The following is a 144,179-nucleotide window of genomic DNA, read 5'->3' on the forward strand; positions in this document are numbered from 1 at the left end:
CTATTGAGGGATTATGTAGCAGCCCAGCCTATCCAAAGTCAAACCGTCCTCTGAGGCCGGGGTGGGGGGGGGGGTGGGGGGGCAGATTGAAGATTATAGATAGGAAAGCTAGAAAGAAAATGCAAGAGACAGATATGGGAAGGCTGCAGGTCAATACCATGCCAACAATGAGTGTATTTTAGAAAGCCATTTTATACTGTACAGTACTGTGGGAAGCAAAGCCATAAAGTAACAGAAACAGAAACAGTTGCTGAAATATACATATAAGACATCTGCTCCTATCCAAAAGCCTCCCTGTTCTTTCCACCAAGGACAATAGAACTTCAGCTCTTCACCTTGAGCCTCAAGTTCCCCTTCTCTTATCGTACCAAACCTCAGCAGGCTGGGAAATCTGCCAACAGACCCTGATCTGCCTTGACCCTGCCTGGCAAGTAGACTTTTCTCTTCTCTTCTCTTCTCTTCTCTTCTCTTCTCTTCTCTTCTCTTCTCTTCTCTTCTCTTCTCTTCTCTTCTCTTCTCTTCTCTTCTCTTCTTCTTCTTCTTCTTCTTCTTCTTCTTCTTCTTCTTCTTCTTCTTCTTCTTCTTCTTCTTCTTCTTCCTTCTTCCTCTCTCTCTCTCTCTCTCTCTCTCTCTCTCTCTCTCTCTCTCTCTCTCTCCCTCCCTCCCTCCCTCTTTTTCAGAGAAGCAACAAACAGCCAGCTTCTGACAACATTACTAGTGTTACTGAAGTCAATTTAACCCCTAGTAATTGTGGGTCACATAAATCCAGGGGAAGTCATCTCATCATCAATAATGACAGAAAAGTCAAACAAGCATGGAAAATATATATATATAAAAAAATTCAGAACTCTATTCAAGTACATATACAAAACACAACAAAGAAACACACATAAATACACACGAGGAAATAAGACACTGTGATAAAGACTGGGCAGTACTGGTAGAAAAATGGATAGATGTAATTCAATAAAAGGCCCAGATACAAAACCCAACACGCACAACTGGCTGAACTTAGAAAAGTCCATATTCTCAGTAAAGCTGGTGGGTCTCTAGCAACTGAAGGCCTTGGGTCAGTGGTTTTCCTTATGCTTCAACCCTTTAATACAATTCCTCATGTTGTGGTGACACCAACCATAAAATTACTGCATTGTTACTTTGCAACTGTACTTTTGCTACTGTTATGAATAATTATGTGAACACATGATATATAGGATATCTGATATTGACCCCTGTGGGGATCTCAACCCACTGCTTGGGAACCACTGCCTTAAAGCAAAACCTGAAATTTCTAGAAAGATAGTTTCTGATTCTTCACTCTGTTGTGGAAATACCGCCTGAGCTTGCAATCTTCCTACCCTGCAGGTTTTTGAGTCAAATCTGCCAACAACTCTTTTTTTTTTTTTTATCTTTATTGGATATTTTATTTACATTTCAGATGCCATCCCCTTTCCCCATTTCCCCTCCCTAGAAAATCCCTATCCCATCCCCCCTTCTCCTTTTTGCTTTTATACTATTTTTTAAAATGTTAATCAAAGGCTTTATAAGTTTGGTAATGCTCAATAACAAGATGCCCATACAATCAGAAGTGTAACCCAATACCCAACCTAGATATACCAACTACCTTTGACTGGCAGAGACATGCGAACATCTGCCTCCATGTTCTCCCCCACCCCCACCCCTTGTCACCTAGCTCCTCCTCTCCTCCTTCTCCTCTCCTTACTCCTCCTCTTCCTCTCCTTACTCCTCCCACCTTGGCTCCTCTTACATATCACCCTTCCTGTTAAAATAAAACTTTTCTCTTAAAATACAATTAGAGCCTAACTATACCAATTTGGGTCAGTAAGGTACAAGATAGATCTAATACCCAGTCCATCAACAACTTTTAACCTGTGTCCCAGACTTCCATCAGGCTCAGGTACAGAATTCAGCAAAATAGATATTGGATGTTAAATCCAACTGACAAGTTACCCATAATCCTTTTTAAATAATGTTATCAGCCTAATCATATATGAACATTATACATTTCCCAATATCTTAGAAAAATAGGAGTTAATACCTATATGTTTACACACACACACACACACATACATATATATGTGTGTATGTGCGTGCATGCATATATATGTATGTATGTATGTATGTATGTATGTATGTATGTATGTATCTCCATACCCACATCCTTTTTATGGCTTTTTAAAATAAGTACAACAATGGTCAAAATAGAGCATGTTTGTGAGTTCATCATGGAATTGAATTATGGACTTCTGGACACATATTTTGAATTAAATACCTTTATAGTCATTATACAGCAACACATAAAGGTTTCTGCTATTTTAAATGCCTTTTTGTCATTCCTTCTCCTTAACATGTAAAATATTTATGTTTCTTTCAAAATCAATGCCTTCCAAAATCAATGTTACTACATTCTGAGTAATTAATTTGTCACCTATAAAATAATGAACACTCATAAAAATCCTTTCATGAGCATACGAGATACAAAATTTTTAGACTCTGCCATTAATAATTTCTTTAAATATGTTTTTAAAAATCATGACTTCTAAGTTTAACATCACTATGTTTAATTTTAATTATCCACCTTATAACCACAAGCTCTGGAGGGGAGGTGGTTAGCTTGAGGAAGTTATGCTCTAAGAGGTTGTAGGCTTAAGAATATCCAGATTCCTTTTGTGATTGTAGATCTTCAAACATTTATTAGCAAAATCAGGATTTCAACACCAAATTTTGAAATAATAATTTCCAACATGACGAACTTTGGTTTAGTGGTTTAGTGGTGGACTTTCTTTTGTAAAAGTAAGTTCTATTCCCCTACTTTATTGACATCTCAGAGGCTTACTGCTTCAGTTGTCTAACCTAGGCCTGGTTCTTGAAGCTTCTAGCTTCTGTACAGTCTTATGTAGGCCTAGAATGTGTCAGCCTTTTACTGCTGAATAAGCTCACTCTTTCTATTTCTTTCTGAACTCTGGCTAGCTGGTTCAACTCAGGTGTTCTGGTTCAAACTGCCCTCCAAGCTGACTGATTCCAACTGGCTTCTTTCAGCTTTTGACTGAATTACTGTGCTTGGCTTCAAACTACCTTTGGTAATATGTCCTAATCTTCTGGCTCCTTCTCATTTTCTGCCCTCTCATTGTTTTCACCTATGTATAGCTTGTTCTTTCTGCAAGCTGTCTTTATACAACTGTACTGGTAAAACTGCCCTCTCTCCTCTGCACTGCTTTCTCTGAAGTCACTTCTCTTTCCTCCGTGTTCTCATGAGAGTTGGGCATATTCCATTCTGTCAAATCTTTCTCTGATTCAAGACTGCCACTCAATTAGACATTACTTTCAAACCCGGGTGCTTCCTTCTACAAACTTTACCTTCATTGTTTGGGATTAAAGGTGTATTCTAAGGCTGAGCCACACCACAACTGGAAATGTTTTGTTTTTTTTTCCAGTAAACAATAGAATCTCAGGTTTCACAGTGTGATCAAATATCCTGCAATACTTTCCCCCCAAATTAACCAGGTCAAAAAGATAATCTTGATTTACAGATACTACACAAACTTCCAGCTCCCATGTTATTTAAAGTGGGGCTACACAATATTCCCTGCAACATTCAGTGTGACTCTTTGAATGATAAAGACACTGAAAATAAAATAACTATCAGATGTTAGTCACATATATTTAATTTATAAACTACCCTATCACTATTCCCTTTTCTAATTCTGCCCTAAATTTCACTTAAAATAACTTACTCAAACAAATATACCCGTGTAATCTCCTATTATGATTTGGTAATTAAAAAAAAAATCAGGTAGTTGAAAAGAAAGCCTTGCTATAATTCTTTAATTTATTGTCTCCCCCTGTCCCAAGGGAAAGGAATACTCTGTAAGTTGTGTTGCGTTCTTCAGGAATTGTGTATTTCTGCGTCTCCTATAATATTAACACCATGTTAAATATCAGTGGTTGGCTAAAACAGCACTATATCCCAAGGTTTCTTTTTAGTTAGTAGTTAGTTCTCTAATATATAATTTACTCGTTTAGTATTTGGTTTAGTTTTACGTTTGGTAAATAATTATGATACATTTTAGTTGGCATCCCTTTCCTTATGAGTCAAAAAGATTTTGTTTAGCATCAGCCAGCTATGAACAATTAAAGTGTGTGTGTACGTGTGTGTGTGTGTGTATGTGTGTGTGTGTTAGTCTGAAGAGGAAGCTAATCACTTAGTACATAACGTGGACTTACCTTAGCAAGGTCCACTCAGCTCAGGGCTGCTCTTTCTGTATGTCTAGAATCTTTTCTTCAAGCACAGGCATTGCTTATGGTGGTAGAGTTCAGGTAAAATAAATCAGAAAAGGATCCTATACCTTCCTCATGAGGAACGTTTGCTTTCTCTGGGAGATTTCTTTATATGAGGAGATTCAACCCAAACAGCTTGATGTATCTCTTCTGACACTAGGAATATGCTTACAGATGGACTTACTGTATTATATACTGTTACTGTATGTAACATAGTGTGTTCTGGCTGTTATTTATACATCCATTTTATTAATTGTCTCTCTCTCTCTCTTTCTCTCTCTCTAAAATGACAATTAAGTTTGGGCTTGATATATTGATATCATTATTTAGCTTGTTTGTATTGTTGCTTTTTGAGACAGTGTTTTATGTGGCCTAGAACTTCTCATATATACAAGGACAATGATGGAATTTTTTTTAGCCTTCTGCTTCCACCTCTCAAACTCTGGGATCACAGACATGTATTGGCACATCTTGTTCATTTAAATATATATATATATATATATATATATATATATAAAATGCCTGTGCTTGAAGAAAAGATTCTAGACATACAGAAATATATATATATATATATATATATATATATATATATATATATATATATATATATATAGTGTGTGTGTGTATGTGTGTGTGTCTTTAAGACATCGCTTGGTGCTAGATTATTTTTTTATTCACTTAGGTCTAGAATACCAGAGGCATACTGTTATCACTAAGATAAGTTTTACAATTACTGTGTAACTTAGCTGAGATGTCATTAGGAGAGACAGCATTTCAGCATTTTAATAGACTCCTCCCATGGCTGAGAGGGCAGTTTCCACCAGGTGAAGTTTTGTTAGCCAGTGGGAAACTTGCAAGCAACTTTTGGAGAAAACTTAACCTCCAAGTTTTAAGAAACTCATTCAGATAAGGGATGAAGCATGGAATCCTTGTTCTCTGTGTCACTTTTCTGTTTATCTTTCTAAAAAATCAACATCTTAGGGACTGGAGAGATGGCTCAGTGGTTAAGAGGACTGACTACTCTTCCAGAGGTCCTGAGTTCAATTCCCAGCAACCACATGGTGGCCCACAGTCAATGTAACAGGATCTGATGCCCTCTTCTAGTGTGTCTGAAGACAGGTACAGTGTACTCATATACAGAAAATAAATAATCTATTTTTTTAAATCAACATTTTAAGACAATTTATCAACATTAAGACAATCAACATTTACAACAATTTATTGTTGTAAATGGAGAGTCAGGCTCCAGTCCTACATAAACACAGTGAATTTTGATATTAAATTTTACTAACCTTTAAAATTTTTTCTCATATAAAAGCATTTTTCTCTTAACTTTTTCATCAAAAATATATTTCATAACTATGCCATTCTGTATATCTTTTATACTTTGTGTTCCTTTTTTGATTATTTTCTTTACCAAATTTAGAAAATGTTTCTTCCAAATACAATCGTATTTTAACAAAAGCACTGAAAGGAGATTTAGGAGCTGCTGCAGAGAGAGGCTTTCTGTGTCTCACCCTGAGGTCAGTTCCTGATACTGTGTCTTCAGCTACTCCACATCTTTATGAAACCATGAGGAGGCTCAGGATACCTGGTGATCACACCTTATTGTGTCTTCCCAAGTGAAACAGTTAAGTCTAACTTGATCCAAAAAACAAGGTATATTTTGGGGCTTCCTTTGGATCTTTTGCACATCCTGGAACTCATATAATCCAGAATGGCTTTGAACTTGCAAAGACCAGCCTGTCCCTGTCGCCAGAATGCTGGGGTTAAAGTTGTATACTATCATGCCTGGCTCTAGATGCCCACATTAGGATTGTTCTCCTAAGTGTTTCCCATCTGACTTCCTGTCCTTGGATTAATCAACACAATCTCTCACAGGCATGCCTAATCTAGGAAACCCCTCACAGGCTTGTCTCCTAGGAGATTATATTACAACAAGTTGATGACCACCACAAACGGAATTCAACTTGAAATTATTCTGGATTAGTAAGTACTACCATGAACTATAAAACCAGTGCAGTCAATTTGACTATGGGGGGAATTCACTTTTAGTGAAAAGCTGGAGAGAAGATTAAGTTGAATCTTGATGTAAGGAGAATTTTGTTTGAAGCTGATTTTGATGAAAGGCAATGTTCCAGTGTTACAATTCATTCCGAAATACCTTGTGTTCATTTTATCATGGTCTGGAGACAGTAATGTTAGGTTTAGTATAATCCCTAATTTATGCTTTTAATTTTTTTCGATTTCTAGGTATTGTGTGTTTATTTATAAAAATATTTAATAAGATTAAACAGGAAGTTTTTAAAGTATAAGGGAAAAGATTTGTCTTATATTCATTACTTCAGTTCTGCACAAAATTTTACCATTCTAAAAATCTTTGAAGAATTTGAATCCTCTGAGAAAAGTAATGTACGACTTACTGAGAAAAATAATAAGAATTACAACCATTAGAGAAAACTGTTTTTTCCACTTTAAAAAATAGCACATTTTTTAAAGTGGAAAAACAGTTGATTTGTGTTGTTTCCTCTCACTTCCATTAATTGATGTATAATTCACACTAGACAATCAACAGGCAGAACATTAGTTGCATAAAAAATGGAGTCATCTGGGGAAATTGTTAAGACAAAGAATGCTAAATACCTCTGAGAGAGAAAAAATGAGAAAGCTCAAACAAAGCTTTAAAATGAACAAGGGGGGCACGCAGTAGTTTGCAAATATCTTGTGTATTTTCATCTATCCTTCCATTATCTTGAAGCAGGCAGTTGATCATGATGGTTGCTCTCACTTTCTGTTTAAAGTCATTTTAGCCCTTGGCAAAATGCTATTAAACAAAACAGAGCACTGATTTCATATTTGATTAGCAGATAGAGTTTGTGATGTAATACATTTTCAAGAACAACACAAAACCTGAGAGAACAGGAAAGCATAATTCACTGTCATCCACTTCAACCCAATGCACATGGCTCAGAATCCTTTCCATTTCGTCCCAACTAATTACTATCTTTCAACCAAAGGCTCTTTTCCTTTCACTGATAAAAGGACTAAAAATGATATTAATATGTGAACTTTCATAATCTTTATGGAGATTCACAATCCTGCAAATACCAAATGGTCTCATCTCTGAGGTTTGTTCAAGGATGAAACTAACAACCTCAGCCAACAAGAGGCATGGCCTTGATTCTGATTCTCTGGATTTGCTGATGCTGGCAATGCCTGTCAGAGTTCCATTCATAGAAGGAAGGATGTCTATGGAAGATTGTCTTTATTAATGCTGAGTACATGAGTTAACTTAGTAACAAAAAAAGCATCTCTAGGACTGGAAAGACGGTCCAGTTGATAAAGCACTTATCTTACTTATGTAGGGAACTGAGTTGTGATTCTCAGAGCCCAAGTAAAAAGCAAGCACCTTGGTATCTGCTTATTGTCACAGGGAAATGGAGAGCTGATAACCTGGTAAACCTGATAGCTAGTTAGTCTTGCCTACTTGAAAAAGTTCTGGACCAATGGGAAACGATGTATCAAAAGGAAGGAAGAGGTGCCCAAGGAATGACACCTACAGTTGTCCTCTGACCTCTTCATATACATGCATGCATCTACCTGCACACACATCAGCACTACACACCTGAACACACGTGCACGTGCGCGCGCGCACACACACACACACAGGCTCTCACACACAGAGGCAACCCTACATTCTTTTGTAGACACAAAGACTATTGAGGAATGACTTCTAACAATCCAAGAAAATTTAAAAGCTAATCCCATGTTATTTAATCATAATTATCATTTTTCTCTTACACAAGTGAGTATTGAATTATAAGAACATGTGTAACACTAACAAAATTTAAAACCTTTTATTTGCAGTTCTTGGGATCAAACCCAAGGAAAGGGAGAAAACAGTCTGTTACTATACTGCATCCCAAACCGTAAAAGCATTTGAAGACAACTTAATTTAACTCATTATTTCATGGTTACCTATACCTCTGTACTGGCTGGTTTTGTGTGTCAACTTAACACAAGCTGGAGTTGTCACAGAGAGAGGAGCCTCCCTTGAGGAAATGCCTCCATGAGATCCAGCTGTAAGGCATTTTCTCAAATAATGATCAAGCGGGGAGGCCCCAGCCCACTGTGGGTGGTGCCATCCCTGGTAGGCTGGTGGTCCTGAGTTCTATAAGAAAGCAAGCTGAGTGAACGAGGGTAAACAAGCCAGTAAGCAGCACCCCTCCATGGCCTCTGCATCGGCTCTTGCCTCCAAGTTCTTGTCCTTCGTGAGTTCCTGTCCTGACTTCCTTTGGTGATGAACAGTAATGTGGAAGTGTAAGCTGAATAAACCCTTTCCTCCCCAACTTGCTTCTTGGTCATGATGTTCTGTGCAGGAATACAAACCATAAGACAAGCTCTTAAGAATAAAACTTGGGAAGTGGGGAACCCAAGGAATGGTATTCCTAGACAGCACAGCAGTTTTACCCCTTGTTTTTTGTTTTTGTTTTTGTTTTTTTGTTTTTTTTTTTTTTCCCTTTAGCTGCCCCAGCAGTAGGCTTTTTAGGGAGATTCTGTGCCATAGTGATTCACACTGATTCGCCTCTTTGAATAGCAATCTAGGAATCATTTTTCTATTGCTAAGAGTGTTTTGGAAGTTGTCAGAAGTTAATAATGAGGTTGCACATCAGTAGAGCCATTAATATGGTGGGTGAAAAACTAGTGGAGTGATTAGCTTCCTAGAAATGTGATTTTATCTTTAGTATTATTTGCTCTGCTGAGGAAAACAGAAGCGTTTATGCTTTTGTAATTAGTGATGTATAAATGAGAGTAATTGTTAATATTAACCATGCCAAGTCTCCAGAAAAACTGAGATGTAGGCCCATCTTGTTTAGAACCACTTGCCACCATATACTCAGTATTTATTTTATTGACTATGCAGCAGATACGTGTTTTCAATATAACGTTGTTATTGACCTTGACAAGTAAGGTTTTATAGAAGTCATTTAAGAATTGAAAAGGCTTTGAGGCGGAATGAGGTGCAAACAATTGGAGATCATTTTAAGGGGTTATGTTGTTAAGTACTCAAAGAGAAGGGTTTTAAGTTTGTTAAAACGGTGTCATACAGGTTTTTGTTATTATATACCCATTCACACAAGGCAGCTGAAGTGACAATGTTTTTGAGGAAGTAATGTAGATTTGTTGAAATCCAGAAGACTGTAGAGGTGACTTTGTGTGTGTGTGTGTGCGGTACTCACATTTGTGTGGGTAGGTGGATGCAAGTATATGCAGTGCAAGAGGACAATCTCAGATGCTGTTTCTTAGGCAACCTCTAGTGTTGTGCACAGATCATGAAACCCCCAAAGAGACTACCACAACTCTGATACATCATGTCCAGGAATTTATAGGGAAAGGAGGGCCATGGGTGTAGCCCACAGAGCTGTTTTTCCATCCAGGTTGACCTGTCACAAAGTCAGGACCTAATGAACTAGAAGTAACAACTAGTCAGCTTCCTGGAGCTTTATTTTATGTCAACATTTTACACATGAAGCGATATTGCATAGTTATTATCTGTTTTAGGTTAATTCAAACAACGATGTAAGTTTTTAGAGACTAGAGGTTAGGAAAGAATGATACACAGGCAGATGGTATGTGGAGCCAGGCCTTTCTGGGAAGGCAATAAGAAGATCCTGTGAATAAATACAAATTTCAAACTCTAATTTTACTATTTACTTTATTTCATGTTTCTTTTTCCCCCTTTTTTATTGGATATTTTCTTTATTTGCATTTCAAATGTTATCCTCTTTCCCGGTCCCCCTCTTGAAACCCCTTATCACATCTCCCCTCCCCTGCTTCTATGAGTGTGTTCCCCCACTAGCTTGCCCACTCCCGCATGCCCTTCCTCATATTCCCCTACACTGGGGCATCGAGCCTTCACAGGACCAACGGCCTTGCCTCCCATTGATGCCTGACAAGGCCGTCCTCTGCTACATAGGTGGCTGAAGCCATGGGTTGCTCCACGTGTACTCTTTGGTTGGTGGTTTAGTCCATGGGAGCTCTGGGAGGTCAGGGTAGTTGATATTATTGTTCTTCCTATGGGGTTGCAAACCTCTTCAGATCTTTGAGTCCTTTCTCTAACTCCTCCACTGGGGCTCCCCATGGGACCTCTTGTTCAGTCCAATGGTTGGCTGCAAGCATCCGCCTCTGTATTTGTCAGGCTTTGACAGAACCTCTCAGGATACAGCTATATCAGGCTCCTGTGAGCAAGCACTTTTTGTCATTCACAGTGTCTGGGTTTGGTGACTGTATATGGGATGCATCCCCAAGTGTGGCAGTCTTTGGATAGCCTTTCCTTCAGTCTCTGCTCCACACTTTGTCTCTGTATTTGCTCCCATGAGTATTTTGTTCTCCTTTCTGAGAAGGACTGAAGCACCCACACTTTCATGAGCATGTGGTCTATGAATTGTATCTTGGGTATTCCAAGCATTTGGGCTAATATCCACTTATCAGTAAGTGCATACCACGTGTGTTCTTTTGTGACTGGGTTACCTCACTCAAGATAATATTTTCTAGTTCCATCCATTTGCCTAAGAATTTCATGAATTCATTGTTTTCAATAGCTGAGTAGTACTCCATTGTGTAAATGTAACATATTTTCTGTATCCATTCCTCTGTTGAAGGACATCTGGGTTCTTTCCAGCTTCTGGCTATTATAAACAAGGCTGCTATGAACATAGTGGAACATGTGACCTTGTTACACATTGGAACATCTGGGTATATGCCCAGGGGTGGTATAGCTGGGTCCTCAGGTAATACTATGCCTGATTTTTTGAGGAACCACCAGACTGATTTCCAGAGTGGTTTTACCAGCTTGCAATCCCACGAACAATGGAGGGGTTAGCTATTCTAACTCGTGTGAGGTAGAATCTCAGGGTTGTTTTGATTTGCATTTCCCTGATGACTAAGGGTATTGAACATTTCTTTAGGTGCTTCTCAGCCATTCAGTATTCCTCAGTTGAAAGTTCTTTGTTTAGCTCTGTACCCTATTTTTAAATAGGGTTATTTGGTTCTCTGGAGTGTAACTTCTTGAGTTCTTTGTATATATTGGATATTAGCCCTCTATTGAATGTAGGAGTAGAAACGATCTTTTCTCAATCTGTTGGTTGCCGTTTTGTCCTATTGACAGTGTCCTTTGCCCTACAGAAGTGTTGCAATTTTATGAGGTCCCATTTGTAGATTCTTGATCTCAGAGCATAAGCCATTGGTATTTCATGTTTCTAAAAATGAAGTCCCCAAACCTTCATCTAGTTCATCTGCCCTTAACTTTAAAGCATTGATTCCACCTTCCTGGTGCCCTGTGATGAAATCTATGAAACCTCCCCAGCACTATTTATATATAATGAAAACCATAAACCATTGTTAATATTTCTGCTTAGGAAACCATGCTGGCCTATAAATAAGCAGTAACTTTGTGTGTGTGCGTCCTTTGTTACACAGATTACCATAATGTTTATTCAAATGATCTGCCACATACTATAGACTACTAACTATGATTAGACACATTGCAGCTGATCCCATCTCTTTATGCTTTCTATCCTTTGTCTTCCTATAATCAAATAGAGAGAGCATCTCTTCCTTCTGCACATTTACCTTACAGTTAGAATGACATGTTATAGCATGATTCATCCATTAGTATTTTAGGACAAACCTGAGAAGCATTGAGTTGAATGATCTACAGTAAATAACAATTACCTCATACCCATCCACATGGCATTAAACTACAGTGTATTTTGTGATGCTATTGTATTTATGATACTCTATATGAAGCACACTTGTAATATCAATATGGAACAACTGCACTGTGTCGTTGCTACTTTTATATGCATGAGTTCACCATTGAGGAAAAAATTATATTGTAAAAGAAATTGAGAATTAGCTTGGATGTCCAAGAATTGTAAAAAGAGTTACCAACAGAATATAGATTTCATGCATTTCCAGGTATAGTATTTTATGTATTTTGAGGTATACATCTGAACATGACCCTCTAAGTTATGAGTTCATTCATCTCCTGGACAACTTAAAGAACACTTCTCAAGAACAACTTAATAATCAAGCATAAATATTTAGAGGATAATTTAAAGACATATACAAATGAAAGTATTGATTTGTCTGAAGGAGAAACAAAGACATGGGTGAGAAGTAGGTAGGAACCCAGAGAGAAAACCATGTTCAAATAAGAGAAAGTCAGAAGAATATGTACACCTAAAAGCTTTATGTATTTAAATAGTGAGTGTAAGGAGTCTTTGAAAAGATGAGTTCTTTTGTTACTTATAAAGTGTATTAAGTGTATTAAGTATATGAAGACAGCATAGTTTGCTCTTAGCCAATCTAGTAACAGCTGAATGACTTTAGAAATGCCCACTGTTCCGATTTCAAAAGATCATGGTGGCTAACAGCCAGAAGAGATGAGGATTAATGTAAAATATAAGTCAAATTCAGGATACAGTATAGCTTGCTATAATATAAACCAAGACTAACTACACTACTGCATTTCTATAAACAGGTCAGGTTTGAAGCATCTTTGGAGGGTACCATGGCAACCACATGGCAGTTAACATCCTAGACCCCTTGTTTAAAACACCAATGCTCTTCCCATCCCAAGAAATCTAATGTGTTTTTACTTCAGAGCCTTAAAGAAGCCGTCTTAATCTGAGCGCTATAGATTTCTTTTCTGCCTACCTCTCTAGTTTAAGAATTCATTTTTGCTTGATAAACATTGAGACTTTTGTATTCACACAGCCATGCAAAGACACACTGACAGAAGAGTAGATGCAGGAGTGAAGTCCTGAAAGCCATCAATGTTCATCTGAAGCAAAATTCCTGAAAGCAAAAGACACCCTGGAGCGAGTCTAACCAAGGTTGGGAAGCATTTATCGAAAAGTGACATTTCCCCTGCCATCAGCTGCCTTTGTGAATAGCTCTATCTGAGTTTCCTGGCAACAATTTTAAATATGAAAGTGTCAAGCTCTGTGCTTGGAAGGTGACCTTCACCAGGGCCAGGCCTCTGCTGGGCCTGTGATGAGCTGCTTGGGAGAGGGGTCAATGGCTTGCAGGTTACCAGGCAGAGTAATGAAAAGAACTGGGACAAATGCAAGCACAAGTCAGCTGGAGAAATAAGGCTATTGAGCAGGAGTGGCTACCAGGAGGGAAGAGCTGCAGAAAGCAGGGACATGGGGCAATAGGAGGTCACTGGTGGACACTGGGTGAGAATGACCAGGCTTCTTTGAAAAGTAAAGCCTTGTTAACTTTGAACCCTTCCGCGCCTTAGAGGAAATGACTTTCTGTGGTCTTGCTGGCTCTCAAAATCGCTCTTGCCCGTGACATGCATTAAAGATCAAAATTCATGTGGCCTGAAGAGGCTTAGGGCTTATAACATGCAACACATTTCAAATACAAAACTGAACACACACATGAAATGTTGCAATGTGATACATACACACACACATATCCATATCCATATGTGTGTGTGTGTGTGTGTGTGTGTGTGTGTGTGTGTGTGACATGATGAAGACAGGCATAGAAAGGAATTTTCAGTCTCAATGGAAAGGTCAGAAAGAAGTCCTGAGACATGGACAAAGGAGCCACAAGTGAAGAATGGGGCTCCAGGAGATGTGATAAAGACTTTCCAGGTGTGAGCAGAGAAGATGAGAGCAGAGGGATTCTGAACACCAGGAGATTAGCCTGTGATCTGACAAGAGGCTGCAATGGCAGTGAGGGACCAGACAATGATAGCCTAAGAAGTTCAAGGGAAGGACACGTCTCTGTACCCTGATAGAACTGGAGCACTGACAATGTTTAAGTGTGTGTGTGTGTGTGTGTGTGTGTGTGTGTGTGTGTAGGAATTATAACCGTCTCTATTATGATATTATATGGGGAATTTCTTTACGAAAAGACTATGTTGGAGTGAGCACGTATTTTGACCAACCTAAAGATGATACTTACGGAGTGTGTTTGGAAAACACAGAAGCCTACAGAAATGTCACCTTCTAAGACTCCCCGTATGTTTTAGCTATGATAGCAGGTTGAAAACACAAGGAACTGTTCAATGTGAGAAAAAGAAGGGTTTGTCACTTAGGCAACAGGAGTGACCACTCGTCAGGCGCACTCTATTAAAGTTACCCTTGTCTAGTTCTGTTTGCTCAGACGGAAGCGGGACTGAACTCCCATCTGAGAGCAAAGCCACTCACTCATGTTATAAACAGACCGTCTTATTAGAAAACACGAAACACCTCAGTAGCTGATGGAGTATGTAGTGTATACTCCTTGGGGATGCAACCGTGAGGCCATTGCCTTCTACACTCTTCAGATATATAATCTGTCACTGCCGCTGTGCAAAACCTCACAGTTCATTGTCATGACAAGAGGTTTCCTCACTTGGCAGCAGTTGGATTAGCTTGCTGGCGTGGGGGACATTTTACTCATCGCTGAAGGGATTCTTTTGTTTTGTTTTGTTTTGTTTTTGTTTTTGTTTTCATGTACATTAGTGATTTTACAAAATACATTCATCAGGGAAATGGAAGAACCAATGTGAACTCTGGTAGAAAATGTCACCTAGCGTTATACACTTAATTCTGGAGTTAGCCAGTTAATAACTAATAATGGAATAATCAGCTACTTTCCCCCACCCTTCCCTCCTTCTATAGCCATCTGCATTCAGTGAATATATACCTAGATGTATTTATCTTAATCCTAATCATCATATGAAGAGAGTTAATTATAGCTACCTGGTAGGTACAGGCATGGTACACTGAGAATTATATAGTCCTGTTGTTGTTATTATTATTATTATTTACATCATGATCACAACCTCTCCTCTCTCCTCTCCTCCCAATCCTTCCCTCTCACCTCTTCTCTCCTCAGCCCATGCCCCCTCCCATTCTCCTCAGAGAAGTGGAGGCTTCCTGGATATCAGTCCACCTTGGCACATCCATCTTTGCATCTTCTCCTATTGAGCCTAGACAAGGCAGCCCAGCAAGGGGAAAGAGGCTCAAAGGCAGTCAACAGAGTCAGAGAGAGCCCCTTCTCCAGTTGTTAGGGGTTCCACATTAAGAACAACCTGCCTATCTGTTACAAAAGGTATCCATCTCATGCATGTTGTTTGGTTGGTGGTTTATTCTCTGTGAGCCCCTGTGGGCCCCAGTTAGTTGATTCTGTAGGTTTTCTTGTGGTGTCTTTGACATCCCACCCCAAGCCAGGCTTCTTCAATCTGTGCTCCCCTTTTGGACAAGTTTCCCTGAGCAGTGTCTAATGCTTGGCTGTGGGTTTGTTTGCATCTGTTTCTGCCAGCTGCTGGGTAGAGCTTCTCAGATAACTGTTATGTTAACTTCTTTTCTGTAAGTATAGAAGACTATCATTAATAGTATTGGGAATAGGCTGTCTCTCATGGCATGAGTCTCAAGTTGGGCCAGTCACTGGTTGGCCATTCAATCAATTTCTGTTCCTTCTTTATCCCTGCACATCTTGTAGGCAGGTCACATTGTGGGTCCAAGGTTTTGTGGGTGGGCTGGTGTCCTCCTCCCTCCACTGGAAGTCTTTCTTTATTACAGTATGTGATAGTTTCAGGTTCCATATCCCCTATTGCTAGGAGTCTTAGCTAGGGTCAGTCTCATAGGTTCATAGGAGCTTCCATTGTCCTAAGCTTTTACATCATCCCAGAGATGCCTGTACCCCTTCTCCCCACTCCCCAATCCCAGTTCTCTCTTTCTGTAGGGAGGATTACTGGGCTCTGTGGTGCCATATTGGGCTGGCTCTTGTGATTGTATTCTTACCCTGGCTTTTAGCCATCTGGTTGTCCCCAGTGCCAGCAGGGATGCAGGCAGAGTAGTGGGCTGGATATTGGAATGAAGGTACAGTTTACCACTGTTGGGTGTGCTTTAGGGAGGCTTGAAGCGCAGATCATTGGGGGGAAGTGGTTTTACCTGGTAGTTCCTCATGCCAGCAGGCCTCTGGGGATACAGGCAGAGTTGTGGTTCAGAAATGGAGTGCAGGGGACAGGGCACAATTCACTGCTGCTGGGTGTGCCTAAGGGGATCCCAGATGTTGATATGTCTGATTGTCCCTAGTGCCAGCAGGCATCCAAAACCACAGGTAGAGCTGGATCAATTGTTTTCTTTATGATATAAAATAGTCAAGGACATTGGTTGTTGAGGCCCACATTGCCCGGCTTGGGGGCCACTGTGTCCCACCCGAGCTGCTGCTCCCATCCTTGGGTCAGGGTCTAGCAAGAGAGACAGAGTGGGGATGGAGGGGAAGAGACTTGAAGAATGGAGACAAGACAGAGGTTCTGATCAAGTTTCAAGTCTCCTTTATTGAAGGGAAGTCTGGGGTATTTATACACTTTGCCATGTGCCTTGCAGGTGTGGATATCACATGTGCCTTGCAGCTGGGGGCACTAAACAGCAAAACAAGATATGTGGGATAAACAAGATATTTATCAGTGTGTTCAGCTGTTGTAGGCTGTTGAAAAACAAGTCTCTTGTCAGGATATATGGCTCGAGATGGCTGCAAAGCTGATAGCTGCTTTTTTGCTACGAGTTGGCTCCCAACAATTGGCACATGAACATAAAAAACAAAGACACAATTTATTTACCTTACTGATATAATTTAATTATTAATTATATAACGAGGACAATGTTATATAAGGACAATGCTATAATTTATAAATTATTTTGTTTCCTTCTTGGGCACCCTGAAAGTTCTCTAATGCTGTTTGCAGTTATATGAAGACTATATACATAATCTCTAATCAATGAAGACAGATATTGTGTATAGTTATTCCAAACTTGCTTATAAACATCCTTACAGAAGTTTTCAAAATCTCCTTTGCCTTGTATACAACACACTTGGAGACCATGCACAGAAATAAGAATCCTTAATGTTAAGGACCCTGAACTCACAAGTCATCGCTTGGAAGGAACATGCACATAGGTGCTACCATTTAGGTCTAGCCACAGTGGATGTCGTGTGAGTTAGAAAAGGAACATTTGGTATATTGAGGTTTGAGAATTGTCACAGTTGCCATTTTTCCTGAATAATGTAAACTACTAAGATTATTAAACTAGGTTCAAACCTCATTTGAAATAAAACTGTACCGAATAGGTTAGTATGAGGATGCTTTCTTGATTAGGAAATATCACTGGTCTAATATTAAATTCCTAGTATAAAAAATTAAGAGGAATAAGACATCAAGATGTTTTTTATCTGTATATTGATAAGTATTATCTTCATTTGCTTTGATAAATATTTCTGTGCTAAACACCATGACCAAAAACAAATTGAGGAGGAAAGTTGGGATTCTTTCATCTTACAGTTTACTATCCATCACAGAGGGGCATCAGGGCAGGAACTTAAGGCAGGAACCTGCAGGCAGGGATTAAAGCCAAGAACATGGAGGGATGCTGCTTCCAAGCTTGTTCTCCATGGCTTATTAATGGCTTTCTGTCACTCAGGACTACCTACTCAAGGATGGTACCATCTACACTGGTTTGGGCCTTTCCAAATCAATCATTAATCATTTTCCTAAAGCCAATCTGATAGAGGTATTTTATCAGTTGGAGCTCCCTCTGCCCAGATGACTCTAGCTTTTGTCAACTTGATAAAAATAAAGATAGCCAGCATAGGTATGTTTGGCTAATAGCTCCGGTAAGGGTGTGTCTCAGTGACACAGAGGTGGCCTAGCAACACAAGGCTTTGAGTTTACTCCACATTACTGGTTTTTAAACATGAGAAAACAAAATATGGGAAATGGAGTATCTCTATTTTTGCTAAGTGGTATCTGAACTATCCCAAGCTGATAAATTTAGATAACTAAAAAAAAAAAGCATGTAGAAGGCAAGGTGGTCATAGAACAGAGAGCTTCTACTTTGAAACCTTTTCTATTTGAGATAAACAGTTAGAATTTCTTCTTTAATATGGTTTTGAATTTTATTAATGATATTTAACATTGCAGTAGTACTAAAATGTAGTTGCTGCATATTATTTCTTATAGATCTATAAAAATGAGTTAAGGATTTTGAAGCACATTCATTCCTCGCTTTAATGGCGGTTTTTACATTTATACCCACAAAACAATGTTAAATAAATTTTAAAAGGGCTGGATTATGCTGGCATTTACTACGAAATATCTACCAAAAGATAAACTAGTAAGATAGTAATGGTTTGTGTCAAATATCCAGGTTTTTTAGGACTAGAAGGTAAGAAAATGTTTAAAACTGAATTGTGACCTTGTTTGATGAAGTTGCTATAATGGGTCATTTCTATGAATAGTTTAATACATAAGATGCTACCCATGAGGCATGTCAGGACCTCATTCAAGAGGAAAGAGTTCAGCTAGGGAAAGAGCCTGGGAAACGCAGCTCAATACAATGGCTGCCACCAGCCATGGCAGATGAGGGATTCATTGTAGGAAAGATAAGCCAGGTGTATCCAGTGGAGATAGTTCCAAGATCAAATGGTATATCGCTATTAAGTGGAGCAGGTGTACAGAGACAAATTATTTTGTCATTTGATATTCAGAAACAGGTGGCATCCACATAATTTTTGACAATTTAATCCAAGGCAGACATACAGAGAGCAGGAGGGGTCAGTAACAGTGGCTTTGACAAAGGTTTAAAGGAGCCAGGGCCTGGAAGGAAATTTTGGCAAAACTTGAGATGGATAGACAGAAATTTAGATGAGACTCAAGTTCAGAAGGAGTATCTATGTTTCAGGCAGAGGAAATTGCAGTATGGGATTACTGATGTGGACTGACTCATCATACTCTGATTATTGATAATACACCTAAAAGTATTAACGGCTGCCACTCACTGCATGTTCACTGTGTACAGAAATGCATATCCTTTCATTTCAGAAGAAATCCAGTTGTTCTTACCAGTGTTTACATTTCCAGACAGAGAAATGTTGACAGATTTGAAAACCCGAGCAAAGTCATATAACACAGACTGAGACATGATTTCAGTGCAGATTTGACTTCCCACCCTGTGTTTTTGGGTGCCACCCAGAATTTCTGATACTAAATTCTCTGGCATGCTTCCTGGTTAGAATCTGAGGAGGAACTGGATGGCCCAAATTCATTGCTGGAAGCATCAGAGACTTAACATTGCAGGACTTTGAGTCTTTGTCTCTTTTATCTGTACCCTTAAGTAAAGTGATTTTTTTTCATTCGCTAAATGAATAATTATTATCTTTATTTTATAGACTTTTATTTATTCTTTTATTTTCAGTGTGGGGAATGAAGACCCCACTTCATGAGTGCTAGGCAAGTGATCTACCATCGAGATAACAACTCAAGACTTTTGGATTGGCTTTTAAAGAAAAAAATAACAAGATGAAAGAAACCATAAAAAAATTAAAATAAATAAATGAAAAACAAACAAAAAAGCCCAGCTACAAACCTTCTTGGTAAGCCTAAGACAGATTTGTGGTTAGTGAAAATGAAATTGTCTCCCTGATGAAGGCAAGACATGATGTATATCTGCCCATAAAATTCATGCATGAACCTTCATGACCCATTTCCACCCGTCCAACTGTACACTTTTGAAAAGTTAGCCAGTCATGTCCACTGTTCCACCTTAGTGCATTTATGTGCAAATTGAATTAGATGTCAATTGGCAAGCCAAATGAGTTAATTCAGTTTATCTCGTCAGATATGCTTGCTGTTCCTGTGTGCCCCTGACACATAGGAAGTGCTCCATAGTTAGCTGCTGCTCTAATTTGTGTTGTTATTGTTGTGTGCAATGTAATCAATGCTATTGCTACAAAGGTTTTAGATTGAAGATCCCATATTAAAGTACTTCTGTGTTTCTAGTGGCCATTAGCCAGGACATCATGAGGGACTTTAGGAAAGATTAGCTAAAGAGTGGTTTAATCCATTAATGAGACAGCTCAGCTGTGCTTTCTCCTCCCTTAATGGCAGATCTTCTTACTCTCCAAGGCGCTATTAAAGCCATTAGAATAACTAATAAGGTCATTACCATTGTCAGAAAAGCCCCAGCCTGAGCAGACATTTTTCCTAGTAAATGTTTCATTAGTAAGTATTTGTTTGAGTAGAACTCCTTAACATGCTTAATCAAATCAACAGAGTCCAATAACAATAGACCAGAGATCCTGGTCTAGGACATTTGGGTCAGAAGAATAAGAACATATTTATCTGCAGTTAGTTTTTTTTTTTTTTTTTTTTTTTCCAGTGGTTCTGTTGGTTGGCACTGCTCTAACGAGAACCTGAGAATGAGTTAGGGAGAGGAAGGATGTGGGTTGGTCCTGTTTCTCAGGTTTCATTCTGTGGCCTTTGATCCCATTAATTCCCAGCCTGTGGTGAAGTTGAACATGATGATGGCTGGGATGCTGTATATCATGGCTGACAGGGGTAGAGGTGGAGGAAAGAACTGGCACAGAATAGCACTCTCAGAGGCATGTCACCAGCAACCTGCTTCTTTCTTCTGAAGAACCATCCAAACTAGCACCAACTGCTAGGGCCACATACTCAGTGCATGAGCCTGGATTCAGGGTTTTAGAGTCAAGCCATACCATCCCTTCATGTAAAGGCAATTGAAAGTTCAGTGGATTGTTCTACTTTAAATCATAAAAACACAATAGATTTACATGTTAATCAGTCCTATGTTAAATGTCCTATGCAGAATACAGATAGACATGGATGATTAGTAAGGCAGATGTGATTGATTAATCATATGGCAATCATATCCTTGACTTTTCACTTGAGCTCACAGATAATGAAAACCAAGATTTAAGAAGGATATTTCTATCTTCACTTAAATCTGTCCCTTTTTTTTTACTTTATTTATTCTACATGATTTTATATGATTTGGGTCATATAATTGCCCAACTCTATTCTATAAAAGTCTATATGATTGACAAATAGGCATATAAATTGAGAAGTGTCTAAAAATAGTTAATTTTTAACCTATCTCATCCTACTTCAAGATTGGGGATATAGATAAGAATACATGATATATCTTATTGTCAGTATTGACAATACTAAATTTTAGGTCTCCTAAATAAAAGTACCTAAAAGTTTCTAGTCATGGTAGTAAACTTGCTGTCACTATGGATTCTAGAAATGTCAGTTTCACTAACCACTCCACAACAGGATCATCCTTAAATGGAAGCAACTATACACCAAGTCCTCTTACTCTCCCAGTGCTGCAAGAAAAATCATCTGATGGGAACCAGATTGTCCGTTCAAGATGAGAATTTCTCCAGAGGCTCCCTGAAAACCTGGGACTGAGACACTAGCCATGTTTGTCCAAGATGTAATTCTTAACTCCTGCTCAGTTCTTCCTGTTGAAAATGAAAGCATATTCCAGTATCCTGAGGACGAACAAAGATCTTGATTTCCATCTTCCCAACATGACCATCTTGATGAAAATTATTGCCTGCCTTTTGACTTTTACTTCTCTTTTCTAGCTTTGAGGTGAATGGCTGGCCCTAATTTCTTGGGAGTCTTGTGTAAGGTTTTGGGTTACAGTAGCATCATTGGCATCAATATCTAGTATTTCCACACCTATCAGCTATAGCAGCTAGTTCACTAACATAGTATATTACTCCAAGAGTTGACTAATACGATTGCATGAAGTTAAAAGCTTTTGCATTATACCCAAAAGATGTTTCAAAATACAACAGGGACACATGCCCCACTATGTTCATAGCAGCCTTATTTATAATAGCCAGAAGTTGGAAAGAACCGTGATGTCCTTCAACAGAGGAATTTATACAGAAAATATGGTATATTTACACAATGGAGTACTATTCACCTATTAAAAACAATGAGTTCATGAAATTCTTAGGCAAATGGATGGAGCTTGAGAATATCATCCTGAGTGAGGTAACCCAATCATAAAAGAACATACATAGCATACAATCACTGATAAGTGGATATTAGCCCAAAAGCTCACAATACCTAAGACATAACACATAGACCACATGAAACCCAAGAGGAGGAAGGAAGACCAAAGTGTGGGTGCTTTTTTTTTTTTTTTAAAGAAGGAGTAGCAAAATACTCAACCAGAGCTCCCAGGGTCTAAACCTCCAGCCTGAGAACAGAAAGGGAGGGACTCATGGCTCCACTTGTATAGGTAACTGAGGGTGGCCTCGTTAGGCAACAGTGGAAGTGGAGGGCCATGTTCCCTGAAAGATTGGATCCATAGTGTTGGGGAATGTGAGAGCAGGGAGGTGGGATTGGGAGAATGGTGGAGCACACCCTCATAAAAATTGGAAGAGGGGTTATGTATGGGATAAGGGGTTTTGGAGGAGAAAGGAAGTGGAGATAACAGTGAAAGGTAAATATATAAAATATCAAAAAAAAAAAAAAGATAATGGGTCTGGGAAAAAAAAAGATAGTTTACTTATTTCAAACAATTTTCAAAGGTTTCCAGGAGATGCTTATTGGCTAAGATCTTATTTTAAGCTCTTCACAAAAGAATTTATGTCTCTGTTTAATATTCCCAAGAGAGATGCAAATCCTAATTTCTCTCAACAATTAATTGACAAAAGAGGAGTAATTTTACAAAAAGTAGAAGAAGCTCTCATTAATTTATTTATTATATAGATTGATATAGATTGATTAATTGTTGGCTGTTTTATAATAGTCCTTTGATAAAAGAAATTATTAATAAAGAATTATATTTCTTTAAACAGTGTCTTCATGACTCTCTGAGGGTGGAAGGGGCATGCCTTGTTTATTCTTAACTTTCTAAAACTGAAAGCTCATGGCAAATCTGCCGCTGATTGCCTCTGGCATCGCTGAGACCAATAAAAACTAAGCCACAACTATGTGGAAGGACCCTTTTACTTTTAAATGGAATGGCCAGGACCCAGTTCCTACATGGGGCCAAGGATTGATATGCATGTTTGATACCACAGAGGGCACAGCTAAATGGCCACCAAAAAGATTAATGAACTAAATAGATAACCCCACAAAACCAGGCCCTGTTGGGAGCCGACTTTAGCAGAAAGCGGCTAGATCAACTTTGCAGCCATCTGGAACCATATACCCTGACGAAAGACTTGGTTTTCAATAGCCTACAACAGCTGAAGCACACTCTGATGAGTATATTGTTTATCCCACATATTTTGTGTTGCTGTTTACTGCCCCCAGCTGCAAGGTGCACTTGGTGGCCACGCCTGCAAGGCATGCAGTTCACGTGCTGTCCACGTGCTATCTACACCATACATGCTTATAAGGCGCACGTGCTATCCACGCCTGCAAGGTATTGCGGTGCACGTGCTGTCCACGCTATAGACGCCTGTAAGGCTTACGTCATATCAACACCTGCAAGGCACGTGGTATCCACGCGCCTACAAGGCACGTGGCAAAAGCCTATAAATAGCTCAGAATTCCCTTCAATAAACGAGACTTGATCAGAATCTCTGTCTTGTCTCCATTCTTCGCGTCTCTTCCCCTTTATCCTCTCTCTCTCTCTCTCTCTCTCTCTCTCTCTCTCTCTCTCTCTCTCTCGCTAGACCCTGACCCTCAGACCAGAACGGGCAGTACGGGCTGCAACAAGGCCCAATTATAAATAAGATGAATAACAATTGACATCCAGGGAAGAGAAATTTCCCTGAGAATTCCCTTCTTTTTTCCTTTCCAGATAAAAAATTAATCACTGGTGATGTCTGCTGTTAGGAGTTTTAATCCTGATGCTGGCTTCTGAACTTATACTACTCAGACCTCCAATGGGCCTTTGACAAGGACATCAAACAGCTATAGACTGACATCACTAATCTGAAGAAATCACTCGTTTCACTGTCTGATGCAATCCCCCCAAATTGCAAAGGACTTTATTGGACTTGATGTTCTCTTTTACAATAGAAAAGATTGTGTACAGCTCTAGACTGTGTACAGCCCTTAAAGAAGAATGCTGCTTTTACATAGACAAAACAGGGATGATTAAAGAGAGCATGAAAAAGGCCAGAGAAGGTCTTGAGAAAAGTCAGAGAGAGAGAGAAAGAGAAAAATGAGAGCTTGTACAAGAATTGGTCTTCAACCTCTCCATGATTGTTAACCCTACTTCCTTCCATCTTGGGACCATTAATTAGGTTATTTTTGCTTATTTCCTTTGGTCCCTGGGCCTTAAGTAGGCTGACTGACTTTGTGAAACAACAGATAGATAATCTGATAGCAAAATCTATTCAGATACATTATCATAAGTTAGCTATGGAGGACCACAAGACGCTAGATGAGGATGTTACTCTATCCAGGGTGCTCCCAAGTCCCATCTCCACCCAACCTAAAAGAGGGGACTCCTGCCCCTAGACCAAGCAGAGAGGGGTCACCCAGAAACCCCTCTGTCTGGTGATCTGAATTCTTGCTTAGGCTGTGAGGCTAAGCACTGCAAGGGAATATAAATAAAAGTTAAAAATATGTTTCTGGGTTCCCTGAGGGACAAGCTTGACTGCATAGGGGTTGATGTCAAAAGTATCCCCTCTCCAGGAAAAAGACATCAGGATGGGTATGGCCCTCATGCCTCACTGGACAACATCAGGAGGACTGGAGCCATTACAAGGTCCCCTTTAATTACTGGAGGTCAGGCCTCTATCCCCACCTTGGCAAGATTAGAATCACCACAGCCCTTCTATAATTAGAGAAGGGAGGAGATGTCAGGGGCAGCCCTGCTTATACACTGAAGGTCTAAAATCAGCCGTAAGCCTAAAATCAGCAATAGGCCTGACATACATGCCTGCTAACAAAAAGTCTTGGGTCTCTATGGAAAAACACTGAAACAGATGTCTATAAACTATTGTAAACAGGCAGCTTTTGTGGAAATCTACCAGCTTGAGTAGTTATAGACCTTGTAAATAGGCAGCCTTGGTGGATAGTACCAACTTAGATAAGGACAAGTGAAGCATAGGCAGAGTCATATTGACCTGACCTCTGAACCTTCACCCAGCTGATACCCTGTCCTGAAAGATATCTGTACTCCCCCTAAACATCTATGCTCCTGTGTCATCCCCTTCCCCACATCCTGCATTTTCGTGTTCATAACCCCTGTGTTAAAAAGTAAAAATTATGACTTGATAATAATAAAAAAAGACAAAAAAAAAAAAAAGAAAGAAAAAAAAGAAATGAAAAGAAAAGAAATAACACACAGTGTCCCCCTGGCTCTGCTGACTTAGCTTCTGACAATCCATTTTCTTGTTCTCAGAAATACTTTGAATTATAAAATGTTATTGTGGTTTTTGTTAGTATGCTGGGTAAAATAATTTTTATTGATTTCATTTTAAATTTCAAAGTTTGTAGTGAGTTAAAATGTCCTTCAACATAATTATAGGTCATATTTATTTTCATATCGTAAAATGCAGGTTAATCTGTTGAACATTTTTTTTAAAATGGATTCCTTTTTGAGAATTTCATATATGAGCACTGTATTTACATATTTTTTTCTTTCTCTCCTTCCTCCCACTCTTTCCAACCCCCAATACTGTTCAAATACATCTTATTTAATTATTGTTCATATATGTATGTATATATGTATACATGTATAAGTATGCATGTATATACAAATACTGATAAAGTGTTTTTGGGGAAAAAAAGCTTTTGCATAGCAAATGATACTATTAGTAGAATAAAACACTCAAGAATCTGAAAGCTGAACTTCGCGTCCCCTTTCTCCTTTGCATTGCTGTATATTGTGCCATGTCATTGCCTTGTTTTCTTGAAAAATTGCACCCCCATGCAAGCAGTCTGCTTATATCAAATTAACAAACAGGTTCCTCTGATCCCATTCTTACACAAGTGTGGGTGATCAGACATGGTTTAACTAATACATATTTGATCAAATATATTATTTTCTATATGAATTATTTTTTCTTTTTTGCTACTTCAGAATATCTGACAGAAATGAATTAAAGGAGAAAAGGCTTATTTTTGACTTACAGTTTCAGAGTATTTTAAAATCATGGTGGGAGAGGAACGGCAGGCTTCATGGCCACACATTCAAGCATATGGTGGAGAGCCCACAAATGACAGCAGACCAGGAAGAAAAAGCAGGCCCAATCCAGCTGAGAGTATACTCTTGAAAGGCATGCCCCTGGTGATCTAATTCCACAATCTAAGTCCTTCCTCATCAAAACTCCACAACCTTCAAAATATGCCACAAACTGGGGAACAGCATTCAGAACATTAATCTAAAGGATGTCACAGATTCTAATCATTAATGCCTTGGATCTTTTTAATATAAGTCATGGGAATCATGTGAGTGTTTCCAGTAGTAGTATGTTACTAAATATGTTGAAATAATTATCAAGTTATAAATTGTTTAATCCATCTGTAGGCTGCCATTTTATCTTAATGACAGTGTCCCTTGCCTTACAGAAGATTTTCAGCCTCATGAGGTCATATTTGTCAATCGTTGATCTTAGAGCCTGAGCCATTGGTGTTCTGTTCAGGAAGTTGTCTCCTAAACCCACCGGTGTGTTCAAGGCTATTTCCCAATTTTTCTTCTGTTAGATTTACTATATCCAGATTTATGTTGAGGTCTTTGATCCTGTTGGACTTGAGTTTTGTGCAAGGTGATAGATATGGATGTATTTGCATTCTTCTACATCCAGTTAGGCCAGCACCATTTGTTGACGATGCTTTCTTTGTTCCATTGTATGGTTTTGCCTTCTTTGTCAAAAATCAAGTGTCCATAGGTGTGTGGGTTTATTTCAAGGTCTTCGATTTGATTTCATTGATCACCCTGTCTGTTCCTATACAAATACCATGCAGTTTTAATTACTATTGCTCTGTAGTACAGCTTGAGGCCAGAGATGGTGATACCTCCACATGTTCTCTTTTATTGTTCAGGACTTTTTTTTTTTTTTTTTTTTTTTTTTTTTTTTTTTTTTTTTAGCTAGCTTAGGTTTTTTTTTTTTTTTTTTTTTTTCCATATGAAGTTGAGAATTGCTCTGTCGAGAGCTGTAAATTTTGTTAAAATTTTGATGGGAATTACACTGAATCTGTAAATTGCTTTTAGTAAGATAGCCATTTTCACTCTGTTAATACTACTGATCCATGAACATGGGAGATCTTGGATCTTGTGGACTCTTATAGAAGAGTTGGGGGAAGGATTGAGGGCCTTGAAGGGGATAGGAACTCCACAGAAATACCAATAGAGTCAACTAACCTGGACCCTTAGGGGCTGAACAACCAACCAAAGAGCATACAAGGGATGGACCTAGACCTTCCCACACAGATGTAGCAGGTGTACAACTCAGTCTTCATGTGGATCCCAAACAACCAGAGTAGGGGCTATCCATAAACCTGTTGCCTGCCTGTGGAATCCATTTCTCTAACTTGGCTTCTTGTCTGGCCTAAGTAGGAGATGATGTACTTAGCCCTGTAAAGAGTTGATGTGCTATGGTCAGGGGAGATACTCAAGGAGGGCCTGCACTCTTTCAGAGAAAAAGAGGAGATAAAAGGGAAGAGACTGTGGGAGTGAAGCACCCAGAGGTGGAGCAGTGATAAGGATGTAAAGTGAATAAATAAATAAATAAATAAATAAATAGTTTAATCTTATCAAGTACATAATATCCTCATTGCAAAATACATACCTGTTTCATGGGAAATTTTGTGCACAAGTTTCTCATTAATTTGTATTTAGCTCACCAAATGTTCACAAGTAGAATTTTTGACACAGGTCTCTGAGAATTAACTTGTTTTCAAATTCTGTAAATGATGCATAATTTTCATTTATCTCTGTAGGTCATTAGTATGTATGGATGCATAGTATAAGGTAAAACATAATTTACCTAGGAAGAATTTTAATTCCCTTTCCCAGAAAGCCAATGAATCAAAATAGCAAATAATGCAAATTGAGGAAATTGATTATATTTAATTCATTTCAGTAATTAAAATACCCTTGGTCCCATAACAATTTAATTAGACTTCCAAAGGACAAAAACCAAAACGCACTTGCATGATGAGAGTATAAAGTTATAATTAGGTGGTATTAGAGAAGATATAGCTAGCACTTGCCCAAGTGTGCAAGAACCTAGGTTCAATCCCCAGCAACACAATGAAAAACATGGGTGGAGTCTACTGATCATCTCTTTAAAGACGAGGTCTTAACAAGGCTTTGATGAAATCCTATCCAAACAATTTCAAATGCCAACTCAGACAGCAGACCACAGCCAGGACACTAGCGTAATATTTTGTCACAGGATAAACGGTACCACATAGTTCAATATAAAGATAAAGCTGGGAATATTGCTTCAAGTTGGAATACTTTTGGTTATGAAAATGGAAATGATCCTCTCAGGCACTGTGTTCCAATGAAGTGAATCTTAGTTGGAACCAAAGTGCGTGTTGCTGGCAGGGACTTCTCACTCAAACACCAATTGGAGCAAAAAATTGGATAATTCTAGTGGCCACTCCTCATGATAGTTTTTACAAAAACTAAGACTAATGAGAAATAGCAAAACCCACTGAAATGGCTGCCCTATCACACGGAATTTTCTGTATCTTAAAAACCCATGCAGTGCTCTGATTTGGATGTGGTCTAATTACTTAAGTGTGTTACCTAAGAACCAACTGTGATTGGCTCATACACTGAGGGTTTGGACCTCAGTGTAGTGGTGGTGGGAGTCGAGGCCTCAGAATCAAGAAGTGAGCACCTACTTAGGAAATGTAAGAAATGCAAACTGTAAACCTGAAGGAGGAAAACTAAAATGAATTATAATTTAAAATAGGAATTTTTACAAAGTTCTGAAGTGGCAGTGGGGGACACCATGAACCGCTGAAGCATGAGTTAAGAAAAGAGGTAAGTAAGCTAACAAAACATCAAGCATGCTTGCTTGCTCTCTCTCTCTCTCTCTCTCTCTCTCTCAGTATAATACATGAAATCTATATGCATATACACTGTATATGTGTGTGTATGTAAAGTCATGTTTATGCACATACTGCATGGGTGTACGTGTGTGTATGTGTGTGTGCAGTATCAAAACCTTATATTTTTTCCTATTTGACACCACAGAGAACTTCCTGTTTCTACGGCTATAAAAGGAGAAGCTTTGCCCTTTATCATTGGTACAATAAAAAAGTCTTTATTTAAACCTATAAAGCGCATGAAGTGTTAAATATTGATTCAATTAAAACCTATATATTAACCTGCCATTACTGCAAAACAAAAGTTAGATGAAATGTACATCTGAATCAAACTTTTCCTTGTAAACCATCTTCAATCTCTTTAATTCGTTCAGAGATATTTGTGGGATCTGATCAAGCATAAATGAAACATAAGTGGCAAGTAGTCTCTGGATACTCTGAAAAGCATTACAGCTTCTGATCCACCTTCCACGTCTTGATCATAGCCTACATGCTTCTGTAAGCTACAGCCAGTACTTTCTATGTGATCTTTGGGAGCTATGTGCTATGCTAATTAAGCATTTATTTTTATCAATGCCATGAAAATTCTATCTGTATGACTATGTAATTAAGACTAATTTTCAAAGAAGAAATTGTTCTTTCAGGAAAGTGATTGTTCACTAAAATCAAGGGGAGAATGTGATGTACTATTCTTGCTGTGGTGCCTCCTTTATTTCAGTATTCCCTCTGATGCTCAAGGTTTTGTCTCCTAACTCATGTTTTTGCCTTCTGATTCAAATGTAATTACTTCTATTAATCTGTACTCACTGTCATGAAGAATGAATTACTCTCAGTTATTGTTTGATGTTAGTTAGGGAAGTCCAAAGACTTCCCAAACAATGTAGACATTACCATTGACCTTGGCTGACTCTCGGAACCTAAAGGTTATATATACCCTATTGCTGAAGACACTACAGGAGTCTCACACAGGACTGTGGGGAATTGAAATGGGAATGACCTTAAAGACTCCTCCCTGACCACTAGCTCTCATAGTACCTGAAGGTGTTATATGAACTACCAAGGAAGAAAATCAATTAAAATTTCTATCCAGCTGTAAAGCCCACAAACCACAACAATGACCAGGATGACAAGATATCTCCAAGGCTTAAAATAATGCCATTTATGTGTTTGTGGTAACCAACAGCCACTTAATTGAACTTAAGCCCTGCTCAATAAGAGGAGATTGATGCATAGTACTGTGATCCTAACTAACGCTCCATGGGTGGTGAGGCACGGATCCCAGAGGATAACCTACTATAGCCACGTTCCTAAATGAGCACAATTTATAACTGTATTCAAAATACGTATCCTTATACCCTCAGAGAAGCATGACCCTCACTCACACCTCCTCAGAGAAGCTATTGTAGAAATAAACAATTTGTCAAAACTCAGAGAATCTGACCCTAGAGTGCCCAACCAGAGGCTCTGGGAACATCATGGAAGACTATGAGAGGTTTTTGTTGGGTTGTTGTTTATTGTTCTTGTTGGTAGTATTGATTCTTTTCTGATACAATATATCCTGATTATAGTTTCCCCTCCCCTCTGGATCCACTCTTGTTCTGGCTCATTAAAAAAGAACAGGCTTCTAAGAGATAACAACCAAACATGACAAAATGAAATATAATAAGATGAAGTAAAAACTGCCATATCAAAGTTGAACATGACAGTCCAACAAAAGAAAAAGGGTCCCAAGAGCAGGCACAAGAGCCAGAGACATGTTTGTTCTCACAGTCAGTAGTCTCATAAAAATACTAAGTGAAAAGATATATATATATATATATATATATATATATATATATATATATATATATATCCATGTGCAGATCCAGATCCATGTAGGGGTGCTGGCTGCTACAGTCTTCATGAACTCATGTGCACTGTGTTTAGTCATGATTCAGTTCTTGTTCTCCTGGTGTCCTCCATTCCCTTTGATGCATACAAACTTTCTGCCTCCTCTTCCACAGGATTCCCTGAGCTCTGTGGAGAAGGATTTGATGGAGATTTTCCATTTGGACACTCTCTCAGCATAATGTCTGGCTGTGGGTATCTACATCTGTTCCCATTTGCTGCAGAGGAAGCCTCTCTGATGATGACTGGATAAGGCATTGATTTATGAGTATAGCAGAATATCATTAGGAGTCACTTTATTGTCTTGTCTTGTTTACCCTAGGTCTCTAGACTGTCTGGTCTCTGGTCCTTGGTGATCAAAGCAGTGTTGGGTATGGGTCCTTCTTGTGGAGTGAGCCTTAAGATGAATCAGACATTAGTTGGCTACTTCCACACTTTATGTGCTACCATTGCATATCTTGTAGACAGGGCAGATTGTAGGTCAAAGATTTTCTGGCTGGGTTGGTATATTCGTTTCTCTCTTAGTAGCCTGCAGAGTACCTTCCCCACCAAAGACACTACAACTTAAGGGTAAAGACACCATGAGGCTACCAGATGAGCTTCTCCATACTCAATGCATTCTGTGGCCCCCTCAGCCAACAACTCATTTGAATGCAACCAAATATTACCATTGAAACCCTTTCCTAAACTACAAAAGATGGCCAGTTGAGCCTCCGTATCCCCTATTACTGGGGAGTCCTCATTAGGATCACCTTAATAGATTCCAGTAGGTTTCCACACTACCCCCTAATCCCTCCCTGCTATTCCAAGATGTCTCTTTCTAAATTCTCTTCCTTTAACCCCATCTACTCCCCATCTGATTTCCCACTCTGTGCCACTCTCTACCCACCCCAGTCCGCCCATAAAATCATTTGATTCCCCATACCCAGGGAGATCTATGCATCTCCCCAGACCTCTCCGTTTTACCTAACACCTTTTTGGGTTTACAGACTGAAGCTTGATTATCATTTACTTAACAGCTAATATCTACTTATAAGTGAATACATACCATATTTATCTTTCTGGGTTTGGTTACCTCACTCTGGGTGGCGTTTTTGTTTCTAAATCCATCAATTTGTTGGCAAATCTCATGATGTCATTTTATTTTAACATCTGAGTAATATTCCATTGTAAATGTACCACATCTCCTTTTTCTGCTCTTCTCTTGCCTCTTAACATCTAGGTTGTTTTCAGCTTCTGACTATTATGAATAAAGCTACAATGCACATGGTTGACCAAGTGTCCTTTTAGCAGGATAGGACATTCTTTGAAAATATGAAAAAGTGTTATAGCTGGGTCTTGAGGTAGATCAATTCCCAACTTTCTGAGGAACTGCCATATTGACTTCCATAATGGATGTAGAAGTTGGTCCTCCTACCAGCAATGGAAGAGTGTTCCCCTTACTTCACATACTTCTGGACAGCATGAGCTGTCAGTTGTGTTATTGATCTTACCCACTCTGACAGGTGCAAGATAGAATCTCAAAGTAGTCTTTATTTGCATTTCCCTATGTCTAAGAATGTTGAACATTTAAAAGCTTCTCAGAAATTTGAGATTCCTCTATTAAGAATTTTTTGTCAAGATCTATTATCCATTTTTAAATTAAATTATTTGTTTTTTGATATTTACTTTCTTAAGTTCATTATACATTTTAGACATGAACCCTTTATCAGAAGTGATATTGGTAAAAAATCTTTTCCCATTCTGTAGGCTGTTGCTTTGTTCAATTGACAGTGTCTTTTGCTTTTCAGAAGCTTTTCAGTTTCATGAGGTTCCATTTATTAAATGTTGATTTTATTACCTACACTATCAGTGTTCTGTTTCGAAAGTTGTCTTTTTTGTCAATATATTCAAGACTATACCTTAGTTTCTCTTCTATCAGGTCCAGTGTGTCTGGTTTCATATTGATGTCTTTAAGTCAATTGTACTTGAGTTTTGTGCAGGGTGGTAAATATAAATCTATTTGCATTATTCTACATGCCAACATCCAGTTTCACCAGCACCATTTGTTGAAGATGCTGTCTTTTTACAATGTCTATTTCTGGCTTTTTGTCAAGAAGCATGTGTCTATAGGTGTGTGGATTTTTGTTTTGGTCTTCAATTTGATTACATTTTTCAGCATGTCTGATTTTATGCCAATACATGTAGTTTTATCACTATAGATCTATAGTAGAATTTGAAATTGGGACTAGTGAACCCTCCAGCACTTCTTTTGCTTTCAGGATTGTTTTAGCTATCTAGAGTTTTTGTTTTGTTTTTCCAGGTGAAATTGAGTATTGTCCTTTCAAGGTTTGTAAAGAATTGTGTTGGAATTTTGATGGAGATTGTGTCGAATTTGTAGATTGCTTTTGGTAAAATAGCCATTCCTACTATGTTAATCTTACCAATCTGTGAGCATGGGAGATCTTCCTATCTGCAGATACCTTCTTCAAAGACTTGAAGTTTTTTTCATACAAGTCTTTCATTTGTGCAGTGGTGTGAATAGCAATGGCACCAATGTGTTTGAATCCTTGGCTTATAGGGAGTACCACTATTAGGAGGTATGGCCTTGTTGGAGTAGGTGTGGTTTTGTTAAAGGTAGTGTGTCATTGTGGAAGCAGACTTTAAGGTCTCATATTCTCAAGCTAGGCCTAATATGGCAGTTCCCAGTTGCCTGTGGATCAAGGTGTAGAACTCTGGGCTTCTTTTCCAGTACTATGTCTGCGTGCATGATGTCATGCTTCCCACCATGACAATAATGGACTAAACCTCTGAAACTGTAAGCCAGCCTCAATGAAATGCTTTCCTTTATAAGAGTTCCTGCAATCATGGTGTCTCTTCACAGCAATAGAAATCCTAACTAACACAACTTGCTGTTAAGAGTTATCCCATGACATTTTATATCATTTAAGGCAATTGTGGAAGGTGTTTGTATTAGTCAGAGTTCTCTAGAGTCACTGAATTTCTGGGATGAATCTCTATCTCTCTGAATATATATATATATATATATATATATATATATATATATTCAGAGACACATGCTTCTTGACAATAAGCCAGAAATAGACATTGTAAAAAGACAGCATCTTCAACAAATGGTGCTGGTGAAACTGGATGTTGGCATGTAGAACAATGCAAATAGATTTATATTTACCACCCTGCACAAAACTCAAGTACAATTGACTTAAAGACGTGTGTGTGTGTGTGTGTGTGTGTGTGTGTGTGTGTGTGTGTGTGTGTAATCTATTGGAATGACTTACAAGCTGTCATCCAATTAATCCAACAATGGCTAACTGAACAGAAAGTCTAAGAATCTATCCGTTACTTAGTTCCACACATCTGGATATCTCAGCTGGTCTTCTGTATCTGCTGGAATATTGAAGAAGTAGGCTCCAGTGCCAATGAAGGAATGTATGAGCTATCCCTGATGTCCATGTATATTTCTGGTTGCAACAAAAGGATGGATCCTGTTTTGACTCCATTCTATTAGTCTGTGCCCTTTTACTGGGGAGTTGATACCATTAATGTTGAGAGATATTAGTGGCCAATGACTATTGATTCCTGTTATTTTGTTGTTGATGCTGGTGGCTGTGGTTTGTGTATAAGTTATGTGTACATGTTCCTCTTCGTTTGTTTTACTTCTGTGAAATTATTTATTTTCTGTGTTTTCATGGGTGTAGTTAACCCTATTGGGGTGGAGTTTTTCTTCTAGCACCTTCTATGAGCCTGGATTGATAGTAGATAGATATTGTTTAAATTTGACTTTATCGTGGAATATCTTATTTTCTTCATCTATGGTAATTGAAAGTTTTGCTGGGTATAGTAGTCTTGGCTGCATATGTTAGAGTTTGCAGCACATCTATCTAGGCCCTTCTGGCTTTCAGAGTTTCTGAACCAGGTATAATTCTAATATGGTCTTTTCTCCTTGAAGTTTTTAATATTCTTTCTTCTGTATGTTTAGTGTTTTAATTATTATGTGACAAAAGGTCCTTTTTTCTGGTCAAATTTATTTGGTGTTTTATATGTTTCTTGAAGCTTTATAGACATCTTCTTTAGGCTAGAAAAAAATTCTTCTGCGATTTTTGTTGAAAACAGTTTCTGGGTCTTTACACTGGGTTTCTTCTGCTTCCTTCATGTCTATTATTCTTAGATTTGCTCTTTTCAGTGTCCCAGATTTCTTGGATGTTTTGCACCAAGAGTTTTTTAGATTTATCATTTTCTTTGACTAGTGTATCCATTTTTTAACGTATATTCAATGTCTGAGATTCTCTCTTGTATTCTGTTGGCAAAGCCTGCCTTTGTAGTTTGTGTTAGGTTTATTAAAGTTTTTATGTCCAGAATTCCCTCAGTTTTGGTTTCCTTTATTGATTCTGTTTCCGCTTTCATGTCTTAAACAGTTTTATTCATTTCCTTCCACTATTTGTGTTTTTCTGAATTTCTCTAAGGGATTTGTTCATTTCCTCTTTAAGGACCTCTGTCATATACATAAAGGCTGTTTTAAAGTCTTTCTTGTGTGTCAGCTATATTGGGATATTTAGGGCCTGCTGTGGTAAGATAGTTGGGTTCTGGTGAAGACATATTGCACTGGCTGTCATTGACTGTGTTTTTACTCTAGCATCTAGGTATCTGGGTTTGGGATGATTATAGGTCTGGGTGCTTGTTTCTGTATCTGTTTTTATAGGGTGGATGGGTGTTTTCACCCTTGGTTTCTGTTTCCTCTCTGGGGTTTCAGGGAGTATGATGCTGTGTTCTGTGTGTTGCCTGGTTTCCTTCCGTGAGTTGATCCCTGGTGAGTTCAACACTTGTTGGTGTTGGAGACTGAGATACTGGGTTGAATTAGGGGAAGGAAGGTTGGACCGGAAAGAGAGACCGCAACAGGTTTCTGGGGATGGTACTGAGGGATTGAATCACAAGAGCAGCAGGAGGGGTGTGGGTCTGCCTTCAGCCTACCTGCTGCCCTGGAGGAACTACCTTTGGAGTAAGGGGGTGCCTGCCAGACTGGAATCTGAGCCAAAGCAGCAAGGTGAGGGAGTGTTGAGGCCCTCTCCATTCCACGCTTGTCGGCCACTGTTTCCCCGCCCAAGCTGCCGCTCTGGTCTGCCGGTCAGGGTCTAGTGAGAGAGAGAGTGGGGATAAAGGGGAAGAGACTCAAAGAATGGAGACAAGACAGAGGTTCTGATCAAGTTTCATTTATTGAAAGGAAATCTGGGGTATTTATACGCTTTTGCCACGTGCCTTGTAGGCACATGGATATCACGTGCCTTGCAGGTGTGGATATGACGTAAGCCTTACCGGCGTCTATAGCATGGATAGCATGTGCACCATGCGCCTTGCAGGCTTGGATACCATGTGTACCTTACAGGCGTATATGACGTGGATAGCACGTGGATAGCATGTGCACCTCATGCCTTGCAGGCGTGGATACCACGTGGGCCTTGCAGCTGGGGGCAGTAAACAGCAAAACAAAATATGTGGGATATCAGAGTGTGCTTCAGCTGTTGTAGGCTGTTGAAAAACAAGTCTCATGTCGGAGTATATGGCTTGAGATGGCTGCAAAGCTGATAGCCGCTTTCTGCTACAAGTTGGCTCCCAACAAGGGAGGAAGGTTAGGAGGGGAAGATCTGTGGGGTTCATGTGAGATGGGGTCAGGGAAGGCTGCCATGGTGTTCTGCTCTAGAGTTGGGGATGAGACTGGAAGATGACTGGGGGAAACAGAGAGAGCTTGTTGGTTTGCTTGTTTCTGTTTTTCTGAGGCAAGTTCTTACCACTTAGACCAGGCTAGCTTCTGATTAACAGTGATCCATTTGACCCCACTTGTATTCGTATATATTTGTACACACATGCTCACACGCATGCATACACATACATAAATGCACATATTTCTATATAGGATAGTAGTAATAATAAAAGAAAAAGAGGCTATAAATGTGAGAGTAGGGGCACAGAAGGGGGTCGAGTGAGGGTAATTGGAGGGGGCTGGAAGGAGAAAAGAAGAGAGCGATGTAATAAAATATTTCAATATTTAAAACTTTTTTAAAAGCTGAAGAAAACAAGGAAAAAAAGAAAAAGAAGGCTGTGAGAGCCAGCGAGCCAGGACATCTGTGGTAAGTCACAGTCTTCCGTATATGGCAGAGACAATATGGGTGCCTAAGCAAGACTAACACAAAGACGCTAGTTGACAGGCCAAAGTGGGTGGGGAAAGTCTCACAGGGCCTCACTCCAAGATGAGAAACTACAGACAATCAATGGCTACTGAGTGAGGGAGAGTCAGTCTTCTCCACTAACACACACACACACACTCATGCACACACATACACAAGCAAGCATACACTCATTTAAGCACGCACACATGCATGCATGCATGCATGCATGCACGCACCACATACACACCATGCAGGGACCACAAACTCACCACTCACACACACGCACTCATACTCACGCTGCATTTGAGCACACACACGCACTCATACTCACGCTGCATTTGAGCACACCACGTAATGGACTCAGCAGGTTGTATATGCATGTACGTATTTATACATCTAACAGTATAAAAAGAAAAACTGAAGAGGTCATAGCTTCGAGAGGCGGGGACATGGGAGGAGTTGAAGGAGCAATTAGAAATGATGTGAGCCCAGGGTTCGTAGACTACGTTCTCAGAAAATGTGAATGAAATAAAATGAGTACCTGACCTGCCCATTCCAATAGCCTATTATAAAGAGGTAAGATAAAAGCGATTTGAAAATTGTTCTGTGTGAGGGAGCGATTATGGTGTGAGTGAGGCAATGATGAGGCTTTGGTTTGCTTACTGTAGACATACGAAGCACATCAAAGACAAACAAAATCTGTAGAGCAGAACTTAAACGTGTTTATTCCCCAAAGAAAATAGTTAGTACTTAGAGGAAATAATTAAAAATATTACTAACAAAACAAAAAAAAAATCTTTGTTTCAACATCAGAGTAGAGTTTTTATAATTCTAAGTGTTAATATAACCACAGTATTAATAGCGGCAGGATAAGAAAATGAGCTGAGCTGAGTTTGTGACCCATGGTTTAAAATCAACCACATCACCAGTTCACTTGTGACTGTGGCACATCACTGGTCACTTGCACCTCTGGAATAGGTAGCTGAGTTTATGAGTGCTGATATTTTAACCAACTCTGACAGAACAGTTTCCAGGCTGCAGATAAGTGTCTTTGGGGATAAACTGAAACACTCAGGAAACCCTGGGTGGTCATAGACAGTACCTTGAATACTTGGCTTTTACAGTTTACTTAGTAATTTTGCAGGCATCATTTCTTCTCTTAGGACCTTAGTATTTCAGCATTGGAAAGGACAACAGCTGGCATTTTGTCTGGTCAGCTTTGTGAGTGTGTTTCTCTTATAAATCAGTAATAAATGTGTCATCAGTCAGTCTGTGCTTGGATGCTCCCTCGGTGTGGAATTATTTCACAAGGCCACCAGGTCCCATTTTCAAGAGTTCTATGATTAGAATTCCCTCAGGAGAATTCTAGATGGTGGAGCAGCCACCCATTCATCATGTGCTTACCACAGACTCCCACCTGACCTCCAAAAGAGCTCCTGACTCCATTTTCCACACTTCACTTGACCCAAGGCCCCTCGGACAGTCTAGACAGCACAGGCACACACCCACCAGGCTGTGCCTGAAGCTTACTTCCTAACCAATGTGAACTTCTCAAAAATTAGACTTTGTTAGTTAATTTTAGATGTATGCAAATACTGGGCAGAGAGAATAGAATTCCTCTATGCCCTCTTCTTCCCCCTGCATGGCTTTCCCGGTTACTAACATCTTCCATTATTGCAGTATGCTCACCATGCTTGATGAGTCATACTGATAAACTATTATTAACCAACATCTACAGTTTGCGTTAGAGTGAACTCAGGAGCTTTCAACAACTGTATATTGACATGTAAATACCATTATAGTAGGATAGAGAATAGTTTCACTCTCTTAACATTCCTCTGTTTCTCATATTTATCTCTTCCCTCCCTCTGAATCTCTGGTACTCACTGGTCTTAGGTCATATAGTACAGAGACTTTTCAGATTGACCTTTTACTTGGTTGTAGGTCTTTAGGTTTCCTCATATACAGTTATTTTTCATTCATCCATTAATTTAGTTTACATACAGATTTCAAATTCCCCTCCCTCCTCTCCCCTTTCCTCCTCTCTACCCCTCCTCCCTTTCTCCTCAGAAAAGAGAAGACCTCTCTTGGATAGCAGCCTACTTTGGCCTATTAAGTTGCAGTAGAACTAGGCACATCTTATTCTATTGAGGCTAGACAAGGTGGCCCAGTTAGGGGAAAGGGGACCAAAGGTAGGCAACAGAGGTGGAGTCAGCCCTTGCTTCTGCTGTTAGTCCCCCCATATATTTTAATGGTTATACCTTGTTTGCTTTTAGTACCCAATAAGGTTTTATTGTACACTTATACTGAAGTTTGTTTATCCATTAGCCACAGAGTAAGACTGATAACTTCCACATTTTGGCAATCATAGATAAATCTACTATAAAATCCGTGTGTAGGTCTTTAAATTTCAGTTCACTTGCAGGAGTACCAAACTATGATTGTTGGATCCTATAGAAGGGTATGCTTTGTTTTGTAAAGATCTGATGCTAAAGAATGATGTAAAGAATGATATTGATGAGGACTGGGAACATGGCCCAGTTGGTAAAGGCCCCACCATGAAAGTGGAAGGACCTGAGCCCAATCCCAAGAACCTACAAACAAAATCTGGGAGTTGTGGGATGCACTTGAAATCTCAGCCCTGGGAGGATGGAGACAGGTGGATCCTTAGGGCTCACTGGCCAACCAGGCTTGCTGAACCTTCAAGTTTCAGCAAAAGACAAGAGAACCTGTTCCTAAAGTAGTAGCTGGCATACTGAAAAATGGCATCTAATATTGACTTTTGATTTTATCCTGTGTCAACACATAAATACATATGCACATGTAGGCACTTGGTTATACACATGCACACACACACACACACACACACACACACACACACACACACACACGTGTCGCGCTCCGCTCGATCAGCAAGGAAGACACAACAAACTGGATCCTTCTCAACAGCCTTTATTGTAGAAGCGCTCTTTTAGATTTCATGGAGAGACCTCAAATGCCCAGAACGGGCTGCTTATATACCCTCAGCCCTGGGCGGGGAAAAGCGCATGGAGGTGTACGATTGGTCAAATTGCAGTGCTTCATTAGCATGCCATATTGGCATACCCCTCCCGAGAGGGAGTGATTGGTCAGAATGTGGTACTTAATTAGCATACCCCGTTCAGGAGGGGTTGGAGCCAAACTGAATTGTGCATGCGCAGTGCACTGGTAGTTACTACCAGAGGCCTAGGCAGGCGCCATCTTGGCCAGCCTATCTGGTGGATGTCTTGGCCCACCAAATCGGGTTGGCGGCCACGCTGTTTTGGTCAGGTTGGCGGCCTACACACACACACACACACACACACACACACACACACACACACACACACACGGAAACGGGTTGGCAATGACAGTGAATGATGGTTCTGGTTGCTCCACACCTCCCTAGCACTGGTGGGTCTTGTTTAGGATTTCCATCACTCCAATGGGTATGTAGTGTTATATCACTGTTTTTATTTTCTTTTCTCTAATGACCCAAATACTGAACATCTGTAAACCAGTTGTCTGGCTTTTTGAGAATTTTATACATGAATTATGTGTTTGCATAATTTCCTGTCCCCCTCCCTTCTTCAACTCTGCCCCTGCCCCTTGACTTCCTCTCAAATCTATGACATTTGTTCCTTTATTGTTGTTGTGAACATACGCATGTGTATATATTATATATTACTATGTACACATATAACTTGCTGAGTTCATTTAGTGTTGGTCATATGTAAATGTGCTTAGGGCTGACCACTTGGGATTTGATAACCTATTGGGTTCCTTCCTGGAGAAGACTGATTCTCTCTCTTGGCAGCCTTTAATTGCCAGAAGCCTTCCTCTAGGAATAGTGCCTTGTGAGACTTACTCCATTCTTGTTGGAATGCCAACTGGTGGTATCATTTTTTCAGGTTGTCTTTGGATAACATTATTGTTAATTACGGGTGCAATTTTTTGCCACATACAGAAAACTCTATTTCACACAGAATCCTGGTCCCCTGGCTCTTATCTTGCTTTCTGCAATGTTCCCTGAGTCTTGGGTGTAGAGGATGTAATTGTAGATGAACCCGCTAGGGTTAGGCACCTCATGGTCTGTTGTTCTATGTTTTGACCAGGTGTGGATTTCTATGGTGGCTGCCAAATACTTCAAAAACAAGTTTCTTTGATGAGAGTTGAAAAGTGCCCTTATCTGTGGGTATGAAAATAGGTACTGAGAATGCTGTTGGGAATTATACCTGTTTAGGGAAGTAGCTTCAGTAGGTTCTACTCTAGGGTCCATGCCCTCACCAGTCACAAGTAATTGGCTAGGTTTACAGTATTAGACATAAATTCAGTCCTATTGAGCAGAATTTAAGTCCTATTAGGTGGCTTTTGGCTACTTTTTGATATAAATACCACCATTGCACCTTGGGTGTGCTGGTCATCATTGTGGTTTGTAGACTTTACAGGTGGGTGGGGTTCTTGATTGTTTGCCTCTCTTGGCAGCTTGCATAGATAGCACCTTCAGATGTTATAAAGGCTAGTCCTCAAAGTGGAGATTTTTAAGTCATTTCCAGCTCAGTTTTCCCGAGTCTGGTGTCTGAAGTGTGTAGGATCTAACAGCAATAGTTTATATTGCTTTAAGAGTCTCTTGAAGACCTGTAATCAACAACCAGAGGGGAAATTTCTTATGCCTGGCATAAGTTTTTTTTATTAGATAGTCTATGGTTCTTAGAGTGAGCAGTTTTTTGTTATATGTATATATGTATTTCTTTGATGAAGTGTCTTGCTGGTTTTTCTTTTGGAAGCATTGAGGATTAAGCCCAGGACTTTTTACAGTCTAGGCAAGCTCTCCACTGCTGAGATGTATCCTTAGTTCTTACTGGTTTTCAGTGGGGTCTCAGTAAATTGCAGGGCTGGCCTTAAATTGACTCTAATTGTCTAGGATTAGAACATTGAGCCAGCAGAACCATCATTTCCTTCATTTGCCTTTAGTTGTTCTTATTTCTTATTGTTGAGAGACTCTTCCTATGTATTGGGTGAAGTCCTTCATCAGCCAGGTACTCTGCAAAAATCACCTCATTGTCTATAGTATGTCTGTTCATTTCCTGACAGTAGCTTTTACAAAGAAGAATTTTTTTTTAATCTTAATGACTTATCCTTTCCTTCTTTCATAGAGGTGACTTTTGGTTCTTTGATCACCATATCCAAGATTACTCAGATTTCATTCATATTTAGGGAATTTAATAGTTTTTACCATCCAGTTAAGGTCTTTGATCCAGGTTGAGCAGTGTGTGTGTGTGTGTGTAATGTGTAATATCTGTTAAGATTCCTTTATATGCACACACATAGTCCATCATGAATTCCTTAAGAAATTACACTCGCTCACCGATTTTCTTGGCTTCTTTTTGCCAAGGAGCAGTTCATTGCAATTGTTGTTCTAGACTCTCAGTTCTGTTCAATTCATCTGCCTGCCCCTTCTCCAAAATCACTCCTTATTGTCCCCAGCTTTATATTAAGTGGTAAAGTAGGGTCCAAGTCTTTGGCTTGTGTTCTTTACTTTTAACAGTCTGTGCCTAGCTTGGACCTTCTGCTTTTGGTGCAAGTTTAGAAGCAGACAGGTGAACATTTCAAATAGTATCCTTCCCTAAGACTGAGGGAAATAATTATGCTTTTCCTGTGAGACTCCTGTAAAGGCTCCTGGAAGTCAACTCAAAACAGGGAGCCCTGTAAGACAGGAAACCCCTTTAGTATTCTTACCTCTCCTCTCAAGCTTGCCCTCAATGATGCAATGGAAATTTCTTAACTGCAATTTATTTTCTTCTCCCTTAATCTCTGTTCCAGGATGCTGGGATCCTCTTATCTGTTAGTCACTTCCATTTGGGAGATGGTTCCTCCACATCCTCAGTTGTCTACAAGATCTAACACATCATTACTTATGGTTTGCTCTTATCTTGTTAGAAGAGCAATGAAGACCTTAAGTTCCTTGTATGTTGGACCAGAAAGTGGAAGTCCAGTTTATAATTCTAATAATGAATAGAAATTATCAATGGAAGCAATGAAATGTATTTACAAAGTAATATTTACTATGATGAATGTTTATGTAACTTATTGACTCTTAAGTTGAATTCATTGCCATTCTTCTCTATTGATAATTAAAGCAGTGTAGTCAATTGGCAGAAACAAATATTACATACAATTTCAGCAATAACCTCTGTGGACATTTCGTTGTATTTTATTGCAGTGTGTATGTAAACTTTACTCTATTTCCCTCCTTCCTTCCTTCCTTCTTTTCTTTTTCCTTCTCTCATGCCCCTCTCTTTCTCTTATCCTTTCCTCCCCAACAGGCTCATTCACTGAATACTTTGTCCTCAGCTCGTGGCACTATTTATGGAGATTGTGATACTTATAACAGACGGGTCCTAGCTGGAGGAAGTGGGTCACTGGAGGAAGGCCAGTGAAAGTTAGACTTGTCCTTGGTTTCTTCTGCTCTTACCACTTCTGTGTGTCATGAGGTAGAATATATCTGTAACATGCACAATAGTATTCTGCCAAAGCATACGGGGACAAGCAGTTGTGAATGAGACCTTTGAAACAGTGAGTCAAAATAAGTCTTCCCTTCCTTAAATGTTTATGTTTGTTTTACAGAAAAAATCTATATTATACAATTTATAAAATATTATAGTATATAATACTATATTTTTCACAGAAAATTACTATATTATGTTTTATTTTACTATTATCCCTTAGATACCTATTTGTTTTCTAAAGAGACAGAAAGAGGATGCAGGCTGGAGGGGAGGTGGAGAGGAAACTAATCATGAAGTATTATGTGATAAAACATATCTGCTTTCAGTAAAATTAAAAAAGAGACCTTGGAATGCACAGGCTTCTATTTTGCTAGCATTGTTTATAAATTAGTCAGATATGTCTTTGTCTGTGACAGTAGCTGCTGGATGACCCTACCCACACTCAGCATAGGAATTCATAAATAACATTGAACTACCAACCCTAGCAATAAATCCATTAAGAAGTCACAATTGCTGACATGGTTTTAACTCCTCTGTCTCAAAATGAGTAGGACAGGAAAGCTGAATGCCATTGATTTAGATGCAGTAGCTAAACAGAAGCAGCTTTTTTCTCTCTTTCATTTTCAGTCCTGGAGATACTGATATAGAAATTGTTTCTAAAGTATTCCACCCCACTGCAACTTCAGCCCAAGTCCTCGGTAACCAGTGACAAGAGAATCCTTTACCAAGTTCTTTGCCACAGTCAACACTGTAAAAGCCTGACTCCTTCACGATAAATAAAGCTAAAGATCGAAGAAAGATCTTGGAAAATATGGTTGGTGTCTGTTTCACTCACAATCTTCAGCTTCTAGTCTGAGAAAAATGAGATTATTCTATAAGAAGTCTGAATGAGTAAAAAGTAATCTCAGGTCCGTTGTCAGTGTGGGTTATGAGAAAGAAGGCATGAAAAATAAAGGTTTGTCATTTCAGCTAGACAAAAGAGGAAGAGAGGGAATCCATTACATTGGACCACTTTAACCACCCACCTGTGTGGCTGCAACAGAAAAAAACCATTTACATGAAATTCTCTCTGCATAAGGGCAGCACTTTCATATGTGATCCTCAGCATCAGTCCAAATGTCTATGCTCCTGATAGCTGGGGGACAAAATTTCTAGACAGTTTAACTTCCTTATTACTAACAACAACAACAAAAAATCCTTCTGCCCATGTGTGTGTTATATGGACATACATATACATAATATAGTTATACATATATACATTATACATGTGCATTAAAGATTTGCAAGTCACAGTGTGAGAAGAAGTATTAGGCTCCGCCTCTTTGTGCCAGGGAAGGGAATGTGATTAGACAGGAGGAAAGGAGGTTGAGCAGTGGCGTGAACATTCAAAGTCTCGGCCTTTGTTTGCTTAACTTTACAGAGTCTCAACTTCCCCGTTTCTGAGTTTTACCAAGTGAAGCTGTTCTGTCATTTATCTAATTCATTCTCTACAAATTTATAATTCATAGCACATGAACAAACTCTGCTCAGCATATCTAAAGCTTCCTCCTCATGGAGAAAACAATATTAACATTGAGTAGATTGATTCAGAATCTCTTCACATCAGTGGGAACAAGCACCACGGCAGGGGAGTTGACTGTTAAGGACAAAGCCAGAGCAAGCTGCTACCCAACCCAGCTCCATACTGAGTGGCTGCCCACACATAAGTTACCCAGCCAGTCCTTGACTAAGTTTATTAATTTATAAAATGCGTTGGAAATATTAACTAACAATGCTTGCATATTATTAAAAATATTAACTAAGATGATATGTATTAAAGCAATATAGCACTAACTTCATAATAAGGGTTTAATAAAACATTGCGATTGTTAATCACCCTAATATATGCATTTGGGGTTTGTTTGGTGTTTTTAAAGGACAGTTCCTCATATAAATTCTCCTGATCTTAAATTCACTATGTAGCCCAGGCTGGTTTTGTATTCCTGATTCTCCTGCTTCTCACTTCCAAGTACTGGGAATTACAGGCGTGTGTCAATGACCAGACCTAATTTAATTAAATACCATCTATGGCAAGTATGGAGACATTACAAATAGGGTAATCCTAGAATATTGCCTCGACATCATATAAAACCTAACTGAAGAAAATAAAAGAAAAGTGAAGAGAGGGAAAGAAGGAGAGAAGAAAGGCAGGCAAAGAGAACTTCTGGGATCCCCAAATATGAGTACATCCCATTATGACGTCATTCATGGGACACCTCTGCACCAGATCCTTGGTTCTTATTCTTAAAAGTGAGTCCATTTCCTCTTATAGACGTGGCTATGTTCAGCTGTACTTTTCAGTGTTCTTTTTTTCTTCCAACTTCTCTGCACTGGTTCTAAGTCTTCATCTAGTCTTCCAGTTAGTTCTTCAGGCCTTATTGGCCACTTTTGTCATTGCTGTGATAAATGCCTATCAAATACAAATTAAGGAAGAAAGAGTTTCCTGTGGTCCATGGTTTGAGAAGATGAGTATATCATGGCTGAGAAGTCGTGCAGGACTGTGAGATGACAGGTCACATTGCAACAAGCAGAAAGAAAGAAATGGTATTCCATGTGTTTTCTCATTATTGTTGAGTCTTGAATTTAAGTTCATGGGAAGATGCTACTCACATTCAGGATGGATCGTCTTTCAATTAAACCTCCTTTCAAATGTTTTCAAACTCTTTTAGAGGTATGTCTCTTAGGTGATTCTAGATACAGTTGATAATGAATATTTACCATCGTGCTAATCAAACCTCTCTAGACATAACTGGAGAGAAGAATGTTGGGTGTGTATCTGAAAATTAAGTTAAAGTGGGTTGTAATCATAACTGTGGAATGCAAGACTAGAAACTTTTCAGAAGATGATAAAATGAGTTTAACAACCTTTGGTTTGGTAAGAATTGTCATATATAATTCCAAAAGCACAAACCATCAAACAAAAATAGGTAAATCAGATTACATAAAAACATAGGTTTCTTCTCTACAAGGCAATCCAAAGTTTAGGGGCTAAGATTCATATAGTAGAGAAATAAAAAATAATCAAAGTCCTCTTAAAACTCAATAACATGAAGTAAACAATCTTTGTTGGCTCTTTATCACTGTGATAAAAAGCTGACAGAAATGATCTAAGTGGGAGAGATGATTGGCTCACAGTTTCATAAGCTTTAGTCCCAGGCCAGCTTGCTTTGGGCCTGAAATGAGGCAGAACAAGGTAGCCGCTGGAATGTATGGAAAAAACTATATACCCTATGCTAGTCAGGGGAGGAGAATAAGGGACCAGGGACAACATACCCTACTTTCTCCAGCTAATTCTCTCCAAGATTCCAATAACACCCCTCTCATCTTAGTTTGGGTTTCATTGTTGTAAACAGACATCACAACCAAAGCAACTCTTTAAAGGACAACATCTGGCTTACAGGTTCAGAGGTTTAGTCCATTATCGTCAAGGCAAAAGCATGGCAGCATCCAGGTAGGCATGGTGCAGGCAGAGCTGAGAGTTCTACATCTGCATCTGAAGGCTGCTAGCAGAATACTTACTTCCAGGCAGTTGGGATGAGAATCTTAAAGCCCATGCCCACAGTGACACGCCTACTCCAACAGGGCCACATCTTCTAACAGTGCCACTCCCTGGGCCAAGCATATATAAACCATCACATTCCCCAAATAGAGACATTTACTGAGGACCAAATCTCATGTGAATAACTCTGTGGGCAACACTTTCTATTCAAAAATCTAACACAACCTCATACAAAAAATGAAAAATGATCTGAAAGATACTTCATCAGCAATTAAGCACATGAACATATTTCACCATTATAGACTCCTAGAGAAATATGAAATATGAAGTGCTAGTACCACATATGGTTGAGCATAAACTCTTATTCTATCACATGAGAGACTGAAGCAGAAGACCCATGAACTACATAGTAAGACCCCCCCACCCAGAAGTCATATAAAAAGAAAAGAAAAAGAAAGATATTCCATCAAAATCACTGAAATGGCTACAGATAAACATAGGAGAATGAGATAAGGCTGAACACATAAAAGTGCGTGCCATGCAAGTATGAAGACCAGAGTCTACATCTCTAGAACTCACATCAAAGCCAGATGGGCCTGCAGTCCTAATGCATGGAAGCAGACGATGGAAAATCCTAAGAGCAAGCTGGCTAGCCACACCAGCAGAAACAGCAGGTTTCAGGTTCAGCGAGAGACTCTGCCTCAATATATATAGTGGAGAATGATCACAGCAGGCATTTGATATCAATGTTGGGTTTTCCACAAATGCTTACATGTGCCGTTCCATTCTACATAGTTTTGTGCACACCCCACACCGTGAATACACATATATAATGCACACACACAAAACACATGTGTACATGCAATAATAATAAACAGAGAACTTATAATAATTCAGGTGCATATTTGAAACAAAAGGCACTCTCGTTCTCAAGGATTCAGAATGGAAACTAGCATAGCAATTGTTAAAATGGTTTAGGCATGTTTTGCAGAGCTAAATATGATTATATGGTACAATCAAACCATTGTACTCCAAGGGAATTATCCAGCTGATTTAACAATCCACTTCTATGGCTTTAATGTAAATGGTCACTGCTGCTTTATTCCAAAAGCACAAGAAAACTATCAACAGCCAGGGTGTAATTCTGTAGATTAGTAGATAAACGGAAGCATGTAACATTATTCAATGACAAACATGAACTATTAAGTCATATAAAGATAGAGGCATCTATTGCTAATTGAAAGACATGCTGGCCTTAGTGTGGGATTAAAGACGTGATCTACCCTGCCCTGCTAAAATTAGTTTTAATGTGTAATTGAACCCCTGGGACTGGGATTGGCATCAGTTAAAAGAATTTGGCTAATGTGAAACAAAGTCCACAAAACACAGCTTTTGTTAAACTCAGCTTCTATAAGTATATAAATATGTTTATAGCCGGTTTACATATTTAAATGAATGTCTCCAGTATTTGAATGGAAGGTGGTAAAATTATGGGGAAAAAAATTAGCTTTCTTACACCACCTTGTGTTTTCTGCATTTTCTCTCCATGCCTAAAAAAATGACTAGCAATACCCTCTCATTATGGGTGAATGAAACCCTCAGCCCTTACATAACCAGAAGTGGGGTTTTGTGTAGTGACCACTACTCTTCTGTCCCACAGACGGAATAATCAGCCTCCCATCTGGTGTTCGTGGGTGTAGGAAACCATGTACATTGTCGGGAATAGATGAGCAGAGCACACGATCTCTTTTCCTCAATAAGGCCAGACGTAGCAGGCCACTCGAAAGCAAACCTCTCACTTCTAATTAAAGGCACACACCAGGCAGCACTGTAGCTCAGGAGGTGGAATTTTACCCAGTTTTAAAATATAAGTAGATGGATATGGCAGTAAAATATACTATGAGTATTAGAAATGGCAAATAAAACGTCAGGGACACTGAAGCAATGAGATAGTTTCAAAAGGAGGAGAAGATATTGGATTTTTGCTGTGGTGTTAAAGGCAGAGACGCTAGGAACTAAAACCGAAGAGATGAGTGAGGAGGATCAGGTGCCTTACATGCTGTACTGAAACACTGAGGAGGGAGGGCACAAGGATTTAAAATAAAGAAAACAATAGTTCTTGCTTTTCTTTAAAACCTGAATCCAGTCTCAGATTGCGTCTCAGCAGGTGAACCTGGACCTTCAGTCTTCATCCCTCAGACTTCTAATTGCTGGGATTATAGGCTGGCATTACCACACCCTGTTTAGTTTCTAGATTTGACAACAGAGGCAAAACATGGGAAACTGTGATAGAAACACCTTGTATTAGAGACTCAAACACCTGTTTGAAGTCCTCACAACAGCCTAGCAATGTGTGTCAAAGGTGGGGTTGAGTCTTGAAAAGATTTGAGGACAAGGGCTGTGGGTTTCCTCTGGAGGAACCAAGAGGTGTTCTGCTAATTCAGAGTGTACTTGCTAATCTTTTGTTGACCACACTCATGGAAGTGGTTATGTTCTGGAATTCACAGGCTGCAAAATATATTCAGCACTGAGGAATTCTAAATTATTCTGAAGACTCCAAACAGAATCCCATTATATTTGGTTAGTTTTATACAAAACATAAAGTATTAGTTAAGGCTTTCAAGTTGACATTTCTTCCGTTATGGCAAAGTCATCTAAAAGGAGAAAATGAAAGTGCATTGAAAAGTATAGAATTTTTCTATCATTAACACAAAATACAGACTCATTTAACTCTGGCACCTACAATGATGTCAGCCATGTAAGGGTCAGGTCAAGCAATGTTTGTTGAGTGAATGAACGGACAAGCATCTCAGGGAGCACTTTCAGTCCATCCACATCCCACGGCTGAGATAGATGTCCCTAGTAAACCCAGGTAACATTTTTGTGCATGGACTAAGAACAATGTTACAAATTTCCATTTTACATTATATGTGAGTTTCTTATACTCACTTTTTCACGGGATAACGATGTTTATCAAGGACAGAAACTGTACATCAGTTCATGACCCAGTAAGTGTGGGAGCCAGACAACATGGGATTGTATTTTCTATTGTATGTCTTATGTATTCTCAAGCTCTTTGTATTTATTTAATTCAATCTTCTTATTTACAAAATAAAACTAAGCATAAATTCTTCTCATGAATATATAGTTAGCAACATGTAAGTATGATACATTCTACTTCCCATTAAAATGGATAGATTGAGATTCAAAGACATTAATATAAATGTAGTAGAATCTTTTATATTGAGGCTACAGAATCCTAGTTATATAATACGATAGAGTTAGGGAAAAATTGAGCCCCTTGAGAGGAAAAAATAAACAATGTGTTTTAAACCACAGGATGCTCTCCTGATAGTAGTTCCATCAAATGGAACTGGAATTCATAGATGTATAGTCAAAAAATCCTGAAGGAAAAATAGATAAAGTATTATATACTTTGGTATTTTAGGGATTAAAGTAAACTAGACCAAGCAGTGGGGAATGAAGTAATAAAGATTAGAGGGACAATAAACAAAAGAATAGAAAAACAAAGAAAAAAATCAATAAGAATATCTGGGCTTTTCGAGACACTACAGCCAATAAACCTTTGGTGAGTCCCAACAGGAAAAAATAGAGAAAAGACACAAGTTACTAACACTCAGACTTAAAGGGAGAGATTGCTAGTGACCTTGCAGGAATAAAAGAGTCTGCCACAAAGAATCCAACTCAGATTAAGTAGATTAACTTCTGAAACTTCTAGCTACTGAAACTTATTCAACAAAGGTACATAAACCTAAAAAGACCTATGCTTCACTACAAAATTACGTTGTTAATTTGAAATATTCCACAAAACAATTCCCAAAGCCAAAGGGCTTGGATGACACATTTAAAAAATTAAAAGCCCACATCAATTCTTCATAGCATCTTTAAAACAAGAAACAAGGGCTTTCTTCCTACCTCCCTCTGTACAACCACTATCATTCCGACAGTTCAACCAGAGGTGTCCCATAAAGCAAAGCCACTTGCTGACATCCCTTGTAGACTAAGATATCTCCAATGAAATATTGGTAAAATGAATAGAACAATATATAAAGAAGGCTGGATGCTGTGACCAAGAGGGTCTTATTGTAGTAATGCATGGTTTGTTTCACATCACAAAATCAATCCGTGTACCACATGGTAATAGAATAAGGGATAAAACACTGTGATCATCTTAATAGCTGTAAAAAGAAAAAAAGCACTCAGAATCCAACACCTTTTTACAATAAAAATGCTTACAACCTACCAATAAGGGAACCTTCTCCACTTGGTAAAAAGCATCTGTGAAACACAAAGCTAATGTCACACTTAATGGTTCAGGTCTAAATGCTCTCACCTCAAGATCAAGAGCAAAAGGAAGATGTTAACTGTAACAACTTTATTCACATTACATTAGATGTCACTTCCAGGGCAGTTATAAAAGGATTTCATAAAAGCATCCAGCTTGCATATGAAGGTTAAAAGCCAGTATACAGATAGCATGGATATATGCTCTAATTTAAATATGAAATGTCCCCACCAGGATTATGCATGTTTTGAGTGTTTTCCCTCTGGTTGATGACACTATTTTAAGAGGCTTTGGAAACCTTGGGAGGTGGGGCTTAGTTCAGAAAAAGCAAGTTACCAAGAGAAGGCCCTTGAGTGTTATATCTTGCCCCTGGTTCTTGCTGCATTTGGCATCTCCTGAACTGCCATGATAGAGTGAACGTCTCTGAAACCAGGAGTCAATAAACCTTTACTCATGGCTCTGTGGGCCACAGAGTTTTAGATTATCCAACACTCAAGATGTGAAGGCCACAAATACAAGGAGCTCAGTATCCTTCTCAGCTACATAGTAAGTTTAAAGCCAGCCTGGACTGCATGAGATTTTGTCCTGAAGAAGGAAAAGGAGTAGGAGAAGGAGGAGGAGGAGGAAGAGAGGAATATAAAGAGGGGGAAGAGGAGGAGTCAAAGGAAGAAGAAGAGAAGGGAGAGAAAGAGGAGGAAGAGGAGTCAAAGGGGGAGGAAGAGGGAAAGGAAGAGAAAGAGGAGGAGGAAGAAGAGGAAGAGGAGGAGAAAAAGGAGGAAGCAGAGGAGAAGGAAGAGGAAGAAGAGGAAGAGGAAGAGGAGGAAGGGAAGAAAGAGAAAAGGAGGGGCAGAGGGAGGAGAAGCAAAAGGGGACAGGCAGGGAAAGGAGAAGGGAAGGGGAGGAGAAATTTGGATACTGGGGGAAGGAAGAGGAAGGGGAAAAAAACTAGCCAGGGTAAAATATATGAGCAGAGCTTAGTGGTTGATTCTGATGGGGGTAAAGGCAAGTTCTAATAGAACTATAGACAGTGAGTACTGTGATCGTGAATTTTCAGAGGGAAACAAAGATTTTTATTGGGAATTGGGCTAGAAACCTTTCCTTTAATGTTACATTCTAGGGAGGATTTGGGTACATTTTATCTTTTGTCCTAAAATTCTCAGTGCAGGTGAATTCATGGGTGGATTCAGGTCCCTTGGTGGAGACTTCACCAAGCAAGAAAACATTCACACTCTGGCATGGTTACTGCTGTCTGCTTCTATCAGGTTGACGGGGGAAAGTAGGACAAAGAGCAGAGCAGAAAGAAATGTATGAACGTTATGAAAGTTAAGCAATTTCCCAAGAAAAAGAGTTGTGTGAGCATTTAAAACTGTGGGCAAATTTATTATCATTAAAAGAGGCTCTGTGCTCCCTTGATACAGTAAGAAGGGTATCTTGGGGGCATTTTTGTTGGTGACACTCCATATATCACAGAAGGCAGTACACAAAGCACACATTAATTTAAAAGACTTTCCCTTGAAAAGAGAGAGCCTTACTGGCGTTGAGGGTGGGGGTGAGGGGTCTACTAAGGGAAGGAGTTCCCCATTTTCAGCTGCCCAAAGACTCAGAAGCCATGGCAGCCGTGGACCACGAAGAACAATGGCAGTCATAGCCGTAGAGGAGACAGAAAGTTCTCAGTCTACCAGGAGAGCTTGATCTCATTCATGCAGTGCTGGTTTCTCAAGCACACACAGTGCAAGAGTTATCAAGTCATGGATATGAAGATTAATAAGACTAGTAAGCTTGTTTTACAGCATGTGTGGGGAGAGCTGCCAGCGAATGTGAATCCAGACAAGAGCCTCAACCCAACTTTGCACTTCAGAACTAAGACTCTCATCGCATGCAAGTCATTGTAACCATCCTGGCAAGAATGAAGGTGACCTAAAGAGTCACTTGTGACCCTCAGTTGGTGATCAGAGTACTGTAACAATGGACTCCAAGGAATTAGAATTCCCCTAGAATCTCACTTTGTAGGAGAGTCTGAGACCCAGGGACTAGCCAGAGCAGGAACATATCTCCAGATGACAATGACATCCTGCAGGAGACCTTGCAGCAAAGTGGTACTGTGACCATGGCAACAAGCAGGAGCACACCATAACCAAGGTTGCTTAGTTGTGCATGCCTCTGACTCTCTACTTAAACCTGATCCTAACTTTAACATCCTGAGGGCAGGCTAGGTGTGGCTCACTGGACCTCTCTGTTCTTCTCAATGTGCCTCATTGAATGAATTCCCTTTTCTTCGTTTATTTTTACTGTAATTTATGTCTTTAACTAGCTCACTGAAGATGGGTGGTATATGTAAGAGATGACAAACCACAGACTCACCTTAATAACTCGGGCACAGCACTAATGTCCCTAAACACAAGTGTCTGATTTTTCCAGTGTGGTTTTATTAATATTCGGGTGGAGAGCCTGAAGCTTCTAGATCCTGCCCGAGTCCATCTCTCTCACCCCCCTTTTCCAGCGAGTGACTCAGTAGTAAAGTATCTGGGATAGTTCATGTAGCTCCACTGACTGTGGTGTTGGGTACCGGTGGGACTTTGGAAACAGCATCATTTTCTTCTTCTTTATTTTCACAACACCTTTCATACCCATCTCAAGCCTTACTCAGAAAGTTTTTAAATCTCAACATTTGATTAACCTTCAATAATAGAATCTCTCTGGAGAGTAGACGAATTCATGGCTGCCCTCCAAGAGCCTCTACCAGCAGCTGACTCAGACAGATGCAGTTTCTTACAGCCAGCCATTAGACTGAAGTCTGGGACCCCAGTGGAAGAGTTAGGGGAAGGATTGAAGGAGCTGAAAGGGATTGCAACCACGGAAAAAAACAACAGTATCAACTAACCCAGACCCCAGAGGCTAAGCCACCAAGCAAAGAGCATACATAGGCTAGCCCATGGTCCCCTGCTACAAATGTAGCAGAGGACTTCCTTATCTGGCCTCAGTGAGAAAGGATGGACTTAGTCCTGTAGAAACCTGATGCCCCAGGGAAGGGGGATGCTATCAGGATGAGGTGGAAGTGGATGGGGGAGCATCCTTTCAGAAGCAAAGGGGAGGGGGAGGGGGTGAAAAACTCGGGGAGGGGAGATCAGGGAGGGAGGGCAACATTTGGAATGTAAATAAATAATTAATAAAAAATTACAAAAAATAATTCAGAGGGAGGACTAGAGAATTTTGAGGAATGTGGGTAGCGATGAGAGGGGTCCAGGAGCCAGAACCTTAAGAACCCGAAGGTAATGAGTATGGATTTAAATAAAAATTAAAGACCTAGCAGGTTTTTCATCCAGAAGTACATAGTCAGACTTTGATTTGAAAGCTTGGGTTACTTTTTTTTTTTTTTTTTAGATTGTAGTGTAAAGGAGAAAAAGGAGATGGTAGTGATACATGTTAAGAGACTCTCGGTCTGGCAAGAAAGATGATGATGATGATGATGATGATGATGATGATGATGATGATGATGGTGATGATTTGATGTTGATCTCCATCACTGAAGATGAATACTCCCTATTTAGTATGTCTTTTCCTTATGGCATAGAGTGATCGCCTCATTGGCATCTTAAAGTAGATATAACTGTGGCTGGGTAGCCATGGTAACCAAGTAAACAAAGCAACACAGTGATAGGTAGGTCTATGCACATGTCAACAGAGCTATGAACAGTCTGAACAGAGGTGTGGGGCTCACAGGCCTCTCCTCTGGGATTCCAGGCCTTATTTCCTTGTGTCTTCTTCCCCAGCTGCAAATGACTTTGGAACAGTGGAGTATGCATTAAGTGAAGAGTTAGTGAGGATGGGATTCCAAGAAGAGCTTCCATGAGGTCGTCGACCGTCATGGAATGGAACTTCTCAATGGCATCTGGTTGGAGTTACCCCAAGCCCTGAGAAGAGCCCCTTACCTACACTCTGTGGGCTAGCCAAATCAACTCATCAGTTTGCCTAGCTGGGGCTTCAGGGAAATCCTAATTCTGTGTGCTGTCTTTGCATCTGGAGCGAACACATGCTTGTTCACACCTCCCTAGTAAATTTCAGTGCCACATGTGGACGTATGCAAACATGCTAAAGTTGAAATCAAAGTCTTTGATGACTGATTCAACATGGAAAGAACTTTAGGATTTCTCACCCTATGCAATGAGTTGAAATGAACTTAATAACTAAAGATCGAGACGATGTCAGAAGGGACTGCTCCCTCAAATGTGTAGTTGATGTCAGAAGTATGTCTATCGATACCTGGCTTTCCCTGTCCTCTAAGAGATAAATAAGCAGACAAGGCTAATTTTGCTGAATGTTTACCACGTTGCTCACACTGGGAGGATTAATGATGTATTTGACTGGAAATCATGCCTCCCCACACAAGCTATACATCTATGAATATGATAAGTTGGAAAGATCAAAGCCAAATATATGGATATATTTGTTCGGTCACATTCCTACTCTCAGTTTTCCACAGGTAACATCAGCTGTCCACTCATCTGTTCTCATTAGTAGTCAGAGTTGCTGTGTGGGCGGGGAAGTGGCTATCTTAGACCAGCTTCAAGTGAGCTGACTTCCTAGTGTGTGACACTCTAGGAAGCAGCGGCCTTTCATCTCTCTGGAACGGTAAGCCCAAATAAACTCTTTCTTTGGTAAGTTGCTTTTGGTTAAAGTGCTCTCTCGTGGCAATACAGAAAACCAACTAATATGCAAAACATAAGAAATAAAACTGTATCAGGGGATTCGTTAGTAGAATTAACAAGCAGCAAAAGCATGAGGCTAAGAAGGCTGGCGACTGCTGGAAACAGGGGGCTTCCACAGACACTATAGGCAATCTGTGTACATTATGTATGTAGATTGTATGCATATACACATGTCTACAGTATACACATATATACATGTATCTGTATACATACAAAGCACACATATACTTTATACATATAATCTACATACATTAATGGCACACTCGGACCTTCAGTGTTGTTCATAAGAGCCATGGCTAGAGCCCCAGGCCTCCACTGTGTCTGCAGATCTATGTCAGAACAAGGTGTCCCCTCTCAGTACACTTTCTGTTCCAGGCACACAACAGGGCACCTGAGAGCCTGGGGCTACACAGTGAGCCAGAGCCGACATGGCTGCCTTCAATGCTTGGCATTCTTCACCAGGGCTTCGTGCCGCTGACAACGTTTGGGTTAACAAGAGAAAAACCAAGCAAGGCTATTACCGCTGCAGTCTACATCACACCAGTGAGAAGCTACTGTCTTGGAAAATCGCTTTTAATCTACTCACTGGCTTAGGATCGGTATGGAAATACTATTCCAACAACGACAACAGTAAGTCCAAGAATGACAAGGCAAGAGGGAGCAGGGAGTTTCAGACTAGAGAGTAAAGCCAGCTGGATTCCACTGACACCTGCTGGTCTCACATCTGGACACAGCTGTCCCCCAGCAAGGGAAAATCTGCATCTGCCCGAAGGGGTAGGTTAGAAAGACCTTCTATCTGTGTGGCTCACCGCCTTCCCTCTCTGCTTGTTTGCTCGGCAGGCCATCTGAGTCTGCTTGCCCCTCACAGGCAGGGCACCACAGCATGCCACTCTAAGCAGGCCTGGGAGCCAGACACACAGATGTTAGCTGGATCTCGTCAGGGCACAGCTTGATCTCCCACACTGAGGGCAGGATCTGAGGAAGTGCTGATTTATGGCTTTGTTATAGGGTGCTCCAGCTGAGATTGGCACCTTAGGGCTCCCCGCAGAAGGGAGTGTAAATGAGACTGAGCAGGGAGTGGGTTTCCAGCTGTTTTCTCTGCTGCTTTGGAGGGTGGCCTGAGATCGTCTGTACACAGAGTCACTGCGCCACCTGCTGGGCTTTTCATGGAAGCGCTGGGGATTTCACACTTCTAGTGTCTCCCTAAACATTTTGGTCATTGGTATCCCAGTTTGCTTTATCCAACACCCAACTAGATGACTCATTTAGAAACACGGTCCGTGAGTCAGCGCTTTCTTTGCCTACCTCGGGCAGTTGCTCTCTCATGTGAGATGAACAACTTCATTCTGATGGCAGGTCAGCAGCTCTTGGTGGCTTTCTGTGTCATTGTCACAAAATATTCAAATCTTCAACCTCAGAACAACTGGTTCCTATGAGATCCATGGTTGGTGTGTGACTATGTTAGGACAGGCAAGAAGGAGCCAAGGAAACCTGGTAGGAAACCTCTAAAGAGGGATCTGACCCTTGGCATGTTGGGGTGACTGAATCTGTAACTGCCTATGAATATGTATGTACTGTATGTATGCATGCACACGTGTGTGTATGTGCGTATATGAGTGTATGTATGCTTATATTGCTGTGTGTATGTATATGTGCAAATGCCGTGTTTATATGCTCTGTGTATGTGTGTATTGTCTAAGTATATATGTATATTTTATTGCTGTGTGTATATGCAAATGCTTTGTGTATGTGCTCTGTGTGTGTGTTGTATATGAGTGTATATATGTTTGTATTGTGGTGTGTGTATGTTCCCAAGTGCTGTGTGTGTATTGTGTATGTATATGTGCATGTGCTATGTGTGTATGTACGCTTGTGCATATAAATATACATGTATGTATGCATGCATGTGTGTATGTATGTATATATACATATACATGTGTGTGCATGTGCTCTCTGTTGGCCATGTTCAAAGGCTGAGTGCCTGCATATGCTAACTAGACAGAGATAGTAGATGGCCCAGATGGCACAGTTGGTGTGTGTGGGCAAGAAGCAAACCCTCGAGTTTGGAAGTGGAGAACCACAGAGACTGGCACTCCACTATCACCTTGAGGGTCAAGCCTCCATAGAACTCCCACTAGATTTGACTTCTCAGAAGACCCCAGAGCCACTTCATCTAGCCACACTGGAGGCCAAACCTGTAATGGTCGCCCTTTGCCACATTCAGCCAACCAACAACCAAATGCACTTCCTTCTTCTGAAGTCCTTAATCAGACTGTTTCCAAAACAGTATGGCCTAGTTTGAATATTGCTTGTAAGTAATCATGGTGTAGATTCTGCAGCTTGGATACAGATGATGCTGAAGTGAGGAGAGATTTGAGAAGGACAGCAGGCAAGACTGGTGCAGAGCCTCGGTAGGAGCAAGATGGCAAAAGACAGTACTTTTGATGGAGCTCCTACTGTGTCCTAAGAGCGTCTGCAGAGGGCAGCTTGGTGCTACAAAGTAAAGTACCGTGGGAGCCAGAGCTGGAGATTGGGGAAAGTACCACATGAAGAAACTGCTCGCTAGGGAGTAGATATTGACAATTATATTGCTAAGGAATAGGTATTTACAACAATTATATTGTATTTGAAAAGTCAAGTACCTCGGAATTGAAGCAGTTTGATTTAATAGCCCTTGATATTACATTCACAGGGAATTTGTTTAAACCTGCAGATTGTGTTTTGGCCTCCTGCTTGGATTTTTGACGGCAATGGAGAAGTATAAAGGCGCCATCTAGTGGACAAATAATGAAGTATTTACAAATTGAGTGATTGGCCTCAGCTGGCTCTGGAAACTTCAGGGGGTGGGAAACACCTGGAGGAAGTAGTTCACTTCTTCCTGTCCTGCCATCTGGTTCCAGGCCCCAGTGTTGTGGGTCAAGTTACAGGAGACTGGACTTAGAAACCTTCTCCGAAGTTCTTGATGTTGAGCAGTGAGTCTCAGGGACCAGAGAAACCGCTAACACATAGTTTCAAACAATAACAATCTACAGGTCAAGGCAGAAAAATACTTCAGTGGGATCCATTGTTGTGTAGCAGACAGAGGAAGCTTGTCTATGGGAATCAGAGCTAGCACCAGGAGAGAGCAGATTAAGTGAGAAAAATGCCAGAGAGTATGCAGATGTGCTGCTCGTTGCTGTGGAGAAGTGAATCTTCTCATTGTATTTTTTTTTCCTTATAGCTCCTAGCATTTTTTTTATGTACTAGATATTCAGAATTAAGATGTTGCACTTGTACTGAAAAATTAAGATGTAAATGTTTCTTAAATATTTTTCAGAGAAAACAGAAAAATTCTCCATAGTGTTCAGCTTAAATCTCTCTCTCTCTCTCTCTCTCTCTCTCTCTCTCTCTCTCTCTCTCTCCTATGTGAAGTGTAATAAATAGGTTATAATATAAAAGGTGCCAGTGTCCACTTGTTGGTTGTGACTACATTCCATCCCAGTTCTGCCTGCTTCTACCACTTCTGTTACATCGATCTCTGGCTTTTGTATGTTTGATGTTTTTGCTTTGTCTTGCTTGGGACCATTTCCTTTCCACTCCACTCTCTTAGCTCCTGCTAACTCTTCTTCTTCCTTGTCATTTCTTAGGGCTCTTTGCATGGTGCTCACCTCTGTTGGAAAGCATAGATTTTGCACAACTATTCTCTTTGGCTCATACTAAATCAACAGATAGAATTCGTGAAACGATGCTGGCACTTAAGTCCCCAAAGCTCCGCAAGATACTCTGACATAACTGTGCACAGTAAATACTTTTCATTTGGACAACTTGTATAGTTATCAACGCTGACTGAAAAAGGATGTGGGCACAGTCCAAATACTATATTATTGCCCCATACCAGGACAAAACTCAGGTACTTAGAATACAGTGAGCTGTTTGAGGAGGCCGAAGCCTCCACCAAAGCCATGTTTGCTCCCAAATGATCTCCCCCTGTAGCATGTATGCTCCTGACATTCATCTCTGTACATTCATTACTCAGCTCTCTGTAAACTCGCACTCACTGGCAGATCTCAGTAGGTTTTGGCTCACCGTCTGTCCATATCTCCATCCACCTGTACTTCCCCCAACTCCGCAAAAGAGTGCAGGCTACGTTGGGATCCTTCAGAGACAAGCAAATGAGTATGGTGTGTCTTCAAGGGAGCACTTTCTGGAAAACTGCCCCTTCTATAGGCGGCGCATATGAAAATTGGGAAGTCTGCACTTAAACACCTGCAGTGGTGCATGTTGTCCAAACCAGTTTGAGAAAACGCAGAGAGAAGATTGAAAAGGCCACTGGAGGGCTCAGTCAGAAAGAAAAAAAAAAAAACTTGCTTAGGCAAACTTGAGTTCTCAAATTTGATTCCCAGCATCTATAGGAAATCTAGACAGCTGGCTTAGGACGTGGCTAAGAAGGTACGGATGGACATTTGTCACCAAGCCTGAACACCTACTGTCCATCCCTGCATCCCTGGATCTTACATGATGAAATGAGAGCACTGACTCCTGAAGACTGCCCATTGACCCACACACACACTTTATGGCTTGCACATGTGCACGTGCACACTCACACCCAAAGAAAGAGGGGGGAGGGACAGAGAGGAAGGGAGGGGTGGGGAAGGGAGAGAGAAAGAGAGAGAGGGAGAGAGGGGGAGACAGACAGAGAGAGAGAGAGAGAGAGAGAGAGAGAGAGAGAGAGAGAGAGAGAGAGAGAGAGAGAGAGAGAGAGATTAAGTTTAGCACAATGGCATGTCTTCCTAATTTTGGGGAGGTAGAGACAGAAAGGTCCCTGGACTTGCTGGATAGCTATCTTAGCCTACCAAAACCCAGGAAGACACTCTGCCTTTGAAAAGCTAGGGTAGATAGTACATGAGGAACAATGCAAGGTTGAGTGTCCCCACCAGGCACCTGCACATACAGGCACGCGCATGCACACACACACACACACACACACACACACACACACACACACCTAACAGACTTCTCAAAACCCATCACTGAATTAGGTCAGTCTTCCTTTACACAGGATGGGGATTCACATAGGCAGAGAAGAAAAGATTCTTGTAAATGGACAGTTTGAGCTCCTGTCTGCATTTCTTCTGGTTTTGATTTTGCATTTAACAATTCTTTATATGGTTTCCTCCATATTTTTACCCGATCTCTCTCAGTGCCAGCTAGGACTGCCTCCAGCCAGTGGTACTATCTGGGAAGGGGTGGGAGTTTAGGCAGTGGGACATCTCTTGAAGAAGTAAATGATTGACAGCATGTCCTTGAAGGACCCTTTTTGTCCCCAATATTGTCCTGTTTCCATTTGCTCCCTAGCTACCATGAACTGAGCAAATGCCTTCCCCACTGTTGGGAGTGACCTTGTTTATACATTAATGGCCTAAGTCAGCCATAGGCCTAAGTCAGCCATACATGCCTAGTGACACAAAGTCTTGGTCTCTGTAGGAAAGTACTAACTCTAGAACAGATAGCTATAGATCTTGTAGACAGGTAGCCCTGGTGGGAAAGTACCAGCCTAGATAAGAACAAATAATCATAGATCTTATGGACAGGTAGCCTTGGTGGGAAAGTACTAGCCTAGATCAGAATAAATGAATAATAGATCTTATGGACAGGTACATAGTGACCTGTTCTGCCTGCTTCTTCTGTGAACTCTTCACCCAGCCAATAGCCTGTTTTGGAGAACACCTGTACTCCCCCTGAGATCACCTGTGCTCCCCAGAAACAAAGAAGATCCTACGTCATCCCCCTCCTCATATCCTGCTTCTATGTGTATATAAAAAAAATTATAATTTGACAGCTTGATCAGACTCCAGACAGGCTGTCAGTTTCTTGCGTACCCTTGCCCCCCAGTTCTCTCTTCCAGGTCTTCTGATCCCAATTCAATGTTCCGTGGGACTGGGGCACCCCACGGGCTCCTGTGGCCATATTACTTTGCCTCACCTCATACTAAAACAATAGAGCCAGCCAACCAGACCATAGGCTGAACCCTCAGGAAATGTGAGCAAAAGAACCCTCAGGAAATGTGGGCAAAGGAAGTGTTTTTTGTTTGTTTTTTTCATGAACTTCAGGTGTTTTTCACAGAGACTACAGCAAACAGCACCACTACTTGATATTTTTCTATATCTGCTGTGTTTTTATTTTTAAAATCTCCTTACTGTATTGGTTTCCCTGAGTAGTGGTTAGATTCAGAAAACAACCTGTGATTCTCACAGATTAGGAATTCTGAAAATAATAGTTTTCTTTCTATTTTTTCCTTCATACACCAAGCCCCTTCGGTTGGTTACAGTGGATGATTTGGCATCCCAATGTCTTCATCAGAGACACCAAGTTCTCTTCTATGGAATAATCTTCCAAGACCACAGAATGATACCCGTTGAACTCTTTCATACCACTTGAGTTTTCTCTAAAATCCAGTCCACATACTTGGCCACGTTGGTGTAGACCCCCGGCCTCTCCTTCAGACCACAGCCTTCACCCCAGCTTGTGATGCCCACCAAGTGCCAGACCCCATTGTGTTTGCAGGCCAGGGGTCCTCCAGAATCTCCCTGTCAAAGGGGGGAGACAAAAAGACACATGCCCAGATCACTTTAGGCATTTTCTAAATTAAATCAGCATTGCTCATAGCAATTTAACCTAATATTCTGGCCTTCTGACAAGCATCTAAACATCTAATTCCTCTCCTTTATTCAGCCTTTCCATTGTAGAGTTTAGTTTACCTAAAACAAATCCACCAAATGTTGTGCTTGTGGTAGTTAATCTGAGTTGTTAAGCTCACACACCTGGGAAGAGAGAACTTCAGCTGAGTTCTAGTTAGGGGCCATCAGCCTGGCGTGTGGGCATGTCTCTGGGAAATTTTCTCAGACTGCTAATTGTTAAATACATTGTTACAAAAGAAAAGTAGCAGAATGCCAGACTTAACACAAGCCGGTAAGTAGCACTCCTCTCGGGTCTCTGTTGCAGCTCCTGCCTCAAGGTCCCTGGACATTGACTTTCCACTATGGTGGGCTGTGCAACCTATAAGCTAAATAAACCCTTTCCTTCCCTGAGTTGTGTTTGGTCAGTATTTTATCAGAAAGCACACCAGAACATTGCTCGATGGAAGAGCAGTTTGTACAAATGCATTAAAGCATTAACTCCAATCTGACATAACTGATTGCTTGAGACAGTCTTACCTTGCATGTATCCTTCCCTCCTTCTTTGTAGCCTGCACAGATCATCTTGTTGGTTATTTTATGTCTTCTGTATCTCGTCTGACATTCTTCATTCCACACCAGTGGTACCTTGGCTTTCTGGAGAGTGTTTTGTACTTTGTCTGAAAAAGGGTCGTATTAGTCGTTTTAGTGGAATAGTTATTATATGTGTATGTACAATTCTATTTAAATGCCAACATTTTACATAAAAATCTAGGAGGAAAACTTACTAAGCTTGATTCATAGGTCATTTTTTCTAAGTATGGAGTATAAAGAAGACATTGTTTTTACTATTGTATATACAATTTTATTAATGTTACTAAGTTCAAAACTAATGTGACACTAAGTAGAATTTCTTTTCAGACAAAATAATTAGACCAGGCTAGAACTTTTACATAGAGGGTTAGGTCTCATACCAAAAGTTTCCAGTTAAAACCATCTTCAGAGGGGTTTAATCATATTTAACATTTCTGTCAGATGGGTTGATCGTTTTATCAATCTTCCTGTAATTGAGTAGTGTTATTTACTCACATTTTGGCCATATGACTAGATAGAAAACAAAGGCAATGGTTTTATTCAGGATCAAGCAGAAATAGAAGCATGGTTTGTTACCTCTTGATCCTGTGTACCCCCATCCAGTCACCCAGCAGTCTGTGTGAACCACGTTTCTATCTCCTTTGGAAGGCAGGCATATTGGCCGCTGAAAATCTAATTTTAAAAATCACAGTTTAGTCATCAGGAGTCACTGCGGTTTGGATCTGAGGTGTCTCCCCAAAGGCTCATGTTCAAAAACTTCATCCCAGCCTGTGACACTGCTTAGAGATGATGGGGAGCCAGCCTAAGAAAGGAAGTGACATCATTGGGGTGGCCCTTGGAGGGGCTATTAGGAGCCCACCCCTTCCTTTCTGCTTCCCAGCATCCAGGAGGTAAATAGTTTGCTCCTCTGCACATTTTTCACCAAGGACTCCAAAGCAGTGGAGGCCCCCAACCTCAAGCTGAAGCCTCTGACATCATGAGAGCCCATATTACCTTTCCTTCTTACAAGGTGGTTACATCGGGCATTTTGTCACAGTGGCGAAAAGCTGACTGAAGCAGAAAAGAAGCCAATCATTTGTCCCAGAAAGGATTGTTATTTCGCCTGACATTAATCATGCTTTCTTTCTTTATGATATTCATGCTATCTTTTTCTCATGTATTTCATGTCACGTGTTCAATACATAAACCATCCCAAGCAGAAGGGACAAAAGAAGGGTAAGGCATGCCTCTTTAAACCAACTTTCATTTTAATAAGGTTTAATATCCTGTAGCATTTGCTTAACCATGTTGTCAAGCCCTTTGGAACTAAAGCAAAATGTCAATCGTTATTCTTATTGCTGCTGTATTTCATAAAATGATGTCATTCTATGTACCTGAAAAAGCCTGAAGGCTAGTCTTTCCATCTACACTCTCACAGTGTGATCTAGTATTCTAAGGCAAAACCGTCTGTCTCAACAGAGTGAGGCCGTCGTTCCAGACCTTCCTTGTCTGGCTGTTGACTGGGCCCGTATATGAGACTGTGACTCTTCTAATGTGAATATTTTATCTAGGCCATCTTTATAGATCTCTTCCCAGCTAAAACTCTATATACCTGTGTAATTCATTGATGATTCCAGTTTTAACAGGGCGATATCATACCCACTTTCTGCCGTTGTATATTGATTATGAATTATTATTTCTTGAACCCTGAAGAAAGCAGTATCTTCATTTATTTCTGACTGATTCACAATGCCACCATAGACACGCAGATTTTTAGGTGTCTCTATCCTAAGGAACAGACAGAGTGGGAAAAAGAATCTATCACTAGGCAATTTCCAGATATTTGTGTTTCACAGTTATTTATACTCTGCAACTGTTTCTACCTTTAGGCAGAAAAAAAAGTGATTTTATTCTCAAAAAATTTAGTCACATATTTCCTCTACAATAAAAGCACTGGATTAATACTTGTACTAATATTGAACACATTAAATAAATGATCTTTCCATTCTCCAGCACATCCACAAGCTCAGGAAAGTTGAGTCTCAACCTTGTCTTGGACAGAATAAAAAAAAACTCACTGGGACTTTCTGTATTTCCTCATATGCGCTTGTAAAGGGGACTATTGACCTTAGTGGAGCATTGAATTGCAAGTGTGTGCACTCGTGCATGGAAAAAAAAATGAACAAAAACAATTAACACGTAAATCTGTGTCAGGAAGCAGTGGACACACACACTAAAAGTAGCTCAGAAAAGTTTTGCTCAACCGAATTTCCTCCAGATACCCACTTCCCCCGCTAAGTTGCCTACATTTGGCCGATATTGAAAAGCAATGTAGGGAATCTGGTTTGATGGTGTGTGCTAAACTCTATGTATTCAGAGGCAGAAAAAGACAGAAGAGGGGGACCTGGATTCAAAGAGCTGGAAATTGTGAGCTTCAGTCTGGCCCTGTGCACCTGGTGCCAGGAACCAGCAAGGAGCCATTGGAAATAACTTTCGTTTGAATGAAAAGTCAGAGGTGAGCAATCAGCTCTGCTACTGCGCCTGTTCTACTGCGGCCAAATGAGGAATACTGGTCTCTTCTACACTGTCATCTCTGCCCACACAGAGAGAAGTAATTTAGCAAACAGGATCATTTACATTTTCAAAGTGTTTATTTACTATTACGATAGTCCCAGATTTCACCTATGCCTGGTGATGGTGAGCCCGGGAGAACAGCAATGGTACTCACCCAGAGAAACAATGAGCCGCTGTCAGTATCCACTGGTCTCCAATGATGGAGCCTCCACACAGGTGGCCCTGGCTGGTGTGCAGGGCCACTTGCCATGGCCATTCACCGTGAACAGACGCAGTTCCTCCGACCACCCTGGGCTTGATTTTGGTTGTGCACACTACAACAGAAAAAGTGTGGTTAGCAGTTACCTATGGCTTCACTGTCCCTGGCCCTTCTGTGGAGGGAGAAATCCCTCGGAAGCCTTTCAACCTATCAGCAGAACAGTAACGTTTAGAACTATAACTAATGGGCGAGCAGTAACTAGGACACATTATCAGTAACTTAAATGTAAGCCTTCAGAAAAAGTTCTATCTGGATGTCTGTTCCATTAGCGCAAACAGAATGCTGAAAATGTATAGTGCTCAACATTGCATTGGGAATGAAGAAATACTTCTTTTAATGGCATCCATCGCTAAGTGTCTTTAAAAGGTCAAGTTATATTAGAGACCAACAACAGAGTAAATATGACAAACACCTCGGTTAGATGTTCCCTCTTACATACAGGCATTGTGTATTCTAATACTGTACGGTGTAACCTACTTTTCTAATTTATGCATCAGAAGGCATACAGGTTTATTACCCTTTAACTATCAATCTACAACTGATTCACGTTCTGTCATCTCCACAGGCCAGAGTCTATAAATTCAACAGAGACAAATGTAGTGAAGGCAGAAGCAGGTGAGAAATGTAATCTTCAATTTATCAAGGTGCCTGTTCTGGGTCCCAGTTTTTAAACCACGTTCATATCACACAACAGTCTTTTCTCATTGCCCCACCTACCACTAAGTAGAATTAAGACAATACTTGTTTTGAATGTTCCTTCTTATTAGGTAAATTTATCATGAGCAAAACACAGAGGATATTAACTATAACTTAATTAACTTTCTTAAGAAGTGAGGGTCACCCAGAGATTGCCATCAAACCTCTAAATTCTGAAGGCATGTTTTCTGCTTAGGGCATTTCAATTGTTGGGACAAAACATATGTGATGGTTTGTATATGCTGGCCCAGGGAGTGGCACTATTAGAAGGTGTGATCTTGTTGGAGTAGGTGTGTCACTGTGGGTGTGGGCTTTAAGACCCTCACCCTAGCTGTCTAGAAGTCAGTATTCTGCTCTCAGCCTTCAGATGAAGATGTAGAACTCTCAGCTTCTCCTGCACTTTGTCTGCCTGGAAGCTGCTGTGCTCCTGCCTTGATGATAATAGACTGAACCTGTCAGCCAGCCACAATTAAATGTTGTCCTTGTAAGAGTTGTCTTGGTCATGGTGTCTGTTCATAGCAATTAAACCCTAACTAAGACAACATCTGAATGTGCTATAAATCAAATCCTCCAAAGTTAAGGATGGAGTCGTCTTCTAGAATAGCAAATGATCTGCCACAAAAGGCTTCACACTTCTAAAACTTTCACAAGGAGTAATTAGCATCACACTTTGTTCATTAAATCTCAGCTATATCACAACTTGAAGGGATCAACAGTGGACATTATATATAAAAAATTTTATATGTTATCATATATCATATACCATAACATATAATAATTATGTTTCACTGAAAGGTCAAGTGGGAAGAAAATGAATAATTTATTTAATGGACTGGTTGATAGTTTAATTTCTGAGAATTAAAACAAAACAAGATAAAAATTGATTAATCTTAAAAACCAAATCAGCCTTCTGGGTCTGTCTTTTCAGGAAATGCCACTTGAAATGACATATATACATTTATATGTGCATACATGCATATATACATATATATATAATGGGAAATCTCTAAATTTGTTAACTTATAAATCATCTCTCTTCTGTGTCTATTTTGTTGTCATTTTCAATACAGGATCTTGCTATTTAATTCAACCTGGCATTAAACTTCTGATTCTCCTGCCTCAGCCTCCTGAATGCTGGGAATATATTCGTGTGTGTGTGTGTGTGTGTGTGTGTGTGTGTGTGTGTAGGCTTGTGCTGCTGTTTCTGTCCCTCTGTGGTTGTTGTAGACTAGCCTCACGTCGACACATGGCTTTGACTATTATATTACTTCAGTTATATTTTTTCAAGCACTCACCATTATCCATTTTGCATAGCCTCAGTGTGTATCCAGAGATGCCTCCCATTCCATGAAGTATTCTAGTTGGAGATCCATTTGAAGAAAGCTTTAAGTAGCATCTGCCCCTATGGTTGAAAACAAAACCGTGTAAGCAAAACACAATCTACAAGGAGATGCTCCACGAGCATCTGCCTAACGCTTGCCTTACTTCCTCTCATTGCAAGATCCTCGAGATGGATAATAGGTAAAAAACTGGCAGCGGGCAGCATTGGTGCACATTTTCTGGCAGGTTTCTTGGCCTTTCACATCGATGATGTCCAGTTCTTCTCCCAAGAAATCAGTGTCGTTGTAAAAGGATGGATGGCAGAATACTAGACAACAAAGCACATGCCAGGTTTTAAGTGTGTAGTCTTCACAGTCACCTGGTTCCTCAGGACTGCGGAGCTCAAGGAGAGGGAATGCCTTCAGTGTTTACCTGGGACACTGTGCCTGCAGTGCTGGAGACTGAACCCAGAAAGGGCGTTGCTCTTTGTGATGCGTGTGCTTGGCAATCCACTTTCAGATGTTTTAAGGAGACAAAGATGTCTAAAGGACCAAAGGATGGGAGGGGTATGAATAAATCGTGTAAAATATACCAAAGAGAAAGACCACTTGTTACAGTAAGTATGGAATGTAAAGGTAACTCTGAGAAGCATTTAATAGCAACCTCGGCCCTGACAATTCTCCAATCACCAAGTCACGAGCTGTAAATTGTATTGTCACTGGGAACTCTTCAAAAACACTTTTGAACCTTGCCCTGTTGTCAGTGGTCCCAGAGTCTTTTCTCGGGTTGATGCTGTCCCTTTCAACAATTCAAACCTATCTCAAAGAGTCCAGAAACCTCCAGCTACTTAAATGTCTCCTATTTTGATTATGCAGCACATTTTTATTGGCTGTTTTTATAAAGAGGCCAAACGGCCCTTAACTGCAGCTCCTTACCTCTGAGATTCTTTTGGCCATGCGTGGGAAAAGAATGTGAAAAACAAACAAGTCGGGTGATGCGTGCAAATGCGACGACAGACAAAAGCATCTGGGGCCAACACGCTGTCAATGTTAAGGTCGGCAAGCACTGTGTTCTGGAAAATGTCCCTAATACAAGCTGTACACAACAGAAGAAATGTGTTAGGAAGGCGAGGCACCAGCAACACCACAGGCATCCCAGACAGTGTTTGTAAATTGTATTACGAATGGAAAGTTCATCAGAAGACCTTTATTTTTTTTAATTGTTGTTCTTTATAAAAAAAAATAAATAAATTTGAAATTTAAGAAGAAATCTTTTCCAGGACGTAATGAACTGTATCACTGCCGGGAGCCAAACCCTTGAAATTACCTGTCGTTATAAGAGAACCTCATGAAATTACCTGCTGTTCTAGAAAAAGCTAGTCAGGTAAAGTACAAGGTTAAGAAAGGACATTCACTGTCTCAGATCCCAGGAACTCAAAGAACATCTGGTATTTCCTGGAAGCCGATTATGACAGTGGGATGGTCTTAGACAATGAGGATTCAATAGTGGGATAGCTCTAAGCAATGACCCTCGCCTAAATTTCCCGTTTTGCTGTGTCTTTATAACCTGTCACCTGAAATTAAAGTTAGATAGCTTGATCAGAACCCTAGACTTGCTCTCCTCCTTTGTATCTCTTGTCCCTTCATTCTTTCACCCCCTTCCCTTGGGTCTCCTTGAATTCCTGAGGGCCAGGGCAGGGCATATCACATGAAGACAAGGTTACTGGATTCATTTTATGAGTGAGCATCAACTGTTTTTAAAGTCAGACCCATTGTACACATACGTGGGCTTAATGGTGTCAGTATCTCATCGAGAAAAAAAAAATGATAGTTACCCAAGTTTGAAAGTCCACAGGACTTCAGTGAAAATCCAGATACCACATTATTGAGCTTTGTTATTGTGGTTGGCGTCCCCGTTTGGGTGTACTTCAAAAGACAAATTTTACTGAATAAAAACAAAACCGGAAAAATGTTATTCTTTCCAAGTGTATAAAAACACGAGAGGATAAAAAGTTACCGTCCGCAGGGGGGAAGTGACTGTAATAACAGAGGAATTGCCCGGAAGAGTGTTCACCTGCAGAGCTAGTTGGCTGCTTGAATCCTGCCATCTCTTGTCACCACAGGGTGGCCCTGCGGACTCAGGAACAATGTTATCCCATCCATGAAAGGACACACAGGAGACTGATGTCACGGTGTGAGGGGACTGTGAGAATGGCTTCCCTTTAGCCCTCCAAATATGCTTTTGCATAAACCCTAGGAACATTTTCTTGCCCTGTGGTTCGAATTCTGTGACGTCTAAGATATAAAACTTGTCCTCTTATGGGAGATAAAGAGAAGCCATAGAAGGCTACTTCCCATTTTTTATTACTTATTTTAATACACATCCTTAATGCTTTGCTTCCCATCCATTTCTTTTTCAGAATTATGGAAAGTGAAGTTTGAATAGTCCACGTTAAAATCCAGCTATCACTTAAGAGTTGTTCACTGTGTGAATCTAGATAGTGTCAGATTCCTAAATCTAAAAATGAACCTTGGGAGATGGAGAGATGGCTCTTCTGGCCTACATAGTTATCTGCACACGTGTGCATCTAAACACACAGGCACACACATACATAAACACACACACACCTACACACATATAAAACTAAAATATTTTTAATAGAACAAGTCATATGTTTTTGTAATAAAACTTTAAATCTGAAAATGCAGTTTAGTCACTCACTCTCATTAGTCATATATTTTTATATAACAGATTTCTTCCTGGAAGAGTTCAAAAATCCCACATCAAACAGGATAAAACTTTGCACATCAGTTTCAATTACTTCTTAGGCAAGGAACAGAACTGTATATCTAGGTAGCTAGAGAAACAAACTTTAAGTTTTGATTCTTTTTAGGTCAGGACATTTATTAGACTGGGAAGAACATTGCCGATCAAGCCAGAGCTCTCAGAACCACAAAGTAAAAATGTAATACCTTTTGTAGTTAGGATACTGGGTAAGCTTACAGTATCGTTGAAACACAGAATCTGTGAGGCCACACTATATGTATTGTATATGGTGTGTGGGGTGTGTGGGTACACAGGTGTGACTAGGAAGTCCAAGGGAGGATTTTAGAGTCCCTGCCCTACCTTTTTCCCTTCAGACAGGATCTCTCATCAAGCCTGGAGCTAAAGAGGATGGCCTTGTGGGGCATTAATGGGAGGCGAGACCCTTGATCCTTGATACACCAGTGTAAGAGAATGCCAGGGCAGGGAGGCGGGAGTGGGTGAGTGTGGGTAGGGAAACACCTTCATAGAAGCAGGGTAGAGGGGATGGGATAGGGGGAGTGGGGGGGGCAGGGGGGTGGAACCAGGAAAGGGGATAACATTTGAAATGTAAATGAAGAAAACATCTTTTTTAAAAAGCCTGGAGCTAAGCAGTGAGTCCCTGCTGATCCTCCTTGATCCTCACCCTCCCATGCCCTAAGCACTGGGGTTAAAGGCATGCAGAGCCACATCTGGCGCGCTGGAATCCAGTCTCAGGTTTCTCATGCTTGCACAAGTGGTGCGTTTACACACGGAGCCGGCTTCCAGCTCTGAAATTTGAATATGACTTAAATTCCTGTTAATTAGACACGCTATGACCTTTTCATGACAAAACAGTGATTGCTATTATGCAAATATCTTGGGGTTTTAAAAAAAAGAGTTTAGGTTTCAAGTTGATGAAAATACCTAGCGAACCAGTGGTTCTCTTTCCCCAGGTAGGCTTATATTCAGGGGCTCCGACTCAGCTCACTCACCGATGGTCCACACTGGGAAAATGCCCTGTTGCATACGTGAAGAACTGGCAATGGATATCGTTCGTGCATCTCTCCTGGCATTCTCGAGCGTTCTTCACAATAGAACTGTTATAGTTCATGCCCTTCATGTCTAGGTTCACATACACATCTTTGCTGCAAGCTGGAAAAAATGGCGGAGAATCTATGCATCACCAGAAGCCAGGGGCAACCACAGTAGCTGCCTTGGCAGCAAGCTGGCCCCCTAGACCTCTCGACGAAAACTTTTCGCTTCTTGCCCACTCTCCCTTGTAAGTTCTTTGTTTTGTTTCACTCGGAGTAATTCCCACTTCCACTAGGAGACGCAGAAGCCGAGGTGCCTCTTATACTAGGACAGCTTTAAGCTTGTACATTTGAGACTGGAGAGAGGGCTCAGCAATTAAAACCACTGGCTCCTCTTCCAGAGGACCTGGGCCCAATTCCCGGCACCACAGGCAGCTCACAATTGGCTGTAACTCCAGTTCTAGGGGGTCTGCTATGCTCACACAAGACACATGGAGGCAAAACACCAACGTATATAAAATAAAATAATAAATAAATGAATAATTTTTTTAAAAAAATCGAAAAGATTGTGAATTTGCATTTTGACTTTCTGACCTCGTGCCTAAACTGCACTGACCAGTTAATTGGTTTACTCCCTAACTTTTTGAAAAGTGCCAGTTGTTTCACTATTAAAAGATGGGCCACTTCAATCTGCGTTTTCTCCTGTTGATTTGAATTAGCATTTACAATAAGGGCTTTTGCATGGAATTTTAGGCTGGGATGGAAAAATAATAAGTGGCGGTGACATGCTTTTATGAGGCTAGGACATGTTAGTGAGTGACAGTGTGCTTATGGGGAGAGGAAAGAGGACAACCATGTCCTCTACTTAGGAAGATGTCTCCTTAGTAGGAGGTGTAGTCCTAGGTGGTAGTATTTTATTTTAGAGACACAAAACTATCTGAAACAATTACATGTCTATACTATAATGGCAAGTATTTATTGTATTTGATAAGGAGTCTTACCACTTAATTGCTGAGAGCATTGTTTGAAGGAATATCCAGAAACGGCTCCTGTCATGTTTACCATTGGCAGTGTTTCTGTGAAACTTTCCTTCAGGATGCAGGCAAACCTGTTCTTTTTTTAAAAGACATAAATAAAATAAAATAAAATAAAATAAAAATAACATTATTCAGCAGGAATTCATGCTTTCAAAGAGTGGATCCTAGGGTCAGTGAGGAGGAGACAAACGACTGGGTTTCCTGCCAAAACAAATGTTTAATTAGCAAGATTTGACCTTGCCTTTTATTACAACATCCCTACATCTGAAAGAACACATATGACCCTCCGTTCCAACAGGACATGAACAGGAATGGATGGACTCTGACCTATTGCTAAAACGTTGCTTAAAATCTACCGTTTTAGTGTTGTCCTTGAGACAGAAATGGTTTTCTATTTTTTACATGGCTACATTTTAAAGTCTCTCTCTCTCTCTCTCTCTCTCTCTCTCTCTCTCTCTCTCTCTGTGTGTGTGTGTGTGTATGTGTGTGTGTGTGTGTTCACATGCATGAGAAAGGCAGAAGATAGCATTGAATCACCTGGAGCTGGAGTTACAAATGATTGCAAATCTCTGAAAGCTGGGATAACAAAACTTGGGCCTTTTAGAAGAGCAACCAGGGAACTTCACCACCAAGCAATCCCTTTAGCCCACACAAGGTTACATTATAAAATAGTGTTAGAAATACAGAATGTTCTATTTGCATCTGGTTCAACGAAGCCTAAAGTTTTATCCCTGTCTTGCCAATCTCTGTTCTAGATTTCAGAAGAATAATTAATGCTTGTGGCAATATGTAACTATCTGAGAAACCAGCAATAACAAAGATATTGGCAACTTAATTTTGCATAAAAGGTTATATATTAAATTTTCAAGTGTAGCATAGAGACAGAAATGGATGCAATATCTAATATTTTAAAAATATGAGTAGAGAGGAAAACACAGCCGAAGAGAACCTGCGACATTTGGTGAGAATTTAACAACTAAAATTAACATTTCAAGTATGTGATGTTATAGACTTTGTTAAGCCTCTTACAGTTTCCTTATAGTGAAATTCATGTTGAAGTATTTAGAGGTTCAGGGCTATATTTTAAAATCACAGTCAGTATTCATCTGTCACTACATACAGGCAGGTACGGCAAACATGACAGTGTTGGGGTAACCTTCCCTATTTTGTATTAAAGCGTGTCTCTGTATTTTCAATTGCTGATTACTCTACTGGCAAAGGGCTAAGTTCTGACAGATTTTTGGTATCGTCATTTCTATGGCCCATCACCAGCTTTCGGTTTGTAAGTGCTTGTCCTTCCACAGCTGCCCAAACAGCCCACATTGCCAAAAGGCAACCAAAGAGATGTTCCATCATCGTCTTACTGCTGATTGGTTATAGTAAAGATCTGACAGCCAATACCTGGGACAAGAAATACAAGGGTGGAATGACTGGGCGGGGGTGGGGGGTGGGGGGGAGACGAGAGAGAGAGAGAGAGAGAGAGAGAGAGAGAGAGAGAGAGAGAGAGAGGACTAAAGCAGAGGTGGGAGGTGGGAGATTCAGAGGCAGACAGGGAAAGGAATGGAAGGGAGATAAAAGAGTTAGCTACATGGCAGACAGGACAAGTTTAGAGAAGAGAGAACTGAGAGTCTGCCCCAATGAAAGACCTAACTAACATTTTATTTAAAAGTCTTCATGCTTTATTGAACCACTGGTGGGAGCCGAGAAAACCACATAATATGACAGGATATTGGAGGGAGTGGAAAATTGTTGTAATACTTTCTAAAGTGGCTTTTTAAACATTTTTTTTTCTAATCGAAAGGTTAGAAGAAAGTTCTAGATAATCTGACAATCATTAACCAATAGCTGCAACGGGAAAAGAATGTAATACAAACCATGGAAGAAGAGCAAAAATATGACCTTAAGAATGAGATCCCGGGGCTGGAAGGATTTCTCAGTGGTTAAGCACTGACAGCTCTTCTAGAGGTCCTGAGTTCAATTCCCAGCAACCTGAGTTCAAATCCGAAGCATCCCAGGTAGCTCACAGCCATCTGTAATGGGATCTGATGCCCTCTTCTAGTGTGTCTGAAGACAACTATGATGTACTAATATACATTAAATAAATAATATGTTTTTTAAAAAGAGATTGAGGTCCCAGGAGGCATTACAGTTTTCCACAAATATGCCTAAGTGCCATCTTTTTGGACTATTTAGTATTTCTGTGGGAGGAAACTCACTTTTCAGCCGCTAGCATCCCATTTTGTAAAATGACAGGAGGGGGTTGTAAGTAGGTAATCCGCATTGGTGAGTAACTGGCCTCAGAATTCCTCTTCAGAGAAACATAAACCATTACCATTTGGTAGGATCATCAGAAGATGACTCGGCCATGAACGTGAAGAGCAAGCACCGTGGGTGGTGCGTGCAGACCAGCTGGCAGTATGTGGCACTCGGTGTGAAAACAGTACTTAGGTCACCTCCTTGAAAGCTGATGTCTTTGAAGACCTTACTGACACATTCTGCAAAGATAAACGTGGGCACACATTAATGTGGATTTTAGTGGGCACTTATGTCATTTACCTAGTCTGTTAAAAAGTCATTGCAAAGTGCCTGAACTCAAACATCAGATTGGTCAATGCTCTTGGGGTTAGCATCTTCAGTGAACAGCCTCAGATGGAAATATAAATCACAAACAACACGGCAGCCTCGGTGGCATCACATTTATGAGTGATTGTCTTGAGAAGGCTGCAGGAGCAACTCAGTGATTTCTCAGTTGGCCAGCAACACATGCTCTTCAAGAAACCCCTCTTGGTCAGCAAGGGCTTGCTGTGTTTTCATTCATTCATTGTTTTGACACTGCAACAAACTAAAAGCCAAGACTGAGGGCCCCTTGTATGATGTCATGTTAACATTAAAAATGGACTCGTTACCAACATTTACCAGGAAAAAGTCATTGACTTCTATTTAGCTAAAACCTTAGATCAGTTTTATTTTTTAAAAGCCCATTTGCATAAAAATTCAAAAGTCCTCGGTTGCTGGAAGAGATACCTGGTAATTCAAACAGTATGTGACCTTTTAAGGGACTGTTGACTAGTGACTGAATAAAAGGTTTCAGTTCTTCGTGTAGCCATACATGCCCATGGAGAGATACTGCTAACCTATATCTCTTTATAACATTGAAAACAAATATCAGGCTTACATGGAAGTACTTCCAGAATAAAATCTAACTCAAATATGGACTGCTGTAACAGCCATCAGTAAATGTCTTGAGAGGATCGTAAGCGCATAGCAGTCAAAACTGTCCTGTGAGGCTTGTAAGACTTAGATAACTGATAAACTCAAAAAACAAAACAAAACAAAACAAAAAAAAAGCTCATGTGGTTTTTCATTGACCCTGTAACTGAAATGTGGTACATACATACCTGTATTATCAATGTAATTAATTAACAGGATTAATATTTGTCGGGTATGTGATGATGATACATCACATTCTTATGATTCATCAATAAGTCAATAATTTGTTGGTTATTTCTATTCAGTTTTAGGTACGCCACTAAATCTCGTTGTGTAAGGTGTTAACTCAGAGCCACAGCTAATTCAGTATTGAATATTTTCCATTTTAGCTAATAATATTTCAATATAATGAATTTCACCAGTAACCCTATGTGTTTTCAGTCCATGCACATTTAGAAAAGCCATTCCAAGGATGGACTCCACAGTGTCCATGAGGCTGCTGAAAGGATTTGTGGGGAGGAAGAGCAACCTCACCACAGATCCATCTCCGAAATTCAACAGAGTTTTGGTAGGGAGTGTGATTTTCTCCACTACTGGCAAGGAGCTATATGGAGATTAAACTTCTTTTAAGTTCTGTGTTGTCTCCCACCAAACCACACTATGGCTGCTTCTAGCTAGCTGACGGTCTATTCCCACCTCACAGTTTATCTGTTAACTCTTAAGAAATTCAATGTTTTACAACGAAGCCAACACAACACATTAAAACGTTCTTGTCAAGCAGAACACCAGAATTTGATAAGTTGAATTGTTTTTAAAAGGATTCGTAATGTGCAGTTTTGCTTAGAATGGAGCCACTAATCAAATCACTTAATCTATAATATCCACGTTCATAATCTCAGTACTACAGATCCCAGTACTGGTGAGCGTTGGCTCCTGTTTGTTTGTTGAAGAGTTTGAACAGAAGAGCTTGAGGTAGGGCCTCAAATGTGCCCTCTGCTTCCTGAGTCCCGAGATTACAAGTATGTGACTCCACTCCTGGCGGTGCATCGACTGTGTGGACGCCTTGCTGATCAGCCTGAGCTAGTCAGTGCACTCATTACTTTGAGTTTTTCTATGTACATAGCCATATTCATGGGAAGGGTTTTACTGTGGTACGTAGGATCTCTAATATAATGTTTAAGGGATGTGGCAGTAGATAGTCTCTCAACACATTTATTGGCATATGTTCATTGCATAGTGGTGGGTTTCACAGGGCATCTGTATAGACAGGAATTGTGTACTCTGACGATATTTATTCTTCATATCTTCTCTTTCTCTCCTTCATTCCTCTAGACTCTAGGGCCTAGAGTGTGTCACATCACCTCTCATCTCTCTCTCTCTCTCTCTCTCTCTCTCTCTCTCTCTCTCTCTCTCTCACACACACACACACACACACACACACTGGATTTTATGTATCCAGATAAGGTTCTAGAATCCACAAATTTGAGAAAATGTGACATTTATCTTCTTCAATCTGACCTATCTCACTGAATATGATGATGCCCAGTTGCAGCCATCATCACACAAATGGCTCAATTTCATTCCTCACTGTGACCAAATAAAAACAAGGAGAGCACAAAGTTGGGTGGGTACGGAATGGGGGATGGGGATGGGCCTGGGAGGAGTTTGGGGACTGAGGTGGGTATGAGGAGAACGCAATGTATGAAGTGCTCAAAGAATTAGTGAAAAGGAAATAAACAACCTTCTGAGCTAAAAACAGAACAGGCCTTCTCCCCGCCCCCACTGTGCATACATCCAGTGTTTGCTTTATGCATTCATCCACTGATGGACACATAGGCAGACTCCCTAACCTAACGTGGTAGTTGTGAATAAGTTCCCATGCTGGTGAGGCTGTGGGAAACATCAAAATCTGTAATGAGATTTCACAGACAACCAAAGGTAGAGCTGTACCCGTCCCGGGAATGTCCATGATGGACCCTAAGACAGCATCCAAAGATGCTTGTGTTTCTCTGCTCCCTGTTTCCTGTCCACAGCAGCCAAGTTGTGGATATTCTTGCCCTACCCAGTACCTCAGGGAAACACTATTTCAGTCACCATTATGTATGAGATTTTTTTTTTTTGAAAATTTTTGGTTTGAATTTTTTTCTAATTTTTGTTGTTGTTTTATAATACTGTTTGGTCATTGGGAAAGTTCTGAGTTTACTAACCTATTTTATTAGGAGTAAAGTTTTATTGAGATAAAAATACTAAATATTACACATTAAATAAAAACTTGCTGCATGTATCAATGTGGTTGATTATTTTTAATTTTGTTTTTTCTATGGCAAAATATCTATGGCAGAAAATTTGCCACTTCGGCCTTTTTCAGGTCTGTGGAGCTGTGGAGTGAAGTGCGTACATTATGTACAGTTATTACCACCACTATTCTAGAGTTGCTTCAGTTCTTCCAACTGGAAATTTGTACACATTAAGTGATCATTAGCATTAAACCCTGCTCAGTTCTCTTCGGTCTTCTGTTTCTCTGAAACTGGCATCTCTGGGCATCAAACATTAGTGGAATCATTTGTAAACGACTCACTTCATTTAGTATAAAACCATGAAGGTTCTGCCATGCCCCAGTGTGAGGTAGAATTTCCTTCCTCTCACACGCTGAAAAATATCCCGTTTTGCATTGCACGAGCATACTGTAACATTATATTTTGTTTAACCTCCTCTTCACTGATGAGTACCCAGGTTGTGCTATAACAGGGCTGAGTGTGCTTCAAATGTTTCTACCTTGCTGGCACTCTGCCCGACAGCAGGAAGACAAATGACAAGTCTCTGTAGGAGTCTCTGCTTTCACTTCCTTTGAGTCTACATCGAATCCATTGATTTAATCCTTTTTTAGATTAAAGTGGCACCTCACTCCTGGAATTAAGCAAGCTTTGCCACAGTAGGCCAGTGTAACTGGTCTTTTAATTTTCTTTCTTTAAAAAGTAAGATTAAAATTTTTTATTGTGTACATATGTATGTTACATGTGTGTGTGTCTGTGTGTGTGTGTGTGTGTGTGTGTGTGTGTGTATGGTATGTACCCACAGAAGCCAGAGGTGGGTGCTGAATTTCTGGAATCTAGAGTTACAGGAAGCTGTGAGATACCTAACATGGGTGCTGTGAACTGAACTGAGTCCCATGCAAGAGAGGTAAGCGCTCTTAACTACTGAGCCATCTCCCTAGCCTCCCATTTATTTTTCTTTAATATATGCATTGGATGGTTTGGTCCAGCTGATTTTGAGACAGTTTTTGAGAGAGACAGAACCTTGTTATGTAGCCCCATCCTGGCCTAGAACTTTCAATCATCTTGTCCCACCTTTCTAGGTTCTGGGATTTTAAGCATGATACAACCACAATGGATGATATTTTGTCAGTTATATTTGCATATATATTCATAAGCAAAAATAAACAACAACAAAAACAAAAGTACAGCAAAAATAACAATGGGATTGCAAAACACTGACAATGAAGGAATAACCTGAATATTGATCTAATCATAAAGAAAAATGAAGCTATAAGCTCTATAGTTTAACCTGTTACATAATGTTTATTTTATTTTAGATCTGCTACTGTTCATATATGCCACACCAAAAAGAACTAACTACACTTAAAAGCCAGTGACAGTCTCAGGCATTCAATATAACATAAATAAATTATCTTTAAAAGTGCTTACATTTTTTATTTCAAATAAAGAATAAGCCTGGGGTAAAAAATACACTAAGTTGTTAAGATCAGTATTGATGAAGTAACTTCCCATTTCATTTTACTGAATAGTAAACGACTGTATTTACTGGATAAAATATAGAATGGAAGCATAGTCACAATGGTTAAATTAACCAAGTGTGTAAGCCATGTATTAATATTTCCATAAGATTTTCAGTCTGAAATTGGTGTGTGTGTGAGAGAGAGAGAGAGAAAGAGAGAGAGAGAGAGAGACAGAGAGAGAGACAGAGAGAGAGACAGAGACAAAGACACAGAGACACAGAGAGACACAGAAAGACACACACGTGCACACACAGAGAGAGAGAGAGAAAGAGAGAGAGAGGATAGAATGCCTTATGGAATACTAATCAGTGAGTTGAGTTGTCTCTTTCTATTATTTCTCTTAGGAATCACTGTAATGTGTAGGTAGCTATAGATGCAACTCTATAGACAGACAAAACTAGCATTCAGATGATATGAGTGTAGACTCTTTGTAATTCTATATTTAAATCTCTTTCTTTTTTTGAACTATTAAAAGGGAGCTTTAACTGGAAAATAAAGGATTCTGTCTCCTTCCCTGAAGTTCACAGCATGAAATTATTCTACAATATATGGGGACTAGAATGTAATTTCTCTTTGTGAACTTACACTGTTTCCCACACTGCAGGCCAGGGAATGAGCTATTTCTAGGTCATAGTTAAATATTGAAGAGAGTCCTTTAAAACTGTGATAAAGATGCTGAAGTGTAACTCCTCACAGTTGATGGCTTCTGACTGGGTAAGGGGGTGGGGATGGAAATGGGGGAAGGGAAAGAGTTTTCTTTAAGAGGCTGATCACTGGGAGTTTGACCATATTCCCAAGAGTATATTCTCAACACAAATTGGACTTGACGGGGGTGTTTTTCAAGAGGGGGGTATTGAGGGAGGGCTCAAGGGCAGGAGGGTGAACTTAGGAGGAGTGCAAAGTGAGTGTGATGGGGTGCATTGTATGAAATTCTCAAATAATAAAAACATTATGTAGGGAGAAAATAAATAAAGCAACACTTACCACTAGAAACTGAAGCAAAAAAGGTAAAATATAACACCTGATGTAATGAGGTCATCCTACAAAGAGAAGAATGTCACTGGTTTTTAGAACAGAGTGTATAAATTTACAAGTTTACCAACATCAGAATTTACCCAGAATGAGAGGAGCGGCTCCCTAGGTGGTATTCACAGGGTCCCCATAGCCCCAACACAGTGTAGGCTGTCCAGTCTTTGTCAAAGTTCTGCAGAAAACACAAGGGACACTCCCTCCTCCCTGCCCCCTCTCCATCCCCACCTTACTCCCAACTATGAAACCCTCAGTCACTGTCATCTGAACCGCTCCCTGACCCAGTTTCCTTCTTTATTTTCTCTTTCAACTCATTTCCTTTCTTTCCAATTTTGGATTCTCTTCTCTCTCTCTCTCTCTCTCTCTCTCTCTCTCTCTCTCTCTCTCTATCTCTCTCTCTCTCTCTCCTCTTTCTATCTCTCTGTCTCTGTCTCTCTCTGTGTATATGTGTGTGTATGCATGTATATGAGTGTGCGTGATACAGATCAAAGAGCTCTGAATGATTATCCTCAGCACAATAGTTTCTATCTCTAAAAGAAAAAAATTACTGCAAAATCATTAATATATTGTCTTACTCACTTGTAAGTGTATGTGCCCTACTAAATACTGAACAGGGTGTTAAGACACACACACACACACACACACACACACACACACACACACACCTTCATATCCAGTCCTCGTATTGCTCGAGTCTCTTTTTCTTAAAAAATAATTCTGTCGACCAGTTCCTAATCTTCCCTTCTGCCTCCACAGAAGTTTACTATAGTTTACTCTCGAGGGTGACTAGGGATATCTATAATGTAAAATCAGATACATTTTAAAAATCAGTCTCTCTACGGAAAAAAAGCTATGCCCTCATTCCAGAAGAGGGGGCATTAACAGGCGACAACAGTAAGTTGCTGAGAGAAATGTTCATTTTGAAGCAGTACCTGCGGATACTTCTCTGCCTTTGCTGCAGTCCTCGGAGGAGTGTTCTCTTTCTTTGCTATATAGCCTTGTTCTTTTTCTACATGAGCTTGTTTGGGACACTGTTACTTAAATGTTTACTCGTGCTGGTCTCCTTTGTCATGTGACATCCTGTCTTTGCACAGCGGGTCTAGTGTCTGAGAATGTCCTTTTGGTCTCTGCTACTGAAAGCTACCCCAGAAGGGCAGGTAACTCTTTCAACACACCAACTTTGTGTGTTTTCTTTCTACTGTATGTTCAAATAAGCAATACACACTGAGAGGGCTGGAAAATCCGAGGTTGTCTGTGCACCTTAGACATTGGGATACTCACAGTATACTCCATAGACCCAAAGAATGGAAATAAGAAGTAAGGTCCAAGCAAGGATGCTTGAATCTCACTTAGAAGAGGGAATAAAATAGTCATAGGAGGCAGATGGAGGGAGGGAGGGGAATGGAGGGGGTTCAGTATTAGGTGTGGGGAGGGACAGGAGAGATGGCCAGATGGCCATGAGAATGAATGGAAATCTGCAACTGTCAGGGGTAGGGAGGTAGGGAGGTGAGGAGGGGGATCTCTAGGACATGCCAGAGACCTGGGATAAGGGAGACACTCAAGAATCAGTGGAGGTGATCTTAGTTGGGGTTCACAGCATTGAGGACATCAAACCTGAAGAGGCTACCTCTTGTCACCAGGCAGAAATCTTAGTTGAGCAATAGGGACAACAACCTGCCCACAAAACTTTTGACCCAAAATTGATCCTGTCTACAAGAAATGTAAAGATGGAGGATAGAGCAGAGACTGGGGGAGTGGGAGTGGCCCAACAATAACCAGCCCAACTAGCAACCCATCCCATGGGCAAGCACTAATTCCTGACATGGTTAATGCCATGCTTGCAGACAGCAGTCTAGAAAGCCTGTCTTCTGAGAGGCTCCACCCAACAGCTGATTCAGATGGATGCAGAGACCCAAAGCCAAACAGTGGATGGAGCTTGGGGACTCTTATGGAAGAGTTGTGGGAAGGATTGAGGGCCCCACAATTCTACAGGAAGACCAACAGAGTCAACAAACCTGGATCCTTGGGGCTCTCAGAGACTGAACTACCAACCAAAGAACATACACGGGCTAGACCTAGGCTTCTCCACAATATGTAGCAGAGGTGCAGCTTGGTCTTCATGTGGGTGGGTCCTGAACAACTGTGTCAACTTGCCATGAGCTGGGGTCATTAGAGAAAGGGAAGCCTTGGTTGAGGAAATGCCTCCATGAGAAGTGAGAAGGAAAAACTTACTGGGGAAATAAGAAGAGTCAGCAACTTGACAGTAAAACTGAAACACCCCCTGTAGAGACATGGGAACATTTCTACTAGGGCAGGAAGTTAAGGTGTGCAACCGTGTGAAAATGTGTGGGTTGTGTGTATGCATGAGTGTGTGTGTATGTGTCTCTGTGTGTGCAGGTCTGGTGCTGCTATGTATTCAAATGCTAAATTCTGTATCCCAAGACCCAGTTGCCCCAACATGAGTGAATTCTCACCTAACCAGCTTTTGTTGTGCAAACCTTGCTCTCCAAGTTAATTGGTCACTAAAAGGCTAAAGCCAGTGATTGATTATTATATGTAGGTAGGCGGGTTTTCAGTTACATGGCTGGGAGTTGCAGGTAGAGAGAAGAGAGAAGGAAGAGAGCATCATGGGATAGCATGGACCATAAGCATATGATCGTGAGGACTGGCCTCATGGAGCGAAGCAGCCCAAATGAAACATGGCAAGCAATGGCATTTTGATAGGGAAACAGGCAAAATAGCACAGAAGATTGATATCTGCCCAGCACTCTAAAGCTTATTATAAATCTAAGGATCCCCATGTTCTTATTTGGGAACTAAATTATCTAAAGTGGGCTAGAAATCTCTAATAGATATTTAAAGGCAACAAGGGGATATAGCAAACCCCCAAAATAATAATAATCACAATACATGTGTGTATGCATGTGCATGTGCCTGTGCATGTGTGTGACTTAGAAGAGATCTTGACATGAAGGACTACTTTATTTTATTCTGTTAGAAGGCAGTTTCTCTGAAGTTAGGTTTTGATCAGTTGGTGTCAGGCATCAGCACCCACATGGCATATGATTACACAACACATCGGCAGAAATAATAAAGGCAAATCTAAAGGGAGATATTTGCTACATTCCTATTGACATACAGTGTTGATGAAAAAGAGAGAGAGAGAGAGAGAGAGAGAGAGAGAGAGAGAGAGAGAGAGAGAGAGCATCCTTCATAGATGCTGACGGTTTGTAAGGCTGGTAGGCATAAGCAAGAATTTAAAGGAAAAAAGCATAAAGATGATACAGCCCTCTGAGCTTTGGGTTGGGCTCTAGAAGTATGAGCAGTATTCTGTGTGTTCTCCATGTGTGACATTTCCAGAGATGACATTCCCTTTCTTGGATGGACCTGCCAAAGATCTAGGGCTTCCTGTCTCCACTCTGCCTTGTGAAAGTGATGTTATTCAACCCTCTCATTTTCTCAGCCTCTTAGGGCTTCGAGTGGAAGACGGGATACTTTGTGCAGGAACATGAAACATAAGCAGAACATTCCAATCCAACTGGACTCCAACTGTCAACGTTATAATGGTACTTTATGCCATAGAGAAATGCTACATTTCAAAACTCTGTTTAGCTCAGATGAGGCCATTCCTTGAGAAACCAAACTCCAAGGTTTACCCAGTAAGCACTCTGAAGCCTTGTGTAAACACCTGTTAGGGTTATTAATATGAAACCCTGGGATACAAGATTTTCATTGAGAACCACTTCTTTCTTTTAAAATATAAAACAACTTCCACACAGATTAAGATAAAATTGTATGAAAACTTAAAAGTTGTGGTCATGTGCTTTAAAAAGGAATTATTTCATGGGAATCCAGGAAGATTTTACAAAAGTCATTTGCTCCTGGGGTAACTCCCCACCTCTTCCACTTCCTGTGGTGAATTCTGTGGATAACCCATCGGCTCTTCCATACTTATCCCTCTGCACTACTCAACAAGCCTTTAAATATTTGAGAAAAAGTTAGTCTTCTTTAGGAAATTTCACTTTTCTATTTGTCTATTTAACTTGCACAATAGTTTGTAAATGGATAATTCTGTCTAAATATTAATCAGCTTAACCAAACCGAGAGTGAAGTACATATGGCCCACTTTATGAATCACTGGGAAGCTGGGAATTTGTTTTGCATGAGAATTAATGTCATCCCTTCCAAGACTGCTTTTTTACTTTCAACTCAGTTGCAAGTCTGAGTTTTAGACAACACTTTACATCCAATGACGTTTCATGAATTACTATTGCAGAATACAGTATCAACTGAACTCCCAGGGTTCCCTGGGAGATTCTCATCAGATTCCTTGCCCTGTATGAATACTGTGTGATAAGCCTATTGCAGGAGCTGCACACAAGGAGAAAAATATAGTCTTATAGGTCTTACATGTATATGTAGTCAAGACCAAATGGAAATGTGCCAAGGACCATCCTTGGCTTGGAGATGGAGTTCCTGAGAGAAGAAGTGTGTGGAAACATTGAAAGAAACTACACAAAGTCAAATGATGGGGTGCAAGCTGACAGCCTTGCAGTATGCTGGAGATGGCTCCCTAGAGAGCTCTCTGCAGATAGCTCTTGGTTCTGTAGTCTGATAGAGATACCTTTCTGCTCCAGGCAGCTCTTTCACTTGAGATAGCTGTCTCTGAGACAGCTCTCTCTTGCTAGAAGAAATTCCAAAAGCTCTCTGGATGGCTCATGGGTTTTCTGACCAGAGTCAGAAAAGCTGCTATAAACAATTCTTGGATTATCTATTAAAAAATCTAAAATAGCAATGTTTATTCTCTAAACAGTTCTGTCTGGGAAGCTTCAGGAAAAAAATTTTTTAAAAAATTAAAGACCAGTGTTCTCTGTAGAAATCTCCAGACAGCTCACCCAGATAGCTCAGCTCTTGCAGACCAAAGCCTAGTCTTTTATTTACATATCAATTCAGTCATTTACTCTAGGTTCCCTTTTGATTAAACCATGGATCAGCATTCCATGACTTAGCCCCTTGACTCTTATGAAAAGACATCAGGTACATTTTTCTTTTTAACATGGCAAATGAATTCTGAGATCTGCCTGTCTTTGTAAGCATAGACAATAAGCTAGCTGGGTAGGATTCCCACCACCCCTGAGCCTACACTAGCCCTGTCCCAGTCTGACCTTGAACTCAGGAGTCTGCTTGCCTTTGTAAGCACAAACAATAAATTTAGCTGGGTGGGATCTTGCCATGTGATCACCACTCCTTAAATCTCTTCATCTCCTTCAGTAGTATCTTTCTGAAAAAAAAAAATGGCTCACAGTGTGTCTGCCTTTGTTCTTTTAGGTCCATGATTCTCCTTATACAATTAATATTGTATCTTTATATTTTGCATAGTTGAGAAATTATATATTCTTAAACTTATATTTTAAGAGTTCTTTCTCAACGTCTTAAGGGCTGTTCTGGCAGAGAGGATATTTCCCAATAACCTTGGCTGAGAGAATATGTCTTGAAGGAGAAACATGAAGTTTATACAAACAAGCCTAACTCCTAGCTGGCTCTGCTCCAGGGGCGGGAAACCCTGTCACTGCAGTCCTTTGCACATGACCATGCAGGACTATGCAGCAATGGCCAAGAAGGTGTTTTAGATGAAAGTGTGTTCTGTCCCATCAGAATCAAGTACAACATCTTTTTATTGTAAAGGAAATGTTACAAAGATCTCTTCCACCCCAAAAAACTGAGAACCAGGTTTCTCAGTTCTTTGATCCGCATGAAAGAATAGAACCAGGTTCTAATACACAAATGTTGGAAATGGACAGACGGTAACTCTGAGATATGTTGAGGTCCAGAGTCAACGGTTTCATGAGAATGGTCCCAAGGACTGTACTAAAATCTGGGGTCTTGTTTTCAACTGCTTCACATCTAGACATTTTACTACCTAATAAAACCCTTCAAACATTTTACTTCCAGACAAGCTTGGTGATCATCGGATAATTCTCATTGGCACCCCTGCTACTCAGGACAGGAAGCACACTCGAGCAAGGCGCTGTCTTCAGCAACTGTATCTACATTTAGATTTTTAATCCTACGATAAGGATGTGAGGTAGACACCATTATCAACATTTTTGCAGAAGAGAATTCTGGAGCTCTAGTTTGCCTTGAGGGCAGGTGGTAAAGCGGGTGCCAGCTGGGCTTTTCCTCCTCGGTACCCAGCCTCCTCATGCTGGGGATGTTGCCAGAGCTCTTTCATCGCTGCTCTGTGTCTTCTCCAATATCCAGTCTATGTACTCAGCAACTTTGGTGTAGACTCCTGGTTGCTCCTTGCGGGCACAGCCTTCGCCCCAGCTGGTGATACCCACCAACTGCCACCTTCCACTGTGTTTACAGACTAAGGGGCCACCGGAATCTCCCTGCATCACAATAGGTAGAAAAATACAATGGTAGAGAGGTATAACCGTGATGATTCTGATAAGGAGCTCCTTGTTCGGAGACAGCTGTCTTTAACATTTTGCAGTAATACTTTATATACCAAACATGCAGCTTCTCCATTTAGCCATGAAAAAAAAATTAGTGGATGGTTACAAGGTCAATTTATTTCCTCTCCCATTCTCAGATAAACCCAACAATTTTAACATCTTTACCCAAAGTTCAAATAAACCTACTTTCCTTGTATTTTAGCATGACCATGACATGTAAAATTGTCCATAAATATAAGTCCCTGTCATGACTGTGACATACCTGTCACAGTCAATACATATTCTAACATAACTATTATAAGTAACATATGATATGCATTATGTATGTTTAATTTGTTAAAGGCTATTTATAAAGTCGTCAAATCATTTAACTCTGGAACTTCAAAACCGAAGCTAATGAAATGTAACTTTGGAAATTTGCTTTTGAATGTACTGTCTCCAGTGAAGTATTATGTATTTTTTCCCATAGTCTAAGACATTACCTTACAAGCATCTGTTCCACCTTCTTTGTAGCCAGCACAGATCATCTGCTTGGTTATGACATAATCTCTGTATTTTTTCTGACATTCTTCATTTGGTACCAAAGGAATAGTTGCCTTTTGTAGAATATTTGAGGTTTCACCTGTGAAGCAATCAGAAACACTTTCAAAGAGAGGAAATACAACAAATAGGGAGGTAAGAGGGAAAGGGAGGGAGAGCGGAAGCAAGAGGTGGAGGGAGAGGAGAGACTTGGAGATGGAGATAAAGACGCAGTGGTCTGTGTTGACTTCCTTCTAGAGAAGTATTTCAGCTGTCCCTATCACTCAAGCTACCACAGACTAGGTTTCTATAATCTCAGCCATCTTCCTGTATTAACCGGTGCCCCTCTCAGAAAAAAAAAAGTTGTTTCATACATTTGTACCTTTAATACAATGGATGTTCTCACTTTTCATTGTTTTGCAATTCAAATTATAATAAAAATACATAATGTATAAAAATTAATCCCAAACTTCTGACAGCAGAGAAGTATTTTGTAACACGGCAAATGACACATTTATAGATAACTTAATTTCTACCTATGTCTATATTTCTTGTATGTAGGTAGGTAGGTGTGTATGTGCATGTGTATATGTGTATATCCATATATATGTAGCCAAGCCAACATAGTGGAAAGTGAGAATTAATTGAATACAGTACTGACTGGTTCAGGAAATATAAAAAAGACACAGCCAATCATCTTTTTAAAAAATCACTCAAACATGTCTAATGGTGTTTATCTGCACTCAATCTAGAAAAAGGCATTATTATTTCTAGAGAAATAACTTAAGTCTCGACACACAGGCCGTTGACTTCACATCCGCACAAATAATTGATTCATCCATAAACTTAGTGGAAGGGAAAGTGAGTAACTCACCTCTATATTCACTACGTTCCAAGTAAAGCTGAACACCCCCTTCAGTTTTAAATGCAGATAACAAATACAGAAATGTGACATTTTTAGCACGACTGTTATGTAAAGGTCACAGATACTTTGAATTGTAGTTACATCAGAAAGGAAAATGTTGTTTATGCCCATAACTATTTCAACATTATGATCGATTTTAAAACAACTTGCTACAGAGTACATGAATAAAGATATATGCTTATCACTTTGTGAAATTCTGCTGGCAAATGTTGGCAACTGTACTGCGATCTACTTTTCTTTCTATGAGTCTATGTATTTTTATGTAAGAATTTAACAGCATAAATAGAGGAAAAGTTAGATTTATTATATTACAAGAAGGCATTTAAATAAATATTAAGAACTGTCCTTAAAGAGAGATGCTGGCACGTTGGCTACTGATACCAAGGGAGAACATAATAACCAGGGACACTGAGCACTGAGGACCAGATAGGCTTCAATGGACTTGATGCCACCACCATAGGGTCACAGTCCTTGATGCAGAGTCATGAAAATAATCTCTATTATGAGTGATATGCTTAAAAGATTAGCTCATCTGTTTTTAATGCAAAAAAAAAATCACATTCTTGGGAATCAGTGGACCAATATTTTGGAATAAACAGAAAAGTCAGAAGGCTTGTTGAGTGGATCTAGAGGAAGATCATGAGTGGACCTACAGAAGGGTTATAAGGGTCGTTGAGTGGATCTACTCCATGTACTTTAGCACATAAGACAAGAACATTCCACATGCCAGGCTGTACCTTGTTCCTTCGTGTAGCCCCATCCAGTCACCCAACAACTGGTATAAATTGTATTTGTGTCAGCTTTGGAAGGCAGGCATATTGGTTTTTGGAATTCTGAAAGAAAATTTCATGAATAGATTTGGACTAATCAAAACCATAGATAGGGACTTGAAAAACTGGTATCTGTTTTTTGCCTTACTCTTTCTACAAAGCAACAGAGCCAGAATGAGCCATCTGGGACTACTTGGGAGGAGTATGGAGAACAGTAGGAGTGGGAAGAACATGAGAGGGTGCAATCAAAACATGCTATAAATAATATATATAAATAATATATAATAAAACCCATTGCTGAAACAAAAGAGTAAAACTAATGGCCCTCCAGCTTTCTGGTCAATTTCTAAAGTCCATGATTCGAAGAAATTCTCACATTTTGTATGGCACTTTGGAATGAAATTTCCACAAGAAAGAGGGACTCTTCAACCAAAGATTATTGGTAAATATATACCTACTTTCTTATGCTTTGTTTAATATACACTGTAGCAGAATTCAGAAGCAGAGCAAAAATAGCTGTGCTGTCCCAGGGCTTTATTTGAATACCTTGCTTAATTATTGCATGAAAGCAACAAGGAGATCAGCACACATACAGTAGACACTAGAGGTGGAAGGAGGAAAGGCAAGCTGTCTAAGGTCACATGACTGTTCACAGACACTTGCAGCTAATGGTGTTGGCAGGCATTGCGTTTCTGTGGAGTGATGTGCCTCCAAAGGCAGTTCCATGCTCCGTGTTCCCCCATTGTTCTTAGGCACTAACATCTACTCCTATTCTCTTTCATATGGTTGTATATGCCTATGACCAAGCAATAGTTATTCTGCCAATTTTGTCAAAAGATACCCAATGTCCCCAGATGTCAAAATCTTTCCTATACCAACTGTTTTAATACCATTCACTCAGTTGTGTGCCACTCCGGTCACTGAATGCATGGTAGGTCAGGGGTCTTTACTTCCCAGCCTCATCTCTCCCTCAGCCTCCCCAACCACAACACAAAGACAATTGCTCAGATCTCCTTCTCACTCAAACTGAAGTGGAAATGAACACCAATACAATTGAGTTGTGCAGTTTCCCCTTAAATAGGCTGCATACCAGTATAATTCAGGGGTGTCTGAAGCTTTATTAAGGCAATATCGTAATTGCCTTCTGAGATTTTGTATTCCTGATGAATAATAAGCTCCTCTATTCTTGAGAAAGGCGTTTCTTCCGTAATCTCTGACAGATTCAGAATCCCGCCATATATACGCCACACATCTGTATGGGGAATCCTAGGAGAGAGACATGAGAACAAACTAAGGTTGGCATCCTTTCTTGCTCCTTTTTCTTAGCACATTTTCTTGAAAGGGAGGGGAGAAGAAGAAAGAAAACAGTCTAGTTTGACCTAGTCACTTTTTCGGGCAAGGCAACTTATCATTGCTTACAGAAGTAATATTGGACTTTGAGGATTTAGTTTATATATATATATATATATATTATATATATATATATATATATATATATAATATATATATATATATATATTATATATATATATGTTGTATTTAGTAATACAACTTTTTTTCCATTTAAGACTCCCTTTTGCCTGATAAGATTTTTTTTTAATGTTTGTGTGTGTGAGACTATATGAAGCACGTACATATATTAAACATTTACTGATAATATATTATAAAGAAATTTACTTCAAGATGATTCTTTAGTCTATAGATAATTTAACCACTTATTAGCAAATTCATATATTAGTAGAATAACGTGCTTGTTTATTTCCACGTAAATAACTAAAACATGTCTGAATATTTGATACTAAAAGAAGAACATCCTCAATGTTTTTAAGAGTTCCTTAATATTTTACTTTTATAACTAATAATGCTGAGAAACACCATTTCACATAAATATGGAGGACCAAACGATAGTCTTAGGTTTAGGACCATTTAGAAAGTTTTGGAAACTCTATTTAAGCTCAAGTTCACTCAATGAGTTCTTATGAAACGCAAGTAACCAGCTCGAACAATATTGAAAAATCAAAGTTTAACACTGTACAATCCAAAGACACAGTGTGACAAGAGGCATTTTAACATTTTTGTTCTTTGGAATTAAACTGTTATATTCCTGTAGGAGCTGAAAGCCTCAGGCACGCATGCTACACACACCATGATTCACAACATTAAATAATCCTCAGTCTGATTGTGTTTAGGGTACCATCTGCCGGTACTAGCTAGCATGGTGACACGCACAGTGCACAGTGAACACGTTGTGTGTTAGGAACAAAGACTGCAGTGAAGTCCTGAGACACAGCCCAGAGGAGAGGACTCTCAGAATGCCTCGGGTTTGTCATATGTTTCATTTTGAATTAATTTTGGTCACTATTCCTTCAGGGACCCTTTACTGTTGCTAAAATTTTGGAGACCCTCACATTCAGTTGTACAGTGTCCATATAGGATTACAGTTCATAGTATAAGTGTTGTGGCCGAAAATACTCAAAATGTACTTAAAAATTACTTTATGTTGATTACAAGTAAAAATACCAGAGTCCTTCTGTGCTTTTTGAAGAAGCTTCGGGAGAATCAAGTTCAATTTACCAAACCTAAAAGCAATTAGACTCTTGTCACAGTATATCTTTGGAATGTACAGTGTACACTTTGATTTTTATTAAATTGGAGCCGTCAAGTTTTGATTAAAATAAGCCCCAGTTAGGAATTAAAGGTATTTTGTTGCTTAAAATCTACCTACCTATCTTTTAAATTTTAAATTAACCATGTAAAAGATAGACAGGATAAATTTAAAATCATAATGTTTTCTAGGCAAATACTTGGAAACTTTTATTATCCTCAAAACAAATATCTTAGGGCCAAGGAGATGGCCAAGTGGGCAAAGGGCTTGCCTCTCAAATGTGAGGATTCAAGTTCAGATCCCCAACACAGAACGAGGGCTAAGAATGTGCCAGGAGACAGAGCTAGGCCGATCCCTGGGATTTGCTGTGCAGCCAGTCTAGTCAAAATGGTTAACACTGGGTTCAGTAAAAAAAACCCTGTCTCAACAAATAAGATGAACAAGCAGTACAAAAAAAATACCTGAGGTAAAACTGTGAATGTGAATGCATACACACACACACACACACAATATTTGTATAATAAGATGGACCTAAAACTTACCCATCAAAGCAATGGGCAGCCGTCAGTATCCATTGGTGTCCAATGATGGACCCTCCACACAAATGATTAAGAGATACCAGCTTCACTTGCAGGCTGACCTGCCATGGCCACTCCCCTAAAGAAGAGTTCGATCCTCCCACAATGCGTGCATTTATTTTTGCTGTACAGTCTGGAAAGTGTTGAAGTGTGTGGCAGAATTAGACATAGATCAGCATTCCCTTCCCTTTATCCAAGGAAACTGTTTTAGTTAGGGCTTTACTGCTGTGAACAGACACCGTGATCAAGGCAAGTCTTATAAGGACAACAGTTGATTGGGGCTGGCTTATAGGTTCAGAAGTTCAGTCCATTATCATCAAGGTGGGAACATGAGAGCCTCCAGGCAGACATGGTGCAGGAGGAGCTGAGAGTTCTACACCTTCATCTGAAGACTGCTAGCAAAATACTGACTTCCAGGCAGCTAGGATGACAGTCTTAAAGCCTACACCCACAGTGACACACCTACTCCAACAAGACCACACCTTCTAATAGTGCCACTCCCTGGGCTGAGTATATACAAACCATAACGGAAACCATATAAGCAATCCCATAAGACCAAGACATTAATCACATCAGACAAGCCAGCCATGTAGTTCCGTAACAAGCAAGCTTCACTCACCAGAGTTGTCCACGACTCTACACAATCTCTGAGAATAACCAGAGCTCCTCTGTTCCCTGTAGGTGATCCTAGTTGGAGAGCCATCCGTGGATAACCTTAAGGAACATTTACACCTAGAAAAAAGTGAATAGTATAAAATTAAACCCACAGAGAGAGAAAACGAGAAAATAATTACCTTGTTGATTATCCATCCAAGAAAGGTTCCCTTACCCCTCGTCCCTGCAGTCTTGGGGAAGTAACGAGTAAGTGAAAAACTGACATCGGATTGTCTGTGTACAAGTCTCTTGGCATGCATCTGCTCCTTGCACGAAGGCCACGTTCAGTTCTTCCCCTTCAAAGTCAACTCCGGAGTAAATTTTGGAATGGCAGGGTTCTGCACCATATACAAACATCAAAGGATATATAACGAGTCAGGAAATCAGTCACATTGGCAAAGTTTCCAGGGTCTTGAGAACCATTTTATTAACTTTTAGAGGATACCAAGATGTGTTGCACCTTGTGTCTGTTAAGTGTTTGTCAATGTGACACAAAATAGAGTGGCCTGAAAAGAGGGAATATTAGTTGAAAGATTGTCTCCCTCAGGCTAACTTATGGGCATGTCTGTGGGATGTTCTTTGGATTAATGGTGGTTGGAAGAGGGCTCAGCCAACTGGGGCAGTGTCAATGTCAACTCTGGGCAGGTGGTCGAAGGATATGGATGGATATATATGTATGTACATATAAACATACACATATACATATGCATCATATACACATACATCATATACACAAACATCATATACACATACATCATATACACATACACAAACATCATATACACATACACAAACATCATATACACATACATCATATACACATACACACACATCATATACACATACACAAACATTATATACACATACACAAACATCATATACACATACACAAACATCATACACATACATCATACACACACACACACACACATAATTGTAGGAACAAGTCAAAAAGCAGCATTTCTCTGTGGTCTCTGCCCAGTTCCTGCCTCTTCATCTGCTTGAGTTCCTGGCCTGACCTCCCTCAGGAGTAGGCTAAGACCTGAACATGTGAACAGAACCAATTCCTTTTTTTCCCAACTGGCTTTCGGTCATGGTATTTATTACAGCAACCAAGAAGCAAACCAGGACACACATCATATGCCACCAAGATTGAGTCTCATTACCAGGGCGAGCTTTTCTGCAGGTGAAGAGACTGTATCCAGATACAGCATTTTCTTGAGGAATAGATGGACTTGGTCTTCCACTCTCAGATGTCTTAAGAAAACAAACATTTCTATTAAAAATAAATGAGAAAGAAGACAGCATTAAAAGCACTAGATGGATATTCTTTCTTTCTCCTTCCTTCCTTTCTTTCTTTCTTTCTTTCTTTCTTTCTTTCTTTCTTTCTTTCTTTCTTTCTTTCCAAAGCAACTCCATAAATGGTATTCTTCTGAGAAATTCTTTTCAGTTCATCAGACTTTAAGACTCCAAAAATACCACAGGGCTTAAATGTAAATGGACTCACTTCTCCCTCTGCCAAAAAATGAGTAGGTACAGACAGCCTAAAAAGACGATACAGGATTAAAGTCCACCTTCTAATTAGAAAAAGAAAAAGAGAGAAGGCATCAAAGGACTGTTGGTTTGGGTTTATGCTTGCCTGCAGTATTATATCTGCACGCATCCTTCAGCAGATCCCACGGTGTGCATAAAGGAAATGCCATGTAAAGATGAAGAGGTCAGACTAGACCCTAGATCGGGGTAAGCAGGGCTCTGATTTCTCACAAGATTAAAGGGTGGATTGCATGAGCAGCTGTTACCCAAGCCAATCCCAAACCCTAATGCCAGTGAGAACACTGTCTGCTTCCTTTGCCCCTGCCTCTGTGGTTTGACTCAATAGTTTGCTTGTTTTGTGAAAAGGAAGGCTTGTGGACAAATCTGCTAATCTGTGAAGTAACCTGCACCTGGCTGAAAAGCATCCAGTTAAACCACAGGCTCCAGTGCTGTTAGGGCAGCCAGCAAGACAGTTGCAAGCCTCTGCTAGGAATGGAGAAGGCTAGAAGGGGCGCACATGCCGCTCACACTCACCTCTCTGATTCTGTCTTCCATTCATTCGTGTAGAATGTGAAGAAAAGGCAGTTGGGATGGAAGGTGCAGATGGTGCGACACACAAAGGCATCGGGGGTGACAACCTGGCTTACATTCAGGTCTGCAAAGGCAAAGTGCTGGAAAATATCCATGGGGCAACCTGTGAACTCAGCAGTGAACATTCCTCAGTGACACAACGCCGAGTTTGCTTGTGTTTCGACATAATAACTAAGGTGATTATGACAATTGGTATTCGCAGCAATCAGCATCCTGAGTTTAAAATTGCCCGTTGAGAGACCGAGGCAGCATGCACTGGGCCTGCACAGGTCTGCAAGAGATCTGCTGGGCATTGCTTCCACTTCACTCTTTTTAATGGGATTCCTGAAAGCGTGGACGTGTAGCTCTCTGAATTTTGTGCCTTCTCCTGGACTCTCTTTTGTTGGTTCATTTTGTTCAATTTCAATGTGTTAGTTTTTGTTTTCTTATTTTATTTTTGTTTCATTTTATTATTTGTCCTTAGAAACCTGCTTCTTTTCTAATGACAGAAAAAGAGTGGATGGGGAAGAGGGGACTATGGGAGGAGGAACAGGAGTGGAAACCAGAATCAGAATATATTTGTGAGAAGTTAAAAAAAATCCACTTTCAATAAAAGAGAGGGAAAGGCTGTTAACTTATCTCAGAATTTGTAGTTTGTTCTTTGAAAAAAAAAAGTAAAACTTGTTCTCACGTGACAGACAGCTACTAAGTGCTGTAGAATAAGCAGCTCCGTCATTTTTAATAGGACACGTTTAGGTGACTCGTGTTTCCTTTATATTATGACTAAGCCTTGGGAGCATGCTGTTTCATGTTTTGTCTCTGAGTATCACAAATATTTTAATGAAAAGAGATTAACATAAATTTTGAAGGGCTAACGAGCATGCCCCTTTGATAGTAGAACAGAAAAGCTTCATTTTCATTCCCCTTACACAATTTTATTTCTCATCTATTTTTATTTATGCTGTTTACATGAGTTGCTCAATTTGATAGCATGGAAGAATCAGTTTGATTCCACACTAATAGTATGAATGCTTAAGAATAATGATAGGCCAGCCAAACTTAATATAGTTAGATCAAGAGAGTTCGTGTTCCACCATACATCCATTTGAATAGTCTAGGAATCTGGTTGAAAGAAGTCAGGAGGGCAGGAAATCAAGCAGGGCAGGAACCTGGAGGCAGGAGCTGATGTAGAGGCCATGGAGGGATGCTGCTTACTGCCTTGCTCATTATGGCTTGCTCAGCCTGCTTTCTTATAGAACCCAAAACCACTAGCCCAGGTATGGCACCCCCACCATGGGCTGGGCCTCTTCTCACCATCACCAATTAAGAAAATTCTACTACATGAATTAAAATAAAATTCATAAAGACCCTTGCTATTGGAAGAGAATGTGCAGTATCCATGCCAACCTACACCTGTGTCCTCCAAGATATCCCTGGTGGGTCATTTTACAACTGTACTGAGACATTTGTTGTTGAAAGGGAGCTCACCACCATGTGACAAAGTTAACTTCTTTTCTGGACCGCTGAAGATGTTGGGGACTTCAGAAAAAAAGTTTTTTCTACAAAGTTCTGCCTTTCTTAAACAGCCCTATGGGACTGTGTACTAACCCATTCCCAATGACAGCCTGTGAGAACAGAAGAGCGGCTTTGCAGAGGCTGAGGTAGTCTTCTTGACTCCTGTTCAAGATGAGAATCTTGATTGAGCATCTTCCTTTAATCATTTCTAGATTTTTCCATGACTTCTAGATATTCTGTCAGGATAGTTGCCCTAGTTGGTTATACTTCTCACTCTACAGAAAACACAGAATCTGAGAACCAGGCAAGATGAGCATCTGGTATACCAAAGACTTTGTTAACGGATTATACTGGCTGGTTTTATGTCAACTTGACATAAGCCAGAGTCATCAGAGAAAAGGGAACATCAGTTGAGAAGATGCCTCCATAGGACCCATCTGTAGGCATGCCTGTAGAACATTTTCTTAATTAGTGATGGTGAGAGGAGGCCCAGCCCATGGTGGGGGTGCCATACCTGGGCTAGTGGTTTTGGGTTCTATAAGAAAGCAGGCTGAGCAAGCCATAATGAGCAAGGCAGTAAGCAGCATCCCTCCATGGCCTCTACATCAGCTCCTGCCTCCAGGTTCCTGCCCTGCTTGATTTCCTGCCCTCCTGACTTCTTTCAGTGTTATCTAGAAGTATAAGCTAAATTAAAACCTTTCCTCCCCAAGTTGTTTTGGTCACGGTGTTTCATCACAACCATAACAACCCTAAGTAGGTTACTACGTTAATTAAAAGTGTTACAGAATGTTAGTGAGGCTGGGAGAATAAAAGTGCCCAGAATCCATTTTGTTTGTTTGTTTGTTTGTTTGTTTGTTTTGAGATAGGGTTTCACTGTGTAGCCCTGGCTGTCCTGGAACTCACTCTGTAGACCAGGCTAGCCTTGAACTCAGTCTCTACCTTCTGAGTACTGGGATTAAAGGCATATGTCACCAATACTAGTAAAAATGAGTCAATTCACCATTTTATTTTTGTATCCCTAGAAATTAACCAAAGGGACACACAATCGTGGCTAATCCTGGGATAGAAACAAATGGCTAACTTTCAGCAAGAGCTGTGTGGGGTTGAATTCACCCTATATTTGTGCCCCCTCCTCAGTTCCATAGAGACTTGGAAAACAACCCCACAGATGTGCTTAAAACCAACACGTCAGAATGGTTGGAGCGCCTCCAAAGCCACAGTCCCTCATTCCCAGACAACAATCATTATTTGACTTGTTGGAAGCTCCCTGGATAAATCTACTCACAGGGCTTAAGCTTATTGGACCTGACCCCTGTTTTGCCCTTTCCTTGAAAGCATGTGTCTGCAGAAAGACGGAGAAGGAAGAAAGGACAGAGAAAGACAAGAGGGGGGAAGGGGAAGGAGAGAGGGGGTACAAAGAAGAAGAAAGAGGAGGGGAAAAGAGAAGGGAGGACAAGAGGGGGAAGCAATGGATCTCGGTGATTATGGGACACAACATCCGCCTCCTAAGGTGGAAGTAACAGAGCAGATGCCAAACCAGTAAGAGTCCTCTCAATTAGAATTGCAAATAGTATTGATCTACTAAAGGGGATATATAATTATATCCAAAGCTTTCAAAGTCCACGCCTAAACTGAAAACAAGCCTTTAAACACACTTAGTTCATTTTGAATTGAGAGGTCAGAGAATAGATATTTTTAAGAAAGGAGGGCATGAGAAATTCACGTGACTTTTACGCGGCAGGTCTGCTATGTGACCTTAGCATATGGTTTTACCCCAGGAGCTACAGTCTCTCACCTGTAAAGCTAGAGGCATTGTTGACAAAATTAAGAACAAGGGTGTGGTACTGACTAAGTCACCCATGACTTATAAATGTCACTTAGGCCGTTAGGCTTAGAGACAGCGTTCCTACGGCTTTGGTTGGCATGCAAGGGATGTAAAGAGCCCTGGCTCTTAAAAAAAAATCAAAGCTACTTTCGGAAATATCCAGAATTTTTGTCGTTCAAAGAAAGACCCTTAGTCAGACTGAAGAAATATGGGAACTCCAATTCAGGAAAACAGGCACAAGGGAGTCTGAGACTGGGCATGCGTGAGACTGGGCATGCGTGAGACTGGGCATACGCCCTCACTCGTTGAGGCTGTGGGCAGCACTTGTGTTAGGCTTGAGGCAGAACAAAACCTTGTCTTAAACCTGGGTTTAAAACATACTTGCATCAGTGTGCTGTTCTGACTGGAGTGTGCTTTGTCCCCGGCAAAACTCCCGGTGACGCTTGTTTCTCAGGGTGGCAGTGTTGGGCATATGGCCTAGTGGGAAGTCATAACGTTGCATTCCACATGAATTGGGTAATACCTGTTCCTGCTCTCACTGGACTAGGTCAGTTATCCCCCACAAGGGCAGGTTGTTCTAAACCAAGGCTTCCGTCTGTTCTCTGTACCGTCCACACTTGAACACTGACCTGCGATTTTCTACCATGCTATAGTGTAGCATAAGGTCCTGTGACGGTGAGCATTATGTTTAGAGGAAACGTTTACTGTGCTTGGTCTGCAAAAACAAAATTTTCTTTTCGCTCGTATAAGCCATGAAGACGTTGTTCCTACACTGAATGTACCCTATAAGCTGGCCATTGATGGACCACTTCCTGGTGCAGTTGGGCTATTCTAAAAATAAAATTGCTGATTGTTACGAAATACTTCACTGCCTCAGCTAGTCTCGCAAGGTAATGGGGCAAAGATTAAACAGGCTCGCTGCTAAGTTCTGATTTTGTGTGAAACGCTTGCTTGCTTGGATGACTAAGGCATCTGCTGGATGTATGTCACAGAATCAAGCCTTGCCCACACTCATATAAAATATGAGTGAATTTGGCTCCCCAAAATTATCATGTTCTGGTTTTTGCCTTTATAGTCCTTTGGAATATAAATATAACATATATTTATATAATTAATTATTTGTATATTATATAATTATATTTATTACATATAATAAATATATGTATGTATGTACGTATGTATGTATGTATCAATTACTAGGACCTTAGAGACTCTTTTTGGTTTGATCTTGGCCAGTTTTCTTAGTAAAATGTCTCTAATTTACTAAAACCAAAAACTTAAGTCAGATTGGTAGTGAACTGGTGGTGAATCTCCGAATGACCCAAGCCCCACAGCAGTCCCTGCCAGATGCAGCCACCCCGTCTTTAGCTTCCCAGTCTCCAGAATCACGATCTAAATGAGCTCTTTTATTTTTTTCTTTACATATTTCCCAGTCCTCTGGCAACTGCTGATGGCTGCAGAAAGCTGTCTAAGACAAGCACAGTCTACAAAACAGAACACGGTTGAATAAAGAGCCCTATCTCCTGTAGACAACTTTTCAAAAACTAGAAAAGAAAAGGGGGTGTTGAAACTAAATAGTTAACAGATTTTAGCCGTTTGAATGGCACAGCATGGTGGGGACACACTGAGAAAAGAAAAGACAAATAGTAAAAAGAGATAGGTTTTTAACTTCTCAGTCGTTCATAGAGAGGTCAGATTCCAGAATTCAGAACCTAATATAGGGCCTAGTGTAGAGGTCCCAATATTGGTACTATTTACTGTGAGTGAACTTGTTTCAGTAAATCTCACCCCTGGCACCTCGATGTCCTAGATTTGAAGGCAATTGTCTGGATAATTCAATGAGAGCTACCTCTGTGTTTGAAGTTTAGAGCTTTGTCCGTGGCAATTCGCTTATTTCACTAGATGTGGACACTATCGAATGACCTTGTGGCTTTTTTTTTAATGTTACAGCTTTCTTTCCTAATGATGCTGTTGTAGGCATGTTACAGTAAAACTAGAGGTTTAAGCAACATAAACTTATGGCCTTTTCTAGAGATAAGAAGGTCAAGGTAAGTCCTACTGGGTGCCAGTCAAAGGTTGGCTTGCTTCTGTTCCTCTGGAAAGACATGTAGGGAGACCTGTTCTATGCCCTTTTCAACTTCTGTAGCTCACTGGTACCCTTTGCTTTTGGACTCTTCTTCCACCTTTACAGGTAGCAATATAAACCTTTCAAGTCTTTCTACCTCTGACATGGACCCCTCTGTTTCTCTCTTTATCATAGAAGAACACTTAGGACTTGACAGGGGCATATTCTGGTAATCTAAAATCATTCTGATTGCAAAGTATTTCCATGTAATCACATCTATTAAAAAGGCATCATATTCCTGGGTCCCTGGGAATGGCATGAGGATGTTTTTGGGCATTCTTTTTTAGGACATCACAATCACAATGGAATAACTGTCATCTAATTACCGATCTCTGAAAGTGCACAGGACTTCAGTGAGAATCCAGACACCAGGTTGTCCACTGACTTTATGCTGGTGGGTGTTCCGCTTGAACCATGCTTCAGCAGGCAGTTCTTCCTGAATATCAACAAAAGATGTTGTTATGCTTCCTTTCTTGAAGTGCACAAATAGGTGGGGATGCTATTCATTATTAATTGGTAACTACCGAGGGGGCACAGTTGGGCCATTATTAATCAATAGACTCTTTTCCCTTCTGCAAATAGAGTGGCAGACACCATTGCCTGACACTATGCCCATACACAGCCTATCAGTCGACTAAATGAAGTTTACCATCTTTGGGAGGAAACTCCATTGAAATTAAGTATGCAAATAAGGAAGGGGCATCGGACTGCGTGCCCCTTGCACTTTGACTTTTTTTTTTTTCCAGGGAGGATGCTGTTGCATCCTGGAATATCCTCTCGGAATTGTGACTCACTCACCGGTACTCTGGTCTGTGAAATGCATTTCTAGCATATGTGAAAAACTGGCAGTGAATATTATCTGTGCACAGTTTCTGGCATTCTTCAATACTGTCGGTCTTAGATATGTTAAAGTTGGACCCTCTCATATCAAGTCCTTCGTATATGTCTCGGTGGCAAGCTGAAATGAAACACAGAGAGACATTTGACCAAATTTCTTTTTAGACACAGATAAACTGTTCTTCCCTCAGAGTCAGTCTTTTTAAACACAGATACACTGCTCTGTATCTCTGGATTCTGTCAGAGTCATTTTAAAGGCCAGTATCCAATTTTGATGACTTCTGTGGTAACTATAGGAATTAAATTTTTTATTGCATATCTAAATTATTAAACGGTGCTGTTCGTTAGCTCTCCTCGGTAGTGTTTACTTGAACCCATCATTAAAAACAGGTTATTTTGCTTCTTAAACTGCAAGGGATTTGCAATAATACAGAACAATACAAGTTCACATTGAAGCTATCAGTGGTACTGATAAGAAAGGAAGCCAACCATAACAGGGGTCCTGATAGTGTGTGCCAGAGATGCAAAGTATTTGACAAATGAGGAACCTTTGACCTTTGGGTCAAAAATGAAACAAAAATACAAACAAACAAACAAATAGAAAACCCCAAACCAAAAACCACCACCACCAAAACAAAAAAGCAAACAAAACCAAAACATCATGATCTGAATCTATTTCTCTTCCTTCACCTATTCAGGTCTGGTTGTGATTTGTGACTGCCAGTCACAACTCTGATATTTGTGTCAAATCTTTTACAGACTGTCTCAGTTTATTTATATGCACAGTGAAATCATTTCCCTTCCTGCTTTAAACCTTTCTTAAATTCTATCACCACCACCAACACTACCACCTCCACCACCACTACAGTCCTGGTACCCTTTCTTTGGCTTGGAACTCTTGTGGTAACTATAGGAAGCCCTTAGTTACTGTGAAAGGAGCAGGTGAAGTCTGTTGTCTGTAGTCTGTAGATGTTGGCACAGCCATCTGAAGGACCAATGGCTCAGACCCATGGGAAATTGGCAAAGCCTTCCCTGGATCTCATCAGTAGTGTTTAGAAACAATTGACCAGTGTGTACAGTGACTAGCAACTTCACCTTCTGCTCCAAGATGATTACAGACCAAAAGGAGAGACTCGCTGCCTGTGGAGACCTCCCAGTGAGACTAGTTAACCCCTCCCCTGTGCTGTATATAATAAGCACTCTGAGGGTTGGGGGTTCAGTGCTCATAACTCACACTGTTCCAGCTTCTCTACACATGTGTCTGTGTGTCTGTCTTTTCTTATTTTCTTGATGTTACTATTCAGTTTTCCAGGACCAAAGCCATGCTGGGTGTGGCAGTCTCCCATTTCAAACCAGGCTGGCTTTGAACTTAAAATGTTCTTTGCTTCTGCTTTCCTGGTACTCGGATTATAGCCATGTGAGAGCCCACCACCAGTTTTTAAAAGTTTTTTCAATTCTATTTAAGCATCCCTTTATTGAAATTGATCTTATATATTAAAAATAGTTGATTCTTTCAATAGAAATTAAGCCAAATTAAGCTTTTAGATTTTGTTTTTAAGACAACGTAATTAGATACTTAGTTAAGCAAGCAGTGTGTGTGTGTGTGTGTGTACATGTTAGCACAAATAATATTCTATTGTACATAACTATAAGTTTCTAGGAATTGTGAAATTAATTTAAACACGGGAGACAGAATGCATATACAAACTAATAGAAAATATTATGTTAGGGTGTATGTGTGCTAAACTCCCAGAAGTTTACAGAGCAGGAAAGTGTGAATCGTAAAAATGGGGTTCCTTTAAATTTGCTTCAGATAAGAAAGGACATGAGCTGAGGGTTAGGATGAGGCAGTAACGAATAAAAATATTTTCTTAATGATGATCTGTAAATTTTAAGCCTGCCTCTCAATAGTTTTACTAAAACTGGTTCCTGAGATCACATTTTAACTTGAAGATATTTCTTGAAGGTATTTGGGAGAAAGTTACAAAGGAACTTTAGTGCCAAACTCAGTGAGGAAAATTAAGTTAATCACAACAATTAGACGGAACACTTCATCAAGTAGTATACAACAAGTTATATCAGTTTATGGGTTTGATATTATAAGATAGGAGTATTTCACTTCAGTATATCTATATCTATCTATTGATAGATAGATAGATAGATAGATAGATAGATATATTCATTACACCAGTGAAGCAGTATTTATAGCTAAGCCGTTGCCACCCTTCATTAACTGACTAAAACTTAAATTACAGACTCTGAATGTATGTGTGGTGAGATAGAGCATTGTTATTATTGCAGAGAAATGAGAACATCTGAAATCTGAACCTACCAAATGAACAACATAAAAACAAAACCATATAACTGAACTCACCGCCTTATGCTTTTTTTTTTTTTTTAGCACTTTCACTTTCTAACAGTCCCTGTCATCTTATAAAAATGTTTTCTTTCTACTAAGCCTTTCAGATGGTATGGGAATTAAGATGCTATGTCCTAGGACATCAGTTGCAATGGCAGTCCAAGAGAAAGCTCTCTAATGTCCTAGCATTCACATTCCTTCTAAGAAATATTACACTTAGCAAGATTGACAGAACTCAGCCCCTCGGCTGACTGAGTGACAATCTCAACCTGTGGGTCGCGACCCCCCTCTTGCGTGGTTGAAAGACCCTCTCACAGGAGTCACCTAAGACCATTGGAAAACACAAATATTCACAATTATGATTCATAAGAGTAAAATTACAGTTATGAAGGGTCTATGGAAAGAGTTTATGGTTGGTGCCCACCACCACAAGAGAAAGCATATTAAAGAGGTGCAGCATTAGGAAGGCTGAGAACCACTGGCTTAATCCCTTATCAGTGGCCCTAGTGATGGCCAAAACGTTTTTCTGTTGTGTCTGACTGCACCAACTCCAGGCGTTACCATGGAGTTTCATCTCCCCCAGTTGTAACCATCTAAACCATCTCCAGACATTACCAACTGTTCTTTGATGTGGAAAGGCCAAAGTCAGTTCTGGTGGTGACCATAAATTCCCCTAAAGTTCACTTTGGGATGAGATGTCCCGAGTCTTATCTGAAAAGTCTGTTGTGAAAACAGGAAAGGCCTATTATCTAGACTGTACATTCATTTCCCACAAATCTTGCATTGTGTGCGAGTACCACAGATAATAGAAGCCCGTTAAGGCCGTGTATTATAACTGATAAAGACGTGAACATTATCAAGATGAAAGTACCCCTTTCTTTCAGCCATGATGCTGCCCAGCTCCGTTACCTTTCTTGATGTTGTCTTCTAAAAGTCCATCATAGTATAGACTTTGAGCAAAAGCTACTCTGAGTTTGAGTGTTATTAACACAAATTTATTTGGGGGGAAGAAAAATTCTATATCTTACCACTTATTTGAGGACCACACTGCTTTAAAGAATGACCAGAGATGGCCCCTGTCCTGTGTATTCTTGGCAAAGTCCCTGTAATGCTCTCTTTCATGAAGCAACCAAACCTGTTTAAAAAAAAAATCACATTTTAAAAGAGGAATAGAATGACAAATACACATTACGAAATTATACAGCATTTTTATATATGTTAATAAATAAGGCCCAGGGTCAGGAAACTAATAACATTTCCTTGACACTTGCTGAAAAGGACATTCTTAAGACAAGCGCACACTATCTACAGTGTTGTTTTTCTTAGTGTTCATGCTTCTGGTGCAGAGAGCCAACCGCATTCAAGAGTTGATGGTTATTTCCGCATTCTGAATGTCAGTAGATCCTCTTTCCAAAAGATAATTGGTTTTGTTTTTGGTTTACGTAGTACTGAGGAGGAAAGCCTGGGCTCACATATGCTAGCCTGGGCTCATGTATGCTAATCAAGTGCTGATCACTTGCCTGCCTCTTCCCTCCCATCCCACCCCCCAGCTTTTATTTAGTTTACTTTGAGAAAAGATCTTGTTAACTTACACAACCTGACTTTAAACTTATGATTCTCTGGTTTGAAGGGTCTACATTTTTTAAAATGGTGATTATTTTTATAGATATTTTAACTTACTTTTAATAATTTGTATCAGCTACGAGTTGGGTCTGTATGTGATACACATCTGGTTTCTTGGTTCCTGGTAGTTTCCATACCCTGGGAGGCTTTTCCTGTCTTCAATATCAACTCTGCGTTAACTTTACTATTTAGAATCCCAGAACCTAGTTCAATTTTTAAAAATGTGAATCTCACATACAGTCTGGATTTTGTTTTTGCTTTTGCTTTTTTTTGTTTGTTTTTGTTTTTGGTTTTTGGTACAGGTTAGCATGTAGGTATTAGAAAAGATATCAGAGAATGAGTTTCAAATTTCTAATTTTTAAATTCAGATAGACTGAAGATAAAAGTTATGTATATGGAAACAGAAAAAAATCATGTTTCGCTATTGATCAAATGAAATAAAATTAAGGTAAAATTTCCAACTATATTTCTAATACTTGTTCTTGTCAAAATTACCACTTAATAAGACACACACACACACCGAGAGAGAAAGAGAGAGAGAGAGAGAGAGAGAGAGAGAGAGAGAGAGAGAGAGACAGAGAGAGAGAGAGTCAAAATGCACATTCTAAAAGTACAAACTGGCTCACTACAGGTATCATGAGACTTGCCTACTGGATCTCAAATCTTTTACCAACAAAATTTCTGGTTTATATTTTCTCAACTTTGTTCCCCATAAATATGGTAACAAATAAAGCAACTAAATATACTTCTTTATGCTGGTGAAATATTCACCTTCTACCAGAAAACAATATATATGATTAAAATATATATTGATAGTGAAAGTATAAAATCCACTGTGACCTTCCCCAGCCTCCTTTTCAAACGACTACTGTAACTGGATAGATGTTCACTGAGTTGTACAGTCTCTGGGTCTGGTTAATTTGGGGGTGTGATTGTTTTATCTACAGCATTTAAAATAAATTATAACTAATGGACAAAAAAATCATGAATCAAACAGAAAATATGTAATGGAATGCTACTTAGTGCTGAAGAAAAAGGAAATCACAAAAACTGCAGGAAAATGGATGGACTTAGAATGTTTAATATTAAGTGAAGCCATATAATCTCAGAAAGGAAAAAAAAACATCATGTCCTCCCTCATATGCATAACCAGCCAATAACATATTTATATACATAACAAATGTACATGTGGGGACAGTATAACATGTTGAAAGTGAAGAAGAAAGGCTAAGTATTACAGTGTGAGGAAGGGACCTTTCTCGTTGCATGCTGTCTTCGGGCTTTGGCTGTAGCATCACTACCTGAGCTACCGTGAACAAGTGCAGTGGTTGCTTAGACTCTCTATCTTGGGGTTCAGTCCTCTAACAGTCTGCATTAGAAAGACCCAGCTTAGGAGCTTCTGATACAAACAGTCTTTGCACACTCTGAGAAACATGACACCATCTTTGCATACAAAGGGAAGCAGTTTGAGAACCCTCTACCCTGGCAATGATAAAGCATCACATCTTACCTCTTATCTGTCTCTTTGGGTGGAGTCACAGCAAGGAAGCTGAACAGGAGACACCTGGGGTGAAATGTGCACATCTTCTGACAGTACTGGGCATCTGGGGTGTAAATGGCAGCTAGATCCCCACCTCTGAAGAAGGTATTTTTATACAATTGACTCAGACACCCTGTGATTTAAAAGTTGATTTGGGGAGAAAGTGTAACCATTTTAACAGAAATGCATCTGTTTAGTTATTCTTTTTTATTTATCCCAGTAACTACCCGAAGATCTATACAACTTCACAGGTAGGATGAAATATTTTGACAGCTGTCAGACAATAGAGCATGCTATTTAAAGTCATCTTATGGATATTTATGCATAAAGATTGACTCTTTTTTATTTCCTATATAATAATTTATACATAAATTATCTGTTAAAATACAGTATAAATTTTTCTGCCTGCTGTCTAACATGCTATGAAAACATCTCACCTTAAAAATAAAAATACAGCATTAAAAAAAACCCTTTTAGAACAACCGTCTCCCTAGATTCCTCAACACCTTGAGGGCAACTTGAGGTTAGGACCATTATTTGCATCTCTTCTCTCTCTCTCTCTCTCTCTCTCTCTCTCTCTCTCTCTCTCTCTCTCTCTCTCCTCTCTCTCCTCTCTCTCTCTCCCTCCCCCCCTCTCTCTCTCTCCCTTTCTCTCTCACATAAACACACATGAAAGAAGTCAATAACCACGTCTCAGAGTTCAGAAGTGCTTAATATCACACAGTGAATAAATATCCTGGGACATAAACTCATCCTTCCTGACTCTCAATCCTGTCTGTCCCCTTTTCCAGCATGCAGTGTTACATGTAGCTCTTTACCCAGCCTTGCCGGGCAGTGGTGGCGCACATCTTTAATCCCAGAATTGGGAGGCAGAGGCAGGCAGATTTCTGAGTTTGAGGCCAGCTTGGTCTACAGAGTGAGTTCCAGGACAGCCAGGGCTACACAGAGAAACCCTGTCTTGAAAAAAACTAAAAGAAAAAAAAAATACCCTGCCTTATTTAAGCAAAATAATAAATACCGAGTACTGATTTTCTACTAGCTCGTTTCTTAATAAAGAAAATGTATTTGCAGAGACCCACACTCAGACATTTTACACACACACACACACACACACACACACACACACACACAAACAGAAAGAGGGAAAGGGGAGGAAGGAAAGGGGAGAGATGAGAGGGGATGGAGGAGAGGAGATTGGCAGAGTTCTTAGGACACACAGCTTTGATGGTGTGTCTCCATCAAATCCCTCCCCTCAGAGCTGAGGGACCACTGTGAAAGAGGAGGCAGGAGTGTAAGAGCCAGAGGGGATGGAGGACACCAAGAAAACAAGGTCCTCTGAATCAACTCAGCAAGGCTCATATGAACAGAGACTGAAGAAATGAAGCATCAGGGTCTACAGGGGTCCACACAGCGCCCCCACATATATTCTATAACCTTCAGCTGAGTATTTTTATGGCATTCCTGAATGAGTCTCTGATTCATGTGCCTTCTCTTGGGGGATCTTTTCCTTCTGTTGCCATGTCCAAACTTTGATGTGATGGCTTTTGCTTTATCTTATTATATTTTATTTTGTTGTGTTTGGGTATTATCTCTTAGAAGCCTTGTTCTTATCCAATGAGAAGCACAAAGGGAGTGGGTCCAGGGAAGATGGGAGCTGAGAAGGACCTGGGAAAAGTAGGAGGGAAAACTAATCAGGATACGTTACATGAGAAAAAAATCTATTTTCAGTAAAATGAAAAAAAGGCTAAATAATTTTCTAATAAAAAAAAAACAAAAATGAAAGTAAGCTAACTCTAAAATAAACTGAGATGCACTGTCTGTGCTGACTCATAGCTCCTGCATGAGTCATATGTGGGGTATCCTGCATCCCACATATCATTAGGGAACTGTCTTTAAATTCACTGAAGAATTTGGATCTCCCTGAAAGATTCCATTCAAATCTTTGCACTCAGCTTTCTACTTAGGTAGCCTGTCCACTTTTTTCAGGCAAGTTTTCATTAACTGTGCACTACTCCAGAGGCAGCAGTGCCCATGTTGCCATTGATTTTCAAGGACGGGCTATCTGGTCAACCTGTCTTTCAATAACACTGAAGAATTAAGTGTCTTATGTTCTACCTATATGGGGATCCTGCCACTGAGTCCAATTTGGATGAGCCAACCTAGCAGTACTGTTTTTCTTCTTATCAGAGAGGTGTTGCCATGCCGACATCTTAAGTCAGGTTTATATTTGGAAAGAGCAGATTTTCCTGGGTAAATGCTCCTAGGAATATACGTTCCCAAGTGTACATCCTAAGGTGTCTCATTTGCACAATACATTAAATAGTAGGCCCAGTGGTGATGGTAGCTATAAAGAGACTTGTTTTTTCACCTGGTTAGCATCTCATAATTATTGAGCAGAGACTCCTTCGCCATTATTGCACAGACACATACAAAAACACAAACTGTGATCAGGTGATAGCCTGGAAGTTCTATCCTGCAGTTGAGTGTTGGTAAACTAACATGTGACTCAGCCAATGAGAAAGAGTAACTAGAAACCTCACTGTGGGACTTCTTATCCTCCTCAGTTGGTAATGGCAGCAATGAAAACAATGGTAGTGGTAATGATTCTAACAACAACAGTGTTGCTTATGCAGAGTCTATATAACCTAAACGATCTATAATGATGTCTTTCAATTTTCACATTGGCCGCATGTCCACAGATATTGGATGGATTATTTAGTCATATTGAAAATGTACATAATCAAACAGAAAATAAAGGGAAAATACCATAAATAAATAAAGCATCTTAACTAGAAAAACTGTTGGTGACTGGCAGAGAGAAGTCTACACAAGATGTTCTCTCATCTCCATATGTACTCCATGGCACATGTGTATATATACACATGCATGTACAAATATAGTTAGAAAATAAATAAATGCTAAAACATTTTAAAAATTCAGTGTCAGATATGAACAGATAATTTACCAAAGGAATGTAAGTAACTCTAAGTATATGAAAGCTGCTAACAGTGCAGGAGCCCCCTTTCCCAGATAAGTGTAGCTACTGTCCCTCATCAAAGAAGATTCTCTTTGCAGAAAATGGACACTGTGATAGTTTGTATATGCTCAGCTCAGGGAGTAGCACTATTAGAAAGTGTGGCTCTGTGGGAGTAGGTGTAGCCTTATTGGAGTAGGAGTGGCACTGTGGGTGTGACCTGTAAGACCCTCATCCTAACTGTGTGGAAGTCAGTATTCTGCTAGCAGCCTTCAGATGAAAATGTAGAACTCACAGCTCCTCCTGTACCATGCATGGCTGGGACACTGCCATGCTCCTGTCTTGATGATAATGAGCTGAACCTCTGAACCTGTAAGCCTGCCCCAATTGGATGTTGTCCTTTATAAGACTTGCCATTGGCCATGGTGTCTGTTCACAGCAGTAAAACCCTAACTAAAATAGACACCATCACAAATATCCACAACTGAACACAACGTGGAGATCAACATATTGTGGGCACCCAGCCACAATGGATACATCACTTATCCTGAATCTAGGGCTCAGGAATATCATGAAGAGGACAAGGAAAGATAATGAAGGCCAGGATATCAGGAAGTCTGCTGTGAAACAGTCTCTTCTAGAAATGGTGGCATAAAGAAGACCAGAAGATGGTAATATCAATGGGTATAGTAACATGGAAAGAGGAAATGTCATGAGGTCCCACCCTTAGACAAAGAGCTATAGGCAACTAATGACTTTTGGGAGAAAGAGAATCAGCTTTTCCCAGAGAAGAGGCCATTTATTGGTTGTCCAATATACACATACACACACAAACCATATACATACACACAAACAAAAATGGACACAATGAGGTGCATTTATACATCTCTGTGTACATATATACACATATAACAATAATAATAAAAGAAAAAGGGCAATCAGCTTGAGAGTGAGAGGACATGGGAGAAGCTGAAAAGAGGGTTTCTGGGAGAAACTAGAGGAAGGAAAGGGGTGGTATAATTCTAATTTCAATTAAAAGCATATTTAAAACTATCATCATTCACAAAGTAAATGCACATAAGTTACAAATTAATTCTTTCTAAACTAGGAGAACAAATACACAATATTCCATCTGATATTTCAGATTAGTGATATTTCAGATAACTTTCTAAAAAGGAATCCATTGTCTAAATCTTTGTATTCTTAAGACTGTAAATAATACATTCATTCTCCCTTTGAATTAACAATATAATCTCTTAGAAATGAGATGTCAATATTAAATACATTTTATGTTACAAAACAAAATGTAGGAGTCACAGAGTCACAGCACTGGTTTAAACAGCTGGGTTAACAAAGATTAAAATCAAAGCAATCAATATTTGTGTGCTGGCTTTGATCACAAATGAAAGAAAATCAAGCAATGCGGCTTGAATATAAATGAGTTTAACAGTCCAGAAACCCATGTGCCCACAGTCAATGGCTTCTGGAGTACTTAGACACTGCCCAATGATGGTACCTGTGCACAATGTGTCGGCATTGATTTACTCTATTGTACACTGCTGCTTTGATCTCGGGATGCACAAAAGCAAGGCAGGACCAGCAGCTCAAGTTGAGTTGGAAATAAAAATAAATTAGAGCCCTTTTTAAGTCTGAGAAAAATCCTGTTACAAGGTTAACTTTGGTTAGGTCATCGTACCAGCACAGTTCTGGCTCTGGTCTGATTGGCTGCGCCAGAAGCTCCCAGCTGGAGCATCAACAGCAGGAACGCCTTCTCCAGCACTATGTGGACCACCACTTGGAGATGGTTCCTCAGGAGGAAATTTGGATGCTATTTTAGAAAGGTAACTCCATGCCAGACTACAAAGTAAGAGATGTCTATTAGCGCTCACTATTCTAAGTGGGATGGTTGAACACTCCTGCATGCTTGTGGGGAAAACCAAAACAGAGAATGCCTTTCTGAAAAGCTAATACCATAATGCATGCCTTAAAACTTTCTAAGCTATTCACACTTCTGTCTCTAAAATTTCTTATTTCCAAAATTTTAATCTATAGAAATAATTGAATATGTGCATAGAATATACATACAAACAAAATACCATGAAAAAAATAACAAAAATGTTCATCTGAATTAACATTAGCTATAAATAGCAAAGGTGACTTAAAATTATTTTTCACTACTATTCATAATCTTTCACTAAAATTATTATTCACGAATAACACCTTTATACAACAGATAGACTCAAGCAGAAGAATATGAAAGACTAAAGAAAAGTTTCGATCGCTATTTTGTACTTTAGGACTATATAAAGTACTTATTTTCAAGTATTTTAATTAGTCCCATGTCTCACTTTCCTATCATGATCATGAATTTTATAGCCTGTAGCATCTCTGGCTATCACTCCTCATATTTAATTGGTTTGAACATGGCAAAAGTTGTGGCACAGAAGAGCAGTTACAGATGTGGGCCAGATGGAGGGAGCAAAAAAGGGAAGAAAAAGCAGAGTTTACCTAGAGAAATAACTTCTATTTACAAGGATAAGCCTATCTTTGCCAAATACTTGAGAGTCAAAAAAACAACCCTTGAGGTGTGGCTATCTCTTAAGTCAGAGTACATCTCTCACGTTAAGCCCAGGGAAATCTCCCTCCATAATGACTGTTGAGAGGGGTTTTTCAGGACCATGCTCATATTCTGAAAAATAAAGGAATGCACAAAGAAAAAACACTGACATCTAGTGTTGGAAGCTGTCCATCCAGACTGCCAAAGGCATACTGTACTAATGAAACCCAAAGCAGGTGCTCTCAGTTCAGAAATGGTTCCCTAGGCCTTATATTGAAAATATCATATGCTAATCAGATGCTTGGATTGGACTCAGTCATTACGAAATACCTGATGTTCTTTCCAACTTTCAGGTAGAGTTTTGATTTAGAAGGCTGGTAATAAAGACAAGCAACCCTTTGGGGTAGGAAAGAGCCTGCTGAAGAATAATCTCAAAACAGAAATTTCTGCTGACAGACACACTGATGTCTCTAAGTTCCTCCCCTGTTCATCTGTGTTTGACGTGTCTAACGAGAAGTTCTTTCTTTGGAGTGTCAGCAGCTGCCTTCTTCCCCAAAGCTGTACGGTTAAAGGCTTTCTCCAGGAGCGGTATAGTTTGCATGACATTTCTCTCTCTTAATTTGAACTCCTAGAGCTAATACTTACCACAGGAAACTGTTGCGAACAAGGAAACAAAGTAACCCACTTGGCTGAATAAAATCATCCTTTAAAAGAAAAATATATATATACATATAACTACTAGGTTTAGATCATGTTTACCATGTATTTAACAAACTAATTTAATGTAGACTTCTCCTTTTTGGTAAATGTCTAAAGTTCACATCACAGTACATAATCACCAGGAGAAAAAAGATTGGGGGGGAGACATTTTGTATATAAAAAAATAAAATATTTATCATGCTTCCCAAGATACAAACTGAGACCTCTAGACTACTGTTAGTGTATATTCATGTATTTATTAATTTTGAAGATTTATTTCTATTAATTTTATAAAGAGAGTTAATGAAAATAATTAAACACTAAATTTCTAGATTTATGCAAAATTATTATGAATAAGGACAATAATATCACCCACAACCTCCACATAAAGGACATCTTTGAAAATAATCAAAAACTTATTTTTGGTTTTAAAATATTTTTCATTAATATATTTGTATAGAAAGAAAAACAATTCCTTGTAGATTTTTCTAAACACTCAGGAAATTAGTGCATTATACCAATAGACATTTTTTCATGCAGAAGTAGTTATATTAAAAAAAAAAAAAACAAGACACAAGATATAACGGGACTGGTGGAAGGCAGCTACCTGGAAGGATGGTTGCTTTGTGGTTCTGGAGGAGAGAGAGTCTTCACATGAAGATGGTCTTCAAGCTCTCCGAATATGGCGCCGAGGGCGGTCTTTGCTTGGCTCCAGTGTTGACACTGAGCTTCTGGCGTCAGTTTTAACTGTTGAACCTGTCAATATAGTCCATGGACATCCCCGTCCAGGCTCAGCTACTTAATATGTTACTGATTCCAGAAAGTCATAAACACGATGACAGAGCTGGAGTCACCAACATGCGTCCCTTTACAGAAGAATCCATGGGAACAATTCTCCATGCACAAAAATGCCTTCCCAAGTGTCAAGGAATCCAGATGATAGTTTACAGCCCCCGGTGGAAATGTGGATGTAGTGAATATGCACTGAGGAACGTTAGACCTTTCACATTAACCATGAAACCCTGCTACCAAGCCTGGGCAGCACAGCATGGTGATGCATTTTTCACGAGTCCTAAAGAAGCCCATCCCAGGAAATCTCAGTATCCGGCCAGACCCTGCAGACTCAGGCTCCAGGTCCACCCCAGTGGGATCATTTCCAGGACTGTAGATTCAAGAACACACCCATGCCTGTGGGCTTGAGTTTGGACATGGCCACTGGAGGGAGGCTCAGTTTCCAAGCTCGTTTCGATATCAGCACTTTAAGCCAATCCTCAATCCTAAGATCCTGGCCCCACTGAACTGAGTCCAAGCATGAGGTCCGGGACTCAATCATCAATGTAATCACTATGGAACCCAAATGCCAGGCTATTTCCTGTGGCCCCGAGATTCGAACCTAGCCTTACACATTCAACTCTAACCACATAGCTGGCTAACCCAGAATCTATCGATGCGATAGGTGACTCATAGATTTACCTGGCGAAGCAAGCTTTAAAACCCTAAAATCCACTGTGGAGCTTGCAAGACATCTCAGTGGTCCAAAGGCAACACATCAAGTCTGATGATCCTGAGTCCAACCCCAGAACCTGCACAGTGGAGTAAGCGAGCCAATCCCCCAAAAGTGTCCTTTGGCTTCCACACCCACACTTCTGTGTGTGCACACCTGTACACATATAGCCACGCTGTGGGTGAATAAATAAATTTAAAAAAGAATTAAATTCAAAGTAGCTTCTTATCTAAAAGTGCAAACACCAACACAAAGATCACAAATAATCAGAAAAGAAAAAAAAATCAACCAAAAGAAAAAAAGTTAGGATCTTATATGCGACCCTAAATCAACAAAGGTCAAGTGACTGGCAGATTATAAATTTAACGTAGGGGCTTGAGGTATTTTATTACAACGATGTAAAACTGGTGGAGACGTAAAACCATATGACCACCTAAAGAGCTGGACTTGCATGTGGCATTTGAAAAAGGCAAGTCCTGGAAGCAAGTGGGGTGGCGATTGTCAGGATCTGAAACTTGGTAGAATGGGTGACATCCGTCAAAGGATAGAAAGTTTCAACTGTTAGAACTAAGATGCCCAGCAGTAACAACATCTCAGAGACCAGCAGAGTGAATCAGGTCCCCTGGAGCTGAAGCTACAGGTCCTTGAAGCTACAGGACCTGATGTGGTCACTGGGAACCGAGCTTGGATTCACTTCAAGGGCACCACTGAGCCGTCTTTCCATTCTGTAGAGCAGTGCTTCTCAACCTTCCCAATGTCACCACCCTTTAACACAGTTCCTCATGTTGTGGTGATCCCCAACCATAAAGACATTTTGTTGCTACTTTATAATTGTAACTTTGCTACTGTTATGACTTGTAAGTATCTGACATGTGACTCCTCCCTTCAGGTTGAGAACCACTGATCTAGATCTTCAGAGTGCTGGATTATAGGGGTACACAACTGTGGCCTGGTATGCAGGCACTCTTAACACAGGTAGTAATTGTCTGAGATGGTGACTGTGTTAGGTAACTTTATAGTGGTAATAATTTCACAGTGTACACGTATACCAAGTTATCATTATATTACAAGCATATCAAGAACCCCCTTTTCAATAAAGTATACACAGGAAAATATGTGGGAAATGCATTTCAATGTTCATCTTGAAGAAAAAGAAGTGCTTTATGTTAGAGACACACAATTCAGGCATAGGTTTCCCATTTTGAATATGGTCATATCTCTTTATTTGGGGACTAACAGCTTCAGTCTTATCTAGTCACTTTTATAGGTGTGTGTGTGTGTGTGTGTGTGTGTGTGTTTCTATTGAAATTGCCTGCAGGCACACCTCAATGTGGGGATGGGGAGAACAGCTTCCCCCTATAGGTGAATCAAAGCAAGTTATTGCTTTTCTACCTTTTTATAACACTGGAGGTTTATGTTCAGATCCACACAATACTGAATTGATTACCCACAGTTCACAGAACAAACCTTGCTCAGTATTTATTCTTCTATGTAAAGTTTTAACGGAACACAACCATACCTGTTCACTGCTGCTCAATCTATGCCTGCTTACTTCCTATAATTACAGAACGGTCTTCAACAACAACAACAAACCAGCAAGCCAGCAAACAAGGATGTTAACATCTGGCCCTCTACAGCAACACTTACTGTTAGGTAGCACTTCTATAGTGGAGTTTAGATTCCCTCCTGCTCAGGAAACTCTATATTACTTTTAAGTCTCAGAAAAACGTTTCCAAATACAATAAAATACATACACTTACTTGAAACTTCTAACTTTCAGTCTTGGATTTACTGACTAATAATTTACTCCTCTTTTTTTATTTTGTTTTGTTTTAAAAAAAATATTTAAAGGCTATAATCGCTCGCCACTAAATCTCCTCTGTTTTCTATTCGGCAAAAATTACAGTATGTCATTTTAACTAGTAAATTAGATGGAGAGAGTTGGCTCATAAATATTTTGTAAATGTTTCTGGAATGCAAAACTGTATTTATTAGAAACAAAGGATAATGTTGCCAATAAATATCTCTGGGGTGTCATAAAGTAGCATATTTATATAGCATGCTGTACTGCTTTCTAGAGAAAGTGGTATCCCAGCCATCAACAAAGCAAAACCCTCTGCTCTGTAATGTGTTAAAAAAAAATTGAAATTTGCAATCTCATTGACAAACTAGGTTGAACTGGAGGGTGGGGGGGAAACACCTGCCTTCAGAGCACAAGACATTCTCAGGGGTTGCTTGCCTAAAAAGTAATATGCTAGATTTAAAACTTCCATAAATATACTTCCCTGCTTAGTCTGAAGGCTCCTGAGAATGAAACAGAAGTTATGGTCCCATAATATAATAAAAACTAAAATTTCCTCATGGATTCAGGAGAACAAAATCAGTTATGTGGAATAGAGCCATCAGTAGGCAGAATGCTGAGTGGCCCCCCTTATAGTTCCCACTCCGATCCTGTGGACTGTGCAGACATTGTGAGCCAGCTCCTCTGCAGTGACCGTGGCTCACTGTACTTCACAAGAAATGCCATTTTGCAGATATAGTTAAGGAGATTATTCAGTTGACACCGAGCTCACCAAGGTAGATTGTCTGAATGGGCCAGGTCTCATCACTAGAGCCCTAAATAAAGTTTTTATTAAAGTGTGTGTGTGTGTGTGTGTGTGTGTGTGTGTGTGTATGTGTGTGTGTGTATCTTTGTATGTTTGTATTTGTGTATATCTTTGTGTGATTGTGTTTGTGTGTGTTTGTATGTGTGTGTAACTTTGTATGTTTGTATTTGTATGTTTGTGTACTTGTGTGTATCTTTGTATGTTTATATTTGTGTGTGTATATTTGTATGTTTGTATTTGTGTGTATAGCTTTGTGTACTTGATTTGTGTGTGTGTATCTTTGTATGTTTGTATCTGTGTGTTTGTATGTGTGTGTGTAGCTTTGTCTATTTGTATTTGTGTGTTTGCATATGTTTTTGTGTTTGTATTTGTGTGTGTATGTGTGCGTGTGTACCATGCAGGAGCCGTGGGCTACTAATGGATGTCAAATGACAATTTACAGCGGTTGGTTTTCTTCTTTCACTATATAAACTCTGGAGATCAATGAAACTTGGACCATGAGGCTTGGCGGCAATCACCTTTACCTGTTGAGCCATGGCACCTCCCTGTGCTGCTCTAATGAGGAATAAGAGTAATTCAGAGAGATTCAAAGTACAAAAGGGCTGAGCAGCAGGGGGACATTCTCAACGCTGCCTTGGATATGGAAGAGCCCTGAGACTACAACCACAAAAACCAAGTATTTCCAGTAACTGAGTGGGCTTGGAAGAGGATTCACCTCTGACCCACACTTCTAACATACTTTCTAATCAGTATTGCTCCAGGTGTGCACACTCTCACATCAGCCAGACCCCCTCCTGCTCAAATGCTCCCTCCTTACAGTTACCACACCCCCTTCCTTTCTTGCTGTTCACTTTCCTTCGTTACAGTGGTTACCCGACATCCACTCACTCTGTCCTTCTGCATCCATTGTTCACAGCTTGCTGTCAGGACCTGGGACTGCAGTTGTCTTTCCCCAGAGCCCTGAATGGCACTGGGTGTTGGGGTAAAATAATGAATAACTACAAAGGACACCAGGGACAAGCGGGCTCTCTGGCCACAGTTTTGGGTAGCCAGGTTTGTGTAAATCATAGTTATACCATAAACTAAGCTAAGATGTCCATCTTACATGGACATCTTAAAAAGCTGACTGAGCTAAAACTGACTGTTGGAGTAATAGCCAAACCAGCCCTAATACTAATGAACATTCTTGTATGGCTGCTCCTGGAAAGCTAGTTATTACAGCAACTATATTTTAATTTGCATCTATGCTATAATTTATATATACAGCCACAAGAGTATATACCATAGCACAGTGATCAAATCAAACCAGTTAACCTATCACATCACATACTTAACATTCTTGTGTTGAGAGCAAGTAATCTGCTCTTGTTAGTTTTCAAGTGTATAGTTTGATAAAACCGCTGTCATACGTATGAGAAACCCAAGAAAATTGGTTTTGACCAACATCTACCTATTTCTTTTACTTGACCCATAGGGAGTAGAACCCTGAAATGAGGCTGGCACCCACTCCAGGGGGACAGATGTGCTGCTGATTTTGTGAGTACCATTCTTAGCCTTTGCTCCTCTGGGACTGTTATTCTGAGGAGCCGGCCTATTGCCAAGCCCGGGGAGCAGGCCTGGACCATAGGTCTATTGGAGCATAAGGATGCAAGGATTAACCTTGCCTGATAAAGCTTCAGACTTCACACCTACAAGTCTGAACTGAACTGTGGATACAGCTAGAGGTAGAGCCATGGAACACAGCCTGAGGTTCAGAGGTAGAACTTGGCCCGAAAAGTCCAAAGTTCCTGGGCAAGTGGCCAAGGGAGGTGGTGCAACTGAACTATAATTAATAATTACAGGAGACAGAATTGACCCAGGAGTGCATAATACAGCTAACTATCAGGAAAGATAGAGCGAGCCCTCCTTAGTTAGAAAAGGGGGAAATGACTGATTAGTCTCCAGATTATAATCAGATAATTTGGCTGCGTTATAACGTGGACCTAAGCAGTATGATTGAATTTTCAATTTCCTATTAACTAGAGAAGAAAATCTATGTGCTATCAAATGTTATTGCTGTGAAATAGCTGGCCTACATATACATAAATAATATGACTTACAGAAGAGTTAGTATTTTCTTCAGGAAGAAAATAAGATGAAAACCAAGATGATGTCCCAAGAATGGGACTTGATTCTTTATTGTGAAGCTGAACAGATAAACATGGAGTTGCTTTGAGCTAGGAAAGGAAAAAAAAAAAAAAAAAACATTCCCTAAAGCAAGCTGGCAACACACTGCCCTTGCCGTTCAAAGTCTGGTTGAAGAGTGGGTGGGAACCCAGCATTGCTCAGGGCTCATCCTGTCTTCCCCACTCGCCCCTTTCATTCCGTCTCCTTGAAGTTGCTCCAGAGGATCGATCGGTGATCTAAAGTTTCTTCTGAAGATTAACTGTCTCTTTCCTTCAACTCCAGCTGGACAAATCCCAGGGAAGACCTCTGGCTTTACCCTACTTGGGTCAATAAACTAAAACAGAGAAAGCAGCTCATGCTGTGACACATGTGTGCCTGTGTATATACATATCAATACACACATACTAAATAAAAGAATGAATAAATGAATGCACAAGAAGTGTATAAAATGTAAAAAATGTATAAAGCAAGGGTTAAATATATGGTATAAATTGGAAGAACTTCATTTATACAAGGGAAACCAATTAAAGGACCCCCAAATAATTTGGGATGTGACTTTCTGTTTAGTCCTAGTTTCTAGATAGTAAGGTTAGTCATTTTGTGGACTCTTTTCCAGTGTATATCCTCCTTCTTGGTGGTTTTTCTTCTCATGAGCTTAGGGCTTGAGTCCTGTGCCCTGGGGCTCTCTGGAGAGTCTAACAGCCCTGTTTGGTAATATTGCCCTGAATGACCTATGTTCTAGTGCTTGCCAAACAACTGCTTATTTATACTGTTTTCCTTTGCTGCGGATTCATGGATACAAATTCTACCCTTTCTGTTTCTTGCTTCTGTTTGCTAGGCCATGAGAAACCAAAAACAAAACAAGCCACACAACTGATCCTGTTAAAAATTATTTATTAAAAGAAATTTCTAAAAGTCATTGCGTGAGGAATAGTAGCATTATAAACCAAATTAGAATGCAAGGAATGGAATTCAATTGCTAGCCTGGCAGGGACATTCCATGGGGCTGAGTTAATTAGATGTCTCATGCTGAACCAAGTGTGATTGTACAATGTAACTAAATATAGAAGATTCTTTCTTCTAAAAGTAGAGAGATTACAAGAAAGACTTGGCCGCAGTGAGGGCAGAAATCCTGAGATTTAATTCATCCAATCTTGGTCCTGAGTTCCATAATGCCAACATAAATTATAGGAGAGTGTATCAGAAAGGAAGTGGAGGAGCCTCAGTGTAGATATTTTAGCTACTTCTAGCCATGGCAGAACTTGGGAAGAAATTTGCTGTCCCCTCTATTCCATGCCCCTACTCTTAATAGAATGTCACATAAGCATTATTGGCCACTTGAACTCCAAAAGCCACCAATAAAACTTCTGTGAGAGGTTGGACATTGTGGAGAGGTATCTCTTCCAATAATAAGATGTACAAAGTGATTGTGTCCACTGAGAACAGAAAGAAGATTCTAGCACATAGTCAACAAGGTGACTGGAGTCTGACTTGGGCATGCAAGGGACCTGCTTTTCATTATAAAATCTGAAAGTTCTCTGGCAATTACTCATATCATAACTGACAGCACTGATGATATGATAAGAACTTAAGCCCATTCTCCTGAAGGGCTTAATTACCCAACATTTTTGAATGATATATGAAATTTCAAGTCAACAAGATTATTTTCTTAATTTTGAGATTTCATTTAAATGATGACCTTTGAGTCTAACCAATGGAATTGAACAGGCCAATGGTCCCTCTGTTATAGTTTTTGTTACATGCTTATTTTGGTGCTAACTCAGGTAGCTAACAATGCCCTTGAGACAAAGAGCAGGTGTGGCATGTCATCCATGTTGGTAACAAACATACAAAAACTCTGTGATAGACTGTGTCCCAAGATCAGTGGGGACAAGAAAGGAAAAACACTAGGTCTGAGGATTCAGAGTTTTCAACTCATCATCTGAAAATCACAGATACCATGTTTCTTATGGAATGATCTTCATCAGGATAAGGTCACAGCTTGAGGATGAAGTTAGGGATCATCTTCATGCCTCCTCTTCAACTTGATCCAGATGCCATTATTTGGTCTAAGAATCAAATCTCCAGACAGGCCGAGTTCTTCTCTCTTCTGGTTGGATTCTACCCAAAACTGCCTCAGGATACAGGCAAGAATGGTCTTTTCCTCCATGACAGCAAACTTTTGACCTTGAAGTAAATGTTAACAGCATCATTTGAATTGTAGACACAGCTGAAACTTGAGATACAGAAGCGGCAGGGCAGTTCCCAGTCACTTCACATCTACAAAGGCCACAGAACAAAATCCCCGAGAAGGAAAACTGCTAAACTGAAGAGTTCTGAGAGTCCTTTTGGCTCCCACAAGAGTCAGATTATCTGTAACAACCAGACAATCTTGACTTTTACAGTACCATGGACTTTCCAATCTGTAGAACTGACCATGGGTTAAAATACTTTTTAAATTACATATTTACTGAACATGGCCTTTTTGTCTCATCATTCATGCCCTGAGCAATACAGAACAATTATTTTGCATAGTATATATATTGTCATTAGTATGGTGGGAATCTGGAGATGATTTAAGTATAATTGAAAATATAACTATGTATTCACATGCAAATGTATACCAGTTTATACACAGGATTTTGTATCCTCAGATGGGACTTTCTGAGAGGTCCTGGACCAAATCCAGTATTAGATAGGTATCAGAGGCCACCTAGGGATGACACTTCTCACTCTTTCCATATTTCATTTGTTAGTTTGATAAAGAGTCGCACTGTGTAGCCCTGGCTGGCCTTGAACTCACAGAGATTCCTACCTGCCTCTGACTCTAAGTTTATGCCACCACATCAGGCAACTCCCAACATTTTATACTATGAATCTATTTAGAGATAGGATTTTTAAGTTAAAAACATTAACATTGTATAGTTAAATTTAAATGAGTTCAATGAAGTCATTAAAGTGTGTCTCTCTAGGAACCGAGACAATGATATTTGACATGCAGGCACACACAGAGGAAAGACCAAGCAAAGACACACAGAAGGAAGGCTGCCATGTCCAAACCAAATGAGAGAAACCTCCCAAGACACACTGACACCATAGCCTGCTGAACAATGAGAGGGTTAGTTTCTATCATTTTGAGCCATCTACTCTGTATTCTGTCTCACAGAGATCAACTGTTTCTGCCTCCTCATCACTGGGATTATATAGGCACACAATACCCAGCTTTAAATGCCATCTAGGGACAGACTTAGGCACACTTGCATAGTACCAACTGAGCTGCCTCCCCAGCCCCTAAGAATGACATATTAGAACCATAGTGTAAAGCAGAAGAGAGCAGAATCCTTTTCAAAGCCTATTGCCTATGACTAAAATCACACAGTGCTTCAGGGATTCTTGTGAGAAATTATCACATGGGCCTGAAAGGTGAAACCCACTTGCACGGATACAAACCAATACAGTTTCTAGGTCCAGCAGAAAATGGCACATAGGCATAGGGATGGCGTCCTTGGGAATTTTCAGGAAAGAACCGCTCTGGCCGGAATTCCTCGGGATCTGGGAAGTATCTGGGGTCTCGATGTAGTGCATAGGGAATGATGATTGCTTCCGTTCCCTTTGCAATTCTGTAACCAGCTGTCAAAGTAAGCAGTGTGTCAGGACACTGGAGCCAGATAGGCATCAGAAATATAACTACTGCCCTGCCCCCATGCCACCATTAAGACTACTCACCTACTTCACAGTCTTCGCTAAGACTCCGGGCAAATAAAGGGACAGACGGAAAAACACGGAGAGTCTCCTTAATGACATAATCCAGATATTTAAGTTTCTTCAGGTCTTCCAAGGTGACAGGGCGACGGGATCTTCCTGGTTATAGTAAATGTATAAAACGGACGAAACAAACACACTAGATAGCCTTAGTGAGGTGAGACATCAGGGCAATGCAGAAACACAACACAGAGTGTCAAATGTCCACAAACAAAGCAGATATCTAATATCTAATATCACAAACAACCAAGTAAAATGAAACATTGTGCCAAGTCAGAGAAACCAGATAAGCCAAGACCATTTCCAGTTTTATTTAATATGCTCATAAAGTCACATTCCAAAGACAAAAGTCACTTATGGTTCCATTTATTGAGACAGGAAGTCAAATGGTGACTGCCAGTAGGGGGCAGGAGTAAGGAGAAGAGAGATGAATGAGTGGTTAGCAGTACCGGTTTCCTTCGAGGTGCTAAAAATACTTTAGTGATGATAGTGCTTATTGTACAGTAGAAACAAATTTCCCTGCTGCGTCACTCACTGTGTCAGATGCAGTCACACGAAAGAACCCTCCCTTGACCCTCATAAGCAGCTCCACCCTCCCACACAGCATCTTCTTGGCATTGCTCAAGGCACAGCCCAAGACACGATGCTGTAGGTACATGTGTCTGCTTCACCTACTCAGCATCAGCACCATTGTGAACAGTCTCACTGATCCGTGTGTCCTTAGCTTCTACTCCAGGACCTGTCAGGACATTTGTCAAATGCCTGCTAGGGAATTCACTAGGCCTTGTCAAAAAGACAGGTAAAGGCAGGAGCCCAACACCACCGCCTTTCTGTGTACAACAATGGTGTCCCTAGGGATCAAGAATGACCATTGCTTTTGTGGTCCCCAACAGAGCTAACAAAGGGGCCCAACATACCAAACACATCATCCAGCTCCTTGTCCACTTTCTTCTGGACTTCTGGATTAGAGCCCAGTAGGTATAAGGACCAGTTTATTGCAGCAGCAGTTGTATCATGACCCTGTAAATATAAAAAGGAGACGTTTAGAATCACAGACCTGTTGGGGTACGAGTGAGGAAGAAATTGAAGCAGTCTTCTCCTCTCAGCTGCGGTGTGACTGACACACCTATATCACTGCAGCTGCTCACCTTGGTGAGAGAGAGAGAGATCCAGCAGTTTCTTAGCTGGACAGAAGTGGCACACTTCTGAAATCCCAACACTTGGGAGGAGGCCGAGGCAGGAGGATTGCTGTACTGGTTAGGTTTTACTGTCAACTTTACACACCCAGGGAAGGGAGAGAATGAGGAATTGCATCCATCAGATTGGCCTGCAAACACATGTGGGGCCTTCTACTTGATTAAGGATTGGTGAGGGGGGGCCCCAGCCCATTGTGTGCTGCACCATCCATAGCACCATCCATAGCCAAGCAGGGTTGAGCTATACAAGAAAAGCAGCCAAACATCAGTAGAAGCAAGCCACTGAGAAGCCTCTGTGGTTTCTGCTTCAGGGTTCTGCCTTGAGTTCTTGCTTTGGCAGGCCTCCTCAGGCAGTGTAGACCACCAAGGATTATCTGTGGGCTTCTGAGCATGTTCTCGCACAGACGACACTGGCTATTGGTCAATTTAAGACTTGACTAGTCTCAGGCAAAATACTAAGCATTTTGTAGAAATTAATCTCCATAACTCCAAGAAATAGTCACTGCTACCATTCATAGTTTAGAGATTGAAAAACACAATTAAATAACTTCCCAAGGAAGTGAAAGCAGAAAGTGACCATTAGGCCTGATGACGAATGACAGCCTGCACCACTTTGCTGTGAGACTCTGGTACAGCCTGTGAAAGGAGTCAAGTCGCCATGGGGACAACCCGATGCTCCACCAGCTCCATATTTCAGGCCTTCACCTCTTTCCTCCTCTCATCTCATTGGGCTATTTCCATACACCTGCAACCCTTTACTAAAAACTCTGGAAGGCATCTAAGATCCAGGCTCTATTGCTTGGCTGTCTGTGAATTCAGGTAAGGAAGCACTCCTAATAACTCAATGGCTTCTCTTGAATATAAAGGTATAACCCCCATTCAAGTATATGAGAAAAGATATCTCCTGAGCTTCCTATGAGTGAAGTAAGACATGCTGAAGACTTTACAGAAGCAAGCACCACAACGGCTGAATCATTTAATGACTGGCATCTGAGGCATGAAAGCCTAGAGTTAACAGCCTGCATTCAGAGTATGAAGGGTAGCTCAGTATTATGAATGAACATGGTAGGCTTCTACTCAATACAACAAAGAACAATATCGTGTAGAGGGAGGTGTCGATTCCCTAAATGGTTCTTGATTGTGCCAATTGCTGGGCGAAGGGAAAAAGGTGGGACTTTTGGGTCCCAAGAGGAAGAGAAGAGAGGCAGAGAGATTGTCAGACCAGGCTTTGGAGCGAGGAAGACTCTGTAGACATGTAGATCTTGGGGCCTCTAGAGTTTGTAGCCTCTGCTTCGAGCAGGGGCCAAAGAGGATGGAGGGAACTAGTTGATAAGATTAAGGCAGGAAATTCTTCACCCAGCCATTGAGTTTTCTGGCTAGTTTTAAAATAATAAAAATGTCTAGTGTTTTCTATCTGCAGCGCTAAGGTGGGCAGAAGGAGAAAGGGGGCAGCCAGGGCGGTTAGCCGGTGGAGCACAAACAGCAGCTTCTGGCATTCTTGAAGGAGGCGCCAACTGGTGGCGTGGCAAAGCTAGCTGTGAGGGTTCATTGGTGGAGTTGAATGAGAGAAGCGAAGGCTGACCTCGGAGCCTATCCTATCTCGAGCAGAGCTAGAGGAAGGACAGAAGTGGGTTTTCTAAAATTACACACAACAACATCAAGATTTTGAAACATGTTAGAGCTACAGGCATGAGATTAGCCTGGGTGTTTTTATAAGAGGGAAAGGATGGTTATTGGTGGGAACTAGATGTATATGTAAGCTTGCACATACACATATGTGCATATGTATTGTGTATATGAATACATAGGTGTATATGTTGCTGTGTAAGAACATGGTAGAGATGGTGTGAGATGTTAATAATGTATTTGCTGCATGGCTCTTATATGACTTCTATGATTGTCATGCACTTTTAATGATCTAATCTTCATAGCTACTCCATGAAGCCCATGCTAATGAAATAAGAATAAAGAGTGGTTGTTTGGATAAGAATGGCCCCCATAGGCTCATATATTTCAATGTTTGGTCATTGGGGTGTGACACTACTTGAAAGAGGTTAGGAGGAATGGCCTTGTTGAAGGAAGTGTGTCACTTGGAGTGGGCTTTGGAGTTTCAAAAGCCCAAGCCAAGCCAAGCCAAGTCTCTGTTCTTGCTGCTTCAGATCTGAATCTAGAACTCTCAACTACTTCTCCAGCACCATATCTGTCTGTGTGCTGTGATTTTTCCTGCCATGATGACAACGAGCTAAACCTCTGAAACTGAGACCAGCCCTAGTTAAATGCTTTCATTGACAAGGGTTGTTATGGTCATGGTGTCTCTTCTGAGCAACAGAACACTGACAACTGGGGCTACAGCCGACTGGAGAGCACTCATCTATTATGCCCAGGGCCCTTAGCTCAATCCCTATGACTGAGAGGAAAAACAAATACTAAAGCCCAGTGGCCCAGAAAAGCTAGGTCAAGTGCTTGAGGCCACACTTCCGGTGCATTGGAACTGTGATTTGGTGCCAGAACCTACACACTTACCATTTCTCTGCCTTTTGACTAATTAAGATGTCTATTTTCTCCTTAAGATGTCATTTAGAAAGTCATGTATGTGCCTTTTGTTGCTATGATAAAATACCATGATCAAAAGAAAGTGAAAAAAAGAGTTTGTTTTGATTGTGGTTCCACAACAGAAGTTCAAGTGCTTTGAAGCTAAAACCCCACACAGCACTCATGGAGGTCAGGATTTGGTATTTGGCCTGCTGTTCTTTGGTCTTGCTTTGGTCCATGTTTCACAACTATGCACACATTCCTCCATTTTGGAAAAGAGTGTACATTCTGTGCCATTCTATTATATACTGGGAATATGTAATTAGTGTTCTGATTTCACATGAGTCACAATTAAGAGGCTGTCATGAGTCATAGAAGAGACTTCAGACTTTTGAACAGTAAGACTGCTAAAGACTACAGGATTTTGAAGTTGGAATAAATGCATTTTGCCTCATGAGATGGCCATGACCTTGCTAGACAAAGGAGCTAAATGCCGATGGTTTGAATGAGAAGTAACCCCATCGGCTCAGGTATTTGAGCACTTGTTCCTGGATTGGTGACACTGTTTAGGGAGGTCACAGGGCATTTAAGACGTGGAGCCTCGCTGGAGAAAGAATGTCTCTAAGACAGGCCTCTCTCAACTTGGATTTTACCCTCTCAGCTACCTATGAGATAAAGGTGATCAGCCAGCAGTTGTTTTGTTGGGGATTGAACCCACAGTCTCACACATACTAGGCAAGTAGTCTACCATGAGATTCCTTGGCCCTAGCCCAAAAGGAAAGTTTTAAAACCATTGAGTCATCTAGGTCTCTGTCTACCACACAGAGAAGCCAGTTAGAGCTGGAATGGTCGGAGGCATTTTATTTAGTTCATTGGCACAGATCCGGAGTAAGCATGTAGGGCTTCAGACCCTTCATACCTCTGTGCTCTCTGACATGGTAGAACTCCTCTCTAGAGAACAATGGATGAGGCAAACCCATTTGCATATTGCTGCTTTTATTGTCTATGTTTTTAGGGGTCATCTTCAGGAAATTAGTTCCTAGACCAGTCATTAGGGAGTTTTTCCCATATTTTTCCCTAAAGTTTTACAGTTTCATGTCTTACAGTTACATCTTTAATCCATTTTGAGTTCATTCTGTGTAAAGGGTGGCATGGAGCTCAGTCTCTATCCTTCTGCACATGGCTATCTAATTTTCCAGACATTGTGGAATGTAGGTTCTTCCCACTGTGCAGTCTCAGCATCTCTGTCAAACATCGACCGATTATAAATGCAGAATTATTTTCTGGATCTCTAACCCACCCCATTAGTCTCTATATATGGTTTTTTTTTGTTTGTTTGTTTTTGTTTTTGTTTTTGTTTTTGTTTTTTTTTTTTTGCCCTAACCATGTTGTTTCAGTTACTATAACTTTTAAATGTATTTTTAGAGTAACCAAATGACTTCCTTATTCTTTTTTTATGCCCAAGACTGTTTTGACTTTTCAGTGCCTTTGATGGTTTCATATGAATTTTAGGTTTGGTTTTCCTAGTCTCCAAAATAAGTTATTGGGATCTTGTTAAGAACTCCACTGACAATGAGTAACAAGGATGCTTATCAACACGTAATAGGATTTCAAAATTGTATGTATAGTAAAATCATATACATTCTCTTTTTAAAAAGTAGGGTATCCTATTATTTGTGATGATAAGGATGAAACTTAGGAAGCATTGTGGAAAGTAAAATAAGCCAGTACAGAAGGAAAAATAATTCATGATAATCTCATCAACATGTGGACACTAAATATAGTTTAATTCATAGGCATACCCAGTAGAAAGACAGTTGCCAGAGGGTGGCTGGTGGCTGGTGGCTGGTGAGGTCGGAAGGAGAGATGCTCAAAAAACACAAATTTCACATATAAGCAATGAATTCTCATGACCTATAGCACTGCTTAGTGGCTACGATTAATTACAATGTATTATATACTCCTAAAGAGTAAAGTTTGGGGCTGGCGAGATGGCTCAGCAGTTAAGAACACTGGCTGTTCTTCCAAAGGTTCTGGGTTCAATACCCAGCAACCGCATGGTGACTCATGACCATAAAGGGACCTGAAGTCCTCTTCTGACATGCAAGTGTACATGCAGAGAGCTCAAATATTTAAAAATTCAAATCCTTTGAATGTTCTTACTCCAGAATTGGGTAGATGGGCATGTTAATGAACACGATGTGCACATTTCCTAATGTGTACGTGTGTCAAAGTATCACACTGGACTCCAGAACCATAAACAATAGTTATTTACCAGTTAGAAATGAATTAAGAATTTGAAATGAAATCAGGAGCATGGGTCCTGCATCCGGAGGGCAGGAGGCAGTGCAGCCAATGCCATGCAAGGCACAACCCTCAAGGGCCCTCCGGAAGCCAGTGCACATTTTCATAAACTCCGCTCACAAGCTGTTGCTACATCATAGGACTGTATGAAACCTTAATTTTGCAATCCACATGTAGAAAGCTCCACCCTCTGTGACATTCTAATAATAGTTGCAGTATATTTGTAAGAAGTGTTTTTAAGAAGTATTAAAATGTTAAAAAAAATTCCATTAGAATCACACACTGGTAAGATTCACTTTGTCTAAAGCAACCTCATAGCGGTAGCTCAGGGCCAGACTTGAAAAGGAGAGAAATGGGCCTGTCTGGGAGGTTAAAAAAGAACATGAGGCAAGATAGGGAACTGAGGACAACGTGAGGCTTTGTGTCTTCTTAGGAAAAGTTTGGAGATCCTCCAATTTTCTCAATAAAAAAAAAATATGTATCTATCATCATCCTGTTCTTAAGTTTTACAATTTCTGATGATGACATTAAAAATTTCCAATTATACTAGGATTGAGTTTTTTAAACATATGCCAGTAATTCAAAGGGTCATTGAAATTGGAAATATTTTAGATTAGATGTATTTGTGTGTGTGTGTGTGTGTGTGTGTGTGTGTGTGTGTGTGTGTTGGCACATGCATGGAGGTCAAAGAGTGACCTGTTAGAGTTAGTTCCACCATGTTGGTTGCAGTGATCCAACTCTAGTGGTCAGGCTTGGTAGCAAACGCTTCACTTCCTAAGCCGTCTTGATGGTCTCATTTCTGTGGAGGATTTTTTTTATAAGATTTATTTTTCTGTGTATTGGTGTTTTGCATGAATGCATGTCTGTATGAGAGTACCATATCCCCTGGAAGTAAAGTTCCAGACAGGTGTGAGCTGCCAGGTGGGTACTGGGACTTGAACCCAGGTCCTTTAAAAGAGCAGCCAGTGGTCTTTGTTGTTGTTGTTGTTGTTGTTGTTGTTGTTGTTGTTGTTGTTGTTGTTTGTTTGTTTGTTTTTTCGAGACAGGGTTTCTCTGTGTAGCCCTGGCTGTCCTGGAACTCACTCTGTAGACCAGGCTGGCCTCAAACTCAGAAATCCGCCTGCCTCTGCCTCCCAAGTGCTGGGATTAAAGGTGTGCGCCACCACCGCCCGGCTAGCCAGTGGTCTTAATTGCTAAGCCATCTTCCAAGCACCCTGCCCCCATTGTTTGCTTGTTGCTGTGGTGCTGGGAACAGAACCTAGTTCTTGTGTGCATTAAGCAGGTGTTGCAGCCATGGTGCATCCTGAATTATGAAATAACAACAAGGAAAATTACCTGGCAATGAAAGTTACCTCAAACATGAAGGTGTCAACTTCCTCTCGGATGTCTTCTTGGCTTAATCTGTTTCCTTCCTCATCAGTCACACTCAAAAGCAAGTCAAGAAAAGCCTTGCGCTTATTTTTGGAGGGTATAGGACCCCTGCCAGCACCTATCCGTTCTTTCTCTGCCTTCCTTTCATTGACCCGTTCAGCAATGACCTGTAGGATTTCAATAATGTTGAACCAAAACTTGCACTTTTGGTGAGACATAATGGTTCATTTTCCTATGAAAACATTCGGTCTTCTTTAACTTCCTCCCACCCCCCACCCCAAGGCTTTCCCAGTTCTTTATTTCAGTGACAACTTAGGCTCTTGTGAACCAGCACCAAAGCCTCTGGTTAACACCAAGGTTGTCATGTGGTAAAACTCTTAACTACAAGTGGAATGACAGTCAAACTCGGAGTTTTCAAATACTATTTTTGCAGTCTTTCTAACAGGGCGATAGAATTGCTGTCTACTAAACATCCCCTAGGGATGTGAGGGAAGTAGCCAGGAACAGTGCAGACGGGAAGGAGAACCCAGCTACAGATGACACCGGTTCTAGGATGGTTACACCAAGTTATGGAGAAAGGCAATAGCAAGCTAATAAACCAACAGCTGATGCCAAGTCACCCTGCATGCTTGCTCTTCAGTGAGCCCAGTATGCTCTGCCCTTGAGTGCTCATGGGACTGGATCCCCTGCCACTTTCAGGTCTCAGGTGATAGCCACACCAAAGGTCTTTTTTGCTCATGTCTGCTCTTGTCCCTAACACTCTGCAAGCACCTGACTTTTCTTCATAAGCCCCCACTTCACTTATTACATGACAAGCATTGTGTGTTGCCCTACAGTCTCAAAGCCACCAATCCACTTAGCAGAGCCTGCCTTTGTGTATTGACTTTCTCCCCAGATCATGAACACTGGCAAGCATTCTAGAATGTTCACTAGATACATCTGAAAGTGTTTATGTCTCCATATATGTTTTTTGATTTTGCAAAATGAATGGTATTTCCTATGTAGTCTAGAATTCACTACTTATTGTTACTGATGTTGGTGCATGACAGTTTGAGGGGAAATGTAATTATAAGATGTGACCTGCTTTTCCTGCTACTTGAAGCTTGTACTGTGGGCAACTCAAGGTGTTATCTCATTCACTTAACATCCACGTGATCCATTGGTGGCTTTTCCTTATCACAAAGAAGAAATCCCAATATACTTCAAGCAATAATTAGAAGAAAGAAAGGAGATATTTAAACAGGAACTTTTCAACACAATTGAATTGAATTTTGATGTATAGTTTCAATTAATCTTTGCTCATTGATAAACATGTCTTCAGTCCAAAAATGAATCTTCTTTGCTTAAACACAAAACCCTTATCTCCTCTTTATTTTTCAGTTTGGAAAGAAAATAGTACTATCAAATTAATTTTCACTGGATTCTACTCTGCGCTGAGTTAGATGTTCTTTCATCTGAGAGCTACTGCCTTCCCAAAACATTTCCCAAGAGACTTGTGCATGGGTCTCCATCCATTTCCTCTCTCATCCAGAACCCTGTTGGTTAATAAGTGTTCGATCCATAGATGTTCTTTAATTGTTGTTAGAGATGACCTGCTTCCCTACACTACTCTCTGAGATGATAGGGAACATTCTTGTTTAATTTGTTTCTATGTCCAACACTGGGTATAACACTGGATGCTCACCAAATATTTCATTAATGCTATTTGAATATGTAATTTAAATGTAATATTGATCTTCTTTTTTTTTTTGTATTTCTATCTAATTTAACTCTTGTGGAAAAATATTCTACTCTATGGCCTACATTTGGGTTTCTTATAAAAACAAAGGCCAAAGCAAGACAAAAAAAAAAAATCCTGGACTGAAGAATATTCTGACATTTGGTAATATGCTGTGTAACATTGTAAAATCATTTAATTCCGTGTGATTCTATGCTTTGTATATATTAACATACACACAGAGAGACACAACTTACATTGTTGGTGAAAGTATGTAGGGTCTTGAGTCCCCTTTTGTGTTCCCATCCTTCTTTAAACATGAGGTACCAAAGGTCAAGCCAAAGCCAGGGCATCTTCATTCTTCTATATATCATATCACTCATTCTATAAATGGGATAACATCACTGTTTATATCAGAACATTATCTGCTGACCTTTGGTGCCTGGCCTTGATTTGATAAAGGTTATAAATGAGATGTTGGTGACTAACCTTCAGAGCTAATAAAGATCCACATTTGATGCTAAATGGTGAAATAAGAGACAAATACACATACCATGGCACTGAAACAAATACTAGACATATTTGAGAAATTATAGAAATCCCCTATGAACCATGCAGCTGGCCTCTGGTCAGTACTTTTGTTTCTAACAGTGTGAGTTCACAGCTTCCCAGGCATGTTAGTGCGTTTGTACCAAAGGTTTAGTTGAAATCTGCCTTTCTTTAAGCTCTCTACTCTCACCCAGTCACTCTTTTGAAGCCAGTGAGATGGCTCAGCAGGTAAAGGACCTGCTACCCGGCCTGATTACCTGAGTTCTAACCTTGGGATTCCCATGACAGGAGGGAAGAACCAACCCCAACTAGTTGTTCTCTATTTTCACAGGATGCATGCACATGCACACACATGTGCACCCACAAAATAATTTTAAATGATGGGGTGGTCTTTGACCAGAAATCACATATTAAATAGCAACCTGCCATGACACTGTACCCAGCACTTTCCTCTCATTTTGAGTGACAGGGCAGACAGTCCACTTCTCAGCCTTCTTTAAAACAGCCTCAGTGACAGCTCTTTAAAGGGGCCTTTCCTGGGCACTAATTGCTAGAACGTATCTATGTTTTGTAATATGATACCAGCTAGATCTTTTCTTTGTCAACAACTGTTACAGTTTCTAGGTTTCTATTTCTTGGTTCAATCTCCAGCGCTATTCTGCTGTCTCTGTCAGTTTAAAGCTACCTGGTAACTGTGTGGTGGCTGCTTGATTGTAGCTGTTCCATAAATAGTTGAAATTAGTTGAACAATGAATTAACATAGGATAAATCAAATCAAATCCCATTCCCACCTCTTAATAGATCATTCCAACCACTTTTAAAGTTAAAAAAAAAAAAAAAGCTGCCTTGATTGCAAAAATCACCACCCACTCAATGCAGATGAGGTGGAAGAAAATAAGTGGTATCAAAAATTTCCCAGAAGAAAAGAAAAACGCACACCAAACAGTGATAACCACTGTTAGCACTACGCTACCGATCCTCTAGAGCACTGGTTCTCATCCTTCCTAACGCTGTGACCTCGTGTTGTGATGACCCCTTATTTTGTTGCTACTTCATAACTGCCATTTTCCACTGTTAGGAATGGTAATGTAAGTGTCTGTGTTTTCCAACAGTCTTAGGTGACCCCTGTGAAAAAAGGTTGTTCAACCCCCAAAGGTGACACATCCTGCAGGTTGAGAACCACTGTTCTAGAGTGTTCTTCTTACAAATAAGTTATATATAGTAATAGTTGCCGGGCTTTTAACACTTTTATATCTTTCTTTGGTCATTTGGTATCAAGATGCAGTCGGAGCTTCTACATTTCTGTAGCACTCAGACATACCACAACTAACATTTACAACAAATTCCCTGTTGCCAAAGTTAACACAAATGTTATGGGCTGAATTTTGTTTGTTTGTTTGTTTGTTTTAAAATTTACTTCAAACACTATGAAAATACCACATGGATAGATGTGATTAGCAATGGTTTTCAAGCCCAGATCAGCAACAATTTTAAGAAAAATGAGAAGACCTTCCCCCCGCCCCCCCACACACACTTATTTACTTACACGCTGTATGAACACACACACATACACACTCACCTATACACTGTACGGACATACTCAGAATCATCATTACTTTGAGCTCCAATGTTCTTCCCCATAGCTGTTTCTGTAAAACACACATGAGAAACACCCGTTGACTACGCAGTCAGCTTGCGTCTGCTGGGTGGCAAGGGACACTGAGAGACACCGAATCCTGTTCTGTTCTCTTCCATTTGCTCTTCTCTTCCCTTCTGTGCCTCCTACTTCTGGTTCCTGTCATCCTTTACCCTTTGACCTTTCAGGAAAGGAGATAAGGTGGTTGCTCCGGTCACCCACCTAGAAATGGTTACTGCTTCTTGGGGAGACTCATATCAGTAAGACCACCCTGAAGGATCCCTGGTCTTTTGTAATCAGTCACTTCTGCCTCTTTTGTCCTACCCATGGAATCTTAATTTCTATTTAGCCATTTAATCTCCATGGCATAAGCCGATCTGACTCACCACAGATTATATCCAGAGCACAAAGAGTGATGTGAACAAAGCAGTTAAAGGCTTCTTGGTTGACGTGTTTTTCAAGCTTATTAACCAATATATTTGCTTGCTCGTTCATGACATCCAAGAAATCCTCCAGAATTGTAAAATGGAAAGTAGGTGTTAGCATCTTCCTCCTGGTGCGCCATTTGCTCCCAGTACTGCAAGCACAGCACATGAGTATCAGTCCACCTCCCGGAGCTGCATTTGCTACGAGTACTGCAAGCGCAGTACGGTATTATTGATCAAAGAGGAATAAATCCACGGTGTGGCAGCCGTGAATCCAGACCAGTCAATACAACTCACAGCATCTCAGTGACCTCACTCGAACAAGAAAAATAGGCGTATATGATATTCTCACCTATGCCCCCTGGTGTAGATATTTTGGACCTTGTTCTATGATGTTAATAGCTAAAATTATTTACATAAAATATGAAATGTTGAGACGATTTTGCCCACTTCTAAGAGGAATTTCTGACAATCAGTTACTCCCCTAAGCTTTATTCTTCAGATACCCACGTGCTCCATGACTCGACCTTAATTTCTATGGTTGGAATCTTGCAAAATAGTTTATACTGAATGCCTTTTCCTGGATGAGCCCTCTCTTGGGGAAAGAAGCTTATGTCCAGGTGCCTGATCAAGGCTGACTTACGTACTTATTTGGGGTTGCCTGGCTTTGCTGCTAGCTTCTCAAGGCTTCCCTGTACCACATATGTTCACGCTTCTGCAGGCCTTCCTCCCAGTTCTTGGGGTGCTTTCCACACTTACTAACTTGTAACTTCTGCCTGTAAGCATGCCTGGCTGGGAACTACCGATTACCATGGCTAGAGGTTACCAGGCACTTGGAGGCTGTCTTTCAATCATTCTCTTACTGTTAACTCTTAAACCCTGGAACAAATAGCTGAGGTGCCTATTTAACATATCAAAGTAGACCTGACCACCAGAATCTCCCAGCATCCTTCCATCTCCAGCCCAGGGTCTACCTGCTCTTCTTTCCTTTGCCCCTTTGGTTCTGCACCTGGTCCCCCTCTCCTCACATGGCTGAGGGGCATGTCAACTCTGGATTCTTCCAGATGTCTCTGCCTCTTGCTATGCTCTCCCTTTTTGCTACAATAAACTTTCTCGTCCACCATACCTAGGAGCAGTCATGTCCCTTTCCTTTTCTTTCCTTTGTTCATTCACTCACCTTGTAAGAAGTCCTAGTCCCAGCCACGGCTGCAGGAACTTGTACATAAACGATTTATCAATTTGCTTCGAACTGGCCAAAATCACCTTAAGAAGAGATTTTTTTAAAAATGAGGGATTTAGGTGTCAAAACAATTATTAGAGGATCAGACCCAGGACACTGTCTGCTTTCCAGAACAATACTTTATCAACCTTTATTTTCCTCCGTGGCTCATTTCATTCCTATGCCTCAAAGAAATCAACTCAAGAGTTTTGAACGTAAATAAGTTGTCATTCAAGCCTGGGGACTAAATGGAGCAGAGAAAAACAAAATGGTGAATCCCCTGATTGTCTTTGGCTTTTGTTTTCACTATGGGAAATTCTTTGTCTCCTGAATTTGCACTTACACATGGCACTTAATGACTTTGCTTATAGGAACTGGAGCTAAGTCGTCATTAAAGCCAATTTATGAGCTTTTAAACACTGGTCAAAAGTATTGTCCCTGGTGTCCTGACCATGGGACCCTTGATTCAGAAACATGGGGAAAAAACATTTCACTCTTTAGAACCAAATTAGACTAGCTACACAGCCCTATCGAGAGAAAAGGGGAAATTTACAAAAAATGAAAGCAAAATCACACTTCTTATTGAACCACATATGTAGTGGGATATTTTCTCGCAATAAAGCTCGGTCATTGGGCAGTATGAAAAGTAGGCGGAGTGAGGAAGGGAAAGAGAGAAGGTTGTGGATGTACGCATGTCTCTAGCAGTCTAAGGTAGTTATAATATCTAGTTTAGATAATTGGGCAACAATTCTAATTGTGAGGGCATCTTGTTAATTGAGCATTTCCAAATACATAAATCTATTGGATAATCTTTAAGCATTAAGAGTCTTTGTTCTACTGGTACCGCGGGCATAGCGGGAATGGTCTGGGCTCAGCCGAGCATTGTGGACAACGTGGGAGATTGACAGAGCCAGCCACCATGCTGGCATCTCATGGGTGCCAGGGCCTGCGCATCTAGCTAGCTGGAGCCCGGGTCAGAGCCGAGGAGCAGCGGAAACGTGGTGGCGACCTGGGAACAAGCTGGACCGAGCTCCGTTTTCTAAATATTACCTGCAACACACATACACTTCCTGGTCCCAATTCTCCATCCTGCTTGACCCTACCTTGCCCTGCTAGTCCACCCAGAGCTAAAGATTTGCCTTTATTTGAAAACAGTCACGCTACATACAGCTTTGGATACAAAGGTGAGCATGTTGTTTCTTTGCTGACACAAATTTAAAAGCTTTTAGAAGCCTGCTTAATCACCTTTTTTTTTTTTTTTTTAAAAAAGATAACCTTTAAAATGAAGACTTAGAAATGGTGGTGAAGCAACTTACCAGTACATTGATTAAAAATAAACCAGTCTAACCCCACCAGTGCTTAAAATGATGTCCCAGATGTGAATCAAATTCTGACAGTAGCCCTATGGTTGCCTATTCCCACAAACTCCCTCTCCTGCTGTGGTTCCTTCAAACAACCATGCTGTTATTGATTTAAAGGTTTGTTTTTCATCTTACTATTCCTTTACATATTGGTGATATAGGAAAAAAAATGCCCTTTCAATGCTCACTCTCAATTATCTAACACCTATGTCTCAGTTTCCCTGGAAAGTTCTGCTTCAATATGATCAACACCCTTACCTCTGCCAATGGTGAGAAAACAAGGCAATACTCCCTACTTAACACAAATGTCCTAAGATTTACATGCATTTCATTTTATGGAGGATGCTTTACCAGCCTCCTCTACTAAAGATATAAATCTAATTGTTTTAAAAGATTTACAAGCTTCATGCTAAAACTTCCATTTACAGCTCACCCCAGGCAAAATTCAACTCACTGTTCCATGCAGCAATCTTGGATATATTGTTACTAATTCTTTCATTAACACTCATCAATTAGAATTGTCTTTGCCACCTCCCCTCAACCTCCCAAGATAACTTCAACAGCTTTTAAGCAATATCAATTAACTTTGACCTTCCTTGGAAACTCCCAATGTCTCCCGGTCTCACCCTATAATGAGAAAACCTATAGTGAGAAAAGGACTGTCTTAAACTCACCTCAGAAGACAACTTCTCCTATCGTGCAGCAGTTACAGCCTAAGCTTTGGGACAACAACCCACTTTCTTGATAACGAGATTTATGTCTCTATTTATTTTCTCTAATTATGCTCTTTCCCTTACAGCAGCCATTGGACCATTAACCTTCCCTCATCTGTCATTTTAAAATGGCTATTTCTTTCCTTAAACAAACAAACAAAAAAAAAACTTTTGCCCCAAAACAACAAAGAGTAACCCTTATTCAACAGGGCTGAACCAAAACAATCCATCCTTCCAAATCTCAAGACACATTCACTTTTTTTTTTTTTTTTAAAAAAAAAAACAGTCCTCGGAAGAATGGGAAATAACATTTACAGGGTTTGGAGGACAAATTTCTCTTTGTTTCTTTCCCATAAAGACATCTCTTCCCATACAGACCTTTCTCCCATAAATACACATTCTGTTTCTCATATGAGCACTTGACCATTTTCTCAGATGGAGCCAACAAGTCAGACGAAAGGGGCCATTGCATTGCACCATGATGCTGGACTGTGGCACTGTCCTGAAAACTCTATAGGAACCAACACCCAACCAGCACAGCCCTGTGCTGCCCATTCTGCTGCCCGACATCTCCATGACTAACCTTTTAGTCTCTTGACCGTTTCTCCCTGTGTGGCTCAAGCCATCCCACGTTTGTTTCAGGACTCCTTCTTGCCATCACTATCTGAAACGTCCCTCTAGACAAATTCAATATATTCTTATTCAATCCACACAGGAGTAACCGGCCCATCACAGAAGAAAACCATCATGCCGTCTCCTATTTGTGTCTTTTCTTGAACAGGCTGCTGCTTTCCATTCCTTGATTCACTAAGAAGCTAAAGCTTTACAAAAATAACTTCAGTAATCACAGACATAGTTCCAGCAAATCATCCAGTCATGTACCAACTGTCAGTCACTGGGCCCCACAATCCCAAAAGGAGTTAACTCCCATGTTCTTTAGCCTAATGATCTCTGGCAAATAAATGTAGCTTGTGTATGTTTCTTTGGTTCTCATAATTTAGTTCAAGGGAGCCTGGACTCTCAGATGACGTCAAGGCCACCTTGGACAACTCAGTGTCTCAAAACTGGAAACTATAAATAGACCTCAGTGGAAGAAGATTTGCATGACATACAATAACAACAACGATCTCCCTCAGAAATTTCTTTTAAAAGCAGAGCAAGTATGTTGAGACCTAATAAGAGATACACACAGCCACGGGGAGTTATTCTCCCAGGATTGCAACCGAATGGCAACAACAAATCACTGAGTAGCCTGCACAATGCTTCACGGATGTAATGCTCTTTGGAGAGAGTGCAATGAAATTGGAAGATGTGTTTGTTCCTTGTGTTCTGATGAAATTCTTGTATCGTAGCCTACCCCACGAACTATTTATCCAGTGTGGTCCTATATACTCACCTCTACATTCTCTGCCTTATAAAGTGCCACCAGGGGCACTGGTCCAATCCAAAGTTTAATGACTGGCAGGTGTCGAAATTCTTCTGTGTACTGAATTATCTGCTGAAAAAATTCTGGAAGAAAAATGTTTTTTTCTTAAACTCAATCAAGACGAGGATTTGTTCATTGAGTGGTACAGATGTTCATTATCTCCTTTCAACGAATACACAAGACATGTTTTATATCACTGTTAGAGGAAGCTGGAGAGGGGGCATGAGCTTGAAGGAGTTGTACAACATTCCTGTAGCTGAAAGGTTATTAAAAAAATAATATTCGTCTTTCAGATAAATATAACAGTGCTGTAAGTTATTATAAGATACTTACTAGGATTTGGTATGGTAAAATGTACATCCTTAATAAATCAATGCCTAATACTATGGGCCTGTAAAAAATGGTAAAATCTGGCTTTGGCCCAAGACTCAGAACTTGACATCTGAACCATTGTATCACACTTGAAAAAGAGACCTCAAATGTCTCAGATAAAAGTATTGTTGAAATAGCAGGGAAAGAGCTGGAAAGATGATTTAGCCAGTAAAATTGTCTATCACCATGCATGACAATCTGAGTTTGATCCCTGGAACCACAGGGTGGAAGGAAAGAGTTGTCTCTAGGTAGACGCCCTTTGACCTCTACACATGCACTGTGGTATAGCATGCATACATATATAAATACACACTAACTAAAAATGCTTATTTTAAAGTTTTAAAAATTAGAGCTGGAGAAATGGCTCAGTGGGTAAAAGTATTTACTGCTTTTTCTGAGGACCCAAGTTTAATTCCTACCACTCCTAACAGAGCACCTAAAATCCAGCTACGAGGAATTGGACATCCTTTTCTGACCTCCACAGACAACTGCACACATGTGCCATGCATTCACAGAGATACACTCATATACATGCATATTTGTCTGTCTGTCTGTCTGTATGTATGTATTAAAATATTTTTAACTCATGGGCTGTATCAAATCATTAGTTTCAAGGCATTTTGGTTTTTCATTAGCATTGTGTCTTCCTTGGTCTGATGTGATGGAGAGACAGCAGCTTTTGAATCTGTGGTTGGAAGGAATCCAAAAGTTGGGCCCTACTGGGAAAGTTTAGATGCCAACTGGAGTCCGCATGTACTGAGGACACCAGTGAGGTCACCGAGGCCTGAATCTGGACATTAGCCACAGCATAAAAGGCACAGCCTCTTGTATAAGGGACAGTGTAATTCAGATCAGAGGTTGTATCTCAGTAGGTTCTGATAGGCCCAGTTTTGCTGAGCTCACGCTGAGTACAAAGGGCCTCAATAAATGCCTGATTGGCAATTAAAAGGCTTACTGTAAACTCGTACGTCTCAGATGAAGACCCAGTAATTTGATCCAGATTACATTTTAATCCTAAAATAACTGCAAATGTTATTTCTCTAAACGAAATGAGTGAGAAAACAATAAAACCCTTGGCTCACAGAGTTCTTAGCAACCTTCCAAGAAAGTCAGTTTCATAACTGAAAGTTGGGCAACACTTCTCATCTTCCAGTTCAGTGCTTGTGGACCGAATATGTGATCCCTTTGTGATGAGCCGTTCTCCCTCCTCAGGCTTACTCCAAGGAGAATGGCTTTAAGGAATCCCAGCAGCTCAAAGTTTCTTTCAACTGGTCTTAGTCACTGAGACTACAAAATGTGAGACTTTCCAAGGGTAAAGTTGGAGGGGTTCTAAGGCAAAGAATTTTGATCTCAAACATTTATAATCCTGAATGAGGGAAATCAGAAAAGAGCAAAATATCTAAAACCCAAAACCCTGAAAATAAAATTACAGAAAGATAATTTGTGAAAATGTTAGGAAAGACATTTCCTTAAAATTATGGAAAGTGATTTACTGCAAAGGTAGAAAAAAATAAAACAAAACAAAATAAAAATGCTAGAATGCTTCAGAGGCCACTCTGTGCGATAAAATAAAGCAACAATATCACATGGTTTACAATCAAAACACCCAGACATATTAATGAGGATCATGGGCAGATTGACTTCGTTCGTAAAAAAAATGGTTCAAAACTTAAATATATAAACACGTATCACTATCACTGTAATTGTGTGCACCTCCCTGAGTCATTATTAGCATCTGAAGTGTCATGGAGACAGATGGGGACACAAAAGTCCCATACTGAGGAAATACAGGGCCCAAAGAACTGAGGCCTCTAGGTTGTCTTTTGTGGGAGCAGATCTCGTACAGTGTTCTTACACATGCGTGTGTGCACATACACACACACTCAAACACAAACACTCTCACACTCATTTATACACACACATGCACACATACATTCATACACACACAAACTCACACATACACATACATACACACATGCACATTCACACACATACATACACACACGCACATACTCACAGACACACATTTATACACATACACACATACATTCATACACACCCAAACTCACATACACATACATACACACACACACACACACTCACACACAAACATACACACATACACAATCAGGCACAACACACATAAACACACACATATATACATACACACAAACGCACACATACACACTCACACACATACATAAACACACTCACACACACATACACACACACACAATCAGGCACAACACACATATATACACACGTACATACACACACACATACATACACATAAACACTAACACACATAAACATGTACAGATATACACACAAACACACACATACACACACATACTAAACACATACTCACACACACATTCATGTACACATTTATATACACAAACATACATACACACACACAGCCAAGATTACATAGTAACCCCACCTCAAAAACCAAGCAAACAAGAAACAAGCATACACACACACTCACACACATACATACACACATATACACTCAAACACACAGACATTCACACATATACATGCATGAACACACACACTCCTACACACACCATACACAATGCTTCCTCAAGAAGTCAACCTTAGGATAACGTATTTGTGCTGAGACAAATGTGCAAAGACAGTGTCTAAGCTGAATTAGAAGCCTTGAGTCTTTGGGCAGTCTAGACTGTCAGAGGCAACAGCAGCTATGACAAACGAAATGCTTGCATAGAAAACTGGGGAAGAGGAAGCAGGAAAAGCCAGGGCTTGCTCAGCAGTAAAGTCTGAAGGCTGGCAAGCCCAAACTTCTGATGGCCGAGGTAACTGAAGAAAATCTCAGAGAGACACCAATTTGCTTTCTGCATTGTGTCTTCTGTACTCAGGGTGTTAGGTTTCTGCTCATTCTAAAGATTAGTTTTTCTTATCTGGGCCGCTCAGATTCACTAACCTCCTTTGAAAAACTATTTACCACACACTCAAAGTAATGCCTTACTAGGTCTCGAGATGGCTAATTTTACTTAACGTGATGGGACTCTGTATATAGCCAGAGACACTGAACTGTTTCCTGAGACTCTGGCTTTCTACGGAAATCACTCTTCTATTCACTGATGGGCATTTTGGGTTTTGTATTTCATCTTCCGTGATTTTCACAGTGGAATGGTTAAGATATACTCTCAAGTGTCAGAGTGGAAGGGGAGGGGTTAGCTTTCTTTTGAGTATTAGTCAACTAAACAGCATGGATTTTACCAACACGGTTTTAACATACATAAATATGTTGTGGGATTACTTCTCATAAGTCACACCAATTGTTAGGTGATGACAATTTGCTCGGATTTCTGTTAGATAGTATTTTGGTATAAACTTTCCCATGATGTCCCATATTATTCAAGTTAAGTTGTTGTGACAGCTT

The 144,179-nt window shown here is 40.2% G+C and overlaps 3 protein-coding genes across 6 annotated transcripts in view; all 3 read right to left on the reverse strand.

Moving 5' to 3' along the window:
* Nucleotides 1–62,414: 62,414 nt before the first annotated feature.
* F11 (coagulation factor XI) lies at nucleotides 62,415–82,333 on the reverse strand. Of its 4 annotated transcripts, XM_076914061.1 has the most exons (16): nucleotides 82,178–82,316; nucleotides 81,911–82,041; nucleotides 81,201–81,256; nucleotides 75,543–75,705; nucleotides 73,175–73,281; nucleotides 72,135–72,294; nucleotides 70,193–70,302; nucleotides 69,294–69,453; nucleotides 68,791–68,900; nucleotides 68,524–68,686; nucleotides 68,334–68,440; nucleotides 66,238–66,397; nucleotides 65,122–65,297; nucleotides 64,107–64,202; nucleotides 63,477–63,616; nucleotides 62,415–62,849 (listed from the first exon to the last, which is right to left on the reverse strand). In XM_076914061.1, exons 3-16 carry the CDS (start codon nucleotides 81,253–81,255, stop codon nucleotides 62,688–62,690), a joined length of 1,869 nt encoding a protein of 622 aa, XP_076770176.1. In that variant the 5' UTR covers nucleotide 81,256; nucleotides 81,911–82,041; nucleotides 82,178–82,316; the 3' UTR covers nucleotides 62,415–62,687. The 4 variants fall into 4 exon arrangements, with proteins under 4 accessions (XP_076770176.1, XP_034376339.1, XP_076770178.1 ...); XM_034520448.2 differs by lacking the exon at nucleotides 81,911–82,041 and having other exon boundaries at nucleotides 82,178–82,333; XM_076914063.1 differs by lacking the exons at nucleotides 81,201–81,256; nucleotides 81,911–82,041; nucleotides 82,178–82,316 and having other exon boundaries at nucleotides 73,175–73,286; nucleotides 75,427–75,705.
* Nucleotides 82,334–86,902: 4,569 nt separating this feature from the next.
* Nucleotides 86,903–114,667, reverse strand: Klkb1 (kallikrein B1). The gene is made up of 15 exons (XM_034520450.2): nucleotides 114,519–114,667; nucleotides 113,858–113,916; nucleotides 107,652–107,814; nucleotides 105,547–105,653; nucleotides 102,121–102,280; nucleotides 101,649–101,758; nucleotides 95,822–95,981; nucleotides 94,921–95,030; nucleotides 93,930–94,092; nucleotides 93,720–93,832; nucleotides 93,065–93,233; nucleotides 91,008–91,183; nucleotides 89,885–89,980; nucleotides 88,186–88,325; nucleotides 86,903–87,637 (listed from the first exon to the last, which is right to left on the reverse strand). Exons 2-15 carry the CDS (start codon nucleotides 113,913–113,915, stop codon nucleotides 87,446–87,448), a joined length of 1,917 nt encoding a protein of 638 aa, XP_034376341.1. The 5' UTR covers nucleotide 113,916; nucleotides 114,519–114,667; the 3' UTR covers nucleotides 86,903–87,445.
* Nucleotides 114,668–121,064: 6,397 nt separating this feature from the next.
* The window catches only part of Cyp4v2 (cytochrome P450 family 4 subfamily V member 2), a 24,708-nt gene continuing 1,593 nt past the window's right edge, over nucleotides 121,065–144,179 (reverse strand). The window contains exons 2-11 of the mRNA XM_034520705.2: nucleotides 140,369–140,481; nucleotides 136,857–136,942; nucleotides 135,641–135,831; nucleotides 135,198–135,267; nucleotides 133,327–133,453; nucleotides 131,334–131,519; nucleotides 124,867–124,969; nucleotides 123,914–124,048; nucleotides 123,638–123,817; nucleotides 121,065–122,374 (exon numbers count right to left, since the gene is read on the reverse strand). Of these exons, the coding sequence (XP_034376596.1) occupies nucleotides 122,202–122,374; nucleotides 123,638–123,817; nucleotides 123,914–124,048; nucleotides 124,867–124,969; nucleotides 131,334–131,519; nucleotides 133,327–133,453; nucleotides 135,198–135,267; nucleotides 135,641–135,831; nucleotides 136,857–136,942; nucleotides 140,369–140,481 (1,364 nt within the window). The 3' untranslated portion in view covers nucleotides 121,065–122,201. The remainder of the gene's footprint in view (nucleotides 122,375–123,637; nucleotides 123,818–123,913; nucleotides 124,049–124,866; nucleotides 124,970–131,333; nucleotides 131,520–133,326; nucleotides 133,454–135,197; nucleotides 135,268–135,640; nucleotides 135,832–136,856; nucleotides 136,943–140,368; nucleotides 140,482–144,179) is intronic.

The sequence above is a fragment of the Arvicanthis niloticus genome, chromosome 16, assembly GCF_011762505.2.
Source record: "Arvicanthis niloticus isolate mArvNil1 chromosome 16, mArvNil1.pat.X, whole genome shotgun sequence".
In the NCBI taxonomy this organism is placed as follows: Eukaryota; Metazoa; Chordata; class Mammalia; order Rodentia; family Muridae; genus Arvicanthis; species Arvicanthis niloticus.

Excerpts from the sequence above, each read along its gene's own strand:
- F11 (XM_034520448.2), bottom strand. The coding sequence starts at position 81,255 with ATGACCTCATTACATCAGGTGTTATATTTTACCTTTTTTGCTTCAGTT. Across the intron at positions 68,901-69,293 it reads TGGCCAAAAGAATCTCAGAG|ACATCTTTGTCTCCTTAAAA; the intron begins GTAAGGAGCTGC and ends TTGGTCCTTTAG. Across the intron at positions 66,398-68,333 it reads GCTATGCAAAATGGATAATG|TGTGCACAACCAAAATCAAG; the intron begins GTGAGTGCTTGA and ends TTTCTGTTGTAG.
- Klkb1 (XM_034520450.2), bottom strand. The coding sequence starts at position 113,915 with ATGATTTTATTCAGCCAAGTGGGTTACTTTGTTTCCTTGTTCGCAACA. Across the intron at positions 102,281-105,546 it reads GTGTGGTCCTCAAATAAGTG|CTTGCCACCGAGACATATAC; the intron begins GTAAGATATAGA and ends GTTTCATTTCAG. Across the intron at positions 87,638-88,185 it reads GTGGAACAGATGCTTGTAAG|GGAGATTCCGGTGGCCCCTT; the intron begins GTAATGTCTTAG and ends ATTGTGATGCAG.